Raw genomic sequence first — 140904 nt, 5'->3', positions numbered from 1 at the left:
GCCGGGAGCCAGGGTGGGACTGGGCCCTCTGAGGTCTGTGACACAGCAGGTGGCAGGTGTGGCCCTGGCTGTGTTCAGTGTGGGGCAGGCAGGGTTCCAGGAGGTGGATGTCCCTCAGGGCCCGCAGGTCCAGCCTCGGCCACTTTGCCCTGCCCGCCTGCAGCAGCGATCCGGCCACGTGTCGGCAGTCACTGCCAAGGGCCTGGGGCAGGGAGTCCCCTGACCAGATGGAGGCGGCTATGCCCAGCCGGAGGGACTGGGGAGGGGGAGCAGGGGGACCTGGGACAAGGTCACCCTGTGGGGACGGAGGAGGTAGAAGGGGGACACAGGTCAGTGCGAGAGGCTTCCAGCCCCGCAAAGATTCCGAATGAGCTACCCTCTGGGGGTGTCAAGGCCCCGGCCCAGCGGCAAATCCTGGGGGAAAGGAACGGGGTGGGGGGATGGATTGTTTTGCCTGCCTCTGAGAGACAGAGGGGGTGGCTTTGGTAATGCCACTCGGGGAGACGACGACACAAGGCAAGTGTCCCCCATCACTGGAGGGTCCGCCAGAGCTTGGGAGCTGGCGAGGGGTGATACCTAAGGGCTTCTGCAGGGCCGAAGGGGGGATGGCCATGGGGGAAGGGGCGGGAGGGACGTGGGCCCGGGGTAGAGGGCTAGGGCTGACAGCACAGCTCTTCCCTGGGACCCACACATCTACAGCACCCCCAGAGATCCCAAATGCATGTTATGATTGGATTCCTTGTCGTGGTTCGTGTCGGAGCCAAATTCTGCATCTGGGTTAACCTGAGGGGCAGAGCAGGGCAGGGGTGGGGAGCAAAGGCAGAGGGGCCCGACATTCTGTGTGCAGGAGCCCCGGAAATCGGGCTATGAGGGCTGGGAGGGTTCAAGGATATCTGTCCTGGGATGCCATGGCAGGGGGCCAGAGGCTCCCAGCGCCACGTGGGACTCTGTGCTGGGTAGGTGCTCCGGGCAGGACCCCGGGGTGCTGTTTTCTGCACATGTGTTAATTTGTACTTGGGTCTGACACTGGTAGTTGGCCACTCTGCAAGATGCTTTCACTGAATAATTTCATCCTCCCACTTTATACGTGTGGCCACTGATGTACTGAGAGGTAAAGGGATCTGCCCAAGGAAGGCATTCCGAGCTGGAATGGACCCCTGGTGGGGTCCAGCCCCAGGGCCTCTGGCCTGTCCCTTGCAGGCCAAGGAGTGAAAGAAAGGACGTGGCTAAGTCCCCTGGACCAGAGAGAGGCAGGGGATGGGCCTTCTGCACCATCTGATCTGAGACTCCAAGGGCCATTGTGAGGAGCACCTGCCCCCCCGCCTCACAGAGGTGCGGCCGGGGATGAGAGTATAGGGAAGAGAAGGGGGGATTATGGCTGGGGCAGTGCCCAGGGACCTTGCTTCCACTGCCTAGGAAACCCCAGGTTCTACACCTCAAGTCTTTTTCTTTAAAAAATTACATAAGAGGGATGCCTGGGTGGCTCAGTGGCTGAGCGTCTACCTTTGGCTCAAGTCCTGATCCCTGGGCGCTGGGATCGAGTTCCACATCAGGCTCCCTACTGGGAGCCTGCTTCTCCCTCTGCCTGTGTCTCTGCCTCTCTTTCTGTGTCTCTCATGAATAAATAAAATCTTTTGAAAAAGGATTGCATAAGAAATTACATGCTCATGATTGAAATCAAATCTAAAAACCTAATGAGAAAAAAAATCCATTTTTTCTACTTATCAATCACCACTGTTAACCATTTGGTTATCCTTCTAGGCATATGCAGATCTGTGCACACATGTGTATTGTACACACACAGCCCTGGACATTACCATGCATGCCATCAGAAACTTGCTTCCCTTGGGACTCCTGGGTGGCTCAGTGGTTGAGCGTCTGCCTTTGGCTCAGGTCATGATTCTGAGGTCCCGGGATCGAGTCCCGCATCGGGCTCCCTGCATGGAGCCTGCTTCTCCCTCTGCCTGTGTCTCTGCCTCTCTGTGTGTGTCTCTCATGAATAAATAAAAAAAATTAAAAAATGTATTGTTTCCCTCTCTCGCGGCCCCTGCAACAATAGAAGCACATCTTTCCAACCTGAAATAAGTCAAGCTGCACCGTCATCCTCAAAGACACCTCACACCCTATCATATGGCCAATCATTTAACCAAATACTCTAGTACTGTAAATGTACGGTGTTTCTAAATTTTCGTATCATAAACAATGATGTAAGGTAAAACTGTTTCTGCTTACCTGGTTTTTCTTAGGAGACATTTCCAGAAGTGCATCTTTGTGAAAAAGGTACCAAAACCACATTCTGAGGGCACTTGTTGGATATTTCCCCATTAAGGCAGTTGAAAGAGGTTGATCCAGAAAGGTCGTTCAGATTTTAGTGTCTCCAATGGTGTAATAGGACTACAGCCTGAGTATTCTAAATTTTGGTTTCATCATCTTCTCTCAAAACTCTTAGAGAAGTCTTAGACATCCAAACAGATGACATTACCAGAACTTTTTGAATTTACTGTCTGCTTGGCTAGAATCTGACTTTCATAGTGATGTTCCCAGAAGCCTAGCACATTCCATCACCATAGCAGCTGATGGTCTTGCTAAGTGGTCAGCAGGATGTAGGAGACAGTATACTGGTCTGGGAGAAGACCCAGGTTCTAGTCCAGCTTTGCCTATCTTTGTGTCACCGGTCACCTGTCACTGGTCACCTGCAAGACAGGGAAAACCACAACCACCTCTGCTCTGATCCTTTCATGGGGTCGCTGTGGAGATGGTATGCAGAGTGGCCATGACACCCTTTTATATGCAGAGTGGCCATGACACCCTTTTATAAGTGTCAGCCTGTCCCTGTACAAAGAGTTGTCAAGAAAAAGACATGGCAATAGTAATGTGGTTTTCATTCTAGATTAATCTCCAGAAATGGGTGCTTGTGTGTAGGGGAATATATTGCTAACATTTATCGACATGGATGGGGAGCAGAATACCGAAGGCAGATGGTAATGAGCACTCCCTGCTGGATTGAACCTCATCTGAATGGACCTCTACAGTGGCTGGACAAAGTATTAACTCAGGTGGGATCCCCTTCAGTGCGTTGCTCAAGCATGTCATAAAGCTTCGTCACCACTCAGATCCCATCAAGACTTAATGTGACAACTCTTCTGTCATAGTATTTGTGTGTGGTCCCCATGGACTGGTTACTATCCAAAAATTCAAGAGAGAAAAACAGCACTTGAGGTCTCATCAATTGAAGCACCTTGTGGAATCGGTTTCCTATATTCAAATATTAGATGGGAAAATTAGTGTCTAGAAATACCCTCCCATACAGGAGAAAGAGAAGATTTTAAAGAATTAACTGATGTCTTGGTGGGCATAAAACAGAACGTCCCAAAGGCCTATGAATAACAGTAGTAGTTAAGTGTACAGGTAATGTATCATGATCCAGTATCACAGTATTGTGCTGTTTATATACATTTTTTAGTTTGCATAAATTAGGTGTGTGTGTGTGTGCTGCTTTTTGATTTAGGCAAGCCTTTATAAACTTACAGTACCTTAAAAAAAATCTCTTTACCATGGCTACAGAACCATCAGTCTCCTTCTAGGAAAGTAGGAACACAAATTCTTGTGTTCTCACCAATGTGTACTTTTTATTAGTTCTTCCATTTATTTCTCTAGTCTACGATAATGATAGCTAACACGGCCCTTACTGTGTGCCAGGCTCTACTGTAAGCACAATCTACAAATTAACTCACTTGGACTTCAAATTCAAGCATTTTTCAAACCTGGAAATGTTTTCGTTCTCTGATCAGCCTGCCTCCTCTTACCCCTGTAATGTGCTGATTGAAAAGCTTATGCCAGGCATAGGGGAAATGCCAGCCCTGTAGTTTCGTTGGCCTTATGTTACTAGCATTATCTTCAATCTTTGGTGTCTCTGCAGGAATACTTTTTTAAACCCATGTTCTGAGAGTATTCACCTTACATAATGCTTGTGCATTGGACCAGTGGGGCATGGTGTGTGTGATGTGAATGGGGCAGAGGTGTCATAGTTACACCTCCTAAATTAGAGATCTCAGTCTTCAGAATACCTGTTCTCTGGGCAGCAAAAGAAGAAAAAAAAGAGACATCGAATGCGTACTATGTGCCAGGCACTGCTATGCCCTTCTGGTGTGTCACTAAATCCTTACAACCACCCTATGAAGTTGGTTCATCACGCCCATTTCATAGAGGAAGCGCTGAGACTCAGAGGGGTTGACTCACTTGCCTAAAGTCACACAGCCAGTAAACAGTAGAGCTAGTCTCCAGCTAGGCAGCTGAGGAGAGACCATGTGGCGGACAAAACCTGGAATCCTGTATGCAGGACAGTAAGTTATCCAGTAAGTGACAGTGTTCACAACAAGGGCTTGAGCCCAGATAATCCACTTACTGATGAATCTAATGCTCTGGCGCTCTGGCTGGGAAGTCTGTGGAAGCAGAAGCCAAGAGAGTAATGGAGTAGCTGCGGAAGGCCACACGATGAGGGCCTGAGCCTGGCTTTAAAGCCACCAACTCTGTCCTTCCAGTCTGCCATGTAACCGCAGGCCGAGAACGTGGTCAGGGCACCATCGGCCCAGCCACCAGATAAAACCAGGCGGTCCATCAACACATTTGCAGTGGGTGGAACTGGATCTCCTGCTGCTCATTTTCTGTGACTTAGAATGCAGCGAAATACACTTCACGCAGAGCTTCCCTGATGTGTGACTGGGCGAGACCATCCCCCCTCTAGGGCTGGACATTGAACTAAAAGCTCCCTGGGCAGTTGTCCCAGCCAAGAGCATGCCGGGCTGTTTCCGAGCCTTGAGGCCATCGCTGTGTGGATGCAGAGAAGAAGGGGATGGGGAGCTGCAGAGCGGAGTGGACAGAAGCAGCAGAGCAACCCACAGTGGACAGCATGTGTGGCCGGAGCAGGGTGCCCAGACTCAGGACGAATCTTGTGAATGAAGGTAGGGACTACGGCGAAGGGGGACTCAGGCCAGGCAGAACAAGGATCCAGTGTTTTCGTAGCTTCTGATGTTTTCAAGAGACACCCCAAATTCTGATTTTTAAATTTTAGCAAGAAATATACTCCAAAGATCAAATGCACCTACCAGTGGTCTAGGTTTGGTCCTCTGGCCACATGCCGTCTCTGGTCTGCTGAGGTGGCAAAGATGGGCTTCACTGCACCCTTTTAGAACCACCAGTACCTTTTCTTGAAGTCCCTCCTGTCTTGCTCTGCATGCTTCCTCTCCAAGTGCAGTGCAATTCTTTTTTTCCCTTAAGATTATTTATTTTAGGGAAGGAGCAGTGGAGGGGTTGAGGGAGAGGGAGAGAGAGAATCTCAAGCAGACTCCCCACTGAGCACGGAGCCTGATGTGGGGGCTTTATCCCTGACCCTGAGATCATAACCTGAGTCAAACTCAAGAGTTGGATAGTTAACCACTTGAGCCACCCAGTCTCCCCTGTTGTTTCCACTCTATCCTTGATACTTAGGGAGACAGGTACTCTGCTGACTAAATGCAGGAGCTGCCCCTCACTGACTATGCCGAACCACTTAATCCCTCTCTGCTTCAGTTCCAGCACCTAAAAATGGGATAATAATATTTAATCTCATTGCTCTAAGGACTAATGGGATAATGAGCATAAGATGCTAAGGACGGTGCCAGGGACGTGGAAAGCCTTTGATAAATGTTAGGGATTTTTATTACTGGGAGCCCCACTTCATTCCATAGTTTGAACTTAGAATTGTAGACTGTCCAAGTGGGAAGAAGTGGCCTTGATGACCCGAGGGAGGGGTGAATAAAGGCCCAAGGCTAGGAGGGACTTCCCCTGGGACAGACCCCCAGTTGAGGACAAGGCCAAGGGCCACCATGTCTGTTTCCTGGCAGGGTTTGGGGAGAGGCCCTGGGACGTGCGCACTGATCACCAGCCTTACACCCAAGTGCTGTCCATGGTTGGAGCTAGATGATTGCCCGCCATCCTGCATGGGCATCCACCCCTATCTTAGCAGAGGTGAACAGATCTGAGAGAGCAGATTTAATAGACATGATTTTCCTTCTTTCTACTGGCAGGAAGAAAAAATCTAAGCAATTATTACTCTGGGTTAATTATCTCTGATGGCAAACCGGAGCTGAATGGAAAAAACCAGAACTGGGCTTCCCCAATTTAATACTAACTTTTACAGTCTAAGCAGCCATAGACTGCAGAGAACAAGCCTGTGGTTCAATAAAATCCAATTTATTGACTTAAGGCAGCAAGGAAGTATGGAATGTCACTGGACAAGAGGCAGGGTCGTGCCTTTTTCTCAGGGTTCCCACTGAAGAATTCTGGAAAGGTCCGAGGGAAGTAGGTTAGAGGACAGTTCTGGATTGGTGACTGTTTCTGAGGGAGGATGAGGAGAAACAGGGATTAACCAGGGGACAGGGTGCTCCCATGAGGCAAGGGCGGCTTAGCAACTGGCTATCCCCAGGAGTAAGTCTAAATAGCAACATAGCTCTGGGGGGCTCATCGGTAAAAAGTGTCACTCAAAGAGGATGCAATTACTCACAAGTATTGCATGACCTTGGGCAAACCAGCATTTCCTGTTAACGTGACAGTTGTCTGGTCTGCATCTGTCCTCTAGCCTGATGCACCACAGGACTGCTTATGTTGTTTGCAGTCCCAGCTGATTTTCACACTCTTAAATCCTGGTCGGGTTTTTACTCCACACCCAAGTCAAGCCAAAAATAGAACACAATTAGCATCACAGCATCTCTGTTGCTCTCTTTATTCCCTTTTGCATATTGAGATGGCCCAAAAGAAGTACAAGTAGTAAGGAATGGGTCACTGGACACTCAGTGAGGGTCTCAACCAAAACCACGTGCTTCATGAAGATGACCCCAGATATGCCATGATTTGGCCCCAACCGAATGAGGATTCCAGGAATAGATACGTGCCTTGTTTTGTGAAAGTGGTGCCAGGGTAGAAGTTGGGCAAAGAGAAGCCTAAAAATCTCTCAGGGTCTCCCCAGTTTGGTGGAATGTAGACTCGTGGGTGTCCAGATGGCACCAGGTATTTGTCATCCATTAAGGATAAAGAGGATCTCAGATGGAGACAGAAGAACTGCTGAGAGGAACTTTCTCCTCCCCCAGGTGGTAGGGAGAAAATATGCAAGCAATTTAAGTACTCTGTGTTCATAATCTCGGATGGCGAACAGAGGCTGAGTGGAGTGGAATGAACAAAGTGCTGGGCCACAGCAAAAGCAAATAAAAACTGGAGGCCCTCTGACCTAAGTGGGTGGTGGGCTTTTGCAGGGCAACCGCTATAGGACTAGTAGAGTTCTGGGTTAGGATAGGATATCCTCATACACAAAACAAGAGCTTCATTGTTTTAAAAACAAAATTACAACCGAACAAACATGTTTTTTCAAAGCAGATACACAAATGGAATAAGCACATGAAAAAATGCCCCACATCATGAGCCATCAGGGAAATGCACATTAAGACCACAGTAAGAGGGGCACCTGGGTGGCTCAGTTGGTTAAGCATCTGACTCTAGATTTCAGCTCAGGTCATGGGCCCGGGGTCATGGGATAGAGCCCTGCATTGGGCTCCACGCTGGGTGTGGAGCCTGTTTAGGGTTCTCTCTCTTCTCTCCCTCTTCCTCTGCCCCTCTTTCTACCTCCCCCACCACTTGTTCATGCTTTTGCTTGCTGTCTGTAAAAAAAAAAAAAAAAAAGCTACAGTAAGATAACACTTCAACTCACTAAGATAGCTATAAGTATAAAAAAGACAGATATCAAGTGTTGACAGAATGTGGAGAAATTCAAGCCTTCCTATGCTGCTGGTGGGAATATAAAATGGTACCATTTTTCTGGAAAATACTCTGGCTGTTCCTGAAAGGGTTAAACATGGAGTTATCCTATAACCCAGCCATTGCACTCCTAGGTAGCTGCTCAGAAGAACTGAAACATATGCACACGCAAAAACTTGTACATGAATGTTCCTAGCAGTGTTATTCACAAAAGCCAAAAGGTAGAAACAATCCAAATGTCCACTGGCTGATGAGTGGGGAAACGTGCAGTATGTCCGTAGAACAGAATAGTATTTGGCCATAAAAGGAATAAAACACTGTGACACACTACAACATGGTTGGATCTTGATAACATTATGCTAAATGGAAGAGGTCAGACACAAAAGAACATGTTTTATGATTCCATTTATACGAAAACGTCCAGAATAGGCAGATCCAGAGACACAGAAAACAGTTCAGTGGTTGCACAGGGCAGCCGGAATGCTGAGGGAGATGGAAAGTACTAGAGTTTCTGTTTGGAGTGATGAGTGTTCTAGAATTGTCTGTGTTGCACAACTCTGTGAATGAATACTAAAAACCGTTGAACTGTAGAAGTAGGTGGATTTTGTAGTTGTGAATTAGATCTCAATAAAGCTATCGTATAAAAACACTAGTGGGAGAAACTTCATGTGGGAACTCTCTGTACTACTTTCACAAATTTTCTGTAAGCCTAAAACATGAAAATTAAGTTTGAAATTAAGTTTGAAAATTAAGTTTATTTTTAAAAACCTATAGATGAAGAGTGCAGAGACCCAACTGATTTACTGGCTTCCTGGGACCCAATCTTTTCCAACCTCTCTGTCCCAGGCAAGTTGAAGAGAGAATTAGGGAATATACACCAGCGACACTCAGCCCTCAAGCTAATGTTCAGAGGGGAGGATGCATATGGGGCCCAGGTAAACAAAAAGGAGAATTGCACCCTTTTTGCAAAGGGAAGGCTTTGCAAATGTTCCAGATCCAATGCAAGCAAGAGCAAAGCAACTGGTATGGTGCCTGTGCAAGAATTCTACAGGAAAAAGAAGAAAGGAGGAAGGGACCAAAGAAGAAAGGAAAGAAAGAGAGAGAGAGAAAGAGGGAGAGAGAGAGAGAGGAAGAGAGAGAGAAAGAGAGGATAATATGCAAAGGGAAGATGAAGCCTGCATTCTGGAAGAAGACAACCCCAGGAACTGAAGAAAATATTAGATAAGAAATGTTTTGCATTCTCAAGAAATTAAAGATGACTTGGGTTCTTTGAACAAGAGTTTGAAGTTGAGACAAAGCAACAGAATGAGTCGGAAGGAGGCTGTGGGGATGAAGAAAGGGAGCCAAGGACAAAAATAACGCTATGGAGGTCATGGTTACAGTAGAGTAATATCAAGGGCGTAGTTGACATGATAGTGAAGTGGAAGACAGATGTGAGAAAAATCACACAGCATGAGGAAGAAATTAACCCAATGTGCAGTAGAGGTGAACTCTTAAGATCGCCCTATCACCGCGAGAGAAGGATATATGAGCAAGCTGTTTGACCTTGGATGAATCACTTAACCCCTCTTCTGATTTCTCGCCCGTGAAATTGCACTAATAACACTCTCTACTACGTAAAGTTATGGGGCGTGTAGGGTCAGGAGGTTGGGCTCTACCCATTCAAGCTGCCAAGTTTAAATTCTGAAATCTAATTCTTATTACTTGTATAACTTTGACCAAGTCACTTCTTTTTTTCAGCTCCTTATGTGTAAAATTGTCGTAACAGTCATAGTATCTACCTCATTAGATTCCAGTATGGGTTAAACACTTAAGAACTGGTCTCACAGTGGGAAAAAAAAAAAAGAAAAAAAACACTTAAGAACTGGAGGATACTTCTCTTTTTTTTAAAAAACATATTTTATTTATTTATTCATGAGAGACACAGAGAGAGAGAGGCAGAGACACAGGCAGAGGGAGAAGCAGGCTCCATGCAGGGAGCCCGACGCGGGACTTGACCCAGGTCTCCAGGATCACGCCCTGGGCTGAAGGCGGCGCTAAACCACTGAGCCACCCAGGCTGCCCTGGAGGAGACTTCTTGACATAACTTTATGAATATGTGATTATTTCAGTTTATAGATCCTTCATAGGTAAATATGTTTAATGATGAAAAATGAGAATGATTCTCATTAAATACTATTAAAATGCCCACTGGCACTATTATTATTAATTAAAGATTTATTTATTTATTTTAGACAGAGAAAGAGAGCATATGCCTGTGTTCATGGGGGGGGGGGGTGCAGAGGGAGAGAGAGAATCTCAAGCAGACTCCCCACTGACATGGAGCCTGATGCCAGGCTTGATCTCACAACCCTGAGAGCATGACTGGAGCTGAAATCAAGAGTTGGGAGCTTAAGTGACTGAGCCACCCAGGAAACCCTGTCATCATTATTATTTAACATTATTCTCTGGAAGTATTAGCTAATGCAGTTGGACAAGAAAAAAAAGATATAAATATTGGAAGAGAGGTGTGGTCTGATTGAGACTTTTTACAAAAAAGTTTTGACAAGCACAAAATCAGGTAGCCTGGAAAGACATGATCTTGGTGGTTCTGGGAACAGAACTCAGGGTTGAAAAGCCAGGAAATGTAGTGAGATCTCTGTTACTACCGTTGTCCAAGGTGAAGTTGGGTATCATGTCTGGGGAGCTCCGGTGAAGGCTTCCAATGGGCTGGGAAGGCTGTTACAGAACTTCTGAGGTGTCCAACGATGGGATTCTAAGGCATTGCTAGTGAGGATTCGAGCTTTCCCTGCCTTTGCCGTGAGTCTCCAGCCTATCCTTATCTATTTAAGGGGAGTGAGGTGGGAGAGGGGGTGGTTGCTGAGCTAGAAAACTGGGCAAGGAGGTGACCCCCACATGTGTCTTTAAGCCAGGAGTCCCAGGGGTGGCTCTCTCTTCTTCAAACTGCAATATGTTCTAGGCAACATTTCCAAAGTGTGGCAAACTCTGGTGGTACGATAGATGAACTTAGGTGGTACGTGGAGGAACAATTCTGATACACTTATATTTATCCTCATTGTGTATGAGGAACTTTAATAAATAACATCAAAACATGATGCCATGGGATCGTATTGCTTAGATAAAAACTATATTCAAGGAGAAGTATTAAAAAGGTACATTAAAGGAAACTTTAGGAACAGTTGTAAGAAATTCGTGATGGGGGAATGAGAATGGTTCAAGCTTGGGAGCCAAGGGCTCTTGTCCGTGACCCTGGAGTCTGACAAACCTGGATTCTAATTCCAGAGGCTCCACTTACTAGTTGTATGACCTTAAATGATCCAGGCTCCCTTGCGTCATGTGACGTAAAAATCAACTACTTTTGTGCACTCGTGTTCTTGGCAGCACTATTCACAACCCAAAGGTGTCCACAGATGGATGAATAGATAAACAAAATGCGACATGGACATTCAGTGAAATAATATTCAGCTTAAAAAAGGAAGGAAATTCTGATGTGTGCTACCACATGGACGAACCTTGGGGACACTGTGCTTAGTGAAACAAGCCAGACACTGAAAGGCCAAATGCTGCATGACTCCACTTACATGAGGTACCCGGAATAGACAAATCTATAGAGAGTTTCGAAGAAGGATGGTTGTTAGGGGCTGAGGGGAGGGAACGGGGAGTTCATGTTTAATGGCTGTAGAGTTTCAGTTTCGCAAGATCAAGAGAGTTCTGTGGGTGGATGTGGTGATGGTTGCACAACATGCATGTGTTATCACCCAACCATACTCTTGACAATGGGTAAGGTGGTCAGTTTGATGTAAAAATGCATAAAAATCAACTACAGGAAGTAATTTTATGGACTCGGATAATGGGGAAGGATGGGGGACAGTCAGGGGCTGCAGGTGTGACTGATGCTTTGTCCCCTTGGGATGATGATGACCAATGATGGCATCCTGTCAAAAGCCAATAACCCCTCCTCCCCCTCAAGTCCAAGGACAGTCTGTGACTGGCCCAGCTTGGGTCATATACTTATTCTACTCCAGATCACCGTGCCCACCAGGGATGGGGTGTTGTGGCTGGACGGAGCTAGTTTCAGGCCCACCCTGGAAGGAGGGTGGGGGACATCCTGGGCAGCCCCAAACAAAGGCTACCACAGTGGCTAAGGAGATTAGATCCCAAGAAGGACCCAGAGCCATGGGGAAGAAGATTGGAAAGGGAAAATCTGTCTTCATGCTTCAGGCAGAGAGGCAGTGGGGAGGGGGAAATTTCAGGGCCTGGTGCCGGGGGGAAACTTAAGAACAACCTAGAAGTGGCCATGACTTCCTGACACCATAATAGCCAAATAGGCGCCCAGCCACTGCAGACAGGGGCGCTGCAAAGCAAAGCATAGAGACTGCACAGCCCCTGGGGCTTCTGCCTGGGAACCAGTCTGGCCTCCAACCCCCATAGGATCTGAGGGCACAGGTAGCCCAGTGCAGGTGACGAGGAAGGCAGGCTGGATGCCACTGCCGTTTCCAAGAAGGCCAGCAACTTCTCTGATCAGTGCTTTGCTATGGTTCTGGAACCTTCAAGTTATCCCAGCTCGCTAGCCCCCTGGGGTTCAGCAGTAATTCCCTTAAAACCTGGAAAGAGGATGTGGGCCTGAGGAGGGACTGCGAAGAGTCAGGGAGTGAGTGAGAGCAAACCCTGACGTGCTCCCTCTCTGCGAGATGGGGGAGGAAGACCGGGGAGGAAGGGTGGGTGAAGTGGCTGTGGCAGCGGGGCGGGGAGGTGGCCTGCAAGAGGGCAGTGTAGCAGAAAGGACAGAGCCGACTGAGAAGCCCCGCGGCCCTGCGTCTGATCCCTGATTTATGGGCTACGTGAGCTCTGATGTGTTACTTTTGCTCGAAGCCTTGGATGTGGATAATGATGCCTGCCTTACAGGCTGTCGTGAGTGTCACCTGAGGTCAGGTCATCTGTACAGGCACAGCTCAGCCCTCCCACGTGTCTGCAAGACAGCAGTTTCCCACCAGTGTGCATCTCGGTGCTCTTTCCGCACGGTGTTTATGTGTGCACGCTTCGGCTCAGCCCCTTGATCTTTCTTTGTCCCGAAAGACCTCAGGGCTGCAGAGAATGAACTGTTTGCCACCCACCCTCAAGATACAGGAGTAAGAAGCCAGGCCCAGCCCACCCTGTCTTTAAGCACAATAACAGTGGCTGCAAAGGCCAGGCAGTGCCACAAGCATTTTGCAGGGAGTTGCAAAAGCAAAATCAATCAATCAATCTGCGGGACAGGCCGAGCCGCTCTGAGGAGAGGTACGCTCTTTGGAATAAGAAAATCATGAGAATCTGTGACAGCAATTATTAACCACTCAGCAATACTCCCTAATCAATTCAAGGGAAGATAGAAGGATGAGCAAAAGGGCCAGGTGGGGTTTCTTCGTGCCAACAAGTATGATTTATTCTGGAAGCAGGTGTCTTCTAGGATTTTTTACAATGTGGATTGTTAAAAATTATTCCTAATGGAAGAGAGAGAGACTGTCATACCTACAACTGCCAAGGGGCAAGGACCCTTTTTCAAGAATGGACCTCTAGGTCGGCACCTTGATGGGGCTGGACAGGCCAACGTGGGGCTGGAGAGTCTGGGAATGGGGCTGGCAGGGAAGCCGAGCTGGTACGTTGGAAAAAAAAAAATCAGTGTGAGAGAAAATTCTTACACACGCTACAAACATGGGTGAGTCTCGAGGACATCCTACTCTGTGAACTAAGCCAGTCACAAAAAGACAAATAGTTTGTGGCCCTACGGATATAAAACAGCCAGAGCAGTCTGGTTCACAGAGACGGAGAGGAGGCAGGTGGTTGCTGGGGGTGAAGGAAGGGGAATGCAGTCAGTGTATAAGGTGCAGAGAGTTTCAGTTTTATAAGAGGATGTGAGTTCTGTGGACAGATGGTGGCGATATTTGCACAACGACGTGAGTGTACTTAATTCCACCGAACTGTATACTTGACACATGGCTAAAATGGTTAAATTTTGTTATGTGGATTTTACCACAATAAAAAAAGAGGAGGGCAATAAGGAGAAGACAAATGAATGTGGGCTTTCTGGTGAACTTTCTGTGGGCTTTCTGGTGGGCTTTTCTGGAAAACTGGTGGCAGGGGTGAGCACAGGGAGGCCGAAGCCAGCAACGTCACAAGGCACAGGGCTGTAATAAGAGATGCTGCTGCCGGGGGAACATCCTCAGTGGGAGAGGGGATTTTAAGAACACAAGATGGTTTAATGTTGATGTGAAGCTGTTGGCTGGACTCACAGCAAATCCGCATCCAGCCCCTGATCTGGGCTGAACGCTGCTGCACATATAGGTTTTGTGTGGGGTGTTTGAGAAAACCCAGAGGGACCGAATCTGAGTTGCTGTGAGGTGGAGTGGTGTTGCCAGCACAGGAGGGAGCCATAGTCTGGAGCACTTAGTGGAAGTAGCAGCTCGGAGCCACAGGTGACCATGACACGGGGGATGATCAATGCCTCCCATATCTCCCCGCCCTGGCTTTCCAGGGAATCTGCAGAAATCTCAAGGAACACACTGGACTTCCAAGAAGGTCAAAGGCTATCTTCTCTAGATTTTAAAGGACAAGAAAACCCCAACTGGGTCACATTTATGGAGTATCTCTTTCCTCCTTGATCTTTGATCTTGCCAACCACCATTTTGCTAATGGTTATGATTTTCAGACTGCAGCCACCACCTTGGGTGAGGGGTAGAGCACAGCGGGGAATAAAGAGCAGGGTTCCCGAGCCAGACATGCTGGATTTGGGTCCTGGCTCTGCCACTCACTGTGTGGCTTTGAACGAGTTAGTTCCCCCATTTGAGCCTCGATGTACTCACCTGTAACATGAGAGTGATGATATTAATAGTCTACCTCACAGAGCTTTGGGGGAATCGAATATTTGGGGGAATTGAATATGGTACTGGCAGGAATTCAACAGTTGGTAGTGACGGTTACTTTTCGGAGGCCTGTGGGCTCCTGACATCTGCTCTAACCTACCCGGATCCCCTGTGTGTCTTGGCTCGGGTGGGACAGAGCTTCTTCCTCAGGCTGCCCTTCAGCTCTTAGGAACATAGAACCAGCAGGTAAGCCCCGTGTGGGCAGTAGCATTTGGGCTTTCTCCAAGGGAGCCGGATGGTTCCGTGTAGCCCATCCTCGCTCCTGGAATAAACCCCCAAGTACAGACCTGCTATAGAGAGTGGAGTGGAATTGTCCTCTTAGGGGGAAGGCAGCCTTTTAATAGGTTCCGTGTGATAGGAAAGTCGGTATTGCTGTTGAGGTGGGTGGACTGGGAGCAGCCCCGAACCTGGGGACAGCTCTTGAGCAAGGTGGCCAAAGGGACTCAGACTCCGCATTCTGCCTTCGGCTTTGAATTTCTGTCTTCTGTGTTCTGGTTCAGATGCATCCGGAGAATTTGTGCTCTCCCGATGTACTCTGGGAGAAGGGAAGACATCTGTCAGCAGAGGACAGGGATGGGCCAGGTCCCTAGCTGGGAGCTGCTCTGGGGACCTAAATGGACGTCTTCTCCCCGTGAGGCCCCAGGCAGATGTGGGTCAAGCCCAGCTGCTGCTCTGGGTGCTGCCGGTGACCCGGGAGTAGCTGACTCCCTTCTCTGAGCTTCACCTCCGCCTCTTCTTTCTATATCCAGACAACAAATACCTAGGGAGTGCCTACCTGTGCCGGATGCTCACCTGGGACGCCTTACAGTCTAGTGGCAGAGAATACGGTACGTGGTGGGTAGCTGTCCTCTTCTCTGCCCCTGCCCTGGCCGAAGACACCAGGAGGATGCAGCAGCCTCCTGCCTGGTCTCCCCTCAGCCCCTCTTGCCCCCAGTAGTCCTTCCTCTACCTAGCCAGAAGGGAACTTGTCTGGACACCAGGCCCTCTTATAAGCCTCCAGTACACCCCCATGTCACCTGGGTGAGACCCAGGCTGGCCCTGCCCACATCATCTCTTACCACCAGCCTGACCCATAAGGCCCCAGCCACCCTGGCCTGAGTACACTTTCACCCACACAGCTGGCAGGTGAGAGCCCTATTTCTGGGCTCTCCCGAGGCCCACCCTGGGCTGGAACTACCTGTCGTTCAGGCCAAGGAGCCCTCTCCCCACCCTGCCAGTCCTTCTTACTGCCCCTCACTTCCCCTGCTTTATTTTCCTGCCAGTACCTATCCCCCTCCGATGTTTGGATTTGCTGTCTGCACTCCTCCTCACTAGGATGTGAGCTCCATAGCAGCAGGAACTTGTCTGGACTCTTCCCCAGAGCCTAGCTCACAGCTGCTAAGGAAGTCTCTGTTGAATGGATGAGTGAATAGATGAATGGGTGGAATGAGCAGCTTCCTGGGGCAGAGACTCATCTCCCAGTGTCCTCGAATCCCCCGAGGCATACAGCCAGGGTGGGCCTAGGGGTGGGGGTGGGGGTGGGGGGGAGAGCCCCTGGGATGATCTGCTGCATAGAATCTTACCTGGTCGGTCGCCTTTGGGTAGTGGTGGGGTCTTCGTCTTCTTCGGGGATTGGCTATAAGGGACACAAAGGGAATGTGAGGCTGGAGCCCACTGCAGCAGAGCGGCAGGGTGGGTGCGGTGGGGAAACAAGTGCTCCAGGGAGCCCAAGAGCCCAAGGCGCCTGGCCCCTGCTGGCACCACCCCCAAGAGGGACCCCGACAGACAGCTGTGACTCCACTGCCTGCCGTGACCACGAGGAACCTCCTGGGCCCTCTTGCCCCAGAAGCGGTAAGGGAGGCCCCCGCCCCAGCCCGCCCCGGCCGTGCTTGGCTCCTGCTTCCTGGCAGAGAGGAAGCCTTCTCCTGTGAGTGGAGAAGCTGGAGCTCCTGTTGCCCTAACGGAGGACTTCCGCTTTGCACCAAAGCAGGCCTTTTTATGCACTCGGTCTAACTGTCCTCCCTACAACGCTAGGAGAGTGGTTTTGAGGGGTGCAGCTGAGGCCCATGGTGGGGGCAGTGGCTTGCCCGAGGTCACAGCGAAGCCTGCCTTCCTCCCAAGCCTCTCTGGTCTCTCAAAGCAGAAAAGAGAACCCAGTTTAGGGCCAGAGCGAGAACCCAGGCCCTCAACAAACCTAAAGGAGCACAAGCACCTGCCCCCTCTCACCAAGCTGCAGCCACCCCCAAACTTAACATTTCCTAGACTGAGCGCGTTCCTGCCTTCCCTTCCTGACAGTCCCCAACCTCTCATTTGCTCCTTCATATCCTACCTGTCCCAGCCACGTTCCGCAAAGCTCTATCGGGGAAAACCAGAGAGATTGTCAAAGTGATGCATCCCCTGGCTCATCCCCCACCTGCTGTTAGAATCTCCAGGAATCTGCATTTTTAACAGGGTCTCTGGAAAATCTGGGTGCTGCTGGGCTTGGAAGTTAGGCTGGATCCCAGCTCTTCCGACTAGCCAGGTGACTCTAGGTAGTCTCAGCTGTTGCTGAGTTTTCTAATCTGTGAAATGGGGGTAACGCTGCCTCTGTGGGTGGTTGTGTGGACTCCAGTGGTGTCCGGCAGAACAGTGGGCCCGCACTATTGCCAGGTCCCTTGCTGACACCCTAGCCCTACCCACCTGCTTGGTGAGGGCTTCCCACTGTGCCCTCCCCCTGTGTCCTCCAGCCGTCCGTGACGGTACATCTGCTCCCCTGTGTCAGCTTCCCCTCTCTACTGGCCTTCCCCGAGACTAAGAGCTGGAGGGCTAGCTGTGGCTTCTCCGGCCCTGTCTTGCTACAGCTGACACAGGTCACCCCCCGGGCATCCCCCATAGTCAGCCGCCAACATGTGGGCTGCCAGAGGGGCCCTCAGGCAGCAGGGGCTGAACCGGAGGGTCCCTCGGGGAAGGGGCTGGGCCTCCTCCTCCAGCACAGGCTCAGTGAGCCCAGTGCCTGGATCCCCTTTCCAGGCCACCTGGCCTCACGGGGGAGGACAAGTGGCTGAATGGGAGGGAAGAGCTCTGGGAACAGAGGGGCAGGTGAGGGGTGTGAAGCCCACCTGTAGGGCGGCTGTTGCTTCTCTTGAGATGGCTCTTGGAATTCCTGGAGCTGATGGAGAAGTTTTTCCAACGGGATAGAGACTAGGGGTTGTGGAAATTGCTGAGCCACGGCTGTTTGCAGGAGTCCCAGGGCCAGGTCTTTCTCTGTAAGCACAGCCAGGGGCATGGTCCTTAGTGGCCGGACCAACCCTGTCCTGTCCCCGCAACGACAAGCTGGAAGCAGGGCCTCGGCTCTTCTGCCCAACCCTGGCCCAGGGCAGCTCTCTCTAACCATCTCTCATTCTGCTTCCAGGTCTACTTTGGGGAGGCCCCTGTTCTATCCTGGCCCCTGTGTGTGCAGAGCATCCAGGCCCTCCCCACCTTTCTCTCACCACATGATCACATGCATGTTCCTTGTTCTCGGCACCTGCTGGCCCACCCTGTGGTCATGCCTCTGGGCTCTCTCTGCAAAGCCCCCTGGACACCTGCCTCCTGCCCTCCTCCTCCACTCTCTCCGGCTCCCATCACCACCCCTCAGCCTCCCACCCAGATAAACCTTCTGCCCACCATCTCAGTGTGTACAAGGACGTCCTTTCACGGTTCGTGTGTGTGTGTGTGTGTGTGTGTGTGTGTGTGTGTCTGTACGCTTCCCGCAGTGGTGGGTGAGGGGGCGTGTCTGCTAAATATATCTTTGGATTTCTCCCTCCTGGGTGCCAAGGGCGGTCAGTGGTCAGTATAAAGTCCCCTCCAAGAAGCAGGGTCGAGGAAATCCTGCCGAGGAAGGGCAAGGAGGCAGCAGCGGCCCTATCCCGCTGGAGACAGGTGCATTCGGGGCCCAGGAGGAAGGCCCTGGGTGGGAGCCCAGTGACATCCAGAGAACAAGGCCCTCCACAGCCTCCACTCCGAGAAAGCCCTGGGCCCCAGCTGTGTCCTCACCTTTTGGGGGAGCGTAAAGTAGCCAGAACTGGATAGCGCTCAGGGAGTCTGTCTGCAGGATCTGACAAAGGAGCTCCAGGACCTGCGGGCAGGAGGACAGGCCCTGGGTCAGTGAGCCCGGATGACACGTCCCAGCCAGCAGCACAGGCCCTGCTCCTACAACATGTGCTCCCAGAGCCACATGCTTGGCTAAACTAGTCCCCACCATCGTCCCTGCCCTGTGACTTTGCATTTTACACAGCACTTTCTCTCCCCCAGTGGAAGAGTCTTAACCTCCTCACTGGACAAATGAGGAATCTGAGGCCTTGAAAGAGGACGACGCCCAGCAGGGAGAGTGTGGCACAACAAAGCTCCATATCACGTATGTGGATCCCTCATCCCTGAGCCCTGCGTGGGCTGATTGTACCCCCAAAGTCCCTCACTGGGAAGGCAAAGTCAGAGCTGGCTGCTTGGAGACCCACCGAGTCCCGGATCCCTGGGTCCTTGGCGTGGGGGTTTCAGGGACCCCACGGGCCTCCCCACCCTGGAGCTCCCAGGGTCTGGAGACACTAGCACAGAGGTGGAGTGATCCCAGCGGGTGGGCTGGGGGTCAGGGCTGGCTGATGCTGCAGATGACCCCGCGTGGGGCTCCGTCCTGCCAAGCAGCGTGAACGCTTCACCCTCGGCCGCTTCCTCAGCCTCTGGCATCTCTGCCACCGCTGGGCCCTCTTTCCCCTGCGTCCTCCAGTCTCGTATCATCGGGGGGAGCTCCAGCTCTGTGTAGCAGGATGGGCTACGGGGGCTCCCTAGGCCAGGCTGCTGACGGTGGCTGTGGCTACGGTCGCCTGGAGTTGGGACCCGTGGTAGGAGGTGTAGCCCCTGGAGTCCTAGGAAAGCGGGGTCTCCTTAGTGCTTGGCAGTCGGTCTTCCCAGGACCTGAGGGGGCCTGTCAGTCCCCAGCAGGTCGGCCTCATCCTTGGCAGAACAGGAACCGGGCTGAGCCCCTTCCCGGGCCTCTGGCTGCTAGGGTGCCCCCTCAGCCCCAGATACCCACCTGTTGCAGTGACTCCCCCCACCCCCTGGGTCTGCCCCTGGGCCCTTCTTCATTCTCCCCGTCCGACTTACCTGCCCGGGGCCCCCTCCCCACAGGACCCGAGAACCTAATTCCAGGCAAGATGAGGCCGCCCTATGGTGGAGAAAGTGTCGTTCTAGTCTCCGCTATGCTGCTCCGTCTCTGGGGACCTGGGCCACAGAATGTCACCTGGCAGGGCCTTAGCCTCCCCATCTGTGGAATGGGGATTCTGGGCCCTGTCTGCTATCCACTTCACTGGACCGTTGTAAGTCTCCAAAGGGACTGCATGCTTGAAAGCACGGGTCACAGGGAGGGTGTCAAGATGCTGGCTTGGGACCTAACCTTCCCTGGAGAACATGTATGCATTTTAAAAGGGACCGCAGGTAGACTTAACCCACCAGCATCGGTCACGGACTCATCTCAGGCCTTGGCCGGTGAAACTTAAACATCAGAAGATAGGTCTGTGCTTCACTGTGGCACCCACCAAATCCTGCACAGTGTGGGGAGACTGGGCCGGGACTGGCGGGGCTGGCCGCAGGCTGCCAGCACACCCAGGTGTGGTTCGGGGACACACTAGGCAGGACGTTCTTCTATGAATGTCATCCAGCCACCTTAGCTCCCTTCCTGAACTCATCCAGTGCCACAGCTAGGATAGCCCTTCAAGACAACATGTGCATGCTCCCAGCTTGCGTAGATCGTGGAACTAAAGCCCCAAGTTGGGGGAAGGCGTTAAAAGAGAGGGAGAGCTCCCCGCAGAAACCTGGACATGGCAGAGGATCGGATCCAGGTACTTGACTCCCAGGTCAGGAGTTTCTGAGGCTGATAGTCTCAGGTACAAGTATCCTGGGAGAGGCCACACCTTTTTTTTTTTTTTTTTTTTTAAGAGAGAGAGAGATGGGGAGAAGGCAGAGGGAGAAGGAGAGAGGATCTTGATCCCATGACCCTAAAATCATGACCTGAGCTGAAATCAAGAGTTGGACAATTGGGATCCCTGGGTGGCTCAGCAGTTTAGCGCCTGCCTTTGGCCCAGGATGTGATCGTGGAGTCCCAGGATGGAGTCCCACATCAGGATCCCTGCATGGAGCCTGCTCCTCCCTCTGCCTCTCTCTCTCTCTCTCTCTCTCTCTCTTTCTGTGTGTGTGTCTCTCATGAAAAAATAAATAAAATCTTTAAAAAAAAAAAAAAAAAGAGTTGGGCAATCAACTGACTGAGCCAACCAGGCACCCTGAGAGGCCACACTTTAAAGCAGTTTGTAAGCGTCCTAGCTGGGACTGCTGGGAGCCTGGGAGCAGCGACCACATGTTCTCTGCCCTCAGACCAGGCCTCTGTTGGGCCGTAGCTCCCAGCATTCCCAGGGCCTTACCAGCAGCTCATGATCCTTTAGGAAGACAGTCTGGACTCCTTCATCTTTGCCAGAAGAATACATCCGTGGGCCCTGGCGGGAGTGGCGGCGACCAATGACTCGGGTGGAAGTGGGGATGAGCCTCCCGGTCTCAGCTGAGTACTTTGCCCCTTGCTCCCGCTGAGGCTCCTCCTTCTGCTGGGAGCAAAGTGGCCAGAGACTCCAGGCAGTGAGAGAGAGGGATTGAGAGAGAGAGAGAGGGAGAGAGGCTCGAGGAAGAAGGGGAAGAGAAGGAAGCCCAGTCACACCTCTGGGGCTTCACCTCCCCTCCTGCAATCCTAGCATCGCAATATTGCAGGGACCTGGGAGGATGACCAGGCCAGCCCCACCCTGTTCTGGACCCCTCTCCCCAGCCAGGGACTCTCCCCATCCAAAATGCTTCCTCCTGGAACTTCTTCAATGCTGGAGACCCTGGTGGTCCTCCGAAGTCTTCATTATTCCTCCTAGGGAGACCTGCCCTCCCTTCCCCTCACCCCTGCACCCATCAGAGATTGGAAAGCAGTATTTTAGGCCAAGACCCCCATTTCCTACCTTAACTCCAGCTCAGCTACCCCTCAAATTTGTCCCCTAGAACTTGGTATCCATTCTTTGCTCTGGGAAAACTTCCTGAGCTAGGCCTATTGATATGAGGCCTGGGACCTCCTACCCCTGCAACCCCAATTGAGACTGCTAGTATACTTCTCCCCACATTTATTTGTTTATATTTTCAATTTTTTTTAAATTTTAGAGAGAGCAAGTGAAAGAGCATGTGCATGGGAGCAGGGGTGGGGCAGAGGAGGAGGGAGAGAAGCAGACTCCCCACTGAATGCAGAGCCCGACGTGGGGCTCGATCCCAGGGTCCTGAGATCAAGAGGTGGACGCTCAGCCCACTCAGTCACCCAGGTGACCCTATACTTGTCCCCATTTTAAAGATAAGAAAACTGAGACCCCCAGAGCTTAGCCGAGTTGCCGTGAGCATTGCAGTGAGTAGGCCACAAATCAGAAATGAGAACTCTGCTGCCCAAGAGCAGGGCAGGGCCAGACTCTGTCCCAAGGGCCAGACCTGTCCTGCATCCAGTACCAACTACTTCCATGCTGCCTCCCAGTTGTCTTTACTGGATTATCAGCAGATAGCACCCACGAAGTCACCCCATCCTGTTTGAAATCCTTCAGTGATTCTCTATTCCCTATGAGACTGGGCGCTACAGGAAGTTCAGAAATGAAGAGCAAGCTCCTCCTTTTTGCCCACATGCAAAGTCAACCCCTTCTTACCTTCCTCCCCACCCCCAACCCCACATGGCTGCCCGCTTATGCTGCCCTTTTTAAGCATGTCCTGTACTTCCCAGCTTCTGAGCTTCATGTGTCCACTAGGAACGCCTTCCCCATCCCTGTCTGCCCATCCCACCTCTGTTATGCACCCTTCTTGGATCTCCCCACCTAGCCACCTTCTCTTCTCTTTTGAGCCCTTGCTGGACCCTCTTCGGGTGGGGAGGTGGATGTTCTGCAGCCCCCTCCTCCTGGGCCAACAGCAGCACCTCTTGTGGACACTAGCTCTACTGCTCAGGAGGGGGAACACACTTGGGAGGGCTTTCATCACAAAAGGATGGACCCTTTGGATCTCTTCCCAGATGGCTCCTGTGTTCTACACCCACCTCTTTGCTCTTCAGCTCATTCTCCTTGGTGAAGACGGCCACCCGGGAAGCCAGGTCTCTCAACTCCTTTTTCCATGCCTCTGGGAAGACATTGCCAGCTGAAACCCGGGGTTCTCCTGCCTTCCCTGTGGTACCCAGCCTTGAGAGGGCTGGGAGTGGGGGGTGGGGGTGGGAAGAGCCTGCTCACCTCCCCAGCCTTCCGCCTTGTATCTTAAAGGGAAAGGGAGAGGCGGTGACCTTGCGAGGAAAGGAGGAATCTCGCTATTGGGGGGGTGAGTGTGGTCACTACTGGAGGGGGCTGATGTTGATCCTAGCCTGTGGCTTCCCTGGAAGCTGCTGGGGATGCTTGGCTACCTGCGCCAACATGTGTGCGGGTTAGTCTAGCTGCTCCTCTTTTAGGCACTTGAGGCCAGCACTGAGCCTCAGTTTCTGCGTTGTGCCAGTCCCTCAGATACCGAACTGCTCTTGGTGAAGTTGGGGAGATGTGCTGCAGCTAGCTTCCCAAGCCGCTCTGCCCTGCACAGCTGTCCTGGTCCCCACCAGTGGGTTTCCCCTGGACCCTGATGGAGGGGGAGGGTAAGCACAGGGGCTGCCAGAAAGCTGCTGCTTCAGCTCCAGCTCCAGCTCCATCTCTGGCCAACTGCTCCAACGGGCTGGTGCCCAAGCCTACAAGCTACTCGACATTTCCCATATCAATCCTGTTTGTGGCTGTAAGTCACATGACTGTTGCCCCACTCTGTCTGTCCTCTGTTATCATGCCTCAAACACCTCAAATCTGAGTAGGGGCCCCATTTCTGAGGACCTGGTGGGTGGGGAATAGTGCAGATGCTGCGGTCTGAGGAAATGAGGAAAACCGCAGGGGACCCCACCGACCTAAGAGCGCTGGCTCTTTCCTTCCCAAGGACCTGGGAGGGAGGGCAGCCCCTGGGGAGAGGGGCTGGTGCCCAAGTACCCACCAGAAGAAAGCCGGGGTTCCCGATTGGACTGCGGGTCTCCGATGGGGACAGAGATGGTGGGCAACCCCATCAGACAGCGGGATAAAAGTGTGGCTTGAGGCAAGGGGGCCACAGAGAACTCGTCTCTGACGACACAGACGGGCTTCCCGGTGAGATCTGCGAAGGGTGAGAGGCTGTGGGAAGGAGGGCCTGGGTAGACCCCAGGAACACCAGGAGGCTGGGAGGAGGCTGGTGGGCAGGGAGAGTACGGACCCCACTTCTTCCCGACCATAGATCGCTAGAGCTGGGCCCTCCGGCCACAGAGGCCTTACCCAGGGGGACACTAAGAATGAACAGTGATAGGCAGTGCTCAGGGTCACCCAGCGAGTCAGGGGGAGGTGAGATAGGACTCTAGTCCTGGGGTCCTTCTGATTTTCTACGACAGAGTGAGGAACTGCAGGTGTGAGCACACGGAGGTGGATAGCTTGAAGAGGAGGACACGGGGATGGGGCATGGAGCCATAGTCTGCGACCAGAAGGACCTGGGCTCAAATCAAAAGAAGCAAGGTTTAGCCAGACCCCCTAGATAAAACTCCTTGCCATCTGTCAGCCTCTGCAGGGCAGCCCAGAGGTGGTGGCGAGCTGCTTACACATGAGGACCCTTCTGGCTTCAGGTCTGTGTGACCGTTTATTAGCATACACGGTGAAGCTTCGAGGACCAGCCTGGTTAGGTCCTGGCATGCTGGCTTACTCTGTCCTTCCTGAAACATTCTCCTTTTTGGCTGGTGGGGGTGGGGGGCTCATTCCCCTGGTCCTTCCTAACTCGCAGGCTGCTCCTCACCTCCTCTGTTCCTTCCTTCTCACCTCCTCACCCTCTCAGGCTTGGGGTCCCTGGGCTCAGCGCCAGGCTCTCCTCTCCTGCATCTACACGGGCTTTTGGCTTGCCCATCCAGGCATGGCACTTCCAATGCCATCCCTCCTTGAGTGGTGGCCAGATTGGCATCTCTCACCTGAACTCCAGCCCCAATTGCCTACTTTACACTTCTACCCCCAAGCCTGAAAGATGTGTGGAATCTCACATCTCCCAGATTCCCACCCAATTTCCAACCCCTCCCTTGCCCTGCACTGATCTTTCCTTCAGGCATTTTTTTGCCTCAGTCAGTGTGACTATGGTTTTCTAGTCATTCAGGCCCAGCACCTGGGAGTCATCATTGACTCCCCTTTGCCTTTCCTACTATTTTTTTTTTTCTTTCCTACTATTTTTTTTTTTCTTTCCTACTATTTTTAACCAATCTGCAAATCCTGTTGGTTCCACCTCTGTATAGCTCTAGAGCAGGGCCACTTGCTCTTCCATTGCTACCTCCTTGGTCTACATCCCCCTCCAGACAGCAGCCAACAGGTCACTCCTGTCACTTTTTTGCTTTCCACCTTCCAGCGGCTCCCATCCATTCAGCGAGATGGCTTAATGGTAAGTGGAGTGACCTCTAAGGCCCACATAATCTGGACTCCCACCACCTCTCTGGAGTTTCTCCTTTCTCCTCCTCTTTACTCAGCTCCAGCCACACTGGCTTCCTTTCTGCTTCCCCAGCAGAGCCAGAATGTGTGCCTTGGGGCCTTTGTACTTGCTGTTCCCTCTGCCTGGGACATTCTTTCCTCCACTAGCCACACAGTTCAATGCCCTCTCCCCTTTAGTTCTTGGCTTAGATGCCATGCTATTGATCAGGTCTCCTCCCTTCTAGAGCCCTGGCACTTCCTACACTATGACAACTCATCTATTTCCTAGCCTTTCCCAGCAGAGTCAGTTCCACAAGGTTAGGAACTGTTTCACTCACTGTCATATCCCTAGGGCCTAAATAAGTGATTGATCCATTGTTTGCACTCAACAGATATCTGATGGACAGATGGCTAAGTGGATGAATTGGCCTGAGTTAGAGAACAGAGTGCAGTTCTGGGGCAGAACATTCATCCCTTTATCTGATTTGTAAAATGGGAGCATCAGCAATGAGGAAAAATGGTCTAGGGCTGCACAGTCAGCCTCAGAGCCTGCTTCCCCAGATCAAGTCTTCACTTGATTGAGTGCTTGCAAGTGGCCAAGCAGTTCTCTGTCCCTGACCAAATCCCCATCCTCTCTGGGCCTCAGCTTGGAAACAGAGGCTGGATCCTCCTTTTCTGGTCATCAGAACCGCCCCACCACCTCCAGTCAGGCCCCTACCTCCCCAGGGCCTACCTTGGATGTGGGTCACACGTTGTGGGTGGGGGTGGTGCCGGGAGAAGAAGGAGTGGTGGCTGAGGCGGCCAAAGCGGTAGGCCCCAGGGGTTTGGGGCTTGGGGGTCTTCAGTGCTGTTTGGATCAGCTGGAAATCCACGATCCCTGGGATCATCAGTTCTTTCTGTGGCCCGTTGTCCCCGTGGCTCCTTGGCCTGTGCCCTGACTTCTTTTCAGGCTTCAGCTCAGCCCTTGGACTGAAGGAGAAAGTCAAGGAGAAACTAATGGAGCCTCCTGGCATCAGTGCCCACCCAGCTCAGAACTCAGAGCTCAGATGGAGTCTATTCCTGAGGCACTCTGAAACTGGTTTCCAGGAGTTCACTTCCACCCCATGGCTCCCAAAGCCAGGCCTCTCCTGGGGTCCTCTGCCAACTAGTCCAATCCAGTCCCAGGGAGCCTCTGTCTTCATAAGCTGCCTTAGCAGGGAGCTAGGATCTATTGGAGAGAACTCAGATAGCATCTCCCAAGACCTCAGTTTTCTCCCAGAAACTCTCTCTAAAGCCAGAAAAAGAAGCCATAGACCCACCTACTCTCCAAATACTTGGGTTGGAGCAAAGGTACCTTATATACACCTCCAGGGTCAGGGGCAGACACAACGAGGACCTCACCCCAAGCCAACTGTTGGCAGCCCAGGAGAAGCCAGCTATGGGCAGTCCCCCTGCCCCGGGGCCCCCCCTCCAGGCAGTCTTGGCCCAGACTTCGCGTCCAGGGGCTGAAGCTGGAGCACCAAGGCCAGACAGGGCCAGCATGTCCTCTTCCCTCAGGAGCCCCTCCCAGGAGATGCAGAGCTGGTGGGGCAGCATTCAGAGTCGCAACGCTGCAGGGAAGCGTCAAGCTCTTGTCGGCTTCACTGGAGACACGTTTCTCAGGTTGTCTGTCCTCCACCCTGCACCCCTTCCCTCTCCTGAGGATGCCAGGCCCTGCCTCTGGAGGAGCCCGGGGTCCGTCCAGCATGGATCCAGAGGTGGGGTGATCTCCGCTGGGGCCTGGTGGGACCACCTGCCTGCTGGCTGTCTGCATTCCCTTCTCCTGGTGGCCCTGGCTGAAGGGAGGCCCTCTGGAGAAGAGGTGGGCTCTGGATATGCTAAGCAAGGGCCTCGGGGCCCTCTGAGGATTTTGCTGGCCAGGCCCCTGAGTTTTCTGTGCCGTCCTCCATTGGCCTCTAAGGCATCTGGGACTTAAAGAAATAAAGCAAACCTTCTCTGAAAGTTGCAGTTACGTGGCCTCCCTACCCCAACTGACAGAGGAAGTCGCCCCTTAAAAATATGGGAATTCTCACACAGGTGCTTCTGTTCCCTGCCACCATGTCCTCCTCCCTCCAGGGAGGGACCCAGTTTGTGACCTGTGCTAACTCAGGCCTAAGAACCCACTGGGGGCTTGGCTGATGGCAGCCGAAGGTGAGGAAGGGCTGCCTCTCCTGGACCCTCCATCTGTTGGGTTCCCGCCACGCCACTTTTGTCTCCCAGCCTGCCCTGCCTTCCCCCCACCCGCTCGGATCAGCAGGGTGGGCACTTGGGGTCTTACCTCATCAGTGGATGTTCAGCCAACTGGGTCTTCACGTCTGTGGCCATCGTCGACTTTCTAGCAGAATAAGGACTAGTGCACTTAACACTGGTGTTGAAGATGGATAACAGGAAATCTCATACGCTGGCGGTGGGAATGTAAACCGGAACAGACACTTAAGGGGAAAAATTGGCAATGTGTGGTAAAATTGAACATTTGCAAGCTGTAGCGCTCAGCAATTCGTCTCCCAGACATATACCCAAGAGAAGCTCTTGCAATCGTATGACTGGGGCTGTTTGTAATATATTCAGACTAACATTGTTCGAATTAGCAAACACCTGGCAACTTCCCAAGTGTCCAATGGCAGAAAGAAGGGGTGAGTGAGCGGTGCTACATGTGGGCAATTGAACATTGTATTGCAATGAAAATGAACCAGAGCTACCCAGAACCACATAGATGAACCTTACAAATATTATGTGAGGTCAAGTAAAGCAAGGCCCAGAGGGCCACATAGCCTGAGATTCCTTCTTAAAAGTGAAGCTCAAAGGAAAGCAAAATTATCATAAATGTGATAAGGGAGGGGGGAAAAAAAGGCAAGAAAATGCTAAACACAAAATTCAGCTAGTGGCTCTTTTTGAGGGAAGTCAGGGATGGGGGATGGGAGGGAGGGGAGCACATGTGTTAGTGGTGCTATTCTAACTCTTAGTTTGAGAGGCGCCTTTGCTGGTGCTCATTATAATATGAAATAGTTCTGATTCAGTGAAGTGGATGAAAGCTGATAGGTGTTAAAGTCAAGAAATGTGATTGGTCTGAATCGATGGACCTGAATGTAGCTGGATATATAGACACGCATAAACAGACACATATACATACACATGCATATATAGATCTCTCAATCTACCCGTCTATATCTCTCCAAAGTGCAGGGCTTGCAGGTGCTAGGGATGGGTTTGGGACCGGGAGTCAGTGCATTCTGAAAATGAACCCTCGAGTTTACAAAATCTGCAAAGGACCCCAGACATGCCCAGGGTGACCTGCTGTCAGGTTCAGGCGGAAGTGAGAGGCAGCACTTCTTGAGATGGGGGAAGGGGAGACCTGAGGTCACACAAGGACCCCAGGCATCCTGATTCCAAGTCTCCCCCGATCTTTTCTCTAAAGAGAAAAACAGTTGGTAGAACTTCCTTTGAAGGAAGCTTTGGACATCCTGGATGACAGGGGCTGGGCTCTAGAGCACTTACATGCTGCAGGCTTGCGGACAGGCCATTTGGAAGCCCAAACCCATCTGCCTACAGGAAAAAGTACTTGTTAGAACACAGACTCTCAAATGCTTTTGACTGTGATCATCGTAAGAGACTCATTCGTGGATCAGATCATGATCTACACACGTGTGTGCACACACCGGTGTGTATGTGAAACTGAGGCAGGAACATCCTAAAGCAATACCTACCCTACGATGCACAGTGCTATTTTCATCCTACTTTTGGTTTTCATTTTGTAAATCTTAGATATGACCCATTAAATTGATTTTATAAGCCACAACTGGGTCACAACCCGTAGCTGCAGTAGAGGTCAACAAGGACTGGGTCAGGCCAGCCTTTTCCAGAGTGGGCCAGGCTGGCTCCACTGTGTCCACCTCTGTCCTCACTTCCCTCTCTGCCTGGTCCCCAACCAGCTGGACAGAAGGGGTCTGAACGCTCACATCAATCCTGAGACAGAACTTTCCTTGCCCCATTTGGACCTCTGTAGGTGCCTCCCAGCCCCCAGTCCAGCTCTAGTGTCTGTTTCCCTCCGCAGGAGATTGATGTCTCCATGGATCTCAACTCACCAAGGCAAATGCCTGCTACAGTCTGTGTGTGAGAAGTCCCTGCTGCCTGAGCAGAGGAGCAAGGGGAGCTACATCAACAGGAAGGCTCGCTGGTTCTGTGGGCAAGCCTGCTGGCTTTGTGACCATGTAAGCCAGTGGTTGCTAGGTTACCCCTTCCCCACAACTCCAGAACCGCTCTCCAGCACCCCTCTCCTCACCCCCACGCAGCTCCTCTGATCCCTCCAGGTTTCTTCCAAGTTCCCACTCCACCTGGCAGTCAGCATTTTCAGTGGGGGCCAAGGGAGACGATGAGAGTCCGGGGCCGATTTGGGCCACAAGCAGCGGGCAGGGAGACAAAAACTGGCAAAGAGGGTTGATGGAGCTGGGTCCCAGCTCTGTCAGCCTGCCTGGGCCTGATGCCACCATAGAGGGCTCTTGCCCCCACACATCCTGTTTCTGGGGATGGATTTGCAGACAGCTGTCCCTTAGCTGGGGAGGAGGGAGGCTGCCCAAGTGACCCAGACCATCCAGCCCTACTCTAGGCAGGATAGTTGGGTGGGAAGACCCTGGTTTTCAGTTGGGCAGAGGTTTCAATCTGATTCTGACACTTCCTAGATGTGCCACCTTGTGCTAAGCCACTCGTCCTGCCAGAGACACAGAACAGTGGTAAGAAGGCTCGGTTTGAATACCAGTGCTGCCACTTCTGAGCTGTGTGGCCTCCAGGGGATTACCTGATGTCTCTGACCTTCAGTTCCCGTATCTCTGAAACAGATGTGTGACTTACACTTACTCTCACGGGACTGCTGGGAAGACTGAGTGACTTCGTGCATATTGAAGTGTTTAGGACAGTGCCAGGTGCTAAGTAGGAGTGCCTACCATTCTTGCCTTCTCGGAGCCTGTAAGACAGGGCAGCCGCCCCTACTCCTGGTGTCCTTCTGAAGGACAAGTGAGCTCAGGGAAGCCAGGTACCTGGCTTTTACCTGGCACACCCGAGATGCTCAAAAATGGTAATAATAATGCTCATTAATATTGGTGTCTTGGGGGATCCCTGGGTGGCTCAGCGGTTTAGCACCTGCCTTTGGCCCAGGGCATGACCCTGGAGTCCCAGGATCGAGTCCCACGTTGGGCTCCCTGTATGGAGCCTGCTTCTCCCTCTGCCTGTGTCTCTGCCTCTGTGTGTGTGTGTGTGTGTGTGTCTCATGAATAAATAAATAAAATCTTAAAAAAAATATATTGGTGTCTTGATGGAGTAGGATTTTATACTATATATAGGTATATAGGTGGGATGAGTCCGTAGTCCGAGAACTGCCTTGGGTAATTCGCCTGATGGCTCTGAGACTCCACTGGGACACCAGTAAAATGAAGTGAGGATATCCCTCAGCCATGGTGTGTGATGAGATCAGGTGCTGTGAGGGGTGTAAACAGGTTCTGTAAACTAAGGGAAAGTGCTTGATGCATTGTCTTCTGCTAGGAAGGAAGAACAGGAAGGAGGAAAGCTAGAGGCAAACCTACCTCCTTCAAAAGTTCTGCTTCTCCCAGCTGAGGGTGGGGATTCAAAGGACGGTGGCGTCCCATTGTGGGGTCGTCCCTGATCTTGGCCTTGGCCCAGATGTCCCTCCATCCGTGCAGGTCAGAATGGTCTCTTTGTAAGTGTAGCTTTTCCTGGGCCTGTCTCTGCAAGAATGAGGTGACCCCGTTGAAACCATTCTGCAAGCCCCCTCTTCCTTGCTTCTGGGAATCCTGGCTGCTATTATGGTAAACAATACCGTGTTTGAAAGAAGAGAAAGCTTTCTTTCTTTCTGCCCTGTCCCTTCCTGCTGCTTCCAGCAAACTCTTGGGGGGTTTCCCATCATGTGAGCTGTTGCCACTGAAACTAAAGTCCATCTTCCCCTTCTGATTGTACCTCTTATCCCTTCCATTGTATTCTTCAGAACCCAGCATGGGCACTGCATACAGGTTGCAGCTGTGAGGGTGAAGGGAGTACCTTAGGGAATGTCTTCAATACTGGTTTGTAAGGTTGATAACCTAATTGCTAAGCAAACCCTTCTAACATCTTCCTTACGGAGTGTCCAAGGCAGGAGGGTCTGTCTGCCTGGAAATGCATCAGAGTTTGGTCCTCCTGCTTGGATGCCTCTGTTACAAGAGCAGCAATATAAAATTTTATGGAGCACTTGCTATGTGGCAGGCACTGTGCCAATCCTTTTAGATATGTTATCTCATTTAACCCTAGAGACAGGGAAATTAATGATCAGAGAAATCCTAAATTACAAGTGTTGCAAATATTTCTAAAATTTCCATTTTGTTCTTTTTAGCTTCTATATCTTTGCTAAAGCTTTCTACTTTTTCCCTCACTTATCTCAAGTGTGCTCCTAATTGCTCATTGAAACATTTTTTTTTTATCATGACTGCTATAAAATCTTCATCAGATAATTCTAACATTACTGTCATTTTGGTGTTGGAATCTATGGTGTTTTTAGAGGAATTTCTCCAGAACATTGACATTTTCAAGTTTATAGTGTGGGTCGTATCTTTGTATTGTCTCTGGGAACTATGGTGATACTCTCGTTTCATTCCAGAGATTGGACTGGATTTGTTCTCTCTCTCTCTCTTCCTTGATCAATCCTGTCAAGGGTTATTATTTTTATCAGTTTTTTTTCTCAAAGAACAAATTTTTTAGATTTGGCCCTCTTTAATTTCTTCTACTTTCTTTGGGTCTAATTTGTGTTCTTTTTATAATTTCTTGATAGGGTACTTAAGTCATTGACTTTCTGTTTCCTTCTTTTCAAATATATTCTACCTTTAAAGCCATAATAGCTGCATCCCACACGTTCTTCAAGTTTGTGGGAGACCCATGCTACCTTCATTTGGCTTTAATTTGCATTTCTTTTTTAAAAAATATTTTACTTATTTATTCACGAGAGACACACAGAGGCAGAGACGTCGGCAGAGGGAGAAGCAGGCTCCCTATGTGATCCCAGGACCCCAGGATCACGACCTGAGCTGAAGGCAGCTGCTCAACCACTGAGCCACCCAGGTACCCCAATTTGCATTTCTTCAGTCAGGTGGAGCATCTTTTCCTATGCTTAAGTGCAATTTGAGTATGTTTCTTGCAATTCCTGTTCATATCTTTTATCCACGTTTCCTGTTTGTTAATTCTTCTTAATTGAATATATGCATTTACATATTAGAGAGGTTATCCCTTTGTAACATGAGTAAGAAGACCTTTTCTTTTTGTTTGTTATTTTTATTTGACTTTGTATATGCTGTGAACTCAGTTTTAGATCTTTCTTCTGCTAAACTTCTACTCTGCTGAGGGCTTACTCACCTACTTTTGGACTTCAAACAAGAGAGCTCATTTTGATCCATTCTGCTTTGTTGGGCTTTCATTTATCTCCACCCAAGGTCAACACAACAGAGGCCAGAAGCATAGGCTCTGTAGACCCTTGGACCTGCCATTCCCTAGCTATGTGATCTCAGATAAGTTTTAACAACTTCTTGGCCTCAGTTTCCTCTTCTGTAAAGTAAAGATAATAATAATTCTGCCCCTTATGGGGCTGTCTGATGCTTAAGTAAGATAATACGTATATAATCACCCAGCAGGGTGCCTGGCCCATTGCATAGCTTGAGGCATGATATTTTTATTATTATTATTATTTGCCCAAATCATGTGAACATTTCATGAATAGCTGCTATGTTATCCTAGAGCTATCCCCCAATAGTGCAGGAGAAAATCCTGTGATCACATGCCTCTTGGCTCACCTGCTATGTCTTTTCTTCTTTGTACACAGAGTTCAGGATTGTGGCCAGGACTACTGGGTGCTTTGATGGCTGCCCTGAAAGTGGAGAGCCTGCCAGGCTCCGGGGGTTCACCTGTCATGGCATGGCCAGTGCCTCTATTGTCCCAAAGTCTGTGTGCCTAGCTTTCTGGTGGTCTTTTAGAAAAGAGAGAACGAAAGAAAGGGCATGACTAAAGACCACACGTGGCTCCCCTGGGATGATCAAAGTTACCTGGTTACCTGTCAGCTGAGCAGAGCTCTGAGCTCTGGAACTGACGGGTATAGACTGGTCTAAGCCAGCACTCAGGAAGGTCACCCAACTGGAAGAGCAGGCATCACAGAAGAGGGAAGAAGCCTGAGCTCTCTAGAAAAGTCTAAGGTCATGGAACCACACAAACTTCCTCCCATTCATCCTTGCTCAAGTTAAATATCTCTCTGACCCCCAGAAAGCCCCAGTTGTCCCCTCATGCTCTCTTTTGACACCCCATAATTCACACGATTGCGTGTCTCTCTTCTGCAAAGCTCTGACAGGTGAGAGGTGGAATCTGCCTTGTGCATCAGCTAGCATAGGCTCTGCTCTCACTCTGCATGGTGGTTACGTGGGTGTGTTTGTTCTGTGCTAATTCATTGAGCTCCTGGTGCAATGCCAGGTGCCCAGTAAATACTCATGAATGAATGGATCCATGAATCAGAGTATAAGGTAGTTATCCAGGCCATTCACTCACTACACACCCGAATCCTTACCTCAAAATTCCTACCAAGTATATACTAGTATCTGTCAACAAAACAGTCCTAGTGGCAGGGAACTCTCTACTGGTCATCTTATCCAGATGTTATCTAATTCACAGATACATCAGTACATCTATTGAAAGATGATTATTGCTATGGGTTGCCATTTATGGAAGACTTACCAGGTAAGTGGTTTCCACATGGTCTGGGATATAACCCAGGCAAACTCTGCTGACCCTTGTTCCTGCATATCCTTTAACTGATTCTCTGCCAGTAGGCCTCAGTGTTGACTTGTTTTTATGGTTTTAAGGTTGTGTCCTGAGACAACATTGGGCAATACCGTCAGGGCCTTCTGTTCCCAACTAGAAACTTTGTAAGGCTTCCCTGGAGGGGGACAGCTCAGGTGGGGAGTAGGTCTACTAGCTATAAATAACTTGCTTTAAGGGAGGGGAATGGTTTGTAGAGACTTGCAAGAATAGTCAAATGAAATGAGTTTAATTGGGTCTATGATGATGTGATAACCAAGGAGCCTTGAGTTAGATGTTTGAATGTGCAGCCAACGGAAATAGTTTCAATATTTGCAATTCTTGAAATACATGAAAAAATGGATAGAAAGGGTGGACATTTGAACTATGTCCCTGTGAGTGGTTTCCTTTTGTAGTGGCTCCTAAGGAAAGGTATTCCAAAGTAGCAGGTATTGGTTTGTGCTCCAAAATTAAATATAGCAGTCACCTCAAGGATTAGCTTCAGGATTAGCCCTGGTCTCCAGGGCCACTGGGAGCTTCCCCACTCTAATCACTGCTTTGACACTTGGCTCAGAGGGGGCATGAGGCTACTAGGAATGGACAGGTAACCCTGCCCTTCCCATTCCTCCTGTGTCAACCTACTGAAGGTTAGAATGAGTTTGGGAATCTCAGTGTATTAATTTGCAGGGGCTGCTACAACAAAGGACCATAACCTGGGTGGCTTGATCAACAGACAGTCCTGGAGACTAGAAACCTGAGATCAAGCTGTCAGCAGGACTGACTCCTTCTGAATACTGTGAGGAAGAATCTGTCCCATGCCTCTCCCCTAGACTGGTACTTTGCTGGCAATCCTTGGCTTGTTTGGCTTGGAAAAGCATCATCTCAACCTCTGTCTTTATCTTCTAGGGCATTCTCCCCATACATGTCTGTGTCCAAACTCCGAAATCAGGAGTCACATACTTCATCGACTGAGGCAGCTATGCACCTCAGCAATGCTCTGTGTTTTAATATGAGTGCTGAACACTGATGTTCACTCCCTGAAGATTCATCAAAACTTAGTCTTTGATTTGTGGACTTATCTGTAGATAGGATATATTTCAATTAAGAGACAAAACTTCAAAACAATTGAATAAGTTGCTCAAAGTTCTGAAAGTTCCTTGGTCATATTCCCCTTTATGTCCTTTTAGGTCTCTTGACAATCACCGTACAACTGCAGATTTTTTTCTCTCTCTCTTGGGGGCATGGGGTTGGCGGAGATGGAATTAACACACAGCAGCCATTCAGCAGGTTACATCATGGTCACAAGATGAATTATGGAAATTGGTGTAAGAAAACAACATAGTCCTACAAGATTTTTGAGCTCTTTCTGTCCAGAATTCATGCTGGCTTGCTATTTCCTGTTCCTAACTGAGGATAAAGAGTGATCTAGTGAGACTGAGTTGCATTTGTCTCCTAGCACCTAGAAGAGATCAAGAGTGTGCTTGAGTGTTAGCACAGCACATCATTCCCCTCTGGATTGACAGTCTCCCCAACAGAGCTTGGGCAAGAGGCAGACTGTGGGCACCTCCTGTGTCTTCCCTAAGAAACAGGGAGATCAGAATAGCTTGGGCATCTGAAAAAAAGGAAAAGCTCATGGGTAGTCTCTGAATGTTGCTTCTTTGGGGGCAGTGACAAGCCCTTTGAGTGGGCTCCATCTCTTGGGGCACTGAAACTATTTGCATTGTTTGACATAAAGCACTAAAGGAGTCCTAGCAAAGAGAAGAAAGTAATCACTGATTCCAGCAGGCCTCTAGGACATCACAATTTTAATATTGAGAGATTTTACCAAAAAGTCTGGATTTATAACTTTCTTTGAAAAATTGAAACGTTGGGCCTACTCTACCATTCTATCTACAATTTAACACCCATGACACCTTACCCCATGCCCCACACTTTCTGTTTCCCAGACTGCCTTTTTCCCTTAGTCCTTGGCACTTTCTAGTGTACATTGTAGTTTATTTATTGTGTTTGTTTGTCTGACTCCTTCTGCTAGAATGCAAGTTGTTTTAGGGAAGGGATCTTTGTTTTGTTCAATGCTACATCTCCCACGTGGGATATAGCAACCTAGTATTGAATGAATGAATGAATGAATGATATAATGAATGAGCCTGAGGCAGTCACATCACCTACTTGGGCCCCTGAAGGCATATACATCTGTGCACCTGTGCTGCACAATGGTCCCTATGGACCTGCACCCCTTTCTGCTCGTGCCACTGGGCCTTGGCACATACAGCACCCTCAGCTAGAACACTCTCGGCCTGGTTAACTCCTCTGCACTCAGCTTAAGCTGTCCTTGATCCTTCAGCCAGCTCAACTCCCCTGACCATGGAGAATGACTGCCCTTGGTTTTTATAAAACCTCCTAGAGAAAAGTAATTCCATTTTTAAAGACCAAGGTTTTCATTTGCTTGTGGAGATGCATGTTTTCTCTTCATCCCCTGACCCCTGAGCTCAGGATATATACAAAGCTCCCTGGAGTGAGTCAGCCTGGGAACTGGTTCTGCAGGGCCAGGCAAGAAGTAACCACAGGCCAAGGTTCATAATTACCCCCTTGGTCCTCTGTTTACACGGGACTTATATTACCTGGGCCTCTTCATTGCATTGCATCTGTGTCAACACTGGTGGGGGAGGCCTGGCCACCCTGGGCATTCTGGCCACACTGCTCACCCTCCACACAGGACTCAGATGAACACCCTCCCTAACCAAATAACTGCATGATCGAGGGCCTTTCCTGGGAACCTGGGGAAAGAGAGGTGTAGTTTACAAAACAAAGGCTTCTGGGAAGTATCACCCAAGTGAGGCACAGAGAATTCTAGACTGACAGAGTTGGAGGGCGGCTTCGCCTTCCTATCCAATTTTGAGGTGTGGATATTGAGACCCAGAGGGGGTAAATGGTTTACCTGAGGCCACACAGTGCGTGAGTAACAAAGTTGGCACAAGAACCCATAGATTTCACTATAATTCCTGAACCTGGGCTTCTGGAGCTGAGATGTCAGGAACTCTAGGTTCAGTCTCCACTAGCTGTGGGACCAATGCATAGAAACTGATGAGAATGGATAGAACTTGGCAACTCTTACCTGTGTTTGAAATACAGATGTCTGGGCCCCACCCCTCATCCACTGGGTCTGCAGGAAAGCCCTGACATGCAGATTCTGCAAAGGTTCTTGGAGATGCTGATATGCAGGGCTACCTGGGAAGGCTGGGCCTGGTTGGTGCTCAGATCCCTTCCAGTTTGCAGATACTCAGCTGTAGATACTAAAATGAGGCCCACACTCATGTGCATTCTTGTTATCAAGCCACAGCAGCAGGTCTTAGTGGGATGGCTCCGCTCCCAAGGGCGCATCCCAAAAATTTTTAAAAATTTTGGTTTTCACATGATGAGGTTAATTCCCCTGGCATTTGCCAATCTTGCCCTGCAGACATTGCAAGGCCAGCCCCTCACAGTGAAGAATTGCCCCTGAGTCCTGCACAACTTTTTAATAACATCTTGCTAGAACATTCATGTAGGTAGAAAACCAGATCATGGTCACATGAGCCAAAATTTTGACTTTCTTTCTTTCTTTCTTTCTTTCTTTCTTTCTTTCTTTCTTTCTTTCTTTCTTCTTTCTTTCTTTCTTTCTTTCCTTTCTTTCTTTCTCTCTCTCTCTCTCTTTCTTTCTTTCTTTTTCTTTCTTTCTTCTTTCTTTCTTTCTTTTTTTTAAGACGTATTGATTTATTTGAGAGAGTGGGAAGGGGAGGGGTAGAGGGAGAGAGAGAGAGTCTCAAGCAGACTCCATGCTGAGTGTGGAGCCTGCTGTGGGTCACCATCTCATGACACTGAGATCACAACCCTGAGATCATGACCTGAGCCAAAACCAAGTAGATACTTACCCAACTGTATCAGTCAGGCACCCCTCAATTTGACTTTCCTTTTTTTTTTTTTAAAGATTTTATTTATTTATTCATGAAAGACACAGAGAGAGAGGCAGAAGGAGAAGCAGGCTCCTTGTGGGGAGCCCAATGTGGGACTTGATCCCAGGACCCCAGGATCATGCCCTGAGCCAAGGCAGATGTTCAACCACTGAGCTAGCCAGGCATCCCTCAAGTTGACTTTCATATAACAAGTGCATTTCTTTAAAAACATGGTTTTATTATACATGCTTCCTGGAGTGCAATCACCATATGGAAAGTTGCATGTAAGTTGACTTACTTTGTTTGAAACTTTACAACTCTTACTCTACCATTGCGGAAAAATCATATAACCAGGACAATGCTGCTTACGTAGTAATTGAGTCACCAAGGTGACACCTCCATACTGGTCTGCGTTTGTAACTTTTCAGTTTGTAATGATTGTACATAATTATATCAAGATCCTAATTTAGCCCCCCCTTTTTTTTTCAAATGTCAGTTAGGAAAAAAGTGACAGCAATATTCAAATAATTATCGTTTCCTCTTAAAAACATAGTTACCCATTGTAAGTTCATGCATCTTCCGACGTCTGTATGATTTTATTGCCCTGGATTTCACTTTTAAGGTTAGAACACTGTGCTGCTTTGCAAAAGAATTATATGTACAGGTAGGTATATCCCCTGTTTATAACAAATATATTTTGTAACTCCCATAAATAGGGAGTCTTGGGTCTGGTTGGTTTGGAATGTACTGATCTATAAACAACAAAACCTGCAGGAGGACCATAGTAGATCTGAGGTTCTTGGACAAGCCTTGAAAAGGCTCAGAGTGCCCTATGGGGCAAGGGACATGTTAGAAAGACTGACCAACTGTCAGGATCAGGTCCTGATGAGGAATGAAGCCAGACCAAGGCAGGAGGCTGGGCTTGGTTGAGCCAGTCACAGAGCGCTGATTGGAAACTTCCCTGAACTCATCCTAGACATGCGTGGAACACATTAGACTCATGTTCTGGAGTGCCTCATGTAGGCCTGGCCCTGTGCTGGGTACATGTGTCTGCCTCCTGAGGGACACCGCAGCCCTACGGTAGATGCTAACCACCTTTGTTTTATAACCAAGGAAGCCCAGGCTCAGGCCATCAGGCTGACTTGTCCAGAGCCATGCAGTGACCTCTGAGTAGAGGCCAGTGGGTCTGTCTGCCTTCAAAGTTGTTCTGGTCACCACAGGCCGCAGCTGGTTTCCTTCTGCAAGGAAGTGTGTATTTATTTGGCCTCTGCTAAGCAGTCACTCTGGTTTTGATGCTTTGCTAGCAGTGATTGTGCTGTCTGGCCCGCAATGGGTGGCTTCCTCAGGAAAAAGTGGGCTTCCTTAGGAAATGACCCTTGTTTCTCAGAGTTCGGCCACTCTGACTTTTGGCTGAATTGGCACCTGGGACACATACCTCACTGAGCCAGTGCACCTTGCTGTCTATCCTGGGTGGCAATCTCTGGGCACATGCTCCCTGGCTCAGGTGCTCCCACGTCTGGCTGGCCCTTAGCTCGCCTTATCAAGGCCAGTCCTGTTGCGTCATCCCAACCTGCTGCTGTTGGCTGGTTTCCTGCCTCTCCGTGGGGAAGGCATTTTAGGCTCTATGAACAGAGTTCCTGCAGGGGGCTTTCCTGTGGGCCTTTCCATTCCAGGAGGGGCTCAGAGCTGCAAGAACATCTGCCCACAGCCCTGTCTCGAGGTGAGATTCCACAGACAGTCCTCAGTTGGGTGGGGAGGTGTCAGAGACAGGAAAGGAGGTGTGGGTAGCACGTTCCTGATTTTAGAGTGGGGCGCGTATGCTCGTGGATGGAGGGAGGGGTGTTGCTGACTTGGCCATGGACAGCTGCCATTTTAAGCAGAACCAGATTTGCTGGCATGAATTGTAAAAGAAACCATGTAGGGATAAAAAAAATCCTGGACCATATTCCTTCTCACCCTGCCCCTGCCACTCCAAGCCCTCTGTCATCAGCACAAATTGCAGTCCCTCACCGGTTCCCTATAGATATTTCCAGTCCTTCCCAGGGTTTTGTTATCCTGGAAGGCAGCAGAGGCCAACCTGGGGAACATTAGTTTTCTTCACCTCCCCAAAGAGTCATCAACCTCCCTAAACCATCCCAAGCAAACACATAATCCTAATAAAAACACTGTGTTCTCTCTGTAAGCAGGGTGTCCAGGGAAGCACTTCTCAAATTTTATCACACACATACATCACCCGGGGACCTTGTGGAAATGTAGATTCAGATTCATCATCTGGAGTGGGGCTCCAAGAACCTGCATTTCTAGCAAGCTTCTGGGTGATGCCAGTGCTGCCCCTGGGGAGGCCACACTCTGGGTATGGAAGCCCCAGGCAACCCCACCTCGACCTCCCACCAGCCAGCTCAGCCCCTCCTTCTTTTTTTTTTTAAATTTTATTTATTTATTCATGAGAGACACACAGAGAGAGGCAGAGACATAGGCAGAGGGAGAAGCAGGCTCCCCATGGGGAGCCCGACACTGAACCCCGGAATCACGACCTGAGCCAAAGGCAGATGCTCAACCACTGAGCCACCCAGGTGCCCTCAGCCTCTCCTTCTGAAGCCCCTACTGCGGGAGTGTCTGAGGTGGGGAGAGGGGAAGGAGGTTGGCTTATGTCCCCTCCTTAGCCAATGCTTCTTGCTTTTTCATATCTCTCTTCCCTCTGCAGTATAATTCTTTTATTTCTAGCTCCTTTGTTCTCAGCTCTAGCTTTCTCCCAAGGGACCACCAATATAGCTATAGGACTCCTAAGACCAAGAGGCTATGGGGATTTTGTTCCATGTTGGTAAAATGTGATTCCCCTGTGAAGGCTGAAATTATCTCCCTGAATCCCCATCCATCTTTTATCACTGTCCACTTTCTACTTGATGCTTCTCGTGTAAATTCCTGATCTTACTCTGTCGTTAGGGAGGGGGGAGTGGGCCAAGAAGCAGGGGGCCTGAAGTGTCTCTCTGTCTTTCTGTATCTCTTTCTCTTTCTCTCTCTCTCTCTCTCTCACACACACACACACACACACACACACACACACAACCTCTGGGCTTTGCTAGGAACTGCCAAGAATCATGTTCCTTTCTGGGCCTCAATTTCTTTATGCATATACTATGGGGTTCAGCTGGCAAATAATAGAAGCCTTCTCTACCTCTAACATTCTTTGAGTTTAATAAATCAACCAGCATACTTTAGGTTCTCCCTACAAAATCTGAAGCCTTCACTTTTTAAAAAAGATTATTCATTTGAGAGAGAGAGAGAGAGAGAGAGAGAGAGTGTGTGTGCTCAAGAGTGAGCATGAGCATGGACGAGAGGGAGAAAAAGTCTCCCTGCTGAGCAGGGAGCCCGATGTGGGGCTGGATCCCAAGACCCCTGGATCATGACCTGAGCTGAAGGCAGATGTCTAGCCGACCAATCCACCCAGGTGTCCCAAACCTTAATTTTCTATTCAAACTCCACCTCAATCTTCTGTGCGTCTTTAGAATGATCTTCACTTTCTCTGGGCCTTGGTGCCCTGATTTATAAGTTAGGGGGTAATGAGAATCACCTGATCTGGGCAAGTTAGGACCTAAAGAGAGCTTTGGATGTAAAGGTACCTTGTGTCGTTCTTGGCAAAGAAAGTTTCTTAGTCAGCTTGGGCTGTTATAACAAAACACAAGATAAAGCTGCTGGCAGGTTCAGGTTTTAAGGAAGATTCTTCTTTCCAGCTTGCAAACTGTTGCCACTTCATGGTGTGCTCACATGACCTCCTCTTTGTGTGTGAGTGGAGAGAGAGAGAGAGAGCAAGCGAGCTCTGGTCTCTTCCTTTTCTTAAAAAGACACTTATCCTATTATGGGATCTCTGTCCTCATGCTCTCATCTAAACCTAATGACTTTCCAGAGGCCCTACCATCACACTGGGGGGTAGGGCTTCAACATACAAATTTGGCGGGGGTGAGGGGGGGACACACATTTAGTCCACTGCAATAAGGATTAGTCAATATAGTTGAATTGGTCGGTCCACCTGGGAAAAATGCACAGACTGCCTGGTGAGCATGAGGAGCAGTGAAGTTGTACCACAGAAGTGTAGGCAAGAATCAGAGATGGACCCTGTCCTTCGATCAGCTGGCACAGAGATTTAACTTGAAAGGATGGGAGGTGGTAGCTAAGAAGGAGACGTCAGACCCTAGGATCTGAAGAAGAAATAAAGCAGAGGGGGTGGAAGTGGGAAGAGCAGAGTGGAGGAGATCATTCCTGGAATTCTGAAGTAACTCTTGATGAGTGGACATTGGCTAGAAGCCCGAGAACATCTTCTGACCCTTCAACACTGAGAATGGATGCCTGCTGGGGGATAGTCGCAAGAGGGGCCAGGGTCTGGGGGTGTCCGCGCCTGATTCAGGAGCTCTGAGTGGCAGAGATGTCTGGGGCTTCCAGTGGGGTGGGGCTGAGGGTGGGGAAGCCCAGACACAACCTGCTTGACTCTTTCAGGGTCTTTGCCATCCTGGCTGGGAGGTCAGGAAGTGCTGAGGGGGTGTGCAGAGGAGGGCCGTTGTGCTTACAAGGGATTTCATCCTGAAAGCACTGGTTGGGGGTAATGATGGCAGCGATGACACTCTGAGTTAGTGTCCTGACAACATTTGCAAGGGGATGGAACTGGGTAACGTCATTAGGGTCATTTTTGTTAAGATTTCAAGATTCCATCTGGGTGTCATTTTTAAATCTGTTGAAAAAAAAAAATACCGTGTGCCGATCACTGATCAGTTCCGTGTAACTATGCTCTGGGGAACTTTGCTTCTGCTGAATTAGTATCCCGGGCAAGTCATGAAAAACGTATTTGAGGTTTAACTATTTCATCTGGAAATAAAGGGTGACATCTGTGGTCCTGGTGGGCATTTTCCCTCGAATATTAGATGCTTCCCAACATTGCTCATGAGAATAAAGTAATATGGGTAACAATTTTTTTTTGCCCAACACCTGGGTCCTGTTCATCATGTTGGAGGGGGGAAGGGGAGGATGGGGAGGGTGAATTCCATTTAGGGGGTTTTCATGTAGATTTTCTTTGGCATTATTGACCTCGAGGAAATCTCCAGGAAAGGGAGAAGGGGCAAGTCTCGAGTCACCTGTTAAAATCTCAAAGGTCTCTCTAGAGAAGACCCGTCTTGAGCGGCCGCTTTGGCTCAGTGTGTGCGGTGCTCCGCAGCCTGACTCCCTCAAGGACTCCAAGGGACCGAATGTGACCCTAAGTTGGTTTTTATAAAGTGCAAACCTGAAGGAGAAGCTGGGGACTACCTGACAGGGAGGGGGCGGTTCCACCTTCCCAGGAGGGCTGCCCAGGTGCCGGCCCCCGGCCCGGCCAGCAGGCGGCGCGCACGCGCGGTGGGGCCCGGAGGGAAGGCCCCGCCCCCTCCCCGCCCCGCCCCGCCCCGCCCCGCCCCGCCCCGCCTCGGGCCGGAGCGTGCGCGCGCTCGACGGCGGGGCCGCGCACGCCGGGGCCGGGGAGCCATTTCCGGGAGGGGCGGGGCGGGGCGGGCCCGGGCGGTGGGACCTCCAATCTCGGCGGCGGCGGCTGCAGGGGGAGCCCGCGCTCCGCCGCCCGCGAGTCGGTCTCGTGGAGAGGAGGAGCCGGGCCGGCGGCGGGGAGAGGCTGCGGGAGAAGGAGCGGGGCGGCGGACTCGGGGCCGGGCAGTGGCGGGGGCCGCCGCGGCTCCGGAAGGGGGAAGGTCGGGCTGGGGCGGAGGGCTCCGGGGTGGGCAGGGGAGCGGGGCGGGCGGGCGGCGGGGGGCGCGGCTGGGGTGGGCGCGGGAGGCGAGGGCGGCGCGGGGGAGGGGCGGGAGCCCGCGACCGGTGCGGGAGGGCGCCTGGGCCACTCCGCGCGGTGGGAGCGGACGGGGCCGCCGGGATCCGCGGATGCCTGCGGAGGGAGGAAGGGCTGCGGGGTGGGGGCGATGGGGCGGGGCCGGGCCGCCCGGGGCGTCGATCCTCGGCCCGCCTGCTCTGCGGGGCCGGGCTCCCGGGGCGTCGGATGCTCCGCGGGGCTGCTCTGCGGGGCCGGGCTCCCGGGGCGTCGGATGCTCCGCGGGGCTGCGCTGCGGGGCCGGGCTCCCGGGGCGTCGGATGCTCCGCGGGGCTGCGCTGCGGGGCTGGGCTCCCGGGGCGTCGGATGCTCTGCCGGGCTGCGCTGCGGGGCCGGGCTCCTTAGGGCGTCGGATGCTCCGCCGGGCTGCGCTGCGGGGCCGGGCTCCCGGGGCGTCGGATGCTCCGCGGGGCTGCGCTGCGGGGCCGGGCTCCCGGGGCGTCGGATGCTCCGCGGGGCTGCGCTGCGGGGCCGGGCTCCCGGGGCGTCGGATGCTCCGCCGGGCTGCGCTGCGGGGCCGGGCTCCCGGGGCGTCGGATGCTCCGCGGGGCTGCGCTGCGGGGCTGGGCTCCCGGGGCGTCGGATGCTCTGCCGGGCTGCGCTGCGGGGCCGGGCTCCTTAGGGCGTCGGATGCTCCGCCGGGCTGCGCTGCGGGGCCGGGCTCCCGGGGCGTCGGATGCTCCGCGGGGCTGCGCTGCGGGGCCGGGCTCCCGGGGCGTCGGATGCTCCGCGGGGCTGCGCTGCGGGGCCGGGCTCCCAGGGCGTCGGATGCTCCGCCAGGCTGCGCTGCGGGGCCGGGCTCCTTAGGGCGTCGGATGCTCCGCCGGGCTGCGCTGCGGGGCCGGGCTCCTTAGGGCGTCGGATGCTCCGCCGGGCTGCGCTGCTGCGGGGCCGGGCTCCTTAGGGCGTCGGATGCTCCGCGGGGCTGCGCTGCGGGGCCGGGCTCCTTAGGGCGTCGGATGCTCCGCGGGGCTGCGCTGCGGGGCCGGGCTCCCGGGGCGTCGGATGCTCCGCGGGGCTGCGCTGCGGGGCCGGGCTCCCAGGGCGTCGGATGCTCCGCCGGGCTGCGCTGCGGGGTCGGGCTCCTCGGGGCGTCGGATGCTCCGCCGGGCTGGGCTGCTGCGGGGCCGGGCTCCTCGGGGCGTCGGATGCTCCGCCGGGCTGGGCTGCGGGGCCGGGCTCCTTAGGGCGTCGGATGCTCCTCGGGGCTGCGCTGCGGGGTCGGGCTCCTCGGGGCGTCGGATGCTCCGCCGGGCTGGGCTGCTGCGGGGCCGGGCTCCTCCGGGCGTAGGATGCTCCGCTGGGCTGCGCTGCGGGGCCGGGCTCCCGGGGCGTCGGATGCTCCGCGGGGCTGCGCTGCGGGGCCGGGCTCCCAGGGCGTCGGATGCTCCGCCGGGCTGCGCTGCGGGGCCGGGCTCCTTAGGGCGTCGGATGCTCCGCGGGGCTGCGCTGCGGGGCCGGGCTCCTTAGGGCGTCGGATGCTCCGCGGGGCTGCGCTGCGGGGCCGGGCTCCTTAGGGCGTCGGATGCTCCGCGGGGCTGCGCTGCGGGGCCGGGCTCCTCGGGGCGTCGGATGCTCCGCGGGCTGCGCTGCTGCGGGGCCGGGCTCCTTAGGGCGTCGGATGCTCCGCCCGGCTGCGCTGCTGCGGGCCGGGCTCCTGGGCTGCGGGCGGAGGTGGCGGCGGGCGGGGCGCTTCCCCGGGCGTCCACCTGGGGGGCTCGCTGGGCGGGAGGCTGGGTCCGGATTCGTCGGGTCAGCCGTGGGAGGGGAGCAGGGTGCAGCAGGACCCTGATTGGCCGGCTCGGGCGCTGGGGGCGGGGCGCCCTAGCTGGGAGTGAAATCGGAGCTCTCAAAGGAGGAGAGAACCATTTCTAGACTGCTGCCGGGACTCCAGGCGGGCCGGGAGACGGTTTAAAGCTTTGGAAGTAAACAAACCCGGTTCCCTTTTGCAGAGGGGAGGCGCCGCGAGCACGGCCGAGGGAGGACGATGCCCGGTACGGACCTTCTGATGTTGGTGAGTCTTTCCCAAACACCCCCCCACCCCCAAGAGGAGGAGCTCGTCTCTTGAGTTTTATTTTTAGTTCAAAGGATCTGAGCTTGTAGATCTCACTTCTGATGCTTGCTTCTGGTCGCTGAGCATTTCTGCTGCCTTTTAATTTCGGGGTTACTGGTTGGGATGGCTAAATGACTGTACTAAATACATGAGTGTATTTATATTGAATGGATATGAAGAACCTTTTACAGAATTCTTGCAGTTGATTTTAGTCTTTCCCTTCCCATACTTCCAGAACAGTTTAAAAACTTCTATTAAATTTTGCCTGGGGCTGCCATTTATTCGTTTATAAGTGTTTGCCTCCCAGACTAGAGTTACGATTCCTCAGAAAGCAGTCATCATGTCCTCATTTGTTGAAAGATGAATAAACAACTGTCATGGTGCTCTGTGTATAGTAAATGCTTAGCAAATGCTTGTGGAGTTAAATTCATTTGAATTTAAGTTCTTTGGTTACGCTGAAGAATACGCCTGCTTTGGAAGACACTGTTTTTCCTCTCCAGATCTTTTTGTGCAGTTTATTATTATTATTATTATTATTATTATTATTATTATCTGAGCAAGGAGAATAGCATTGCCAAATGAGTGTTTACCAAAATGAGGTTTTATTCTTGGAGCATTTATGATTCCATAGAGGCTCTTTATTGTGAGTATTGCAGGGAGCTCATGGCTTTCCAATAGCTATCTTGAAAAAGAGCATTTTGTTTTTAATAAGCTGATTCTGAGTCTCATGTCTCTTTGTACAAAAACATTGATTTCAGAACAGTTTTTGTCCCTCTCTTTATCTCACTACCCCAGAGAGCTGGTAGTGGTCACTGGGAAACTGAAAAACAAAACAAAACAAAACCCAAAAAACCAACCTAGTAAAAAAAAAAAACCTGGGGGTTTCTTATACCCAGTGCTGACTTTCTGTGGTGGCAAAACCTATAAGGTGTGTGGGAGGGATAAAGAAGGAAACTAAGTTGTGATTAGTTCTGTTCTGAGGCAGAGAGCAAGGATGACTTTAGAGACCTAGGTAAATACTTAGCTTATTCACAGATCCTGATAAAGAGTTCGCTTAAAATAGCCTCTTGCCTCAAATTTCATGGATTGTCCGTAGAGATGATAAATAGCCTTATGTGATTTTAAATTCTTATTTCAGGAACCATGTGTTAGAAAAATTGGGAACTATACATAAGCAAAAGGAAGCAACCCCCAATAATTACACTACTCAGAAATAACCACCTAAGTGGGCCAATGCAGAATGATTTGTAACAATTGGCAATTTGTTTTTGCTCTTACAGATCAGTATGTTTATGTAAGTTAAGGTTTCCGTCTTGTGTGTAAGTAGGCTACACCTTCATGCCCAGAGATGTGCTTGGGACTTCTTGGGCCTGTGGGCTCTCTTGAACAGTCTGACCAGTCAGTGCTTTTTTTTATTCAGAATATTACCTTGGGTATCCGTTTTGTTTTGAAGTATTTCTGTAGCCACTACCATTACTTTTCATTTCTTCATTTGATGATCTAGAATATTTAGGGTGTTGATTTGCTTGTTGGTGTAAGGAATTAATTCACAGATAATGACTGGCTCTCAAGAATACTCAGGATCTGAGGATACTGCACATATTTCTTGAGGAGCTTTTCTGGAGAAGTTGTCATCCCTTCTGTGCCCGTGCTGTGCTCTTTGAGGCCAAATGGTAAATGGTAAAGTGGCCAGGCCCAGGTTGTCTCCGGGGTGGGCGGGCAGTAAACCATCATTATCTGCATTCTTCAGCTACTTTGTATGAAGTGTGAGACATATTCTGGGCCCTCTAACTGGGAAGAAAGGACTTCAGTTAATAAAAACTATCTCCATGCAAGGCAGTGTATTGTAGAGCCTCAGAAGTAGAAGCAATCTTAGCGGCTGTATGATGCAACTTCTTACTTGTGTTGTATGTGAATCCTTTTTAGAGCATCTCTGATGAGTGGATATCCTGTCATCCATCCTTTCTGCTGGGGGAATACAATGGGCATAAGCTAGGACACAATCCAAGGTGGATCCAAGAATAATAATATAAGTCTAATAGCTAACATTCATTGAGCAGATTTCACATGTTAGGTGCAAGAAATAGATATGCTACATGTTCATTTAATTTTCACAAAAACCCTTTGAAAAATATGCTGGCATCCTCCTTTTGTGGGTGAAAAACCAGGCTTAGGGAGGGTACCACAGCTATGAGGTGGTGGAGCCGAGTTTTTACTATGACTGTTCTGACTTCAAATCCCTCCTTCTTACCTGCTCTGTGATGCTGTCTCTGGGCCACATTGTCCTTAAGAGACAGAGGTTGCTGAGCTTTGTGACTGATGGGAGAGGGTTTGTGTGGAGTGGGGCGGTGGGGGTGGGGGGTGGAATAGTTCTGCCCTCTGAGGGGCCACTTTGGAAGCACGGCTCTGGGGGTGCTTTTGTTTTCTAGTATGGTCTTGCCTGAAAATATGTTTTATTTTCCGGTCTTTTCATTTATTTTCTCTTACTTAGAAATTAGGGCATCATATTTAAATTTTAAAAATTATGCTCATAGAGGTAGTCTTTGAATTCTGTTTCAGAATGATAAAGGGGTATATAAAATATTTGTTCTAAAAAGAGGTCATTGAGTTTGATAGGGTTGGAAACTACTTGTGCGGACAGGGTACTGTGACACTAATGCATGAAGATGAACTGGAGTCTGTACATAACAAGCCTCAAATTCCAGACCACAGAGCTTGGGCTCTCTGTCTTCAGTGCCATCCAGCCCTTAGCTTTGCCCTCGTTTGATAAGGGTGGTTTGCCTGGCTTTTTCCATTTGCTCACTCATGTCATGAACTGTAATACTGTCCACCTGTGTCTCGAGAATAAAAAAGGTAAGAGTGTTAGTTGGAGACTTGCGATGCTTTCAGAAGGATTTCAAGTCTGAAAATTTTTTTTTAGCAGTTACTCTCCACTTTGGCAACCATTCACTTTGCTAGGGAATGGTGTCACTTTGCAAGTTGTCAAAGACAGCTTTTAAGAGCAGAGTACTTTATAAAGCTAAGTCTACTGCTTTGGGTGGCTTTTCTCTTTTCCCACCTGGTGAATCATACACTCCATGGTAGTGCTGGGTGGGGTTTGAGTGATAGTTTATCTAGGGTCAAGGTTCTCAACTGTGATTTTGCTCCCCAGGAACATTTGGTAATGTCTGGAGACATTTTTGGTTGTCATACTTGAGTGCTAGAGGTCAGGAATGCTGCAACTCAGTGTCCTACTATGCACACAGCCCTCCACCACCAAGAATTATGTGGCCTAAAAGTCAGTAGTGCTTGGGTTGAGAAACCCTGGTCTAGGATTCCTTAAAATAGGTCATAGCATCTGGGTAGCCCTTGCTTTCATATGGGTGGGAGAATGAGCCTTTTTTTTTTTTTTTTTTTTTTTTTTTTTTAGTTTAGTGGGTCTGTTACAGTATTACTTGGGGTTATTTTGCCCATGGATCAAGTCCTGCTGCTTTGGAATGTATATATTGGACGGTATGCAGCATAATCTTCTGTAACACAGTAGAAGCTTAAGAAGTGCTTTCCTTTGCAATATTTCTGCAGCACTCTTGATTTGGAAACAGTAAGCCTGTCTCAGTTTTGTCTTTTAGGTTCAAAATGGAATCTTTCCAGATCTTAGAGCTTTATCTTTGAGCCTCAAATCTTTATCAGGCATGCTTTCTTTCTGAATGTCAGCTGGGATTTGAGCAATAAACCAAAAGATGGACACTAAAAGCTCATTTCTAGTATTTGAATCTGGTGTCTTATTTGTAAGATTGTCTAGAAGGAAGGGAAAATTCATGGGAACTGGTAGGACCTTTAAAATTTTATTGACCATTTGAATGGCCCTTGTGATATGAGCACTATATTTGGCACTGTTCCAGTCTTACTAGTAAAACAAAATGATAATAACCAGTTTAATAATTTCTCTAGCCATCAGTCTAAAGGAAGGAGGGTTTATAAATAGATAAACCTCAAATCCCAGTATTTGGCTTGGCTTTGTAGTCTGTGTGTCAGGAAATTTTTAGTAACATTTGCTTTCTTAATTAGGCTTTGCCCAATATACTGTTATATACACTTTGTACACATTGGTGGCAGAACTGGGAATCGTTTTGGGATTAAGAATTTTCCATAGGGAATTGATTTTTAGTGAATCAGTCTGTATATAGAAACATACAGAACACAATTACTGAGAGAAAAACCATGCTAGGGGGTGAGGGGAAATAGGCATCTGGGAAGATGGAATAGTGCAGGCTGAAGAGTTGGTTGGACCTATCAGATATCTCCTGGCACCCACCAGTAGTGTGATTGAGAAGATAGAAGACTATTTACAAAGCTGGGCAGAGTTAAGAGACCTGTAAGGGTGGTGAGACACCTCAGGGCTAAGAGCTATTATCATTCTTAGGCCTGAAGGGGCAAAGAGTGAGTAGCTTATGGAACCTTGGAAGTTTAGCTGGAGGAGAGAGTAACCTATAGAAATGCTGCCACTGCTAACTGGAAGCCTAGCAGGAAGGGAATCAAGGGGAATACATAGCTCAGACTCTTTCTTTTCCCACCCTCTGATCTAATGCTGGAGCCTTTCATCCGCCAAACCCAACTGGAAACCAGAGGATAAGTAAGGGCCTGGGTGATTTAATTCATAGAACGCAGGCCTGTGAGGCACAGAGAAGTGGAGAAGGTTGGGTGGAGGATCTGGAGGAGCCAAGGGAGCATAGCCAGCATGCTAAAGTTGAGGTCAGGTTGGTTCTGAAAGGCACAAAGGAAAAGGTAGCTTGTTAGCAGAATCTTGAAGAACAGATAGAACATGGAATGTTCTAGAAAAGGAATGTTCTCACTGATAACAGAAGGATAGATTCAGAGGCAAAGTGTTGCCACGGCTTTGGCAAGGCTGGATGGAGCTGCTTTTTTCCAGGAGTAGCCTTAGAATCTTAATTGCCTGAAGGGCTTTTAGAAATCCTGCAGCCCAACTTCCCTTGCTGTGTGGAAATCCTTTCCACCGTGCTCTGCCAGGGGTGGGTGCAGAATGCTTTCTCAGGGAGTTCTTTCCATTGTTGGACAGCTTTAATTGTAGGAAGTGTTTCATTTGTCCAGATCACCGAACATATCCAATAGGGTTAGGTTTGGCTGTAAAGAAGAGAAAAACTAAAGTAATAGAGACTCTTAAAAGGTAGAAATGAATTTCTCTAAAGTAAGAGAAACCCAGAGTAGACCCTTCCTGGCTGATATGGCCATTCCTAGGCTCCACACACATGGTGCATCCCCTTCTGGTCCAGGGATAGCTGCTCTGAGCTTGAGCTGTTAGGTTCATAGTTTTATTTGGTAGCAAGAGGAAAAGCAAGGAGAAGGGATTGTCCTCCTTTGTAATTAATAATGTTTTCATATGAAATTCATTAATACCTATAGAGAGCTATTATAAGGCACATACCTACATTTTTAAGAATAACAATAAAACAGTCATACATCTATCCCCCAGGTTAAGAAATAGAATATTTACCCCTAGTCTCATGTGCCTCACCCTGATTATATCTCCTTTCCTCCCCTCTAGGTGTAACGGTTCTGATTTTTGGAACACTCTCTTGCTGTGTTAAAAAAAAGTGTTACCATCTATGTATATGCCCTTAAGTTTAATTTTGTTCATTTTTTAGCTTCTTCTAAATCAGTTTCTATGTATTTTTTGTGAGTTTGCTATATTGCTCAATATTTGTGAGATTCATCCATGTTATGTGTAGTTCATGAATTTTAGCTCATTCATTTTCATTGTTGCATAATATTTTACTGTATTACTAACACAATTATCCAATCCATGGTGATGGACACTTGGGTGGTTTCCAGTTCGAGGCTTTTTTGAACATTACTGTAATGAACTTTCTTGTATATGACATGTGATCAAAAGTCTAAGTTTTTCTGGGATTTATTCCTGGGAATACAATTGCTGCATTGTGACTTCACTAAATAATGCCAGACTTTTCAGAAGAAGTTGATACAGTTTATACTCATAGCAACAGTGTTGTATAAGACTTCTTGTTCCTACGCAGTTTGACAAACTTGGTATATACAAGGCTTTTTATTTTTTTGCCTATCCAGTAGAGTGAGAGCTAATTGATTCCCATATGCATTTCCCTGATTACTGATGAAGTTAAGTGTCCTTTTCATTGTATATTGACTATTTGGATTTCCTGTTTTGTGGATGCCTCTTCTAGTCCTACGCTTTCTCAATTATGTATTTCTGTGTAGCTCTATTAGATCTTATTGTACGTATTTTGAGATTTTGTTGCTAGGTGCATACAGACTTAAAATTGTTACATCTTACCTAGTAAGTTGCACTTTTAATCTCAGTGCTTTTTGACTTAACATACCTATGTGAGCTTTTTGTCATGAAATGGGCAACCTGTAAATGTTTGATGAAAGAATGACTTGCCTGTTGCACAGGGAGAAACTGCAGAACAGTCTTCCTCCTGGTCTGTTCTTCTGGCACACTATTATTTATGTGGCCTATTATCCCATAAAGTGGATAAATCACTTTTGAATTAAAAAAAAAGTAGAGTTTTCTTTTTTGAGGTATAACTTGCATTAACAGTAAAGGGCACAAGTCTTAATTGTATAGGCTGATAATATTTGCACGTGGATAAACTACTTGTTGCCCAGATACCAAAAATGTCCAGCATCTGGGCAAGTTCCTCCTATCCCTCCCATTTGGTACCCACAAAAGGTTATCCTTCTCACTACAGATTTGTTTTGCTGATTTTTGAACCTTATACAAATGGAAACATACAGTATATTTTCTTTTGCGAGCGTCCTTTTTGCCGAATCTGTGACATTCAGCCATGCTCTTATGTAGCAGTGGTTTTAAAAATTGGGGCTGCGTAGTTTTACCTGTATAAAATACCGCAGTTTATTCATTCTATAGTTGATGAGCATTTGTGTTTCTAATTGTTGGCCGTTTTGAATAACACTGCTACATTCTTGGACATGCCTTTGGGTAAACATAACATTGCCAGGTCCTGAGTCCTACTGTCTGACAGGTTTCCCAAGTGGCTGTACCGATTTATACTCCCACAGGGTTTTCTTAATGCATAACTTGCGCTTTTAGCTTTTGGGGAGCAAACCTTGTATTTCTGTTATCTAGACGTGGGAGATAGCATTGAGAACTCTTTCCTGAAGGTAGGGTAGGCACTTTTAAAGTGTGGAGTGCCCTTCCTTTTTTCTGTGATTTCCCTGGAGAGTGAATGCCTACCGAGTCCTTATTTATCACGTCTCTAACTATTAATAGACATTTGAGGGAAAGAGAGCAACCACGGTTCTCTATTAGGGGCAGAGTTTAGATTTGTAAATCACCATTCGTAGCAGTTAATTCAAAGGTAAAACCATAGTCCTCTGGAACTCTTTGAGACCTATGCAGCTGTTGTGGTATATTTACACTTTGGACTCCTTATTACGGAGACCTTTTTTCCTGGAGGTTTTTCTGAAAGCATTTAAATGTATTCCTTTGAAATGCGTTTTGGGAGATAGGACTGATGTATTCCCTCTTAGAATCATCTTGAATTCTAGTCTTACTAGTGCTGAGACAGTTGAGGCAAGTAGAAAATTCTCTTTTCAGACCCTAGTAGGAAGGTCTGGAGGATGAACACAAGCATGCTGTGGGGGGGTGGGGGTGGGAGGACTGCTCCTTGTCTAGCTGCATTGCAACCAGGGCAGACAGCGGCCTAAGGGTATGTGTGCAACCCAGCCCTTTTTGATAAACTTATGATTTCAGATGCTTTCCCAAGAGTCATAACTATAGCAGTCAACAGCAGTCTATCCAGATGCCTGAAATCAGGCTTATGATCTGTAAACATGAGTAGGTAACCAATGTAATCCTGCTTTGTAGGTAAGAGAGCACTTGCAACCTTCTGATTGAATTAGCTAGTTGAAGGCTGAGAGTTGATTTAATATCTGTCTCATTAAACTGAGGAGCAGCTTGTGATGAGCATTACGATCATCTCTAAGAAAACACAAGTAGGCATGGGCAACAAACCACTTAAAGCCTCTTCAGGCTCTGCCTGTGGGACTTTGCTTGAGGTATTACAAAGCTTACTTTTCCTCGTTGCTTACTGAAGAGGAAAGGAAAAATGTTTATCATCAGAGATTCAGGTCATTAAATATTTAGTAGTTATTATCTGCAGTCGATCTGTTATTACCTTACTGCATTGGATATTCACAGCAAACCTGTAGGTTGATTGAAGGGAGTATCTCTTTTTTGCCTTATGAACTTTTTGTTGAATTATAACAATGGCATCTGTTTTTGCAGATGAGCAAAATCCAGCTGCACAGAGGCTCATGTGCCAGAGGTCACACAGAACTAAAATTAGAGTAGAAGCCTCTGATTACCAGTCCAGACTTTCGAGGGCACCACAGCTGCCTGTAGAACACCAGTAACAGGATGCTCAGAGTCCACAGGAGTAGTGATGAGTGTCAGTTCAGAACAACACTCAGAGCTGGCTGTCCTTTTCTGATATCCTGTGTAGTGGCTGGAGTGGAGTGCATGTTTGTGAGCTGCCAAGGAAGTTTTTAAAAAATTTCATCATTTTAGCACTTAGTAATTCTGTTTATAGACTCTTAAAAATGTATACCTTAGACAATAATGACCTACATTGTCTAGTTTATATATAATTGCTCTACAATTTCTTAAGTTATTTTTAGATACTTAGGATTGCTTTCATTTGGAGTCCAAAGCTTTACTCTCTGTTCCTGGAATTGCAGAGTTTCTGCTGGTTTTGGCCCATATGGAAACTTTTTTCAGAAAGGCCTTTGGGTTTTGGTTTTTGGTTTTTTTTGTTTGTTTGTTTGTTTGTTTTTGGTTTTTTGGTTTTGTTTTCTTTAAAGAAAGCCAGTGAATCTTGGTGGGTGGTTGGTCTTAGTTGAGAAAACATTTGGTAGACATAATGGAACTGCTGGGTCATAATGCCCTTTTTTTTTTTTTTTTTTTTAAGCATACAGCTCATTGGTGTTTACTGTGTTTGCAGAATTGTGCAACCATCACCACAGTTTTAGAACATTTTCAGAAGAGACCCCAAACCCTAGCAGTCCCTTCCTTGTGTCCTCCCGGTCCACTAGCTCTAGGTGACCCCCAAACTACTTTTGTCTGTAGATTTCCTTATTCAGAACACTTCAAATAAGTGGAATCCTATGATGTCTGGTCTTTTGTGATTAGCTTTTTTCACTTAGCATGATGTTTTGAAGGTTCATCCTTATTGTAGCTTGGATCAGAATTTCATTTTTTGTTATAGTCATAAGGCTCTTCCTGGAGAATTTTAAGTAATGGGTAATAGTTCTCATCTATAGGCAACATAGAGGGCTTGGGTTTGCTCTACATATAATAGGATACTTTGTCATATTACAGCTACTTTATGATTCATTTTAAAGAGGGGGTATTGGGATGCCTGGGTGGCTCAGCGGTTGAGCATCTGCCTTTGGCTCAGAGTGTGATCCCGGGGTTCTGGGATCGAGTCCCGCATCAAGCTCTCTGCAAGGAGCCTGCTTCTCCCTCTGCCTGTGTCTCTGCCTTCTCTCTGTCTCTCATAAGTAAATAAATAAAAATCTTAAAAAAAATAAAGAGGGTGACATTAACCTGGGGAATATGGGCCCCAATGACTGGCCTTCAGGATGTCCTGAACCCTTTGTAATTATTTGCACGTTTCATGTTCCCATTTTTTTGGTGGGGGAGTTTGGGGACCTAGAGATTTTGGCTTTTATTAAAAGATGATTTTCAAGAAAAGGTAAAATCATGATGCTGATACAAATATAAAATGAACATGTGAAAATTTTTATCTTGCTTATAATGAGGAAACCAGGCAGATGTTGTAACCAGGTCAAAGGAAAAATGCAAAGAACAGACACATTTATAGATCAGGGATATTAAAATGAATATGAAAACAGTACCCAAACTGGTTTCTTCCCTCATGGAGAGGGAAGTCACTTGAACCTTTATCAGACTTGGCAGATTTTACATGTTTATAGATGAAGAATAGTTTGAATTGCTGTAATTATTTAGAACTTCCAGGGTTGTAAAATTACTTCCTTAGAATCAGGTAACTTAGGGGGACGGCCTCGATCATGTATAGTTTTCCATTGGAAGAACACATCTTCTGCACTTTCAACAGATTATCAAAAAAGTCAGAAACTTCCAAATGTTAATGTTAAATTTAGAGTCTTACTTCAGTTTTAAAAAGTAGCTCTTTTGTTACTAGATTTTGAAGGTAGATTTTCCAGAGGGTGTTTCTATCAGCTGAGGGCCAGTCGGAGGCCCAGGGATAGGTCTCTGGTTTGTACTTTTGAATAAGATTACATGTTAGAAATCTCCAGGGAAGTAGCCTTTGCAGCTTAATTTAGGTTACACTTCCCAGCATATACTCAGTGTTTCTTATCTCTGATAGCAGCATGACTGTTGAAATGGATATTTCTATAAATATAATTTGGAAAGTCTAGATGACAAAGGTAGAAATACTATTAGGAAGGAGAAAAACCCCATATGACTTCTTCCCCAGCTGCGGTATGCTCAGGGAAGCCAAGACTTCTCCTTTCTGTGTGAAGCCTATGGGATTATTTCTGTTGGTCCTTGCTTATAATCTAAGGAGTTCCCATTAACCGCCCATAGGATAGTGAACTCCTTTTGTACTTTGAAAGGTAACTTCTGTATATGTGCACAGTCATTTAGCTACTTACCGTAAGAGGCTCTGGGAGTGCAAGGCATCAAGTTTGAATAGACCTTTCCCCCCACATCTTCCCTCCCTGCCCCTGGGTGACAATGTATTTAGCAAGGAAACCTGTAATTGCTCTTATCTCAGCATCCCTCAGCCTGTTCCTCTGCTTACTGAGCTTGGTTTCCCGCATGTCAGCATTCTCTCCTAGCTGAAGCTCCCTTTCTCTCCAAGAAAGATGCCTTTCTTGATGCATTACAGGAGAAGGGCTCCAAGTCTTCAGTGACAGAATCAGCATCCGTTTTCACTTGATGCCTTGCCCTGCCCACAAGTAAATAAATACAGAATTTACAGACCCATTTGGCAATGTTTAGGGCTGTCAGTGTTTATGAGCTCAGAAGCTTTGATTTTTTTCCAAGAGTACACTTCTAATAACTTGAGAATCTTGAACGTCTGTCCCCTTTCTGAGGCCAAGATTGTGTCTCAGTGATGGGCAGGTGCTTTGCCTGAAGGCTCTGGTGCTAAGCATAGAGCAATCAGACTTTTTAAGTGTTTGTGGAGTAGTACTGAGTATGTACCTCGGACTCGAGACGTGGCTAGAAGGGGAAACGTGGACTGTTAAGCTCATTGAGATGAACTTGATTCACATAGTGGAATTTTGGAGGAGGTACGTGGTTTGCTCTTTACCATCTAAGAAATGATGATTCAGGCCCTTTGAACATTTCTGTAATGCAGTCAGATGGCTGTTTGGTTTTGTTGCTCAGTTCTTAACTTCTTTAATGACCCAAGGGAGTTTTTCCTTTGGGCTTGTGATCTGGTTTTGCTGATAAACTTTAATGCCTTTTAAGGCTCTAAAAACAATAGTGTTTTCTTACCTGTTTACTTTGCACTTTGAAGTTCTCTGGAATGTGATATGAAAGAGAACCAGATTTAATTTGCTTCGTTTTTTGTGTTTTTAGGGCAGAAGTGAAGTAAGAAGGACTATATTAACTCTTTGGGGTCTTCTGTATTTTTAACTCCACTCCTTAACCTGAGTCCTAGGCTTTAGATACCATCTGATCTTAAGACATTAAGGCAGTGGGTGAACTTGGGCGGGTTTTCTTTTCCTCACTAGCCCATTCCTGCTTTTAAGCTCGGATTTCTGGCTCTCCTGGAAAAACTGTTGCGTGGTAACACGTGTAGTTGTATTAGATGTCAAGTGAAAGGAAAACAAATCCCCTTTTCTCTGCAGCATTGGAGGGTGGGAGATTTTGATTTTCATAGTATTTGGCTTAGGAATAAATACTAGCCAGGAGCAGTGAGTTGGTCTTGTGGACTGATGTGGCTGGGCCCTCACTAACACTTTTCAGCATGTTTGGGAATGCCTTTACCACTCATCTAAAAGACGGATAGCCTCTAAGTTTGGTGATTGAATCTCAGCAATATGTTAAGTCAATTATTGGGTGATTCCTCTAAAAAAGAAGTGGATGGGGAAGCTGCGTGATCTTTGGACCTCAGTGTGTTCATCTGTGAGGGATGGAGATGTACTGGTCTTTAACTTGGCTCTGGTGACCGATGACATGATGTATCTTGTGAGTTCATCTAAAAGGTGCCTGTGTGTGCAATCTGGTTCCAAATACCAGCCCTTGTCCTCTGCGAGTTTGAGCCACTGCCACCAGGAGAGATGTGGGAGAGGCGAGGTGGACTCTTCCCGAGGATCCTACAAAGCAGTCCTAAGTGTATGCAGTATTATAATTATTTCACTGTAGTTGAATAAATAAATGTTGTGTTCCTGCCATGTTGAAGGTGGTGTAGGAGATTGAAAAATTAGCCTTTGCTGTTGTTTGCATTCTTCTCAGCACTTGGTACCAGAAGAGAGATCAGGTATGGAACAATTATTTGGTTATTCTTTCCCAACCTGGGTTGAGTGCTTTGCCTCTGGGATGCATTAACTCACAGTGCTGCAGTTGGCTAATGCAGTTTGGCCCTGGTTGACTCTTGAGAAATAACCTGCAGTGAGGCATACTGAATATTTGGCATAGTAGAAATGCAAAGAAGCCATTGTGCTGTGATAGGGAGGTGAACCTTTTGTAGAAAAGTAACTTTCCCAGAATCCCAGTTTCACAGTGAATCTGTAGTGATATTGTTAGGAATCAGTGTTCTGAATCTTTCCTCCTGTGAATGACAGGCTTACACTTGAACCCAGGTCTGTGTTGTGGCCAGCAGTCCTCTCGGATGAGCAAGCATTTTGAGAGGCCCAAGTTATTGTTACTGGAGCCGAACAGAACTAGGGAAGCTAGTCCATGAGCACTTTAGTTTTGCCCAGAAAACCTTAGTAGACTTTGTGCTGGGTAATAATCAACTGAGCAAAATTGCTACATTTTCTTTGGCAAGGAATTCATGTCTCTGTTCAGAAATTATTAGTATAGTCAATCATTCTGACAGTGGGAATGTTTTTCTTTGATCTTTAGCCTGATTTTCTTTGATGTGGGAGGATCAGGAAAGAGGACGCACATTGGAATAACTTGCTGGTTCCTCTGCTTGGCCTCACAGCATTTTGGTTTCTTTGAGTGTACTCTTCTTTGAGTTCATATTCCTCTGGTTAATGTTTAGATGTATATAATGTGGAACCCAGAGAGATGTTCTCAGACATCTTAGAATTCAACTCTGAGTGTGAAGTCCTGTGTTTTAGTCCTGACTTTGCTATAGAGCAAAGCTAATCTTTCTTGATTCCACTCTTTACTATACACGAAGTGAAACCATTCTATTTTTTTTTAAAGGTTTTACTTATTTATTAGAGTGTGAGAGAGCACAAGCAGGGGGAGGGGCAGAGGGAGAAGCAGAGTCCCCGCTGAGCAGGGAGCCTGATGCAGGGCGCCATCCCAGGACCCTGAGATCATGACCTGAGCTGAAGGCAAATGCTTAACCTCCTGAGCCATCCAGGTGCCCCATGAAACTGTTCATTCTTCACCTGAGAACCTTGTGAGGTTATGAAGCACACAGAAAATAACATGAAAGCTAGTGAAGATTTTAAGTTATATAAATATCACTGTGTATTCTCTACAGATGAGTTAATGCTTTTAAGTGCTTCGCCCTTTCCTGTGCGTGTTTGTCATGGCACCTTTGGCCTTTTTTTCTTCGTTCTGTTCTCTCTGTGATCAGATGTGATTAGGTGGTCACCTAATCTTTGAGTTTTGAAGGGAAGAGAAAGTTTTAAGTGAAATAAACTGGTGATCTCTGATTCCTATAAAATAGCACCATGTGTATAGTAGGTGCTCAGGAAATAATCTTGGCCTCACAAAAATGTTAAGAGAATAAATCATAAGTGTAAAAAGCATAGGTTGCGTGAAGTACAAAATACCTCCATATTAATACCCTTCATTGCATTACACAACTGCATTCTAAATTTAAAGAAGCCAGGAGTAGGATCACAGTAAGGCACCACTTTAAACCTGAAGGTGGTGATCCATTTAGAGGGATGCAGAATCGGTTTAGTGTTTCAAACATTTTAAAAAAGAGGAAATAGGGGATCCCTGGGTGGCTCAGCAGTTTGGCGACAGCAGTTTGGCCCCTTTGGCCCGGGGCGTGATCCTCAAGTCTCGGGATTGAGTCCCGCGTCAGGCTTCCTGCATGGAGCATGCTTTTCCCTCTGCCTGTGTCTCTGCCTCTCTCTGTGTGTGTCTCTCATGAATAAATGAATAAAAATCTTAAAAAAAAAAAAAAGAGGAAATAGAAAAAGATGAAAATGCATTACAAGTGATCTGGGATCCCTGGGTGGCGCAGCGGTTTGGCGCCTGCCTTTGGCCCAGGGCGCGATCCTGGAGACCCGGGATCGAATCCCACGTCGGGCTCCCGGGGCATGGAGCCTGCTTTTCCCTCTGCCTATGTCTCTGCCTCTCTCTCTCTCTCTGTGACTATCATAAATTAAAAAAAACAAAACAAAACAAAACAAAACAAAACAAGTGATCAGGTGTTAGTTTTTATTTTGGAAACCTTTGTTTTGGTTTCATATCTTTCTGTTACTGTGTGTACTAGATGATTAACATATACCTGTGGGCCTATATTAGAACAGTATGAAACCTCATGGTCTAAAAAGTTAACATGCAGGAATGCCTGAGTGGCTCAGTTGGTTAAGTGTCTGACTCTTGATTTTCGCTCAAGTCATGATCTCAGGGTTGTGAGATGAAGCCCCTGTCAGGCTCTACACTGGGTATGGAGCCTGCTTGGGATTTTCTCTCTCCCTCTCCCTCTATGCCTTCCCAACTCCTCTAACCTCTCTAAAAAAATTTTTTTTAAATACATGAAAAAATAAAAAGTAAGATGCCCAAATTTACAAAATTTGTAGACCTCTGTTATTGTGTTACTTTTTTTTTTTTCCTTAAATATTTTCTTTTTATTTATTTGACAGAGAGAGCACAGTCAGGGGAATGGCAGAGGGAGAGGGAGAAGCAGACTCCCCACTGAGCAGGGACCCCCCCAATGTGGGGCTCAGTCCCAGGACCCTGGGTTCATGACCTGAGCCAAAGACAGATGTTTAACCAACTGAGCCACCCAGGCACCCCTATTGCGTTACTTTTTTGAAAGTGTCTTGGTCCCTTGAAGTGATTCAGGAGTTGAAAGAGTTCAATGTGATTGGGACTAGGAGGGCCATTAAATTCCCATAAATCCCAGCAGCTGCCTTTTGTCTGATAATGATTAGGATTATTGAGTACTATTTTGATGTCTTGTAGGCGTCAGCTAAACCCTAATCATTAGATGGGGAATGGAATAAGTAAGAAGAGAAAGGCCAGTTAGTTTACTTATCTTTATTTGACATAAGCTCCTTAAAGCACTTAACATTTTGAATCTTCATCCTACTGAGGTTTATCTTTTCCATTTTAATACTGTACTTTAAAAAGATTTATGATATCCTTTGTCATCATTTTATATACATTCAGTGGGCAAAATGTTTTGTTTTGGTTTTCCTCCAGAGGAATACATTTTCAGTCTGATAATAAACCCTAGAAGAAGGACTGCTTTACTTGTGGAAATTTTACCAAAACTGTTAAGGGTTGGAGATAGACATCCACACACACCCGCAGATACACATTTTACACAGACACAATTTATTTGTTCTGTGACAGTTATTCTGTGTCCCTTCTTCTAGATGCACAGATGCAGTCTAGAAGAGTGGATGCGCAGGTGGGGGAAATATTTGTCTGGAGGGGCACAACAAGCTAGTGGCCTTCATAGACGACTGTTCATGGTTCTTCTATTTCCTGAGACATTATGTAGATTAAATTGAAATAAATAAAAGCCTAAGTATTGTAACTATTAATACATATGCAGGTATATATAGACCAAAAAATGTATTTCTGTAAGTAAGAAAACATGGTGGGAAATAGCAGTTATAATTATATTACGTTCTTGTGCTGTTTCTGTCTAGATGTGTTTATATCGGTAGTCACATAGTTTGTTAAAGTTTGTTCTGATCTGTACATGTATCCAGGACAGATTCTGCCAAGAACATAAATTGTGAGAAGGAAACTCAGGATGACACCGAATGGTGATGTGTTAAGTGATCCTCTAACTGTGGACACTTAGAATGAAGAATGGAAAAAACACGGAACCCTGGGTCTTGGCTGGGCTTAGGAGCACTGTCTCACCGTGGGCCTTTGTTTGTGAAGTGAGAATATGGACTTGATCTCTAGGGTTCCCTTCAGCATTGGGATCATATGCTTCTCTGGGGTTGCAGTGTTGCGTCAGGCTCCAGCCTGGGGCTTGTGCCCTGTGCAAGGCCCCAAGGAGCTGCCTCCTTCTTTTTTCCAAGGAGACAATGTGGATTAGCCCACAGAGCCCTATAAAGCAGTGAGTGTTAGTGCCGTGAGGTGCTTATTCATTGGGGACAGAGCCTAGGTTGTTTGTAGTAACCAGAAGGGCCTTGGGCTGAGGCCAGGACATGTAATTTCTGTGACCAGCTAGTTGTCTATTTAAACAGTTTGCTAGGACCTATCCAAGGACAACGTCATTCTGTCTTTGGAGAAGGAGAATACAGACATAGATCTCTTCCTAAGGAGATACACTTAAGGGCTTGGAATTTAAGGACTCCCATTATCATCTTAGAGCAATTACCAAGAAAATATGTTCTTGCTGAAAGTAAATTTTATAAATGTTAGCAAGAAATGCCTTTATGTCATAATAGGCTGTGTAAAAATTGACATAGTTTGCATTTAGCTGATTCTTTGCTCTTTCCTGGATGCTAATTATATTACTTTTTATCCCGTGTACGAAAGGTTGATAATATTTACAGACATCTTTTGAACTAGGTAACCTTTATTTTCTGGGTGAATTAGGAATTAGTATCACCAGAGGAAAAGCTAATCTGCATGATTATTTCTTCTGTCATCCCATTCATATGCGCTATTTATTTATTTATTTATTTATTTATTTATTTATTTATTATTTTTTTAAAGCAGGCTTCATTCCCAGTGTGGGGCTTGAACTCACTACCCTGAGATCAAGAGTCACATGCTCTGCTGACTGAGCCAGCCAGGCACCCTATATATGCAATTTAACCATTTGGTTTGATCATAGTCTTAACACTACAAGATTTTTTATAATGATGGCAATCATGATGTAACATGTCTGATGATGGGTAGACTCCTCTGGTCTTCCCTGGGTTCTGACCAGCACTGTCACTCCCATGCAGGATTGAGGTTGTTGGTAGCAACAGTGGGCTCTGGGGAATGGCCAAGAACCTTGAGGGGTGGGCAATAAGCTGTGTTTCCATGGATAGCCCTCTAGGGAACCCAGTACTTGCCTGATGTTAATGACCTTATACTGCAGCCTAATTGCTAAAGTTAGAAAAGTGTTTTCAGTAGACATTTGTTCAGTACCTGTCCTCCTAAGCTTTCACACTCCTGCTGGAACACCGCAGGTAGATATCTAACAGCAGCATAACTCAAACCAGTATCATCTATATCTCAAAATCTCCTTTACCTTCTTCAGCTTCCCTTTCTCTTCTAGTCTACCGTGGTTAGTGGTGACACCACTCACCCACTCTCTCAAATTTGAACTTGAACATTTGGAATTACCTATCCTCTTCCTACTCTATGCTTCCTGTATCTGAAGTTAGCAAACCCCGTTTGTGCTGCTTCCAAAAAGGGTTTTTAATCTGTACTGCTTTTCAGTCCCCATGTCATCCTGCCAAACCTAGTTTGTTTCTCCTCTGGACTGTTTCAGCAGTCCTCTTAACTGAAATTTATGTTTCTGACCTCTGTCTTCCTTCCCTTTATCTCCCATGTAGTTATCTTAAAAAAAAAAAAAAAAAAGTACTCTCCTGATTAACAACTCATGCCTTTTGTTTGCTGCTGTTGTTTTTGCCTTTTCTTTTTCTTTCTTCTTTCTTTTTTCTTTTCTTTTCTTTTTTTTTTTTTTACACTCAACATTATGTTCTGGAAATTTGTCTATGTAGTTCATTTAGATTTATTTATTTATTTATATTTTTAAATGCTACGTAGTATGAATACATAAAGTGGGTGTATTATAGACTAATCATTTCTCCATGAGTGGGCATTTATGATATTTATATTTCACTGTTACAAAGAATACTGAAGTGAATGTCCTTGAGCCTATACACATTGAAGCATGTAGATACCAAAAAGTGGAATATGTGGGTCCAAATGAATGTACATTTAAAAAATGTAATAGACACTGACAAATTGCTTTACAAAAAGTGCCTATCAATTTATATTCCCACTCTCCATGTTTTTTTTAAGACCATTTTTAATCTGGACCTAGTGTATTTCTGCCAGCCTCCGTTCTTTGACTTGTGTTCACACCTGCGCTTGGTCACGCTTGTACTGCTGGCCACGGTTCAAATGTTCATGGAGTGCTCTCTGTGTGCTGGGGATCTAGCACTGATGACATGGAAAGGTCCCAGTTGTCATCGCTGCTCTTAACTACACAGAACATTTTTGCCATTTCTAGACTTTCTTATGCATTTGCAGCTACTTTTCTCTCTTCCTGGTATGACTTTTTTTTTTTCTTTTAACTTCTGCCAAGAGAATTTTCTTCAATAGTTCCTTTACCCTTTTAACTGTATCTTCCCTTTCTTCTGTCAGGTTAGAATTAAATAGGCCTCCCTTAGTGGTCTGTCAGCATTTTACTTAAATCCTTTTTTTTAAAGACTTTGAGAGAGAGAGAGAGAGCATGAGCAGGGGCCAGGGGTGGGGATGGAGGACAGAGGGAGAGGGATAAAGCAGGCTCCCCATAGAGCAGGGAACCTGATGCGGAACTTGATCCCAGGACCCTAAGGTAATGACCTGAGCCAAAGGCAGACCCTTAACTGAGCCACCCAGGTGTGCACATAGGCACACACACATACACACACACTCCTGCCCCTTTCCTATAAGATTGTAAGCTCAGTGAAGGCAAAAACTTGTGATGTTTATTGTAAGGCTCCCCCAGGCTAATGCCTTAACCACTGGTGACGCTTAGTAAACATTGAAGAAGTGAGTGAAGAACAGACTACCATCAGATGAACTTGTTTTGTACTGGCCACTGTGGGGGCTTGAAATGGTGACTAAGGTCTGATCAGTGTTCAAGGACTCAACCACGTAGTGCAGAAGATAAAAACAGATGAGTAGGCTGACTGGTGATAGGCTGTGTGTGGTGGCACAAGGAGATACTTGAGGCGAGTTTAATGGGAGAGATGAATTCTCATGAGTAGGGTAGTCGGGTAGATTTTCCGATGAGAGGACTTTTTTCTTCCTTGTGCCAGATACTGTGTGATACAGAGAGATAAGATATAATCTGTGGCTCTCAGAGATTTTTAGTCAAGTTGGGCACGAGAACGGAGATTGGCAGACTGGTGCATGGACCAAATCTGGCCTGCTGCCTGTTTTGGTACAGCCCATCGGCTAAGAATGATATTTTATGTTTTTAAAATTATTTTTATAAAAAGAATATTTTGTGATGTATGAAATTATATGCAGTTCAAATTTTAGCATCTGTAATTCACTTTGGCTGGAACACTGCTGTAGTCATTGGTTTCCCGTTGTCTGTGGCAGCGTTTGTGCCCTAGCAGCAGAGTTGAGTAGTTGTAACAGAGACTAGCTGGCCTGTAATACCTGGACTGTTTCCTCTCTGGCCTTCTACAGAAACAATCTGCTGACCCCTGAGTTAGAGGATGGGAAAGATTCAAATAAAGTAGAGAAGGAGGAAAAGATGGACTCGCTTGAGTTAAGAGAGTGGGGTGATGAGTACTGTATACTCATGGTGAAGCTTCAAGGCTGAAATGATGAACCAACTGAACCTTCTATTTTATAGACTTGCCAGAAGATCAAAAACCTTGTCAAAGTCCACCTGACTTGCAAGGGGCAGTGCACACCGGGGTGACTGGAGCAGAAGCTTTGAGGACTGTAGAGGATGATAAGATTATTGCTGCTGAGGTGGGGCCAGATCATGAATGGCCTTGCCCTTGAAAAATGAGAGCTGAGGAACAAATGAAGAACAGATTTCTCTCTCTCTGAATATAATGTTTTTCTTTCTTCCCCCCCCCTCTTGTATTTCTAGAAGGCTTTTGAGCCCTACTTTGAGATTTTGGAAGTGTATTCTACAAAGGCCAAGAATTATGTAAATGGACATTGCACCAAGTATGAACCCTGGCAGCTGATTGCCTGGAGTGTCCTCTGCACCCTGCTGATAGTCTGGGTGTACGATTTTGTCTTCCAGCCAGAGAGTAAGTATACTGCCTCCTTTCCTCTGGACAGGTATAGTGGAGTCTCACCAGCTTTAGAACGAATGGCTGATGGATTGGACTAATAACTTCTTGCCTTCTGGTTTGGTTCTGATTTTTAGAATCTATTTAAATGGGAAGTGGAATAGTTGTCTTCTGACTGTAAAATTATAGTAGGACTCTCTACATAAAGTTATAATAACAACTTTAATGTAACTATTATTACTTCTTGATTTTTCTGGATTTCCAGCTTGCATAAAAACTCCTGAGAAATTCATCATTGTAAGGGTCCACTGGTATTTCAGAGTATAGCTTAAAACCTTTCTCATTTTTCATTTCTTGCCTGGAACATAATTGTATCTCCTGGAGTTCCCCAAGCAGGAATTTATTATTTTCATTTTAGGCCATCCTTTTGATACAGATTATGTGAAATTGGAACAGCACTCATGCAGTGACTGTGTGGATATCTTCTGTGTGCCAAGCACTGTGCTGGGCTCTGGGGATATCTACACAAGTCATCTAGGGTCCCTGTCCTCTTGGAATTGTACTTCTGATGTTGGGAGACAGCATTTTGCACATCCTGGGTAGTGACTCGGAGAGCCAAATTGATGTGGGTGGCAGGGAAGGCCACCTCTCATGGAGTGCAGAGGAAGGTGAGAAGTCTCTTGGTGGTGAGTTTATAAATCCTCCATCCTTCCTAAGGTCCTGTCCACCCTTCCTCCCCTGCCAAACCTCCTTGTGAGTTGTGTTCCCCTGCAAGTTGTGCTTCCTAAGTAAAGGAGGACAGTGGGTGTTTTATAATACTGCTTTGCATTCCTTCGCCACCCTTAGTGGAGGGAACTGGAGTTAACTTCCTTGGGATAAAAAACCAGTAACATTGAAGAGAATTGCTTGTCCTGTCTCATTTGTTTAAAATGTCCATGACTGGTTGCTTCCCTGGTAATATCTGTTGGAAGGGGCTCTTTACCTGTATTGTTTCTGTTTTTCTTCTCCCCCAAGGAATGTTAACTTAGGAGCCAGATTCAGTTTTATCTATTTACCCTGCAGATAGGCCCTGAGCTGGTCCAGGAACTGTGCAGTTATGGCACAGTAAACATTGCACTTAATGAAACTGGAAATGAGACCTGATTGCCCTGTGTAAATTTGAGTCTACTCCAGCTGTAAAAATCCTCAGTTCTGCTCCTAGTCCTCATAAGATTTTCCTCATAAACTCTGGTGACTAACTCTTCTGCTGCATCTGCTTCATGGTTTGGAAAGGGACACAACCCATAGCTTTCTGCTCAGGCTTGTCCTTTCCTGGGAAGCCCACCATGTTGTCCTTCCAGGTGAGTCCTCTTACTCCAGAGGACTCTAAGGAATAGTGATAAATAGACTTTTCTTTCTATTTATTTTTTATTGTGATAAAAATACATGTACATAAAATTGACTCTCTTATCCCTTTTTTCAGTACATTCACATTGCTGCACAGCCATCCCTACCATCCACCTCTAGAACTTTGTCAGCATTGTACACTGCAACTCTGTATCCATTGAATGATAACTCTCCATTAGCCCCTCCCACCAGTGCTTCTTCTGTGTACTTTTTCTTTTAAGGTTGTGCATTTGTAAAAACCCACATGGTTACAGATCTTGAGATTTTTATTTCCTTGCTATGATTAATAATAGCTTTAAGTATCAACTTCCATCTTTAATTCTACAGGCCGGGGTGCCTGTGTGCACTTTGCCCACCTGGTAGTAGAAGCACAACCACCTTAGGCCCTGGTATGTACTACCTGCTTTTAGTGTTCCAAACAGAATATGCTGGCCTCTGAGTATTCCATGAGAAAATTACTAGTAGCAGTGTGTGTTATAAGTATGCGCCATGTAAATTGTTGTAAGCCCAACTCCGAGCTATTTAAGACTTTTTTAATAACATTTTTTCTTATTACAAATATAGTACATGTTCATTACAAAAAATTAGGCAATACAGGTAACCCATAAGAACTAAATGAAACTCTTGCTGCCTACAGCCAACCACTATTTACATATATGTATTCTTTTCTATATCTGAAACCAGTCTCAAACCATACAGAGTGTTTTTGAAGGTGAAAATTTTTGAATATCAGCAATTTCCTACAGTTTAACACACATACACACAACACTTTTTTTGTAACTTCTAACTGGAATTTTAGACACAGATCAAAATGTCTTCCATGTAGAGATTGGAGATAACTTTGATAGCATTGCTGTTTTTTCACTACCTTTCTCAGAGAGAAGTATTATACTTATCACTCAACAATTGAGTTGTTTTTAGCAAATTGCCCCAGGAGTCTCAAAGTCTGGGCTAGTGGTAAATTTTGCTGATCTTCAAACTCTGAATACACTTCTACGAGGAGAGGATAATTCTAGAACACAGGATGGACACTGGGACAGATAAAAACTGGAAGGGGCAGGAAGATGAGGGTGGGAGCATGGGCAGGGGTCAGCAGCTGTCCGCCACGTTATCTCTTCCTTAATTCCAATCTGCGATTATCAGCACATGTCATTACTTCTCAACGTTGATTCAACTGTGGGACTGTTCATAGTTCATGAACAGAAATCAGCATTATGTGGTGGGAGGAGGTGATACATTCTCCCAGTTTCTAGCTGTGGCACTTTGAGCAACACCCTTAAGCTCTCTTGGCCTGTGTCCTAATAGTAAGATGGGTAGAAGTGTCACCCGCCTTACTTAGTCATAGGGTAATACAAGTATCGAGAGGTATCGTTTGTGCGAAAGGAATTTGTAAACTGTAGAGAGCCATATATTGTCCTCACGCTGCATTTCCTATTTTATTACCTCAAAACACTATCAGTAACATTGTAATTTCTTTTCTTTCTGTACCTCTAGGGACTTTTGACTTTTGAGATCATCTTTTTAGTTCATGACCACATGATCTTTTCATTTCTAATTTCTCTATCTCTGATTTTGGATTTTCTTCTTTTTCCCTGTCTTGTTTAATCTCGCAGCTTGTACACTGTCCATTCTATCCTCCTCCACCTAGCCACATTATTGTACTTCTGAACAAGTGACTCCATTTACTGAGTTTTCAACCTCTTTCTGCCTCATTAGTTAATTACTTCATCTCTTATGAAGTTGTTCTGAATCTTTACAGCTTTAACATTGTTAGAAATGGTCAAATAATAAGGAGCTTGAATATTTAGCACTATGTTATACTCATTTGATGGACTATTATGGTAATATTTAAAACTCTGTTTAGGAAGAAATTTTAACATAGAAAATGCTGTGACGAGAAGACAGCATTGTACGTAATACAAGATTGTAGCTGTGTGATTCAGTGTGTGGAACATAGGACTGAAAGGAAATACTCCAAAATTTAAACCAAACAGTTCTACAAACAAATGATTTTAATCCCTTTGTCTTCTTACTCAGTCCGGGTCTCAGTCACCTGGTCCTATCCCAGACATTATGGAGTGTTGACTTTAGGTAGGCACTATGGGTGAGGTGGAAAGGCAGGGTTGGATCCCAAGCAAGAACAACTAATAAAGATGCAAGACATCATATAATCAGTGCTGACGAGGCACAGACAGTCTGTGCTTGTTGAAGAGTGCTCCACTGGCCAGGGAAGTTAGAATGCCCACATCTTCTAGAAATGTAGTAGAAGATCATAATCATTTCCTGCCTGTGCAGAAGTTAAGTCTAGATTTCTTATAGACTCATTTGAGATAACATAATTCTTGTTGTGCATTTGAGGCAGCGTAGAGTCCCGGGGGTCTAGGACTAGGAAAATTAAGACTTCAGTGAAATCCCTGCTGTGACACTGATGTGTTGTGTGGCCTTCTGCAAGTTACTGATGCTTGATCTTTAGTTGCCTCTGGATGGTTGGTGGTGCCTTCTGTATAGAATGTGAATTCATTAAATGTTATGATGGTCTATTTAGATGCCATGTATTTATAATTAGTGCAATAGACAGGATTCCATATTTGTCCTGTGCACTGCCTGACAGAAAGGAGTCTGATTGGTGTCCATGATACTGAAAGCCTTTTGAAGTCCAAAAGATGTTGAAATGTCAGGGTGTGTGTTGAATGAGAGACTAGAGCATAGATCCTGAAGGAAAGCATGGCTTGGTCATTTGTTTTGTGGGAAGGAAGAGAGGTGTTGGGCATCTGAAACCTTGGGAAGGTCACCAGCTCTGAAATACATGTCATTTGACCCAGCATTCTGTTTCTGGGAATTCATGCTGTAGGTACACGCTCAGGTGTGTGGTAGATGCTGCAGGGTTGTTGATTCACTGCTGTTGGTAATAGGAATTACTAGAAATAACCGAAGCGTCCATCAGGAAGGGGCAGGTTAAATCAGTTATGATATATCCATATAATAGACTACTTGAGAGCTATAAAGATGAATGAGGGGGCACCTGTGTGGCTCAGTCAATTAAATATCTGCCTTTGGCTCAGGTCATGATCCCAGAGTCAGGATCCAATCCCACATTGGGCTCCTTGCTCAGTGGGGAGTCTGCTTCTTCCTCTCCCTCTGCCCTTCCTCTCACTTGTGCTCCCTGTGTCTCTCAAATAAATAAACTCTTAAAAAATGAATGAGGAAGCCCTGAGCTTTAAGAGAATATGCCTAAGTAGAAAGTCAAGATCTAGTATAGTGTTAGAATATGCTACCTTTTATTTAAAAGGTGGGACAAGTAAGTTTATCTTCATTATTGCTTGTATAAGCATAAAGAAATTCTAGATAGGTATTCTAGAAGTGAATAGTAATAGTGTTTACCTGAGGGTAGGATGAAAATCTGGGGAATAGATGAGAGAGAAACTTATAACTCTGTGTGTTTGTTAATTAAAAATTTTTTTTCAAAGATTCTATTTATTTTAGACAGCATGAGCAGGGGGAGAAACAGAGGAGGAGGGAGAGAAAATCTGAAGCAGACTCTGTGCTGAGTGTGGAGTGACATGGGGCTCGATCTCAACCCTGAAATCTTGATCAGAGCCAAACCAGGAATCAGATGCCTAACTGACTGAACTACCCAGGCGCACCAATTTTTAAACATTTTTGAGCCGTGTAAATATATTCCTTACTTGACAATTTAAATTTCAAGTTTGTTTGTTTGTTGTTTTGTTTTGTTTTGTTTTTATCAGTAAGACACTACCTTTGCCATTAGAAGGCAGGTGAGATTGCAGAAGGCACATTGAGTAGTTCTTACATTATGGTAGTAGCTCATATCCATGGGAATTTATTTGGATAACAGAACTCTTTATTTCTTTTAGGTTTATGGTCTAGGTTTAAAAAGAGATGTTTTAAGCTCATCAGGAAGATGCCTATTATTGGTCGCAAGGTAAGTGGAATCTGTAGATCTTCCTTCCTTACCACCATCCCCATGATCATGACCTCTTTCTTTTTATTAAACCTAGCGCAAATTCCTAAGGGCAAGGGGTGATTTTTGTTCCTCACTTCCCAGGAACATCTGACAGTGTTTGAGGACACTTTTGGTTATCACAACTGGAGGGGGGTGCTTTTGGCATTTAGTGGATTGAGGATGGGGTGCTACTAAACATCCTACAGGGCCCGGCTAAGAATGATCTGGTTCAAAATGTAGAAAGTGCCAAGATTAAGAAACTCAAACCTATCTCCAACATATTTGACCAAAGAAGAAAGGTGACAGTCTGTTAAGGAAGAAGTTGAGATTAGAAAACCTGATTGAAGTGGCATGATTCTTCAGAGCAACATTTGTCTGCATTGACTCGAGATATGTGTCTGGGGATTGGGCACTTAATGTGGTTGGCAGACTTTCTCTGTGAAGGACCAGATAGGAAACATTCTAGGCTTTGCAAGCCATCCTCTGTCTGTCAGAAGTCTTCAAGTCTGTGCCCCCTGGAGCGGGAAAACAGCACAGGGCGATAGATAGGTAAAGGGATGAGCCTGGCTGTGTTCATTGAAATCTCCTTTACAAAACAGGCAGTGGCCAGATTTTGGCTGTAGTTTTAGGATCCCGTGTTTAGAAACACAGTGAGCACTGTTCTCTTGCTCTTTGTACCTGTCTGCAGCATGCTGTGTTCCCTTCACTGTGTCCTCTGTCCCCTCACCCATGCTGAGGACAAGACAGTCACCTCTGTACCCTTCCCATCGGTCCTTTATCACAGATGAAGATAACCAGGGCAGGTCCCATGCAAGCTCTAAGGAAGGTGCAAGAGTCCTGATGTCCTCATCTCCCTCAGTGCCCTGCCTGCCCCTCAGTTGTCCTTCAAGTGTTCTTTCACTTTTGGCTTTCAATTCCCTTTCCCTTTTCCCCTTTCCTGCCCAGACCAGAAGAGATGTCAGTCATCTTTAGCCTTTGATCAAAATCCATTCAGACTCCTGGGCTAACTCTCCCATAACTATGGATTTCTTTTTAGGTTCATTTCCCGTAGGGAAGTAGAAGTAGTTATTGGGTTATAAAAGGGGAATGGGAATAGATAGGCTTTGATTTGACCCTCAATCATCTTAAGCCCTAAAATGGAATCTCCTTGAGTCATTCTAGAGTTAACGGGTAGGGAGAGGGCAGGTGTAGATGGTGGACTGGGTCTCAGAGGATACTAGTATTTCCCCTTCTCATGCACTGTATTTTTCTGCTCTTTTTCTTCACACATTTCCCCTTCAGTTTCAGATTTTGAGACAAATAAATGCCAGGGTTCTGGAACCCATTCTTAAATTTATAAAATAACAGAATTAGAAGGCACTTAGGAACTATATAACCACCTTTCATTTTTTAGAAGCAGATTTTGAGGCTCAGAGACAAGTTCTTTGTGTTGAGTGAGTGCGTATGCCTCTGTGTCATCTGTTTCCTTACATACACTTACTCAGCACATGGTTAGTGGGCATGCACTTGGCGTCAGGTATGCTCACCGAGTGAGTCCCTGCTCTGTGGAGCTTACATTTCACAGGAAAAACAGAAAATAGATAAGTGAACAAATACGTAAGAATTTCATTTTGCAGAAGTTGCTGTGAAGAAATTAAAATGTGATAGAGGCTCTGAGGCAGGAATTAGGGGAAAGGTACCTGCTGTGCTTTCTAATACGGCTCATTATCATTTGGTGTCTTTTTTATTTATTGCAGCATCACAGTCTTTGCATGGAAGCTCGGCTTCCATGGTTTGTTCCCATGGCGAGCTCACCATTTGTGCAGCATAGCCCTTCCTGTACAACCTTAAAAATACTTTCATGCCCATCACATGCCTCAGCCCGGCCCTGGGAGTGCGGCCTGTGCTGCCTGCCGCTGCCTGCCCGTTGGACTGTCGCGGGCATGTTTCGCAGGCGCGGCTTGCCCTGCCGTTTCGCTGAGGGCCGCATCTGGGAGGGCCCTCTTGTGTTCTCATCCTCCACAGCTAGAGATGGGAAAGTCGAAATGTCTGGGGTCAGATTGGGCCTCAAACTTTTCACATGGATCGCTGACACCGTCTCGCTGTAATGCACACAGATTGTGACCTGTAGCCAACTCTTCCGCACCTACCCCACCGCCCCTGGCACTGCCTGAGCAGGGATCGCAGCCCCTCCTCGGGTCTGTTGTGTTTTTAAACTCTACTCTGTACCTCCAGCACTCTCCATTACCTGACTTTCATTTTCTGTCTCTGCTGCTAAAAATATGCATCATGAGAATTGGAGTTGTTCTCACTCATACTGCCCAGGGAGACAGGTGACAAGTCCTGCCACCCTTGCCAGTACCACAGAGTACTGTCTAGTGTGTTTTTTTTTTTTTTTAAATTTTATTTTATTTTTTTTCTGTCTAGTGTGTTTTGTTTGCTGTGTGTCCCTGGCCCACGGGGGTAGTTCAGCAACTAGGGAGGGAAGGCACGCGGCCCAGATGCTGCAACAGTGAGGATGAGGGTGAAGTACAAATGGCCAAAGTTGATAAACTGTAGCAGAAACAACCATTGCTCCCCTTGGCACTTAAAGGTCAAGGAGTATAGGCAGGGGACACCCTGAGGAGGTAGCATGTGGTGTCCCCGGCACCCCCGGGATGTCTCATGCTCGCAGGTGGAGAGTTGTGCAGGGCGTCCACATTCTGGGAGTGCTCTGTGCATGTCTGGTGATGGAGCTTATCACCTGTATCCCTCCTACTGCTGCTTGGCCTGTTTTCTGGCTATGACTCCTGGCTCCACCTGTGTTTCTTTAGCACACCATCTGTGGCTGCTGCCAGGACAGGAACAAGGTCCAAATACTGTGCTCAGAGAGGTGCTGACACTTGGTACCTGCAGACCCAGTACAGCAGGGGCAATGTCAGCATGGCAGGGGAAAGGGACGGGGGAAATTGAACACATCTTCGACTTTCAGAGAGAGTGTTGACTTTTCAGACTTCTAAGAGATTGCTGCCCGTGCCAAAAAATAGCTGAGCGGCCAAAACGTCACCCCATCTCTTTAAAGAAAAACTACCATCCGCTCTCTGTAGCACGGGTGTGGCGCCCAGCCTTGAGCACTTGACTTGGAGTCGTACCTAGTTCTTCTGCTCCCTGGTCTGTGTTCTTCCATCTCCTGTTAATGTTTTAACGTTCTTACCTTTGCAGATCCAAGATAAGGTGAACAAGACCAAGGATGATATTAGCAAGAACATGTCATTCCTGAAAGTGGACAAAGAGTATGTGAAAGCTCTGCCCTCTCAAGGTCTGAGTGCATCTGCAGTTCTGGAGAAGCTCAAGGAATACAGCTCTATGGGTATGATTCTAGGCAAACACAGGCTGCTTGCTTTCTTGACGTGGCTGGTTTGGTCATCGTTGAATGTTGTTAGGTTAAGAATGCTTCATCCATGGAACTTCTATATTCATCCTCTTTCAGAGACTGAATTTCTTAATATAAAAATCATATTTAAGTCAGAATTTTAATAGTGTTTTTTTTGTGTCATAAACACACACATGTACACACACATACATATGCATGAACACTTAAGGGAAGGTAAATATACCAGCCAGTTTAATGTTTAAGAGTGTAGCCCTGGCTGGCTCAGTCGGAGGAACATGTGACTCTTGATCTCAGGGTTGTAAATTCAGGTCCTACATTGGGTATGGAGATTACTTAAAAATAAAAAAATAAATCTTTTATTATTTTTATTTTTATTTTTTATATTTATTTTTATTTTTTTAAGATTCAACCCATTTATTCATGAGAGACATTGAGAGAGAGAGGGACAGAGACACAGGCAGAGGGAGAAGCAGGCTCCATGCCGGGAGCCTGACGTGGGACTCGGTCTCAGGACTCCAGGATCACGCCCTGGGCCGAAGGTGATGCTAAACCACTGAGCCACCCAGGCTGCCCCCAAAAATAAATCTTTAAAAAAGAATGTAGCCCATGGAATCAGACTGGATTCACATCCTGGTTGCACCACTTAAAGTGTGACCTTGGGGTGAATTACTTAAGCTATGTCTCGGTTTCTGTCTTTCTACGATGGGGGGGATAATGATATAACTTAATTGAAAAGATTACAGAGATTAAATTAGGTCGTACATATAAATGTATAATACCTGGCATATAGTAAGTGCTCGGATAAGTGCTGACTATTTAGAAAAACACAGGTTTGTTACAGATTAAAATCATATTGCAAATACTTTTAGGAAATAGGCTTTTTAGTTTGTCATAATTTTAGATTTATAGAGAATTTGTAGAGAATTTATGGCTTCTCCTGATGTTAACATCTAAAGTGATGATGATGCATTTGTTGAAACAGTACTTGACTAAACTACAAATTCTATTCCTATTTCACCAGTTTTTCCACTACTGTCCTTTTTTCTGTTCCAGGCTTCAGTCCAGGATACCACATTGCATTTCAACAAATACACTTAAAAATTTCTAATTGATGAGTGTTGAGATTTTGACATTGGATGGTACAAAATTAGCCGCAGTCCAGGATTTTGGGGGATATAAAGCAGGGATCAGCCCTCTGACACTTGGATGTTAAAGATTTCCATGATTGTGAGGGCACATTGCCGCCACCATATTCCCTTCCTTTTTCAAGTCATTGTCAATAGCACCAGTAAAACAACAGGAAATGAAACCATGTATTCTGTTTTTTGAGAGGCTGGGGGCCTCTTGTCCAAAGAAATGCCTGTTACAGTTCAGTGTCCTCTAAGGAAAGAAAGTCCTACTGGAAAAAAAAAAAAAAAGAAAGTCCTACTGGCCGCAAGCCAGACCTTGGCAGATTGCTGGAGGATGAGGGGCCTGTCTGGATGTTCACTACTCAGTCCTCTGCTCTCTTGTTGGAGCTGAAGATCTTGCCTTTGTAGAGCCCGTGGCCACAGTTTCCTGTTAATATATCTGTAATAGCTTTGTCACTGCCCACTCTCAGGAGGGCACAGCCATGTTGTGGCAAAAGGACCTGAGATACCTGATCAGATGTGTTGATACAACGTAGACTGTCTTTGGAGAAGCACCTCAGATAGGAAATTATGGTTGGGTTTCTAGGGTCCTGTGTGGGGGCAGGTCCGCTGAAACCAGGGTGCTGATGGTACTTACATCATTGTGGTTTGGTCAGGGATTCAGTTCCCTGGCTCCAACTCTGATGATAGTGTACTGAAATTTCACACTTGGCCTTGCTCTTCCTTGCCAACTCTGCTCATAACAGTTCACACACTTCCTTTGACTAGATAGGAAAGGGAGAAGAAGGAAGCTGTTGCAAAAAAAAAAAAAAAAAAATCAAGTTAGCTCTACAGAGACCAGAAAATGAGTATAGGTAAAGGAACAATTTTCTACTGGTAGAAGGCAATTGGGGATGATGACATCCCCAGTTGGGGATGATGACAACATCATTATTGAATTTTATTATACCTGGATGCTGTTAATATCTTTTTACACTGTTGTTGATAGTAATAGAAGATCTTTCATCTTTATTTTGCTATGGTAGGTCTTTATTGGAATTCTTTTTTTAATTTAATATAAAAAGACCTTTGGGTTTCCACTCGATTTTTTTTCTTTTGTACCCAGAAGTGTTTCGTCGTACTTTGGGAAGTTCCTGCTTACTGACTCAATGGTCTTAACTTTCTCTACAGACATCTTCTGGCAGGAAGGCAAAGCGTCTGGAGCAGTATACAGTGGGGCGGAGGAGCTCACCGAACTCCTCGTGAAGGTGAGTGCCAGCACTCCAAGGGAGTGTATGTGGTCTCTGACATTTATGCTGCCTCATTTTTTTCTCCTCACATTTGTAATTTAAAAAATTACTTAAGGAAAGTTTACTGTGAAAAAGAAGTTTAGAAAGTTTTTCTTTACCTACATGTAGATAAATATGTAGAGACATCTGTGGTCCGTAAAAAAGTACAATATTACTTATGTTTCAGACTTCACCCAGGTGCTCTGGGTATAAGGCAGATTACTAGGGAAGGTAGTCAGTCCCCCATCATTTGAGGCTTTTTTTTTTCATTGGAGGTTATTAATGACAAGACATACTTTGTTTGATGAGAAATGATGAGGAACAGATCCTTGGTCATCATTTCCTGTACTACCCGAGTCTCAGGTCAAATGATCTGAGATGAGCAGTTGGCTCACTTACAATTGAAATAATTCTTGTGTTTTGTTGGCTTTATTTTTTTTTATTATTATTTTTTGTTGTTGACTTTAGAGTTGCCTATAGCTTCTTCCTTTGCTAATCAAATTTATTTCTTAAACCCCACTTTGTCATATAAAATTGGCACTAGACTTACAGTCTCCAAGGTCTCTGTGTAACTATAAAACTGCCCATACCTTATTAATGTTACAGGTTTGGCTCAGCTATATCTTCATATAATGCTCTGATCATACTTTGCTGCTTAAAAATCTTTCAGTGGCTTCCCACTGTCTACAGGATAAAACCCACGCTGCTTACCTAGCACAAGATGCAAGCTCAATCATGAGACAGCTCCTACCTGTGTTTTTCAACCACCTCTGTTACTTTCCCATGTAAACACTTCCACCTTTTCTCTTCACTGAGTGTACCTCTCTCTTGCCACGTTTTTTTCCCCCTCCTTCATTCCAGATCTTCTAAATGACAAATTCTTATTGCTCTCTCAACGTTTAGCTGTGCAGACATCTCAGAGCACTTGGGTGTTTGTTCAGTTGTGTACTTCTGATATCGCACTTAGAACAATAGCTGCTTTGTGCCAGATGCTCCCCTAAGGGCTTTGCATGCCTTCTGTTATTTACTTAGGGCTAGAACCCTATCAGGTAAGTACCCTGATTATCCTTTGAGCACACGAGGACACTGAACCTCAGAGAGGTTATTTGACCTGAGATTACACAGTGAGAAGTAATAGTCAAAGCTAAGATTGCAAACTGGGTCCATTTGGTGTTTTTGTATGTGCTTGTAACCACATTTATACTTCCTCTCTTACCACACTGTAAAATAACTTATTTGTGTGTCCTTCTCCACTGTAATTTGATCTTCTTTACAGTGGGAACCATATCTTACCATTTTTCCGGTTTCTAGTGTTGTGCCTGATACCTAGAAACTTTTGTCTCATGCATGATTATTTGTCCCTACTATGTATTCATCCTACTTCGTATCTGCTTGCATTTCATTGCAGGCTTATGGAGATTTTGCCTGGAGCAATCCATTGCACCCAGATATCTTCCCAGGACTGCGCAAGATTGAGGCAGAGATCGTGAGGATAGCTTGTTCCCTGTTTAATGGGGGGCCGGACTCCTGTGGGTGTGTAAGTATATGCAGGTGGCCTCTAATAACCTCATATCTTTATCTTAAAATAGAAGAGTTTGTTGAAAACAATTTGTTATACAAGTAATATGTGATTATTGCTAGGAAGGTTTAGATTAAGAGAATATAAAAATGTTAACTGTTGTCATTTTTAAGTTATTTTATTTTTTAAGGTTTTCTTTATTTATTTGAAAGAAGGAGCATGAGCTGGGAGGGAGAGGGAGGAGCAGAGGGAGAGGGAGAAGTAGACTCCCCACTGAGCAGGGAGCCTGATGCGGGGCTCCATCCCAGGATTCTGAGATCATGACCTGAGCTGAAGGCAGTTGCTTAACCAACTGAGCCACACAAGTGCCACCTTTTGTCATTTTTACAGCATCAATATTTTACCGTATATTTTTTAAGATCTTTTTTCTTGTCAGTTTTGTATTTTGAAAAACGTTCAACATGAAGTTGCTAGAATACAGAACACCCTGGATTCAGTAACTGTAAATATTTTGTACATCTACTGTGTCTGCTCCTTTCTTTCTCCCCCTCCCTCTTTGATGCATCCAGTAGACTTAGAGTATGTAGGTATTCTCCTATGCCATAGACTCTGAGCTTTTAAGAGACCATCAGTTAAGCAATCCCAGAACAGTTTGGTCTCATCTAGTGAAGTTGAAGTTATATATATGTATCTCATGACCCTGAAATTTCACTACTCAGGGTATACCCTAGAAAAACTGGTGTGTGTGTGTGTATTAGGATAGATGGATATTCATAGCAGCATTGCCCATGATGTTGAAAACTGGAAGTAATTCAAATGTCAGTCAACAGTGAGGTGGAAAATTCCAGAATATTCCACGTGCTTCAATCCATTGTACCTGCTACTCTGTTGCTCAAATTAGCACCTACCTCAGGTTCCCTACATGGAGCCTGCTTCTCCCTCTGTCTGTGTCTCTGCCTCTCTCTCTCTGTCTCTCATGAATAAATAAATAAAATCTTAAAAAAAAAAAAGAAAAAAAGCTGGTATTCTCAGTAGCAGTGGCATCCAGAGCATTTGTGGGTAGAGGAAAGATGGGCTGTGAGGTGATCATTATTGGAGCTGAGAGATAAGTACAGGGGTTTCATGGATTCCCTCTTTAGCTTTGTCGCCTCTGTACTTCAGTTGCTCCATCGGGTTTTTTAATTTTATTTACTGTATTCTTCATTTTTGAGAATTTTGTTTTAATCTGCATAGTGGTTCTTTTTTTTTTTTTTAGACTAGGCTTTTGCTCAAGTTATTATTTTATTATTATGAATAATAATAATATTCTTATTAAAGTAAGGTTTATGCCTAACATGGGGCTTATGGACTGAGCCAGCCAGGTGTCACTGCATGGTGGTTCATTGTTCCTTTCTTTGGCTTATGTTTTGCTTATTTAAATATATTGCATGTAATTATTTTATATTGTGTGTCGGATAATTCCATTACTCATGAGCCTTGTGTGTCTGTATCTGCTGGTTTCTCTCCTGTTGTCTCGTGTCCTTATATTTGACTTTTTTTTTTTTTTTTTTTTTTACTGTGAGCCACTTATCTTCCTGGGACTTATCTTTGAGGCCAAGATGGAAGTTAAGTTCTTGCAGAGATATTAATGACTTCTGCCAGTTGCCAAAGACTTGCTGGGAGGTGCTGTCATGCTGGAACCTATTTGAGTCTGATGCTCAGCTTGCTGTTTCTCGTACTACAGAGGTAGTAGGAGTTCAGCGCAGACCTATGTGAAAGCTGTCTTGTGATCTATTCTTGAGAGATTCTTATTTTTCTTTATCTGAACATCTGGATTGAGAAAGCAGTTTTTCTTGCTGTCTTCTTCTACACCAGTAGTTTATTTCTTGTTCCCCTGAGAATAGGGTGTAGATCCCAAGTTCTCCAGCTGTCTCCTATTAGACTCCTTACCTTAGGAAGACCCTAAATTTACCTCCTGTTCATTTGTCACAATGGGAGTTGGTATTCCCTAGAGGTTGGCAGCAACCCTCAAAGTTGAAACCAGCTTTGGCTCTCAGTTATATGGTAAGATTCTTGATTTAGCTTTGTTTGGGTTCAGTATATTCCTTTAGTTCACTCAGTGGTAGATGTAAAAAAAAAAAAATGTTTTATGAGGCTTTTTAGTTTCCCATGGGAGGGCAGGCTGCCCAAGCTGTATAATCTATATTGCTGGAAATAGGAGTTCTGTGATTTTTTTTTTCCATGTGACCTTTGTCCACTTTATTCTTCTTTCCTTCTGGATCTTCTCTTCCTCACTTTTTTCGTAGGCTACTCAGCTATTCTTAGAGAATATGATTTCACAGATTTGCAACCATGCCCGTCCTTCTTTGAACACTGTTTGGTTTTCTGTGTCTAGCCAGATGGACACAGCTCTCCAGGTATGGAGTGGCAGTCCCCTTTCAGTTTTTTTAATCTGGGTTCGCTAAACTTTTTTAAAAAAGATTTTATTTATTTATTCATGAGAGACACAGAGAAAGAGGCAGAGACACAGGCAGAGGGAGAAGCAGGCTGCCTGCGTAATGTGGGACTTGATCCCAGGACCCCGGGATCATGACCTGAGCTGAAGGCAGACACTCAACCATGGAGCCACCCAGTTGCCCTTGGATTCACTAAACTTGCCTGAAACCTCTCCTCTAAGTCCTCCTGATCTTTATTCTTGGCAGTGTTTATTCTGTTCCTTGTGTCCTTACTAATCCTGTGTTAGGGTCATTGGGTACTCTGTTTAAGGCCTGCGGTGTCATTCTTTTGTTTTGGTGTCCAGTCTCTCAGCCCTTGTTTTCTTGAATTCGTGGTCTTATCATGTTGTCCTGTAGTGACAAACAGCAGTGAGGAGTTCCCTTCCCCTCCTCAGACTCTTGTCTTTTGAGTTAGGCTTTTATTTTGCATGCTGCTTTTTTCTTTTCTTTCTCTGTGTTTGCGCAGTTACCATGCCATTTTCTTTCATTATGGCTCATGCCATCAGAAAATCCTGTTTTGTTCTGACACGTGCTGGCTGATTTCTCATCAGGGCATTTGGTTGAGGGCCACTTGGTTCCACCTACACTAGAACATCTGGGTCTCTTCTGGGATTTTGTTAAAGATTGTCTCTGAGGGTTCACTCCGCCTTATTGGAAGATAGTAATACCCTTTGGGCTTTAGGTCTTTAACCCATCCTGTATCCCTGAAGCCTTCACTTTGAAGGGGTCCATCCCAATGTTCTCTCTCCCCGTTTTGCTTGTTTCTCCCTAGCCGCCTTGCCTCCCATTCACTGATTGGAAGATAAGGAACCTCCTCCACTAGCTTCTCTGAAGATTTGGGGCATATTAATGAGAATCTTCAGGGTTTTGCTGGCTCGCCAGACAATTTTCAGGGCTTAAAGGAGGGATTAGAACCTGTGTTTTGCTCTCCACTGCTTTAGAAACTTGTCTCTTTTTTTATTGCCAGTATTTGAGGTTTGCTGCATCAGATTTTCTCTGTTCACTTGTTTGGTGGCTATTACTGCAGGTTTCTGCAATTGTGTTTCTTCCTTTTTTTAAGTATGGGGGGAGAGAAGGTAGCTGCAAGGTAGGTTCAGTTTCCCATCTTAATGCCAAAGTCCAACCTAGGGGTGTTTTTGCATTGCTACAGTTAAACAGTGCCTCTCCCGGTACAATTTCTCTTAGTAGTTGTGTCAGGGGTTGGGAGAAGGATGGAGTGTGAGTTCCCTAGTCTTTAGTAATACTTTGACTTTCGCAAGATATTTAATTACCTCTGGATAATTTGTGTTTCTGTTTCTCTCACTCTTCTCAGTCTTTCTCTCTTCCATCTCTCTCTCTCTGTCTTGATGTGCTGCTTCTGGTGAAAAATGTTCAGAGTTCAGAGGTGGGAAATAGGACAGAGCCACATGGCTGGGTGGGCTGCAGCATATTCCTAGCTAAGGTCTTGTACTCTTCTGGTTCTTTGTTCTAAACTCTCTTTCCTGCTACTAACTTCAGTTGCCTCAGAATGGATGAGAGGTGATTTCATATACTGAAAGAACTTCTCTTGTCACGGGGAACAGTCTTGGCTTGTACAAAGGGTCCAAACAGCATCTGAAAGAAAATTCTCCAAACAGCCGTGTTCTACTCTTGTTCTCTGACATACTTATATTATAGCAAGAGTTTTTTCTAAATGTCAGAAGAAGCTGACTAATGTACCAAGTACATACTGAAGCTCTCACCTTCTGATTTATTTCCATTTTTCTCTGGGCTCAGAAGGTGGAGGGCCATGGGGGAGGTTAGCAGCACGTCTAAACACAGAATTTGGGGATCGGAAATAAAAATAAAAATTGAGGTATTCCTGCTTTTACAGTCAAAAGTACACTGCTGTTTACCTAACAAATAATGATGTGGATTTGATTAGTTATTGGACTAGAAATAGGGCGTGTGTGCTGAGTGACTAGGGGTTTGGAAATCCTTTTGCTTAGGTCATTACTGGACCTAGAGGCTGACGCACTGGAGACTTGGACGTTGCTGGTCCTTTTCTGACTTGCTTCACACTTGTTTGGCTCCTCATGTGACAGTCTGAGGTTTTATGCTAGACCACAGGGCAAGCTGCTGATTCTCAGAGCTGACCTCCACTATAAGCATTTTCATCTTCTCCAGCATAAAAGTGCAGAGACTACAAACAGGCGTCCTGTGCCCAAGTTCAGAGTATTAACTTGTGGGTGATGGTCATGTGTTTCCTGAAGACTTCCTGAATCACAGCATGACTAACTTCTCTCAGTAATCTTCCGTGTAACTCCTGACCTCTGGGATTTTGTAGCCAATGGTGTTTGTCCTCTATGTGGGTATCATAGGAAATTCCAGAAATCCCCCTCTCTCATTCCATCTCATGTTAAGCTCCACTAAATACACAAATGTAGAGAGTTTTGCTTTTTACCAACAGATACTAAGGGATGGCATTGGGTGAATTATTTTAGTCTTCTTAGGGGCTCAGTTTTCTCACCTGTACAATGAGAATGTTATCTAAACTTACATGAATCTTCGGAGATGAGAAATCTCAGAAAATGGCTACCTAGCTCAGTGCTGTGGCTTTTTTGGTTTGTTCTGAAATGATGTCTTCTTTCTTTTTTTTTTTTTTTTAAAGATTTATTTTTTCACTTGAGAGAGACAATCTCAAGGAGACTCATGCTGAGCTCAGAGCCCAATGCAGGCTCAATCTCACAACCCTGAGATCATGACCTGAGCTGAGGTCAAGTTGGTTGCTTAACCGATTGAGCCACCCAGGTGCCCCTAAAAGGATTCATTATTAGATGTCATCAAAAGGTAGCCCAATGGGTATGATGTGCCTGTGTTGGTCATGGTTTACGGAGAGTCAAATCAGGCTTTGAGAAATGTTAGCTGAGGTTCTGTTAGGTGTCAACCTTTAGGCTAATGCTTGGAATATTGTCATGAACGGATTGGTCCCCACTTTCATGGGTTTGTAGTCCAGTGAAGGAAGTCAGGCATGTGAAATGACCTTTGGGTATTTAGGTTTCAACCCTGATAAAGAAATTCACCTATAACAGGGGCTAGGCCTAGCTTTAGGAAGACATTTTACTCCATTTAAAAATGCTAGGATTTTTGTTTTGATTTCAGTTAAGTAAGGTAACAGACTTCTAAGTAGAGGCTTCTGCTTTTCTCATTCAAACTTGTCAAAACCACAGTTCACTTTGGAATGTTCTCTTCTTGGTCTTCTGAGCTATCGTGTAGTTTACTAGAATTGTGACTTTGCGACTTCATTCTGCAGTGAGCATTGGAAATTTAAATCAAAGTCTGTAATCCTGATGCTGTTGGGGGTGTAAAATGCTCTATCCTACCTGCAGCTGGACGAGTAGCAGAAGTGTAAACCGACCATGCACTGCTGACATCTGGGGAGATGGTGCATTTTTCCATATGGTGTTATGATTCTGCTCAGTCTTATTTTGTAGTTTTTACTCTTCCGAACCAAGATTGGGCTTAGCTGATAAAGCCACATTTCCTTCCGGAAGACACAGCAGTGTCTGCTCTTCAGAGGGCATCCCAGACCTTATCTGCTGCATCAGACATCAAGATGAAGGTGGGACATGCATGCTGATAGCTGCTCCTCACTCCACTCCATGAATGGCGTCTCTTCTTTCTTACAGGTGACCTCTGGGGGGACAGAAAGCATACTGATGGCCTGCAAAGCTTACCGGGACCTGGCTTTTGAGAATGGGATCAAAACTCCAGAAATGTACGTATGTGTGGCTTTCGGGTTTATGTGTTTGGAGGACTGCAGTTGAAAAAAACCTGACCATCTGTTTTCTACTATGTCTTTCTTCCCTCTTCCTCTGGCTCATTCATCCTGTCCTGTTCGCTCAACCCTTATCCCTTCACATTCCACAGAATCCTCAGTGGATCAGCCAGTTAATTTTAAAGGTCATGCCCTTTCCCAACCCCCAAGTTTATATGTGGTATGTACTGAAAGCAAGAATGAGATCCTTTTTCTAAAAGTGACAGAGTAACAGGACTACATCTTTGAATTCTGTGGAGTTTATTATAAATAATCTAGAGCCTGCAAGAAAACTCTCTCATTGCTTTAAGTTCAGTGAAAGTTACTTAAATAAAATAGGCTGCCTCAGAATGCTCCCTAATAAGAAAATTTGAATCTGAGGGCTATTTTCTGGGAGGAAAAATTTTTTAAATCCTTTTGAGATTTATCTGTCATGCCACCCTGTGGACATAACTTTGATATTTGGCTGCATTTTTTTCTCTGGGCCCTCTCTTTACCCAGAGTATTTATACTATATCCTCTGGGTTACTATTTGCCCACAGGTGTCAGTAACTGAGGGTTGCATGTCATCTCATGCTGGGCTTCATAATTAGCCTAAGAGAAAAAGTCAGGCTACCATCTTTCTCCATACAAAAATCTTAGTGCTTGGTGCTTAGTGATAGAGTCTTTCCTTCCTTAAAGGGAACATTGATTTTGAGAGTGCAGTAATTGAGAGAAGTCTGAAAGCAAATACTTAACAATGACTCTGTCTCCTTTTTAGTGCTGTTTTTGTTTTTGTTTTTTTTTTTTCCCCAAGTAATCTCTATGCCCAGGTGTAGGGCTTGAACTCACAAAAGAGAGTTGCATTTTCTACTGACTGAGCCAACCGGGCACCCCCATTTCAGTGCTATTTGAAGTGCTGCTTCCAAGTGTGTAGGAACAATGGGAATTACAGTTTCTCACAGGCTTGTGGGCTTTCCAAGATGGAAGGAACCACTGACATGATATAAACAGCCTTAGGTTCCTGCTTGGCCATGTGTCGTGTGAGACCTCGTGCTCCCAACGTCTCCCTGGCTTTGGATGGCCAGCATGATAAGGCTCTGCCTGATGCTGATCTGATCCCAATTCCCAGTCCCTAGTGTCCTACATGTCAGCCCTAATTTATGCTTTGGATTTCCTAAATCATAGGGGGAATATTTCTATAGAAAAGCAGTTGGCTTCTTATTTGTTTTTAAAGAGAAAAGTAAAACAATATAAACACTTGTAAAAATGTGAGGAAAAATAATTAGAAGTTTACTGCTTGTGGTTTAGATGAGCTGCTAACTAGACTGTCTCTTGAATCCTATTTTTTATCTGAATGTCCTTTTCCTCCTCTTCTCTGTCATTTAGTGTGGCCCCCCAGAGTGCCCATGCTGCATTTGACAAAGCAGCCAATTATTTCGGGATGAAGATTATACGGGTTCCACTGAACAAAATGATGGAGGTGGATGTTCGGGTGAGTTGCCATGAAGGGCCTCTCTGTGCTGTGGACTGTGAGGAGCAGGGATGCACCTGGCTGACTGGCTTTTTCCAGCGTCACACACAGACAGACCCCAAAGGCCTTTGACTGTAGGCACCAGAGCCGACAAGCTGCCACCAGTGCTGATTGAGTACGGCTCTGTGTTTTCCTAAATTCATGAACTGTGATAGCAGGATGATTCAGTCCCTGACTTGGGACTTTGCACACCTGGGTTCTGCTTCAGCAACATCTCTTTCTCCTCTCTGTAAAATGAGCATGGACTGACTTGCCCCAGGGCTCTCCCTATGGTTTTCATTGGCCCAAAACAATATCTGAATTTCAATGCCGAAATAATAGTAATTGTATTTTTTCAGAAGTAAGCTACCCAGTTTATTAGCACTAGCGTTATTTCTGCCCGCCATCTTTATTGACATATTAATTGACAAATTGACAAAAAAAAAAAAAAACTGTATATATCTAAGGTGCCATCTTGATGTTCTGATATGTGTATGCATTGCAGACTCATCACCACAGTCATGCTATTGAGCATGCATTCCATCTTCTCAAATAGTTACCATTTTCTTTCTTTTTTTCTTTTTTCTGGGCTAGAATACGTAAGACTACTCTCTTGACCTCTAGCTGATTTCAGGCACACAGTGCTGTATTGTTAGGCTTGGTCACACGGCCATCCATGAGCGGGGCAGAACTTCCTGTCAGGCATCACTGAAACTTGGTGCCCCTCATCTTCAGCCCCCAGCAACTGCCATTCTACTCTCTGCTCTCAGTTTGGCTGTCGTAGCTGATGTATGTGTGAGAACATGCAGCATTTGTCACTCTGTGCCTGGCTTACTTCACTGAATCCTCCAGATTCATCCACATCCTCACAAATGGCAAGCTTTCTTTTCTAAGACTGAATAGAAGTCCTTTAGTCATTATTTTTTATATTGTGCCTGTGTGGAGAACTTGCTGGAAGAATGGCATCTGAGTGTTAGGACAGCCCAGGAAGGCTGTAGAAGCCATCAGTAGTTTGGCAGTACACAGGGTGAGGAAGCAGTCTGCGGGGAGTTCAGTAGTCTGCCCCAAGTTTCTACACTAGTAAGTGGGGCTGGGACTTGCACAGACTCCTCAGCCTCTTAGCCCAATGCTCATTTTCCTCCCACCATGATTTGCTGTGTTGTGGCTTCAGACTGTTTTCCCCAGATAGATGCCCCTCTGGCCGTGTTTGCGTCCTGCCACCGTGGTGGTGGTGCTGGTGCTGGTGGTCTTCTCCCGGGTTGGAGAGGTGGAGATAGCGCTACAGGAGTGCAAACCCTAAGCTGGTAGTCTGGGGTGCTCTTGGCAGCAGCATGAAGAGTAATTCTGACGTGGCTTCTTGTTTTCCTTTCAACTTTAAACCCCTAGGCAATGAGGAGAGCCATCTCCAGGAACACGGCCATGCTTGTCTGTTCTACCCCCCAGTTTCCTCATGGTGTCATAGATCCCGTCCCTGAAGTGGCCAAGGTACGCCAGAGAAATGGGTTGCTAGGCAGTCAAGTTGAGATTTAAAAATAGAATCTAATGGTGTGGTACTCAGCAAGAAGAAGCGAGTTTGAGTTTAGATTTGTGCACAAATTTCCTGATCCCCATAGGAAGCCTGACAGCTCTATTTGGAGCCTCAGGAAGTTCCTAGCTGGGGGGAGGGGCAGCACGAGGAAGACAGCTGTGGAAACTGGATATTCTGAAAGCCTATTGACATTTCTTGAGCCGCATGGAGAAGCCTACCTACCAGAGGGTGGTATCCAGCAGTGCTGCCCCCATTGTGCGCTCTCCTCGTCACCCACAGTTATTAAGGCAGGACCCTCCCCACCCCTACATCAGAGGCTTGCTGTTTCCGGCTCCATTTTATAGGGAGCTTGAGGTCCTGGGTATTTAAATATAAAATACTACATTTCATATGAACTATTTTGAAGCTTAAATACATTTGGAAGATGAGCTTTATGAGGAATGCCAAAACTAGCCAATTTTTTAAAATATGAAAGATGCAGTATACAGGGGCCTTGTGGTTACAGTACATTTTTCCACCTGTGTCTTGCAAAGTTTTTGTTATGTGGCTGTAAATGAAATTCTCTTGTGGTCTTTGTTTTTTGGAACTAGCTGGCTGTCCGATATAAAATACCTCTTCATGTAGACGCTTGTCTGGGGGGCTTCCTCATCGTCTTTATGGAGAAAGCAGGATACCCACTGGAGCAACCATTTGATTTCCGGGTGAAAGGTGTGACCAGCATTTCAGCTGATACCCACAAGGTGAGACAGGGAAGGGACCAAATGTTAATCAAAGTGGACAGTTGATTATTTAGACTACTATCAACAAGATAAATTCAAGCATTAAATTCTGCCCAAAATGTAAAATTAAATCTGGCTCTTTGGGGGATCCCTGGGTGGCTCAGCAGTTTGGCGCCTGCCTTTGGCCCAGGGCGTGATCCTGGAGTCCTGGGATCGAGTCCCACGTCGGGCTCCCGGCATGGAGCCTGCTTTTCCCTCCTCCTGTGTCTGACTCTCTCTCTCTCTCTCTATGTCTATCATAAATAAATAAATAAATAAATAAATAAATAAATAAATAAGTAGGAGGGAGGAAGGGAGGAAGGGAGGAAGGGAGGAAGGGAGGGAGGAAGGAAGGAAGGAAGGAAAGAAAAAGAAAGAAAGAAAGAAAGAAAGAAAGAAAGAAAGAAAGAAAAGAAGAAAAGAAAAGAAAAGAAAGAAAAGAAAAGAAAAGAAAAGAAAAGAAAAGAAAAGAAAAGAAAAGAAAGAAAAAATAAATCTGGCTCTTTGCTCTCACCAGCGTAGCTAATTCAGGGGACAAAGTATGGTGTTATAGGTGACAGGTAATATTGAAAAGGGACCTGTTATTTTTGTGGCATATGGCTTTCCGTATTCATTGACTGTATGTAGCTGGGACATGTTAGTACAGTGGCCCGTAGAAAAATGTTCCCTGAAGCTTTGAGATTCTTTAGGGTGGAGGGTAATGAGTAGTGAAGTTAATAGTGGAATTCCTAAGAGGACGTATGCTAGTGCTGTGGCTTCCACGCTATGGAGGCTCTTGCCCCATGTGACAGGAGCTGGCCAAGGGAGGAGTCCTTTGGAAAAGGGGTAGAACTTTGTGCTCAGGAATGTTCTGATGCCACCACCCCTGGTGGACCTGAAGAGAGTCTAGGTTGGTCAGGAACTCTTTGAAACTACACACAGATGTGGGAGAAGGAGTAGCAGCCTGAGGAATGTGTGCTTTGTTCTGATTATGCAGAACTTGTTTTAATCTCAAGTATGGTTGGAGACCTGTTTTTCAGACTAAGTGATGCACGCAAATCTTCCATCAGGATCTGATCTGATTTCACCATGGTACCCGGGCAACCCCTGTGCCCTCGTCCTTACTACACCTCTCCTGGTGTGGGTCAGGGGGTAAAGTTAGTTCCATGTTTGCAGCAGTGAGAGTTCATTAGGAGGGCACATTTCTATAAGGAAACCAAGCACGTAGGTTATTTTTAAGCTTGATTCAGTAGCTTGTAGATTCTGAACGCCATGATGTTCCTAAAAAGGAAGTACAATACTAAGCAAAAGAGTTAGGAAGGGAGTGAGATCATTATTTTAATTGCTGCAAGTGATGTGAATTCCACCCTTTTCCTGGTTTCCAGTGGAAATTTATCTTTGCTTCCATCCTGACGTACCACCCTGGAGTCATGTGCTGGGTGAGGGAGGCCTCAGACACCTCATCCCTCAGAGAGAGAGTTTAAACCCCATTCCTTCAGTTCCCTCCACACTTAACATTCTGAGTTTGAATTCTTCACGTGAGTGGGAAGCAGTGAGAAACGGGCACAAGGAGGAGTTTGCATGAGGAGTGTGGGGCAGGCCCGCCCTGCAGAACTGTGCTCTCACCTGTGTGCTTCTCCCCCTCAGTATGGCTACGCCCCCAAAGGCTCTTCCGTGCTGTTATACAGTGACAAGAAGTACAGGAGCCATCAGTTCTTCGTGGCGACTGACTGGCAGGGCGGCATCTACGCTTCCCCGACCATCGCGGGCTCACGGCCCGGAGGCATTAGCGCGGCCTGTTGGGCTGCCTTGATGCACTTCGGTGAGAGCGGCTATGTTGAAGCCACCAAACAGATCATCAAAACTACTCGCTTCCTCAAGTCAGAGTATGTGTGGAGGACTGGTTCAGCCTCGTCTTTGGCTTTGTCTGCTCGTGGGCTTGAGCTGTCACCTGGCCAAGCACCCCTATGCCTAGCCCACTCCCCATCCCCTAGGGACCAAGGGCTTAGGACAGCAGCTTAGGCATGTGGTATGTGATAGTGGCCTGGGAGGAGAAGCTTCCTTGCTCTGCTGTGCCCTGGAGGGTTAGATCTAGGCTTCATCTGTAGGCCATCGTGTCCAAAGGATGTCTTTACAACTGGCAGCTCTTACCAGATGCTGATACAATGTGCAGTTTAATGCTTAAGACAGCGTTTCTCAAACTCGAGCATGCCTTCTAAGCATCTGGAGGACCTGTTATGACACAGGTTGCTGGGCCCCACTCTTAGAATTCTCATTCAGTTCATCTGGAATGGGAATGTGGGGACTCGCACTTCTGGGAAGCACCCAGTCGATTCTGAAGCTGCTGGTCTAGGGCCCACCCTCGGAGAGTCTCTGGTGTAAAAGCACCGGAGATGAGGCAGAGGGAACGGGGAGGGCGAGGGGGGAAACGCAGGGTTGAGATGAGGCTGGAATGAGGCTGTATGTTTGTCTGACCCACCTGTTCATGTGTCCCCTGCCTGTCTCTGTGGCTCACCTGGACTGGGGAGGCTTTTTCAGAATCTGGAGGGCAAATGAAAGCGACTAGTAGGCATATGTCATTAGAAAGAAGCCCGCATATACCCAGCTGATACACCCATCTGTTGAGAACTGCTCTACCATTTCTTGCTTTAGAGATTACACATACGACTTTTTAAATTGCAGCAATGGAGGGGTTATTTTGCCAGGATTTTTTCTTAAGTGCATCTTTTATGCCTCAGATGCCCGTGGGGCATATCATAATTTGGGAACTGGGCAGACAGGGTACGAACCGGTGATTGTGTCTCATTGGAGCTCAGTGGGGTCTGGGCCTTTGAACATCTGTCATGTTTAGGAACTAGGAACCACTGATTTCCATCTCACCGCCTGGTTTTAAAAGGTGAATGAGCTGAAGCCCTTAAAAGATGAGGTAGTGTCATAGGAGAGACGTTGCATGATTAAAGAGATGATGACCTGAGCAGCATCCATGGCTGAATTTCCTTTCTGTCTTTTTTTGTTTAAGACTGGAAACTATCAAAGGCATCTTTGTTTTTGGGAATCCTCAGTTGTCAGTCATTGCTCTGGGCTCCCGAGACTTTGACATCTACCGACTGTTCAACCTGATGACGGCTAAGGGGTGGAACTTGAACCAGCTGCAGTTCCCGCCCAGGTAAGCAAGAGGAGCCTCCTATCCTTCCTGGGCCCCAGGACTTCCCGAGCGCTTGGGTAGCAGGCTGACCTGCAGCCTAGAGACTGCTGGTGAGGTGCCATTTCCTCTCGCCCCCTGCCCCACCCCCCTCAGAATTCCTCAGTGTCAGAAGGAAACAGCTTTATGGCTCTACAGCTACCCTCTGGCCCTGCCCCCGCCCTCTTCCCTGCCCCACCTTGTACACCGCCATCTGATTGCTCTTGCACATGGACTTGTTCCCTGAATCATACTTAGTCCAGAACTTTCCACAGGGCCTCTCACTGTTCAGGCCCACTGCTCTCTTCTATAATATTTTGTAATTAATCTTCCATGATGCCTGTAAAGAAACACCTCACCGGATGGCAGAGGTCTGTCCAGTGTCCTTTCACTTGTGGCGCCATTGCCAGGCCCATCTGGACTCTGCTGCTTCCTCTTCACAGTCCTTTTTTTTTTTTTTTTTTAAGATTTTATTTATTTATTAGAGAGAGAGAGAGAGAGACAGGCAGAGGGAGAAGCAGGTTCCATGCAGGGAGCCTGACATGGGACTCGATCCCCGGTCTCCAGGATCACGCCCTGGGCGAGAGGCGGCGCTAAACCGCTAAGCTAATGAGGCTGCCCTTCACCGTCCTTCTGTACCTCAGCATCCCTCTGGGGGAGGGAGAGCTGCTGCCTTGCCTTGGAGTCCTTCAAAACCCCTGTGGCCCTACACCCTTAAGGGTCTATTGTCTACAAGGAAATACAAGGGAAGCATCCCCTTGGTGGTCACGTGACTGAAGGCATAGCCATTGGCAGTCTTGGGAGGGGGGAGCGGGACAGAACAGGAAGCTGTGTTCCTCCTGTCAGGATGTTCTTGCTCATGCTGAGGCCTAAGCCCTCGTGCCTGCCCATGCTTGACAGCCCATGTATCTGAGAGCCCTGATTCCCAGGATTGGGAACGCTTGTCACAGATAACACAAAGCAGTGAGTGCTAAGCTCCAGTGTGGGAGGGCTACTTTCTTTTAGAACTTCGTTTTCTTCCCCGAGGTTCACCTGTCTGTCTCTTTGCCCATAGTATTCATTTCTGCATCACGCTGGTGCACACCCGGAAGCGAGTAGCCATACAGTTCCTAAAGGACATCCGGGAGTCGGTCACTCAAATCATGAAGAATCCGAAAGCAAAGACCACAGGAATGGTAGGGACACTTCAGATATTTTTCTTGTGGAAGTTTAGGTGCCATGGGGGGTTTGGAAGAACGAAGTGGCCTCTAGTCTGTTCCTGCCTCTGTCCCATCTCCACAAACCTTCTTCTTTTGAGCAGATGACCTCTGCCTCACCCACTCCCAAGCCGTTTGGTCTTGAGTGAGGTGTGCTGTATAGAAAAGCATCTTGTAACTTGAAAGTGCTATACAAAGGCAGGTGTGGTCATGCCTTTTGAGAAGAAAATTATGACACAGGAAGGACAATAAGCCTGTTTTCTCTGGAATCTTTGACATAGGCCAGTTCCTTTGGGCAGAAAGGCAGACTGGCACTTACCTGTGAAGAACTGCCTGGGGTGGGCATGGAGCTTGGGAGGGGAGGGACACAGAAGATGGAGATGGTGTGAAGGGGGAGATGGGAGCCACAGCTTTATGTCTGTCCCAGTACCCGTCATCGCCAGTAACGACTTCTCACTGGATTTGTAGGGTGCGATCTATGGCATGGCCCAGACGACAGTTGACAGGAACCTGGTCGCAGAATTGTCCTCAGTCTTCTTGGACAGCCTCTTCAGCACGGACACTGTGACTCCAAGCAGCCAGATGAATGGTTCTCCGAAACCCCGCTGAGCCTGGACGCTCTGTGACCCCGAGGGGCTCCTGGCCTGCAGTGGTTCCCGGGGTGTGGAACAGGCCACACACAGGTTCAGCATTTGGTCTTGCTCCGTAGAGCACGACGAGACAGACCATGAGACGGCTTGATCCTCAGGATTCTTGTTCCTCCTCTCATCCTTTGTGGTTTTTTAATATGGAGACCCCGAAGGAGTCCAATACCTAATTATTTTGCCCTGTTCCCAGATGTTACCCTAGGAATTGTTTTAGCCATTTCCTTTTCTAACCTTCTCGCTTTCAACTTGACTTAATCCTTGTGTGGCAGCTGTGACCTGTCCTGAGTCCTTAGGGAGGCTGGAGTATCGTTTTTGTGCTAAAGAAGGTTTTCTTTCTTCTCACAGGCAGATTGGTGAAGCTGATTGGACAGGAAGCATCCTTGTAACAGGGTGGGAGTTAGGTACCCTCTAAGCACGAGGCCTCCTCAGCCTCCTCTCTGAGTAGGTGAGTTGTCTCATAGAGTCATGTTTAGTGCAACTCAGTTTCTCTTTCTGAGACATGGATGGATAGGCCGCTGTTCCTGTTTTGCAGGATTGGAATGGCCAAGTATATGTATGTGCTCAGTGTCTTAAGGCAGGCTTTGGTGCGGCCCTCTTCTGTGGTTCCCCCTTGGATATTTGGTTGCCACCGTCTTTGGAGATTTGTGTGCGAAATTGTCCTCACATTGGTGTGCTGTTCCCCTGGATCAGGAAGGGAAAGTGGTTTCCAGAGAGCACAGGACCTTTGGGCCCTGGTCCCGCTCTGTGTCGGCCGTGTTTAGAGCACACCAGAGCCCTGTCCTGGGCTGCTGCTGACCAGAAACCAGAGCCTTTACTAAAGTTCTCTGAGTGTCACATTCAAATAGATGTCTCCACCCCGGAGTGGTCCTCCACTCCCCCACTGCCATGAGCCATCATGCATGAGAATAGGTCTGCTTGAAGGAACCGCTCAGAGCACCTTCACAAGTTGCCTTGACTTACCTGAGGTGGGTGCGAGGAGGGTGTGAGAGAGCCTTCCAGGCCAGGAACCTTCTCTCCCCATTCGTGCGTCCCTCCTGCCTCTTTCCGTATGTTCAGCTCCCAAAGGTACTGTGGCAGTTTACCCTCAGGTACTGGGCAGTTCTCAGCCCCGGCTAGCATGAGACAAACTTTGGAATAGGAAAGCATGATGGCAACTGTCAGTGGGGCCTGGGCCTGGGATTCCTCCATCAGACTAGTCGCTCAGGGTGGTGCAGGGATGGACCAATCCCTGCACCCACTCCCTCCCCTCTTTGCTCCTGTTCAGGGGCCTTGATCTAGGTGGAGCCACTGTCTTCCCCTGAAGATGACATACTGTGTGCCTTTTCCCTCAGCAGTGGGCAGTGCTGGGCTCCTCCTGACCCAGGCCCCAGGGGAAATGGGGCTGTCTGGAGATTTTTATTTGGGTGGGAGAGGCCTTTAGGGTAAGTCAGGAGAAAATCTCCTGTGTTCCATTCCCCTTCTCAGGGACTCCTGAACCATTCAACCTCTTCAGACTGCTGGCCTCTGGCCTCCCTCACTGGGGATGCTGCCGGGAGGGCCGAGATGACCAGACTCCCCCAGGCTCCCTAGTGGGTTTGTCTGAAGTGGTCTTTAGCACTGTACTTCGTCCACAATAACTGTGAGTCGCTGGCCGGGTCACTGCAGGGCTGATGTGTGCATGTGTGTGTGTGTGTGTGTGTGTGTGTGTGTGTGTGTGTGCGCCTCCTGGGGTGGTCGGTTCCAGGAAAGGTTGTGTGTGTGTGTGTGTCTGAGATCCTTTGGATACAGGAGCTATGACCTTCCAGTCATTCAACTGGTGGGCACCTCCCGAGAGAGGAGCTGTGGCCAGAGCCGTGTGTGAATGCCCTTGGGTCTCTGGCACATTGATGGTGTTGGAGGAAGACCAGGGATCGAGAACCACCCAGCAGGCCCCACTGTGGCTTGCTGGCTGCTAAAATGGAGAAGCATGTGCCCCCTAGAACGTGCTGTTGCTTCCAGTGTCTGCAGACCCTTCCTCTGCTGTGACAGCACTGCTGGCCCCGGGGACAGTGGTGTTTTTCAAAGGGACCTACTGTAGCCACTATGATCACAAGCCTTAGTTTGACTCAACACTTGTGGGCTTTCCACTCTATGTGTATCTGTGCATAGGAACACCTAGTCTGGCAGAGGCAGGCCGAATGTCTCCACGAGGTCATATGCTAGCAGATGTTGCATTGGCCTCTGCAGAAGCTGTACTGTCTGGTTTCTATGTTGAGTAAGTAGTTGTGACTGTACTGCCTTGTCACTTTTAATATTACCAGTTTTATACTTGGAAAATGGTACTTGCCTCTTTTAAATCTTTTCTGTATTTAACCTCCTTCTTCCCAGCTCAGTGCTCCCTTCCTAATTGCAGCAATAATATCTTAAAAAAGCAATTCAGTAATTAAACGACTGAAATCTTAACTGGCTGGATTCATTTGCTTATTTGGGGGCAGGTGGGAGATCCCAGGTGGGGCGGTGGCCGCTGGTGGGAGAGCGCCCCCTCGTGGTGAAATGGTTGTGTGCGGCCACGGATATTAGGCGCCTTCACAGGGGTGTCACCAGGGGCGGTGGGCATACCTGCTTGGAGGAGGGCTTTAGTTCCCCAGGGCATGGGCCCTGCCTTGTGTTTTCTTCCCTCTTCACCATCTGCTTCTGCATATACCTTAGTGATGGATTGAGCCCTCCTGGGTGGGCTCTAGCCAGCCGGGCCCTGGCTTCAAGCCTGCATCTGGTGTGAGAGCCAATGGAACCCTCCAAATCTCTCTGCACATGAAACTTCTGGGCATCTTGTTCCATTCCAAGTAAGAAGTCTTTCCAAAGGTCCCGGAGGCTGTCACTCAGGTAACCCAGCTTTTCAACCCATTTGTGGACTTTGCCAGAACCAAGGGATGCCATCTCTGCTAGTTTTCTGCTACATGACTCGAGTTTCCTGAGCACCTACTTGCTTTGGGGTTAATGCTAGAGGATGAAGCCAGGATATGCTTGGTTAGGAGGCCTGGACCCCCATCCAAGAATTGGTGTTTCCTGCTACTTACAGCCTTGAACCCTCTTGCCTCCTCTGTGGGTTCTTGGTAGCAATGAGTCACCTGTAGCCAGACCCAGCAATGGCAGAAGTATTGACAGAGGCCTGACTTGACAGCCACAACTACACCTGGGGTGAGCGAAAGTCAGCTGTTTGAGAGCCTTTTCTTGAGTTGGAGTCTTTTTATTATGTTTTTTTTTTTAAGATTTTATTTATTTGACAGAGTGCAGCTGTGAGCACAAGCAGGGGGAGTGGCAGGCAAAGGGAGAGGGAGAAGCAGGGAGCCCAATGCAGGACTCAATCCCAGGACCCCGGGATCATGATCTGAGCTGTAAGCAGATGCTTAACCGACTAAGCCACCCAGGTGCCTCCCAGTTGGTGTCTTAATTGCCATCCTTTTCCTTGGGCTTTTTTTTTTTTCCACAATCTCCCCATAACATCTTCTCTATAGCTTCAGTTATTTGCATGAATTGTAGAACAAACATTTCTGAAAAAGTATTGCTTGTGTCTTTGGCCCACAGAAAAGTCCTTCATAGAACTGTAGCATCCTCTAGGTTGGTGTCTCTCAACCCCTGATCCAGGGTAAGCAGAGGCAGGAAGGTGACCTAACACGTGCTCCATAATTGCATGTCTGGTGGCTTCTGTCCCCTAATCCGCAGTCATCAGATCCAAGCTCAATTAGGAAAAGTGAAGTCAGAAGTGGAGCAGTGGGAGGGAGATCACCATCCGAATCTCCCTGGTTTTGATAGTAAGTTTTCTGAGAACCTGCCGTTGACATAAGTGTTGTTAATCCTTAGATCCTGCTGGTGCCTCTTACCAACCATATGCTTGTTTCTCAGACACTAACCTCTGCCTCTTTTCTGGCCCTTGTTGTAGGACCAACTCATCCAGGGTGACTGGGTTGTGATGTTGCTAAATGTCTGCTTCAAGAGATCCTGGCATTTGCAAGTCAGCTTAGAATGCAGTCAGCTTCAGGTTAGAGGATCATAGATGAGAAGCCATCGGGAGAAGGGCTTCCCCAAATCTAGCATAATGGCATATGCGGAATGCCACCCATGTGGCATGCACTGGAGAGAGAGGAGACTGTGCTCTCTGCCCCCCACTCCTCCCAGTTACAGCATATTAGTGGGAACAGTCTATCCTGGAGGTGGAGTCGTCTAGCCTAGGTTGGAGGACTGATCTGTAGGAATCTGCTCTTTAACTGCTCAGATGGTAAATAACCTGTCACCTCCTAAGCTAGGATTTTTGTCCTCTCCCTTACACAGTAGGGGCAAGCAAACCTGAAGACTCTGGCCAAGTCTCTAAAAAACCGTAAGGAACTATCAGGATTAGAAGTCTCCCCATGGAATGTTGTGGACCAGGAAGGGCATAATGCAACCTCAGACCGCCACACATACATACAGGTGTCCTTTACTTTTATTCATGGCGCCCCTTCAGCCATCCCTGCCTCAAGAATCCCATTCTGATCTTCAAGACACAAGTCATTGAAGCCTCCAGACATCCCTGTCAATCACCTCATGTTCCTTTAGCTCATTTCTTACCCTTGCCTCTAGCATCGACATCATTCATCCTGCCTAGTGGTAGTTAACCGCGTCCTGCATAATTCCCCTACATGACCATGAACTCCATGAAGACAGGGTAGTCAGGTCCCACTTTCCCCTCCAGTGCCTCAAACAGTGCCTTCCACAGAGTAAGGGCCCCTGCCTGTTGACTCCAATTTGGACTGACCTGTGGAAAAGAAGGTTCTAGAGCCCGAGGCCAAGTGACAGTTTTATTTGAGGCATAAAAGCACAGGTGTTTCTGTCACACACAAAGGGGTTGACTTTAGGTTCTGGTTTCTAAGATAAGACAGTGTGCATCTCAGACACCGCTTCCTGGGAAATGTGCTAGAAAGGGAGCAGGACATGGCCTGGCAAGGAGACCGTTACTGTGCCGGGAAGTCTTGCGGCAAGGGAAGATGGTGCTGAGCGAGCGTGTGACAAAGCGCCGGGGATGAAGAGGGGTGTGGGGAAGAAAGGTCGGTGCTGGCGCTGGCATCTCCTTCCACAGCAGGGTCCACTTGGCAGTTCTAGCTGCAGCGACATCTCAGGGCTCCCCGATTCCCTCCCTGGGTTCCCAGTTCAGTCACCCCCTTCGCCTGAAGCGTTCAGAGAGGAAGGCAGGGGCCTAGGTCATGGACACCGCTACTTGTTCGATGAAGCTGGCCAGGTTTATGTCCCGTTCTGAAAGGCCGGCACACTCGTGGGTGCTCAGGGTGATGTGGACCTGGAATCAAACCAGAGATACAGGCCCTGGCACCCCTCTCTCCCCTGGGGGCTCCTCCCACGAGTCACTAGCAGCAGTGCAAACCCTCCCGTCTTGGCACGCAGTGGCTGTTGAATGGCCGTGCTCATTCTCCCGCAGTCAGTCCTGTCTGCTTGTCGAGCGTGGTTCCTACTTTTTGATTCTTAGCTCAGGTTCCTACTTCTTCATTCCCCCGCACCTCCAGGAGGATCTAACCCATTGGGAGCTATCAGCAGGGACCGTGGCCCCTCCCCACAGCCTTGCCTTCTGTGGGCTCCACCTTCTTAACGTCTACTTATTGTCTACCCCGCCCGCAAGTCCTCTCAGAGTGTTTCCACGTGCAATTCTTTAATTTGTAGTGAGCCTGACTGTTTGGCAGGGGTGTTCCTGATGATTCTAGGAAAGAGCCCAAAGGACCCGGAGGGGCAGACAGGCAAACTTTGGTTGGGAGGCCCTGAGGGAAGCCCAAGGAAGGGCCCTCAGAACTCAGCCGGGCTGGCCACGGCAGGCACGCACCGCTCACCTTGTTGTACACGTTAAACCATTCGGGATGGTGGTCCAGTTTCTCAGCCTGCAGGGCCACCCTCGTCATGAAGCCAAAAGCCTGCGGTGGTGAAGTGAGACGCAGGTTAGCACTCTGAGAGGGAGGCCGGTGGTGCAGAGCCTACGTGCGGGAGCCGGACTGGCTCCCCACAAGACCCTTCCAGCTTCAGTCACCCCCTAGCACCCCATGGCTGGTTCTGCACTGCAGTTCAAGGTGGCCCTTCAGTAGGAGGAATGTCTTGTTCTAGGACCCTGCCTTACGGTGGAAACACCGCAGAGGTGTTGAGTCTTGGCCAGTTTTTGGTTATCTGCTAAAATGTACCTCAGTATCCTACTTGACCCATCTCCTCTGAGGATCTTTTCTAAGAGTTCCAGGTATATGGAGAACCCAGGTCCCAGCTCCCCAGTCCCCAGGGGTGACACTCCAAGTCAACCTGACTAGGGTAGTGTCTGAGGGTCTTGGGTAGCAGGGCTTTGAGGGAGAGAACCCCGTCCGCCCCAGTCTCAGACACTGTCCCATCCGCTGACATACCCGATTGAAGTCTTTGAAATGGAACTGCTTGAAGATGGCGTCTCGGCCTTCCACCTCGTTCCACCCCACAGCCCTCAGGTTTGGCAGCAGTTGGTCCCTCTCCTCAGCACTTAGCCTGTGCGCTTTGCCAGCCTAGGAGAGGCAACAGAGGCCCACGGGCATTCTTTCTACAGGACCCAGGGGAGGGCCCTGGTCACGAGGGGCATTCAGGCAACCTCCGCGGGTGCTCTGGGGGGGCACAGCCTAAAGCAACCACAGGGAGTTGTTGACGGTGGCACCCGGCCCTGGAGGTGGGGCCCTGGCTCACATACTGATAGGTTCTTAGGTTTTGACACTTTGCTCAGAGGTCAGAAAATCCTGAGGTGTGATGTAAGTCACTGGGGCTCAGCAACCCCCCAACCCCTGCCCCCAAAGCCCGACAGAGCCCCGCCCCATAGGTTTCTTTCGATAATGAGAGTAAAAGCAAAACCAAGCCCAGATGCGAATGTGTTACTACCCAACTTTTCAGAGAGAGTACCCGCGACTGTCTAAGCCTCCTTTTCCTGCTGTGGACTGTATCCAGTTCACCTCCATGGCCACCCTGCTACTCAAGGAATCTAGGCCTGGAAAGGGAAAAAGAGCACGGTTCCCCCCACACAAACACACACACATGCACATCCCCCTCAGCCCGTGAGCACAGGCATCATTCTCAAAGCGGGTCTGAGTCTGCATCCCGGGTCCCCCAGGGAAAGGAGCCAAGGAGCCAGCACTGACCACACCTTCCAGCTGATTCTTGGCCACACCACCTCTGACACTCCCTGGAACTACCTCCCAGTGGATGTTCATCATGCCCCCATGCAGCCTCAGTACTAGCTGCCAGGCCTAGGGGTTCCAGATCCCCACCTTCTCTTCTACTCCGTCAGCCTGGGGAGCCTGAGCCAGAGCTCAGACCCAAGGTGGAAGTTAACCTGGCCGAGGGCGACTGGCAAACCTAGTGCCTCAGCCTGTTGACCTACTGTGTGTGCAAAGTGCCCTCGAGGCAGCCCAGACCTGCAGGGTACGGGCCAAGAGTGGAACCCTCAGGCACAGAAGGAGGCAAAGGCCGGTTCTGTTCCTGGGGGGGTGGATCCAGACCTAGGCACTGCATCAGGGATCCCAGCACTGAAACTGCTGAAACAAACTCCAGAGCGCTGAGGGAAAGCGAGCCACTAAGTGGGGTGGAGGGTGGGAGGGAGGTTAATTTAGCTTCACAAGCAGCCCTGGGGGGAGTTGGCAGGACTGGTTCAGGCCCCAGATCTGCCATTCTCCAGCGAGGTGGCCCTGGGGCACTCACCTCCCTGGGCTCCAGAGCCAGAAGGGACCCAGAACTTCCACTTTCAGATCAGCAAGAGGAGCCAATGGGACACTTCAGTAAATTCCCCTGTTACTAAGGAGGTGCCATCTGCATCCGTTAAAGGAGACTCCCTGGGGCCGGCTGGCTTGATAGGCCTTGCAGGCCTGGGGTCCAACTGGAAAGCATTGCAGCCTCCTCTAAGTCAATCTTTCCCTCCCTCCTGAAAACACTTGTTTTCTCCGGACTGATCTGGCTTGAGCTTGGCTCTGCGAGATCTGCATCCTGTGCCCAACCCCTGCTCCATTCCAGAGCCGACCCTTTCTCAGTGGCTGATAAGCCTGGTCAGTGTATCCAGGCAACCTGATGAATGATGTCAGCCCAGGCATCAGAACCCACTGCTTATTAGTTCTCTGGCCCAGAAAGAAGTAGGTGGGTACCGGTGAGCTCCTAGGAGGCACCCCTTGCCCTTGAGAGTCCTCCAGGATCCCCCAAGTTTCACAGCCCGGGGTGGACATGCCCAGCCCCGCTGAGAGCTGGAATCCGAGCGGGGGAAGGGGCAGTGTTTGCTTAGTAAATCACAGATCAGGCCTGGCCCAGGCCATCTGGGGGAGTGTGCACTCGCTCGGGTTACTGATTACCCACCCTGCCCTGCATCTTTGGGGCCTCTGCACACCACACAACCGGCCTCTCTCCCCACCTCCCCTCCCTCCAAGCCACAGCTTTCCAAGTGCCTTCTCAGCTGTCACCGCAGTCCTGACTGCTCCTGAGGCTTCGGGACCAGAGACAGGCTGTTTAGAAGAGCCGTCCTGGGTCTAGAGGCTCCTCTCCTCCCCTGCCAGGGTTCCCCTTCACCTCTCCGAGGGTAAGGGTGTTGAAGTAGGGCCCGAGCAGAGGGCCAGGGCCCTCCTGGGGGACACCCAGCCTGCAGGAGCGCTGACCCCGTGTAATCAGGCCCCCCGGGCCGGGCACAGGCCTCAAGCGAGGCACAGGGGCAGGCCCTGAGGCCCTGGAGCAGCACCGGGTGCACGGAGTGCAGGCCTGGAGGGCAGAGGAGCACAGAACCGACCCCCCCGCTACTCACACTCAGACACACAGACGCCCCCCTCCCCTCAACGTGCAAGAGAACCGGCCTCGGCGGTTAGGGGGTGGGGGTGAGTGTCTCCGGGCTCACGGCTGCCTCTCCACCCCCACCCAAAGCCACGCCCCGCGTGCAGCAGCGGGGCGCCCCGGGACGCGGGCGGGAGCAGGGCCAGGCCCGGGCTGCGGCTCCCTGTCACCCGGCCGCGCCACCGCCGCTCTCCCGGGCTCAGCTCGCGCTGGGCCACCGCCGGGGGCGCGGGTGGCAGCGGGGCGGGGAAACGGCTCCCGGAGCCCGGGGGCGGGCGAGGGGCTCGCAGGGACGGGACCCGCGGTCCGGCCCCGCGATCCGGCCCCGCGATCCGGCCCGCGGTCCGCCCTTCCTCCCCGGGACCCCGCGCGCCCCGAACCCTCACCATGGCGGGCGGGCGCAGGTGCAGACCAGGCGCAGGTGCGGACGCGGCCGAGCGGCAGGTGGCGGCGGGCGGGCGCGGGGGGCGGGGCCGCGAGGGGGTGGGGCGGGGCCGCGGGGTGGGGCCGCGGGGCGGGGCCGCGGGGTGGGCGGGGCCGCGGGGTGGGCGGGGCCGCGGGGTGGGCGGGGCCGCGGGGTGGGCGGGGCCGCGGGGTGGGCGGGGCCGCGGGGTGGGCGGGGCCGCGGGGTGGGCGGGGCCGCGGGGTGGGCGGGGCCGCGGGGTGGGCGGGGCGGGGCCGGCCGCGAGGTCCCGCCCACCGGCAATCGCTAACTCGGCCTCTGCCCCTTCCAGCACTTTCTTCCAGGCTCGGGTTCCCGGGAGCTCGGGGTCCAGGGACGCGGCCTCGGGGCACGGACTTCTGCGTCTGCACTGCGCTCTGCCGCTCACGGGGCCGTGTCCCCCCGGACGCGACATTACCTCTTTCTTTTTTAAAAGCAGCAGGTTCACGTAGTGACCTAACCAAAGTGTACAGTTTGATGCCTTCGGCAGTTGTGAGCTCTTGTGCAAGCACCGCTGCGGTCACGCTCTTACACACCCCGCGTCCCGCGTCCCTGCAAGTTCCCTTCCCTCCCTGACCACGCTTCCTCTGCTTCCGGTCACCACGCGTTAGGTTGCATTTCCTAGGATTTTATGTAAATGCAAACCGTGCAATGTATGCTCTTGTGTCTGGCTTCTTAGGACTCAACATAATTACTTTGAGGTTCGCCCCTGTGGTTGCATGTATCAATAGTTTCTTCCTTTCTACGGCTAAGTAAGATTTATTCTATAGTGTTACATTGTATCGATATACCACAATTTGTTGATCTGTTCACTTGTTGATGGACATTTTGGGTTGTTTGCAGTTTTTCACTATTACACATAAAGCTGCTGTGCACCTTCCCGTCCAAGTCCATTTAGATGCTTTCCTTTTTCTTGGGTAAATGTCTAGGAGTGGAATGGCTAGGTCATAGGGCAGAGCGTATGTATAACTTGTTTCATTTTTAAAGATTTTATTTATTTATCCATGATAGACATAGACAGAGAGAGAGAGAGAGAGAGAGAGAGAGAGGCGGAGAAGCAGGCTCCACGCCGGGAGCCCGACGCGGGACTCGATCCCAGGACTCCAGGATCGTGCCCTGGGCCGAAGGCAGGCGCTAAACCTCTGAGCCACCCAGGCTGCCCCGAGTATGTATAACTTGTAAGGAAACTGCCAGGCTGCTTCCCAAAGTGGCTGCACCATTTCATGTCCCCACCAGCAGTGTCTGAGAGTTCCAGGTTCCCTACACACCTCACAGGAGCACCAATATTTGTTATGGTCCGTCTCTTTCACTTCAGTCATTCTAACTGGTTATCTGATTGTAGTTTTCCTTTGAGTTTCCTTAATGCCTAATGATATTGAGCACTTGTTCTGGTGTTTATTTGTCATTGGTAAATCTGATGATTTGCCTTCAAATTTCCTGCCCTCCCCCCCACCTTTTTGAGTTGTTTGTGTTCTTCCTGGGTTTTGACAGTTCTTTATTCTGGATGTGAGCACTTCATGAAAGATATAGTTTGCCAGTTTTTTAAAATATTTTTTTTAATTTTTTTTAATTTTTATTTATTTATGATAGTCACAGAGAGAGAGAGAGAGAGAGAGAGGCAGAGACATAGGCAGAGGGAGAAGCAGGCTCCATGCACCGGGAGCCTGATGTGGGATTCGATCCCGGGTCTCCAGGATCGCGCCCTGGGCCAAAGGCAGGCGCCAAACCACTGTGCCACCCAGGGATCCCCCTGCCAGTTTAAAAAAAAAAAAAAAAAAACTCGGTCTTTCAAAGAGCAAATAAATGCCCTTAATTTGAATAAAATCCAATTTATCAATTGTTGCTTCTATGGATTAGTATTTTGGTGTTGCTGCTAAGACATCTTTGCCTAACCTAATGTCACAAAGATGTTTGTTATGTTTTGTGATGTTTTCTCTTGTGTTTTTTAGTTTTTGGTTTTGCATTTAGGTCTATGATCATTTTTCAGCTAGTTTTCCCTATGCTTGGAGTTATGGATCCAAATTCGCTTTCTGTGTGTGAGTGTTCAATTCTTCCCTTCTCCACTGAATTGCTTTTATACCTTTGTAAAAACTCTGTGGAAGGTATACATGTGGTTTATTTATAATTGGCCTTAATATGTAGACTCTATCCTGTTCCATTGATCTATTTGTCCATCTTGATGGTAACGCCATACATCTTGATTACTGTAGCTGTGTAAGTCTTGGAGTCATGTAATACAAGTCCTCTAATGTTCAAAAACATTTTTTCCCCATTAACCTTCATCCCTATACTACACTTTTACTCCTCTCCTCCCAATGTGTTACTCTGTGAACTCTAATGTGTTAATATATATTGTTTTATGTGTTTTACATGTGCTATTGTTTCATCTGTATGTATTTTTATCTTTTGTAAATGGATCTGTGTGCCCTGTCTCATTCTGTTTCTTTCACCCATTTTTGCTATACGTATCTTTAATCGATAGCTTCCAACTGCTGCTCAGTATTCCATGGTGAGCACCCAGAATGGGTAATCATTCCTCCAGTGTTGGACTCCGGTAGCGTCCAACAACCTGCCACCACCACCACCACTACCCACCCCCTAGCATGTGAGTGTGTAACACACAGAGAACAGAACAACAAAGATGATTTTGCAGTGAGTATCTCTTCCAGCTTAGTAGGTCTCTGGCTTGTGGGCAGTTTCTTAGGCAACTGAAATCTAAATCTATATAAATATGTAAATATAAATATCTATCTATCTACCTATCTATTATCTATCTATCTCTTCTATAAACCCAGTAATTCCCTCATGGGTATATATCCCAAATAGTTTCAGATGCTGTGGATAGTGGCTGTGTTGGTCCTTATGTCATGTGCATCATGTGAGGAAGGGTTCCTGTTCCCCTACATTACTTGCACATAATACTCACACTTGGCATTATCTAGCTTTTTAATTTTTGCCAAGTTAACAGGCATAATGATAGCTCACTGTTTTACTTTGCATTTTCGGATTACTAATGATTCTGAGCACCTCTTCATATTGCTTATTAGCACTTGGGGCTTATTGCTTGTAAAGTGCCTTCTAATCTCCCCCCCCCCCTTTTTTTTAAGAATTCACAGTATTCTCTTTTTTAGTTGATTTGCAGGAGTTTATATCTAGATGTTAATTGCTTGTCCATTTTTGATATCGCAAATATATTCTCCCATTTGGCCATCTGTAAACTAACTTCACATAAAAGGAGAGCTTTCACATTTAGGTCTTACATTTATCTAACCATAAAGTTAACTGAAGAAAAGGAAGAATATTGTCATGGCAAGGAAATTATCAGATAAATCTTCAAAAGCACAAAGTTATAAGGCAGAGAAAAAAAGAGATAAGCCAGTATCCCAACATATAAAATTTCTACCAACAAAGGACACTGTGGAAGAAATGAGTACACATTCAGGGCAGTGGATGAATCCTAAACGTGTTACACTAAGTGACAGCAGCTCAAATGTCTACTTTCTATAATATTATCCCATTTATATAACATTCTGAAAAATACACTAGGCAAAGATTCATGGTTGACTGTGAGGGGCTGCGGGGGGGGGGGGTGGGATCAGACTACTGAGGGGCACAAGGAAACTTTTTTGGGAGGTAATTAAGATATTTTATATTTTGATTGTGGTGTGATCAAATGACTGGATGCCTTTGCCAAAAAGTATGAATAGGTAAATTATATCTCAGTAAACTTAGATTTAAAAAAATGGATCTAGAGTGTGAAATGTCAGGACAATCATTTCCCAATGAAGTTAGTGTCAGAAAAATTGTAAGTGGGCTTCTGGTAATGTTTTCTTTCTGACTGTGTATTGGGTATGTGGGTATGTCAGCCAGGGAAAATTCTTCAAGCTCTACCTCTATGAGTTATGAACTATTTTATATATGTTTTATATTTTAATTTTAAAAATTTAAAAAAAAGCAACAGTGAAGAAATTATTGGAAAAAAAGAGGACTTTGGAAGATTGTCTCTTGAAGTCACCTGGAAGAGAGAAGGGGTACCTATTGAGCATGTGCTGAGCTTGCTAGCGCCTTGTGATAACACTGAAAAAAAGAGGGAATAGTGAGCTGATTGGTTCTTTTTTTTTTTTTTTTTTTTTAAGCAATCTCTCTACCCACTGTGGGGCTTGAACTCATGATTCCAAGATCAAGAGTTGCATGCACTACCAAATGAGCCAGCCAGGTGCTCTGACCTGTTTGGTTTTTGAGCAGAGTTTAGAGAAAACAGAGAGGGCCCAGCACAGCTTTTCCAGCTAGCCAAAGATTCTCAAAGTAAGAAATGACTTCACTGTAAAAATCAAGTCAGGGGTGCAGTTGTAAGACTCTTTGTCACAACCTTAGAGAGATTTAAGGCTGTGTGTCATACTTTCAGATAGACAACAGGTCTTCTAGAATAATCTTTAGGATATCACTCTTAGACCAACTTTTCCAATCAGGAAGGCTGTTAAAAATCCTGAGGACATGGTTCTGCAGTGCCCTGACTCACAACCCAAGGTAGAGCAGGGCCTCTCTGAAGGAGATTTGTGGCTGGAAGTTTTGTCTACTACAATAAACCTCCATAAGATTCATAAGAACCTCACACAATTTTTTAGAGTATTGTATTGGTAATAGCACTACCTACTCAGACTGAAAAAGATAGAGACAATTGAAAAGGAAAAGTCCTCGAGGAGTGGGATTCAGACTGAAAAAGCTACTGTATTTCAAATAGGAGCATTTCTTATGAGAACTTAGTGTCCTAAGCCGAGAGCTATGGAAGATTGACTCCCTGGGGCAGGACTGGGCTGCCCGGGGACAGGACGATCCAGGATCTTATGATGATCATGCCCTGCTGGATTTCAGAATTGCTAAGGCCCACTGACTACTGCATGCCTCCTTCTCCTTCCCCTTTTTTGAGCAGGAATGTTTATCCAGCCGTCCACATGTTGAGTGTGGGAGGGTTAAGAGCAATGTCCTGGTAAAAGTGAAAATGCCTTGTCATCTTCCTGTTGGAAGTGTCACACATCCCTTGCAGCCCCTTTTGCCCCAGCAGGGTATGCTTTGACTCATGAGCCATGCTCTCTGGGGGTAGAATATGAACAGACACCCTAACAAGTAGTCTGAGGGCCTCACTAAGCAGTCTGAGCTCCTCCATTTAACACCTCTGTCAGGATGAGGTGAGTTATGCTGCAGTAACGGATAAGCCCCCAAATCTCAGTGGCTCAACATAAGAAAAGCTTCTTTCTTTCACAATACCCAATGCAGGTTAGCTCCACCCAATGGAGTCTATCCATTGTAATCACAGAGGGACCTAGGCCAGTGGAGGTTTCTTGTCTTCTATATTTCCACAATTACTAATCACTAGAGAGGTGGGATGGGGATGTGATGGATTAGCATTGGATCTTAAGTTTTAGCTCATGTGGCTGTGCCCAGCTTCAGATGGAATGGAGAAGTGTAGTTCTACCCTCTGCCTGGGAAGTGATGCTGGAAATACCTTGAGTTGCTTGAAGGACCATTGAGTTCACCACCTCCATGATGGAGCACCTAGAGAAGTTGGATGCTGGCTCATGTGAAAAGGGATGCCACATCATGTGGGACAGTGGGTCAGGCATATGGAGGCTCCAGGGGCATGGTCTGTCCCAGGGAAACTTTTGAGCCCCCCTTATTGAGTCTAGATATTCATAATGTCTGGATTTTTTGGGGCTGTCTTCTGATCCTCCCATTCTCCTCCTAGAATTTCATCCCTCCATTAATATGACTTAATAAATTACCTCTTCCAAGAAGTAGGGGCAGATCCAGAATTTTTGTATAAGTCTAATGTGTATGTAATTGTGGAGGCCCTCTTTAGGCAAAATAACACAAAGTCTGGAAAAAAATCTCCCCACATGAATTTAAGCTCAAATATGAATTTTTATTCAAAAGGAGAAAGGCAGTCACAAAACAAATTGCAAATTTAAAAGAACTACCATAAACATCACAGAGTTCATAGAAATAATGTAATATTTTAATTAGGTGCCTGACACACATCTCTAATAGTTTTTATTTCCTACAATTTCATCTACATTTTGATTGCTTCATACGATGATAGTTTTCATTAGCATTTTAAAAAAGAGAATAGGAAGGTAAATTGTGGCAATTATGTTAGCTGATTATTTTGTTCATAGTTTAGATGTGTAAACTGACCTCACACATGTACAGACTTGCTAGCTGGATCTGACCAACAATGAAATTTTGATATATTCTATTTGTGCAATACAAAAAAAATAACCATGTATTTATAACTGAATATGTTAAATTATTGAGATTTTGCTAATATGAAGGGAGAAGATGTCTTTTTTTAAAGATTTATTTATTTATTTGAGAGGGAGTGAGAGAGAGAGAGAGAAGGGGGCAGAGGGAGAGAGAATCTTTTTTTTTTTTTTTTTTGAGGCAGAGAGAATCTTAAGCAGATTCCATGCCCAGTGTGGAGCCCAATGTGGGCTCGATCTCAGGACCCTGAGATCATGACCTGAGCCAAAACCAAGAGTCAGATGCTTAACTGAATCAGCCACCCAGGAGCTCTGAGAAGATGTCTCTTTGGACCAGAAGTCAAGGAAAATGAAAATGCTTGAAAATGAAAATACTTTACAACTGACAACTGCAAGAATGTTCTAGAGGTTAGATGCTGGCTGTGTACATAAGGAGCCTTTTTCTCCCGCATTAGCCACATGCCCCTTGCCAGGGGCCAAGGGATGCATTCGTGTCATGGTGTCTGACCCTGCATCATTTTGTCTTCACCTGATGAGTCAATCCAGCAGGAGGTAGGACTATTTCTGGAAGGTGTTCCTACAACCAGAATGGCCAGCAATAGCTGATCTAGATGGAAGTCACTGAGAATCACATATGTGTACCTATCCTCCTGAACCCAAATTAAGCATTTTCCCCAACTCAGCTTGCCCTTCACCAGGTCCCCAAGCCCACGGGGCATCTAGTCTAACACAACCCAACTTGAGATGAGCAACATCAGGGGACTCCACTGAGAGACAAAAGACTAGGGCCTTAGCCCATTGTGTCTAAAATATCAAAACATCTTTCTCTTGCAAATTTCATAAACACACAGGACCAGATTGGTTCCTGGATGGATCCCATTCAGGTGAAGGGCCCTGAGGCTTAGAATCTGTTTTCTTCAGTAAATCCACTTCTACCAGGTGCCTTTCCCATGGACCCCACCCACTTCCTGACCAAGCCTTATCGGGTCTATTTCCTCACTACGTCTTTCCCTTGCTCTGAGAGATGAAGTATGGCATCTCTGAAATCCCCCATGGTGTCTGGCACTCTGCCCTGCACTTAAATTGCTCTCAACAAATGCTTCCCAAATCCGTATTCATGCCTGTTTATTTGCTGGTTGGGATGGCTACCAAGCCACATACAAACCGTATTCAAGAAGTAATGTCTACAAGTGACACCACTCAGACAAACATTTCTGTACCACTAATTTTTTCCCCCCAGATCCTAGGCTAAGGATCTAAAAAGTTAGAAAAACACAAAACAAAAAACACACAACCTTTGAAAAAAAATATTTTTCAAAATTTTAAAAAAGACTTTATTTATTTATTCATGAGAGACACAGAGAGAGAGAGAGAGAGAGAGAGGCAGAGACACAGGCAAAGGGAGAAGCAGGCTCCATGCAGGGCCTGATGTGGGACTGGATCCCGGGACTCTAGGATCACACCCGGAGCTGAAGGCAGGCGCTAAACCACTGAGCCACCCAGGCATCCCAATATCTTTCAATTTTATTGAAGTATAGTTGATATACATATATTAATTTCAGGTTTACACATTGTGATTGGACAAGTCACACAACCTTTTTTTAAGTTATAGAAGGAACACATGCTTAGAGTAAAAACAGAACAAAGCAACGCAACACGAAAATAACAAAAAGAGCCTTGGTAATACGGCTGGGCATAAAGAGAAAGGTAAGAGGCACCTTTCCACACCGCTCTGTGCCCTCCGAGGGTCGCTACGCAGAGGCAACCACAGGAACTGGAGCAGCACCTGCCCTGAGGTCTCGCTCCTCCACTGGCCTAACTGTGGGATCTTGGGCAAATTCACTCAACCTTTTGGAGCTTCGGTTTACTCAACTGTGCAATGGGAGTAATAGTAATAATAGTTGCCTTTTAGGGTTTTTGCAATGACTAAATGAGATATTCCGTGGCAAGTGCCTGGCACCCTGCCTGTGTCCTCTCAACTACAGGAAGGTTCCCTGTGCAGTCTGCCCACTGTTATTCTCTGCTCCCTCTGCCTGAGGACGTTCTCACTCCCTAGAACAAGCTCTGTCTAGACAGATGGAGTAGGAGGGTAATACCCGGCTCTCTACCAATGTGGACCAGGGCTTACTGGGTAAAATCCGCCTCCTTGCCCCCTGGGCGAGCAATCCTGGTGTGTTCTACATGGTCTCTCAGGGGTCCCCGGTGGATTCAGCCCATGGCTCTCGGTGACCTCCTCTTCAGCACACATGCCCTAGACTTTCCTCCCTTTGCCACCAACCTGCCTGCAATCTTTTTTTTTCTCTTCTCTTAATTCAAGATAGTCCTTTCTTATTGATTTGTAGGACAATAGCCCCTCATTTATTACAGATGTTGTAAATATTTCTCTGAATCTCATTTGCTTTTTAGCTTAGTGACATCGCGAAATGTTACACTGGCGGCGGGTGGGGTGGGGTGGGGATGAGTGGGTGGGTGGGAGGGGAGCAAGGGGAGAGGCAGAGGGAGAGGAAGAGAGAAAATCCCAAGCAGGCTCCATGCCTAGTCCAGAGCCTGACCTGGGGCTCGATCTCACAACCCGAGATCATGACCTGAGCCAAAGTCAAGTGTCGGACGCTTAACCGATTGAGCCACCCAGGTCCCTGAAACATTAAATTTTTAGATAGTTGGATCTGTCTGACTTTTCCTTTGTGGTTTCTGGATTTCATGTCTAGCTTAGAAAGAACTTCCTTACAGCGAGATGAACAAATATCGGACAGATGGTAAAAAGTGTTCAGGTTATTGATCTCTCTAGAATGGACTTTTGGGCATCATGTGAGATATAGTAATGCTAATAGCAACAACAACAACAACAGCAATACTTACTGTTCCGTTTTCCAAGGGGGTAAGGAAAATTCTCACACTATTTGTTGGTATCCCAACTAGCCCATCATGTCCTCCCGCCTGAATGCTGCTCCTGCATACTGCCCAATTCCCATATTCCCCATCGCATGGCTTCTGGAGTCTTTGTTCTGTTCCTTTGATGCGTCAACTCTGCCCCATTTTAATTACTCTAGCTTTACAGCATTTTTTGATATCTGGTAGGTCAAGTCTCATCTCATTTTTCTTCTTTTCTCAAAAATGTTCTTGGCGATTCTTCCTTGTTTATTCTTTCCAGTGAGCTTTAAAACCAGCCTGTCAAGTTCTATAAAAATCCCTTTAGGGTTCTGATTGGAAATGCATTGAATTTATAGATTTAATTTGGGAAGAATTGACATCTTCCTATTATCGAGTCTTCCCATCTGGAGCATGATATATCACTCCATTTATTCAGGCCTTCTTTATGTCCTTCAGTAAAGTTTTATTGTGTTCCTTGCATAGGACTTGGACATTTCTCATTAAGTTTACTCTTAGGTTTTTTATAGTCTTGGTTGGCCATTGTGCATAGGATATTTTTCCCATTACATTTCTAATTGGCTATTGTTGGGTGTGTATGTGCGGCATGAATTTTGTACCTTGTCTGCAGTCACACCAATGCTCTGTCTATTCAGTTCTAATGTTTTTCTGTGGGTTAGCAGAACTCTAACCGGCCATGCCTGTCCCACATGGGATGGGCTTCCATCAAGAGCAGAGGGCTCTGTTGACCCTGCATGGCAGCAGCTGAGTGCACCGACCCCATTAGGGCTGCTGGAGGGACAGCTGCATGGGGCAGAGCTCTCCACTTGTGGCCCTAGATCCCTTCCAGCTCTAAGCTTCTCTGAGTTCATAATTCTGGTGGCTGTGTCTGTTTTCAGGCACCATCTTCCCAGCTGCATGATAATCAAGGACGAGTTTCCTTCCCTCCCTCCTTCCTTTCCTTCCTCACCTATTCTTGTTTGATTCTCCATGCTGAGCACTCTGACCAGTGGCAGGAGGGGAGGGGAAAGGGATACTGAGATGATAGTTGCAGGTATAAAGGCTTCACACCCTTGGGATGCACAGGTAGTGTCACCTAAAATATTCTCAAGTTAGAGTGTGATAGAGACCCACCCCTGAAAATGGCTGGAAGTGCATTACATATTCTGGGGGCTCCCCCTCCACCCCGTGTCCCTGCGTGGACACGAACCCTAGGGGCTTACAGCATCCCAAAGGAAAGCCTCCATTCTCCAGGAGCCTAGAGTCTTGCTTCCTTTTCCAGGTTGCCCGCCTCAACGTCTGCCACAGGGGGCGCTGCTCTCCGGGCTTGGGTCGCTGCTCTGTTGCCAAGCTTCTGTTCTAGCAACATGTCTTTTCTGAGGCCAAAGTGGGGGTGTCCTGTCCCCCAGCAACTGGGGCTGCTCCCCGGGGACCCTCTCAGCAATTCTCCAGGGGCGCACAGCTTCAGAGCCGGTGGGCAAGGACAGAGGAATCTGCCTGGTGGAAATCCTGAAACCAGCCACCTGCAGGGGGGCCGCTCCCTTTCTTTACCCCCAACACAAATGCCTCTTTGCCACCCATCTCTCCCAGGGACCATGCTTACCTAGCAGAAGGGGCTGGGACAGTGGTTCTCAATCAGGGTGGTGGCGACAGTGATGGTTTTTGTCCCCCAGAGATCAAATGGTCCCTCCCCATTATATTGCTGGTGCTCAGCTTAGCATTTGGCTCAGACAGGCACTCACAAAATGTTGTTGAATGGCATGAGGGCTGAAGGACAGCTTAGGAGTCACCCGAGAGTCCTGAGTACACTTGGAGGTGGCCGCTGATTTTTAGGAGGTGTCCCCAGGGTGCACGGAATGCCCCCAGTTATAGGGTGCTCACTGCCTTAAGTACTCTATTCTGGGGTGGCTCCAGCCGTCTGAGCAGAAGTCCTTGCTGATGAGGGAGGGGGCAGGTCAGCTACCTTCAGCTGTCTGAGGGCCACATGGGACTGGTGGCCACCATACTGGAGAGGACAGTTCTAGACATCAGAAATAGGAAGTCTTGGTTTCTTCCTAAGGGAGATAAAAATTGCCACCTCCTCCTGTCTGATGAGTCAGCCTTCCTCCCCAAGGGCAGCAGGGAGCTTTGGCAATAGTGGTAGAAACCAAACCCACGAGTTCAGTTCTTAATGGGTCTCTGCCAAACTGAGACCAAGTATCCTCTCTCAAGGACCCTGTGGTCCGGGCAAGGAGGTGGTTACCCCAGTAACACAGGCGACAAGTGCTACCCTTGAGGGATGTGGTTGGGCTGTAGTAGAGTGACACAGTAACTCTGCACGTGGGCGACAGTGAGGTGTCCACATGGAGGGATGTTCAGGGTATGCCTTTGAAGACTCGCCAGGTGCTGGCCAGGTACAGGGAGAGACAAGGTATGCGCTTGAGGGGCCAAGCAAAAGTCAGGTGGCCTGAGGGAGCGTATGTTCCTAAGGAAGGTCTTCAGTGGGTTGACATGGGAGGCCCGAGGGGTGGGAAGAAGAGGCTGACGGTATTGGGCTCTGCGTGTTTCTCTGGCGGGCTTCCCCCATGTCTGAGCCTAGTCAGAGCTCTGCTTCATGACCTACGGGCTTTGAGGGTGCCCGGAATCCAGTTTTGCTTCCACCCATCCCTGCAAAGCTGCTTTCCACCAATAGGGGGCAGGGTGACCTCAGGAAATGATTCCAGTTCTTTGGGATTTGGGCAGCCAGATGATGTCTGGGGTTACATGGGACCTCTCAATAGATACTCCATGGACAATAACTGAGCTTCAGGCTTGGTGCTAGGCTCTGGGTGCATGAAGACAGAGATAAACCCTGCCCCTTGCAGCCTGGGTCCCTGGCCGCGTGGATGGTAGGAACTGCAAGGAAGCCGCGAGGAGTTCCATCCGGGTGGAGGCCAGAGGAGAAGTTGGGCCTGTTCCTTAGAGAAGGCCATTTTGGGGCTCAACTAAGACCCCTTGGCCGATGGGGCTTCGAGGTGTGCCATCAAAGGGACAGAGCATGGTGCATGGGGACAGGACATGGGCCGGAGTGTCTGGCTGCTGACTGTAGTTCCCGATCCCAGAGCATGAGGTACAGGCAGGAACTGGGGGCAGGGAGCTGGGACAGTGATGAGTGTGGTGGGGCTGTAGGCACAGGTCCTGGAGGACCCGGGAGCCGTGCTAAGGAGCTCCATCCTGGGGCAGCAAGGAGGGGCACACAGAATTGCCTTTAGGAACACAATAGCGAAACAACTTTTCATTGTGAAAATGTACAAATATACCCCAAAGTATGTGGTATAATGACTCCCTTGTGCCCACCAACAATGGTCACATTCTGGCATGTTTTCATCCATTCTCCCTCCACGTTTTGAAAACTTCTTATTATAGGAAATTTCAAACACACACAAAAGCAGGGAGCTGGTATAATGGTCCTCATAGACACACCACCTGGTTGGCTCGACAATGAACGAATTGCCAGGCTCCTTTCAGCTCTCCCCCAACCCTCAGATTATTTTGAGGCAAATCACATATCATTTCTAAAAGCTAGGGACTCTTTTTTTTTTTTTAAACATAATTGTGACCACATCTGAACGAAGTTCAAAATCATTCTTTAGTTTATCCCACATCAAGGACTGATTTTTTAAGCCCAGAAATGGCCGGACTTGGGTGAGCATTTTTTTTTAAAGCATTTAAGAAAAAATTTCATGTATTTATTCATGAGAGACAGAGACAGAGAGAGGCGCAGAGACACAGGCAGAGGGAGAAGCAGGCTCCATGCAGGGAGCCCGATGTGGGACTCGATCCCCGGTCTCCAGGATCACGCCCTGGGCCGAAGGCGGTGCTAAACCACTGAGCCACTCTGGGCTGCCCTGGGTGAGCATTTCAGGAAGCTCACCATGGCAGGGTGTACAGGAGACAAATGGGGGGAGGGGGCAAGGGCTGGCATCAGGCCATCAGCCAGGAGACCCTTAATGGGAGCCTGGGGTAAAGCAATGAGGACATGAACTTGGCTAAGGCCCGGCCGTACAGGTAGGAGCAGTGGAGAGTTTAGCAGGTGCCAGACACTTCACATGCTGTCCTAATCTCAGGAAGCCCACGAGGGAGGTCTCGTCTCTCATTCACAGGTCAGGAGACCATGGCTCAGAGGCACTGAATTGCAGAACAGCATTCCCGAAGCCCTGAAGTCCCTGTCCTGCACCGTAGAGGCACTGCCTCCCTGCAGTCCTCCCCGCAGGGCGCCACAGAATGGGGTGGGGGCAGTGGGCTCAGGTGCAGGGGTGTTGGGGGGAGCCTCTGGCCTGTGTTGGGTGGAGGAGGGAGCTGTCTCTTTCCCAGTTCCCACGGGTGCCCAGGGAGGGTGGAGGTGGTGGTGGTGGGAGGGGCATCCCCTTTGGCTAACCTGTCCCAACAACACGCCAAGCCCAAGCCTTCTGGCCAATTCTGCCCTTTCCCTGCTTTCCTGTCCCTGTGCCCCAGGGGGGACTGTCTAGCCCCATTTTCCGTGTGAAGGAATCAGGGGCCACTGGGCTGCTGGCATCTCTTGGAATCCAACTTACACCGCATTGACTTGGTCCATGGGGGGCGGACACAGTCCCCTTCGGTTGACCTTGTAATATGTCCTTAGGAGAAGATATGTTCCCCCCCTTCCTCACCTTCCTCCCCCACCCCACGGAAGGGCCCGTCTGTCTGTTATCAACATGGGGGCCGGAGGGCTGGTTCTCTCGGGCCTTGAGGCCTTGAGGGAGCATCCCTCCTCCCAGGGCCTCCTGCTCACTCAGGTTACAGACTGGGAGCCAGGGGTGGGGGCAGCCAGCAAGTCCGTGGCCAAGCTCAGGCCCATCCCGGGTGATGGGGTAAGAGTCTCCAGCCCTTTCCGGGCCTCAGTTTCTCCAGCTGTGAAATGAAGTGGGAGGACTGGTCTCACGGAGACTCCAGGGAGATGGTCTGGGGAGATCCTGACAAACTGTAGCACTGTGCCCGGTGATGGGGAGTCAGGGCTAGTTTCCTTCCCCCAACTCTTCTGGGCCATTGGGCTGAGATCAGACCTGCTGGTCCTTCCCTAAGGTCAGAAGGGAGGGGATGGGGCTGTACCCACTCCGAGAGCCTATGAGGCGGCAGTCCTGGGTGCCCTGAAGGCAGCTTCTTGGGAGGAGGCCTGGGACCATCGTCCCTCTCCTCATCACTTGTCCCCTTCCAGCAGCACCCCCTCCATCTGACTGATCCCCCAGCTCCAGTCCTACTCACCTCCTACCTCCCCTGCAGCCCAGGGGAGCCCATCTGTCTTCCTTAACCAGGGATTTGGGCTGCTAGTGCTGTTTGGAGCTGGCCACCCTGGGCCAGAGCTCTGGGGACAGTGGCTTTGCAAGAAGATGAACAGGGCCTCCTTGGTGTCTCTCTGTAGCCTGGTGGCCCGGAGAGGCTGGGGGGCCCATGTTCATTCATGTCTGGGTGCCCAAGCCAGCCAAGCATGAGCTGCTCCCCGGGGAGCATCTGTCATGATTCCCCGGGGTCAGAAGGGACACCTAGGTGGTCCCATATGCGATAGATGAGGAGCAGATGAGTGGAAGGTAAGGGACTGGCCCAAGATCACTGCCGGCCGTGATACAAGGCCGGGGCTCTGGCTTTCTGGCTGGGTTCTCCCCTCTGCAGTAGGTGGACCCCCCAGACATGTCGGGGCCGCAGGGCTTGCCCCACCCTCACCCCAACGTGCTGGGGGGGGGGCTCCAGTGGGCCTGACTCAGGGGCCAGACCTCAGCGGCCTCAGATCCAGAGGGAACCCCAGGGCTGATGCCCAGCTCCATCCCTCTGCAGCAGCTATAGAAAAAGAGGCATAAAGAGGGGAGCTGGGAAAAAAAAAAACACAAAAAAAAACCAAAAACAAACAAAACAAAACAAAAAAAAAAGAGGGGAGCTGGCCGCCTTCAGTCAGCCCCTGGGGGTCTCCTTGCCTCGCCAGCTGGGCCACCTCGTTCCTCCTGGTTTTCCTCCTGCCCACCGGATGGGGAGTCCAGACACCTGGATTCCGGGGCTCTCCCTGCCGTTGCTGTGTGATCTTTAGGAAGGGGTTTCACTTCTCTGAGCCTCGCCTGCATTATGGGAGCAATAATCCCACAGCCCTGCCCGAACCCGGGGATCAAAACTGATAGAAAACACGAGACAAGTATCAGGGGTGGGCTTGTCCTGAGATGGCTGGAGAGAGACCTAGAGAATTGGCGAGGACACAGAAGGTGGGTCCCCCCGCCCCAGGGCCTCAGCAGACCGTGAACACGGACTCCCGCCCTGTCGCTGACTTGCTGTGCAGCCCTGGGCGAGAGGCCTCCCCTCTCTGTGCCTCAGGAGAGCGTGGAGGGCCACGCTTCTCCCTGCCGTGGTGTTGACTCCTGGCTACGGGGAAGCTCTCAGAGCCTTGGAAGAAAGGCTGTTTACAAACCTACGAGATTATTCCAGCATCCAATAGTCACGCTGTCTGCTAACACAGGTAATGATGCCCTCAAGTTGGGCAGAGAAGCCCGCCCCGACGTCTCGGCCGAGGCTGATCACCTCCGTGTTCCGGGGGCTTTGCCTCTGCAAACCAACCACTAATTAGTTCCTCCACGCACGCCCGGGAGGGAGACAGGAAGGGCACGGGGTTAGGAGGGAGTTAGGCTCCCGGAAGGGGCATCTAACCGGGCCACCAGCTGCTTAGGGGCAGGCCGGCCTGGGAACAGAAAGAGCTCCCGGTTCTCAGCGCCCCTGTCTGCCTCTTGCGGAGCACTGGGCCGAGAGCTCGCACCCCCACCCCACCCCCGGGCTCAGGTGCTCCCACCAGAGCTGCCAATGCAGGAAGGCGGAGGCCACCCACCCGCCCGTGTGGCCCGATCTCCTGTGACTCGTGCCCCCACCCTCTCCTCTGCCGTCCTTGATGCTGGGTGCCAGCCTGCGAGGGCCCTCGGAGGTGGGTGGTGTGGTGGTGAGGGTGGCGGTGGGGCTGCACCTTTACTTCTGAGCCCCAGGAATCCCACTGGCCTCAGTTTTCCCTTCTGAGCAGTGGGTTGTAATCCACCCTGCCGGGTCTGGGTGCCCAGAGCCAGCCTGCAGGGGTGCGTCCTTCCCATGGTATGGGGGCCCGGGCGGGAGAGACCAGCGCCAGGCGTCCTGGCTGAGGCCTACAGGTGCTCACCCTGGTCCAGCTCCCCTGCCTCTCGCCTCAGATGCCTGCTCTCATTCTGTCTCTCTTTCACCAGCAACCTATTTTTAACTTTCGGCATTGGTGGGGGGGGGGGCAGGGAGGGCTCTGTGGCAGCAGTTTTTCCATCTCCTTCCCTTTGTCATTTCCTCCTGGGTCTTCCCTGCTCTGTCCCCTGCTCCCCTGCTGCACTCATCCCCTCCCTGCCTCCTGCTCCCTATCAGGGTCCCCTCCCCGCTCTCCCCCCACAGCTGTCTCCTCCCAGGACCCCCCAGCCTCATCCTCTCCCTGCCTCCTCCCTTCCATCAGGGTCCCCATTCCCCCCCCAACACTCTCTTTCCTCCCAGGATCCCCCCCCAGCCCCACCCCTGGATGGTGTCCCCTTAGTGGCAGCAGATCATGTAGTGTCCAATGGCTTTTTTTTTTTTTTTTTTAAGATTTTATTTATTTCTTCATGAGAGACACAGAAAGGCAGAGACACAGGCAGAGGGAGAAGTAGGCTCCATGCCGGAGCCCGATGTGGGACTCGATCTCGGGACTCCAGGATCACACCCTGGGCTGAAGGCGGCACTAAACCTCTGAGCCCCCCGGGCTGCCCTGTAGTGTCCATTCTTGCTACAGTCGCTTGCGACCATTGGTGCCCAATCTAGTGGATGCTTTGTGGCCGCAGCTGACGTGACCATGCCTTCTTTCTGGAAACCTGATCTTTCCTTGGCCTCTGAGACGTTGACCTTTTCTGGTCTCCGCCCACTTTGCCAGACAAGCCTGGGGGTGCCACTCTGTCCCTGCCTGTGACTGCGGGTGTTGGCCAGGGAATCGGGCTGCTGCCAGGATGACTTCCCACGGCCCCTCCACCTTCTTTAGCTTCCAACATGTGGATTTTCCTTGGTTCCCCTCCTCACCCACCTCATCTCAGTCCCTGTTTTTTTTTTTTTTTTTTTTAAAGATTTTATCCACTTATTCATGAGAGACAGAGAGAGAGAGAGAGAGAGAGGCAGAGTCACAGGCAGAGGGAGAAGCAGGCTCCATGCAGGGAGCCTGATGCGGGACTCGATCCCGGGACTCCAGGATCAGGTCCTGGGCCAAAGGCAGGCGCCAAGCCGCTGAGCCACCCAGGGATCCCCAGGCCCTGTTGTTCTTGTGGGCCCCTTCCACCTCCAGGCCTCAGGCCCGGCCAGTGGAAGCCCAGCCTGGGTTTTCACTGGATTAGCAAAGAGGGTGTTTCCTCTTGGTGGGATGCTGCTGGGATGCAGCCTGGAGCTGCCGGGGCCTGTTGCCCACCTCAGGGAAAGCCTGCCCGAGGAAGGGGTCAGCAGGGAAGAAAACAGAACCTACAATAGGAGGAGAAGAGAATTTCCAAGCCCTCAGCACCTGCATCCAGCTGGGGGTGCCTCTGTGCCTGGCCTCACCCCCGCCCCAGGTGGCTGTCCCCCAGGTAAGAGGCTGTCTGCAGGTGCGCCATGGGAAGCCCCACCTGGGGTGGCCAGGGACCAGGACCCACCTAGTGGTGACAGTGATGAGTCTCTGGGCCTCTGGTAGGTCGGGGGCTCCTGCCAGGACCTGTGGGAACAGAGCCAGAGGCACGGGCCGGCCTCAGAAGGTGGGGCCCTGCTCTGAGGCCCCGCTATCCCTGCCCCAGCCAGGAGCACTGCTTTGGGGCCAAATCTACTGTCCTGTCCCCCCAGGTGGGGGAGTGGGGGAGATGAGGTGCTGAGCACTGCTGGCGCTGCCCCAGGAGGGGCTGGGGGTGAGGGAGAGGGACCCCTTCGTCTGTGTGAGGTGGAGCTACCAACACCTGCAAGGACTCTGCCCCAGGAAGTCAGTGTGGCAGCTTTGGAGAGGTGCCCTTCCCGCCTCTCTTCAAGAGAAGCTGCCCCAAGAGATGGTTGGCTGTCCTCGCCCAGCCGCTGCCCCTTAGGACTTATAGCCCTTTCCCCTGCCAGGCTGCCCCTGGCCACTGGCTGAGCACTGGGGGTAACAGAGCCGGGGAAGGCAAGGCGGTGTGACCAGCACCCCAGCCCACAGCCCCAGGCTTCCCTGTCTGACACTGTTGGGGATTCCCCAGCCCAGCCCCAGCAGGTGCTGCCTGGCTCCCCCGGCTCATCTCCAGCCTCTACTGGCTGCCCTCCTCCTGCGGGGCTCCCTCCCCCTCCTGCAGCCCAGGGAACCTCAGCCTTGACTTTCTGTTTGGGGCCTGGCACTGGGCGACCCCAGCGGTGGGCCCGATGGTGCCTTACACCTTCGTGAGCACCTCCTGGCTCAGACCCCCAAGGGCTGCAGGTTCAAGCCCTGGCTGGCCATCAGCCCAGCTGTCTGGCTTGCTGAAGTGGAGATAAGAAAGGCCCTGGGCTTTGGAGGTGGGCAGACCTGGGTTTAGGCCGCAGCTGGGCCGGGTGGTCTCTTCATGTCTCTGGGCCTCTGCTTCCTTGTAGGTAAAACGGGGAAAGTAAAACCCACCTTGGATGTTTGAGGGAAGTGCCTGGGCCTGGAGTGTGGCTTCCTCTCCCCTCTCTTGCCTGCCTTCGGGCCTGCAGGGCTGGGCACCCAGAGACAGATGAGGTGAGAGGAGGGGATGGAGGGGATAAGGCCCGGTGGGCTCCACTGGGGAGCACTGAGAGTTACCCTCATCACACCATCCAGCAGTTCTGGAAGCTCCCACAGGGCTGGGGCTGGCGCAGGGGGACAGGAGGGGGCAGGTGAAGGGAGTGAGGGGCAGAAGGAGAGGAGGTGGGACACAGGGCATGAAGCAGAGGCACGAAGGTGGGGAGCCAAGTGGACACATGGGAGCCGAGGCCAGGCACGTGGGAGGCTGCCCGGGGAGGGAGGACCTGGCTGTCCTTTTCCAGATCACAGGCCACGGCTCCTTGTGCCCCCGTGAGTGCTGACGAGGGGTCCCGCCACCAGGATGGGCCGAGGCCTGATCGGCGGGGGCTCAGGGGCCCTGGAGCTCTGAGGAAGGGGGCTATCAGCCCCTGCGAGGGGCCACCCCCCTGCCCCGGCCACTCAGACAGCACCCTCGAAGGCTGGGGCCCCGGTAGCAGACCAGAGGAGCAGTAGGGAGGACACGATGGACTTGCACTCAGGCCAGCTCGTGGGGGAGGAGGGGTAGGACGGGGAGTGGCCCAGTGTCCTGGTCTCTCAGGGATGGACAAGTCCCCTCCTCATTCCACCGCTTCAGCTTGGGCGCCCCCAGGGTCATGCAGCTCCCCACCCCTGAGAAAGCCTGCTCTGGTCCTGAGAAGGTCTCTGCTAGGCTGGTGCTTTCACTCTGGCCTTGGCCATGAGACATGTGTGTATGTGTATGTGTGTGTATGTGTGTGTGTGTGTGTGTGTGTGTGTGTGTGTGCGCGTATGTGTGTCTGTCTGTCTGTGCTGGGGCAAGCTGTCAACCAGCATATGAGGCCACAGGGCTGCCCATGGGGAGAGAATTCTAGAAGCTTTTGTCTGCATCCCAAGAGGAAGTAGGGATCTTTCTCCTTGGATCCTTTCTTTGATCTTGGGCCCCTGTTGCCCCAAGAATTTGTCAGAAGAACTTCTGACAAATTCATTTATACTGAGATGCTAGGAAATTATTTTGTAACTTCCTCTATAAAGAGGGCAGTTTTTAATCCAAAGGGACACTTCATTTACGGTGGAATTGACAGCAGTGGGGAGCTGATGGGAGCACCTTAGGTGGGTGAGTACACTCCCTGGCTCCTGTTTCCCACTAGAATCTCCTCCTCTTGTCTTGACTGCAGGTGCTTGGCAGGCGGGGGCTATTTCTTCTGTTTCTCTTGTGGGCCCCACCCACCAGGGCCCAGTGACCCTCCTTTCACCCCAGGGACTCCCTGTGAGTGGCACAGATGGGAGAGTACGAACAGCCTTTGTACCCATGAGCCACATCTCCAAGATCTCAACTGAGGTTCAAGTCCTGGCGGTGGGGGCTTGCTGTGCCGCCTTGGGCAAGTCAATGCCTTCTCTGGGCCTCCGTTATCCATCTGAGAAAGGCAGAGTTTGGACCGTAGGGTCTTTGAAGGCCCCTCCAGCTATGGAAGCCCAAGGTTCTGGGCCTTTGACCCTTCTCAGGTTGCGGTCAGCCCCTGGGCTAGGCTCTGAGTGCACCAGGACAGGGTACGGACTCCAGATGATTCCATAGCCCTGTGACAGCCAGGCAGCTGGCCTCCTCTAGACAGAAGTGATGGGAGAGTTATTGCTGGAGGCTCAGAGGCTCTCTTGTCTGACTCCTTTGGTGACAGATGGAGAAACTGAGTCCTGAGTAGAGGGATGGCTTGCCCAAGTCCCTTAGCGTATCAGCATTGGGTGGGACCTCTAAACAGGTTTCCTGCCATCTGACGCAGTTGGTTAGGTCTTTCGGATAAATCCTGGTGACTCCCTGTTAGAGGTGGAAACCAAGATAGATTCTGAAGGAAAGCGTGGGTGGAGAATTGTCTCCTGGGGACGGGCCCCAGGGGTAGGGAAAGGAGTGGCATCGTGCACCTGTCCTTGGCCTGTGTACCCCTTGCATCCTAGGACCCTAGAAGCCCCGGCGTCTGAGCCCGCCGTCCTGCACTTGGTCTCCAGTAGGCAGTGATGGAGGGCACCTCTCCCTGTGGTGTGGCTGTCCCTGGACCAGTGGCTGGACCGGACTGGACGTGGCTGTAAATCACCCTTGCCGCGGGGCTGGAGGAGATGGCTTATGCATCCCAGGCATCTACCCTGCAACTCAGGGTGGGCACTGACATGTCATTCTAATGAGGTCACAAATTTCCTTGGCACCCAGCGCCCCTTGCTCACCCCCAGGCTCCCCCAGCGCCGCTCCAGGCTGGGGAGTGGGTTCAGAAGGCGATGGGGCTCCAGGTTCCACCAGGCAGCGTGGGGAGAGGGGAGGTACCGGCCTGGCTTTGGGCGCCCCGCCCCACCTGCCCCTCCGCGGGACGTCTCTCCGCTCTGGCGCCTGACCTCACTGTCCTTGAATACGCTGTGCAGGCTTTTCTCTCCAGATCTCAACTTACGCTGCTCCTGCCACCTGGAACATCCTCTCTGTTCCCTCCAACTACCTGGGTTCTTCTTCCAAGGCCTAGGTGAAGACATCTCCCTCCAGGAAGCCTCCTGTAGCCAGCTCAGCTGTAACCCTCAGGCCTCTGGGGACACGTGAACCCCGTTTCGCTTGCTGACTCCAGTGATCAGGCTGGGGGCTGCCCGGAGCAGCAGAAAGGAAGGAGCAGGGCAGCTGCCTCCAGGCTCAGCTGGAAAGAGTTGTGGGGTCTATGAGACTTGTCTGCCAAGGTCAGGAACTAGAGGACGGCAGGGCTCTGGGTCTGCTTTCCCTGCTGAGGCATCTGGGCCATGGGGCCATTTATTTTAACATCCTCATGCGTGTTGACATTAAACCTCTCTCATTTCTTTACCTTCTGTCTACCCAGGGGGGGACGCAGCCTCCTGACGGCTGGTGCTTCCCCATGTATCCGGTGTCCCTCCTCGTTGGTAGGCATGTGTGAAGACTCAACAAACCCCAGTGAGAGAGAGGGGCGGGAGGAAAATGCTGTCACGGTCCCTAGAGTTGGCTCATAGGGCTTCAGAGCCACTTACAGGGGAGGGCTGCGGGGACATGCCATGGGGAAGCTCTTCCTCAAGGTCCCAGGGGAAGTGAATGCTGGGAAAATCTCTCCAGCAGACCAGAGGTTGCTGGGTTGCTGGGTTGCTGGTGTTTCTTGGACTAGCGGGGCAGGGCCCAGCATCCACCCTGGCATCAGGGGCCCCCAGGTTGTTGCCTATGTCCCCTGGTGTCCGCAGAGGCTCCCCCTTTCCTCTTCTGAGGCTCTGGAAGCACTCATTAGCGCAGAGCCTCCCACATGTGAGATCCACACCTGCTATTTCTCCGTTTTATAGGTGGGAAAATGAAGGGTTCTCGGGGTTCATGGTGGAACCCCAGGGCCCATCCAGAAGTTTGGTGGTGGCTAAAGTGGCTCTGGCTCCAAACATAAGCCCTCTGTTCAGGTCAGACCCCAGGCTTGTCAAAGATGCAGTTCTCCCCTCACAGACCCTGATGAAGAGAGTGTCTGAGCTAGAGAGTCACTTACAGATTGTCAGTTCTGAGTCCCCTGTGAGCAGACAGAGAAAATGAGGCCCAGAAGAGACCAGGCTGGCCCCAGGCCACACAGCCTCCCCTAAGAGACAGGCTTCCTGACAACCAGGTCCCCTGAGAATCCAGAATAGAAGGTGAGCAGGGCTGCTTGCCTGGGGCTTTGCCAGGGCCCCACACTGCCCAGACCCAAGGACCCTGAAGAAGGGGACCCTGCAGGACTCCTGCTCTGGTAGCCAGCCTTGGCCAGCACTAGTATATATGCCTTTATTCTCCACCAAGTTAGACACTTTGACTCTCCACCAAAGCAAGACCTTGGCATGAGGAGGTTGTGCAGCACAAAGACCATGGTATAGGCCTAGTGCTCAGAAATTTTCAGCTTGGCCACGGATGCCTAGGGGCATTTAGCTCTCCTAGCCTCAGCTGCTGATCCTCACCCAAATGACATGGGATCAGGGCATCTCTGCAGTCTGGTCCAGCTTCAAATTCTTACTATAGTGTAAATGACTGATAGAGGACTTTGCTTGAAGCCATACTGACAGGAAGTGGGAAAGAGAGGCCGAAGGCGATAATGGGACCCCAGGGGATGCTGCAGATATGGGTCATGATGTGGTCCAGAGAGGAGGTCTGGAGGCCAGGACATGCTGCCTGCTTCCAAGCCCCCTGGCTGGCCTTTCTCTTCCTTCTTTTCCTCCTCTGTCTCTCCTCCCTTCTGCCGCAGTGGTTCGTGCAGTCCTCCCCTCAGCACGGAGCACTGTGAAGAGCTGGCCCTTGGCCAGATTGGCATTGGTGGTTTATCGATTTAATCCATCAGGGGCTGTAAAGTGTCCCCTCCCCCATGTGAGGTTGGGCAGGCTGAGCATCCACAGCGCAGCTGGCTGGCATTAGAGACCCAAGGAGGCCGTTGACCTCAGGTTCAGCCTGTTTCAGGGACCTGTGGTTCCTGTAGCCTTTGTCCCTTTTGGACTCTATTTGAAGTGACATTGCAAGTGGCCGTGACAGCTTAATCAAGCCTGGAGTCTCTGCCAGGGAATGGGGGGCCTGATGGTCAGCAGGCAGGGGAAGCGGGGCCCCCGGAGCCTGGGTCCCACCTCGGCCGCACCTTCTCAGGCAGGTGCCCCACTTGGGGCCCGGGCCAAGCTGATATTTCACCCTCAACAACACAGCGGTGGTTCCAGAGCCCCGTGAAGCGCTTTCCCGCACCCACTCGAGCAGGCATTTGTCGCATCTGCAGGGGAGATAGGAGTGACTTTGGGGGACCAGGGAGCATTGGCCTGGGAGCTAGAAGCGTGGGCTCCCTGCCGTCTTAGCCCTCAGGGTTGTGTGGTCTGCTTTCCAGCTGCCCTCCGTAGGTGGACGTGAGGGGCAGGGGCAGCCCTGTCTGTGGTCCCTTCAGCTACGTGGTTGTCATTGGACCATGGAGTGCTGGGCTCCGGGTGGGGGTCCCGCAGCTGCAGGGTCACCTTGGACCACAGAGTTCTGGGTTCCAGGTGGGGAGTCACCTGCAGGGTCACCTTGGACCACGGGTGGGGGCCCCACAGCTGCAGGGTGAGCCAGTTCTCGCCCCAGCTCTGGAAAGTGGGCGAGCTCGTCTGCACCTTACTGATGAGCAACTCAGAGGGGTTGGGTTACCTGCCTGGGGCCACACAGCTGTGAAGTGGCAAAGCTGGGTTGGAGGCCAGAAAGTCCTGGGGCTGGGGGGGGGGTGTGTGACAATGTGTTGATGGGTCCCCTGGCATCCTCCCCACCCTACTGTCACGCCGCGAGGCACCGACCGCGCTCCAGGACAAGCAGCGAGGGTCTGCCTGGGGACAACCGAGAGGCTGCAGGCCGTCTCTGGTCTCGCCTTTTGGTTTTATTTCTGTGCTTTTAAACTATGGACTACTTTAAGACTTTGCGTCTCATCCCCGCGCAGGGGCCACGCTAATCTCCTCCTCCGGGAAGGAAGCTGGAGGTCCCAGGAGGGTGGCGGCGAGTGGGCTGCACCTCCCATGGGGAGCCGGGAGAGGGGGCTGGGCGGGTGGGCGGCTGCGGCTGGGTGCGGGGGAGATGCCTTGGTGGCTCAGAGCCTGACAGTGCTGGCAGGTGTGTGAGGCCCATTGCCCAGATGAGAACACTGAGGCCCGGGGCGCACGGTCTGGGTGGGGGTCTCTCTGGGAGTCTGGCCCAGCCTGCTGCTGATCCTCCCCCAGTGGACCAGGGTGGTGACCGCGCAGGTGCAGGGGACAGTCGGCAGCGTCCGTCTCGGGAGTTCACAGCTGCTGGGAACATCTGCTCCGTCTCCCGCCTCGGCGCCACCTGCTTCCCTGACCGCCCGCTCCATCTGCGGCATTTCTCACTTCCTTGGCGTCTCTGTTCATCCCTGCTCCCACCTCATTCTCTGCTGTCTCTCAGCAGTGGCCACTTCTGCCCCATCCACTGGGTGCCCAGGACCCAGGGGGACGTGTGACAGGTGAGCATGACAGGCTGGACTTGGGGACCTCTGTGGTTGGTTCCCTGGCTGCCCGCTCCTGGCTTCCGGCTCCTCCTCTGTGAGTCGGGGACGACAGCACCCACCGGGAGGGCCATCGTGAGGGGAGGACTGTGCCCGATGCCTTACCAGGCCCCCTCTGCTCCACGCCCCTGCTCAGAGTTAGTGCCGTTGTCACACGACCCATCCATTCCCAAACCTGGACGTGCCCAGGACCCCTGGGCGGTCCGAGGAGCTGCAGATTCCCAGGCCCATTGCCCCGGCTTGCTTCTGCCTGGTGGCCCCCCCACCGATGCCAAGCTGTCCCTGCCACCAGGTCATCTGCATTGAGTGTGTCATGGTTGTTAGCAAGGTGGCCTAACAGATTGGGGTGCTGGTGCCACTGCTCAGCCCTCTGAGCCTCAGTGTGCACGTCCGTGAAATAGGAAGACTAAGGCCTCCTTCCTGGGGCGTGAGGAGAGAGCTCCAGTAAAGCTCCCGCCACAGGGCATTACAGACGTCAGAAAGGCCCAGCAAATGGGCCTGACCATTCTTGTTGAGCCTGCCGTTGTTGGGGGCTCACCCCCTCTGAGGCGGGTAGCACGGAGCCTGTTCCAGATGACACCTGGGCGTGCTGACACGTTCAAGTGCCTCAAGGAGTCCTCACCTCTGCCTTTGGTCGAGGCCTTCCTTCTCTTTCCAGAAGTCTCTGCCAGCCGCCCACACTGCTGACATCTCCCTCTGGCCTCCTGCAGTGAGACTGGCTGAGCCTATGCCTGGCACCTGTTTGCTGCTGGCTTACTCATTCTCTCGCACCTGGGCTGTTGCAAAAGCCTCCCAAGTGCTCGCCCTGCCCTCTCCATTCCACTCTTGAACTTCATCTAGGGGGATTAAAAAAATCCACTTTAGGGCAGCCCCAATGGACCAGCGGTTTGGTGCCGCCTTTGGCCTGGGGTATGATCCTGGAGACCTGGGATCGAGTCCCACATCGGGCTCCCTGCATGGGGCCTGCTTCTCCCTCTGCCTGTGTCTCTGCCTCTCTGTCTCTCTCTCTCTCTCTCTCTGTGTCTGTCATGAATAAATAAATAAAATCTTTTAAAAAATCCACTTTATTGGGGGGGTATTTCTTAGGATAAAGTGCTCAAATCTTAAGTGTGCATAGCTCCATGGACTTCTACATGGGTAAATGGCTCATCGATCAAGGTACAGAGAGTTCCAACAGCCTAGGAGTTTCCCCTGGGTCCCTTGCCAGTCAATAATCTCCCAGAGGTGACCCCTCTTCAGACCTCAATCCCCCAAATTAGTTTCTCTGTCTGCCTTCCGTTCCGCGTTATGTCTGAGATCCACCCCACGCCTACGTGCATCACAACTGGTTGTTCTTCTTCATTGCTGCGTAGTATTTCATTGAAGGTTGGGTGCCCTCACTTACTCATCCGCCCCACGACCGATGGGCATTAGAGTGGCCCTCAGCTCTGGGCTCTCATGGTGGAAGCTGTGATGACCGCTTGTGTCACCACCACCTTCGATGGTCACCCACTTTCATTTCTCTTGGGCGAATGCCTGTGAGTGGCACCGCCAGGTCAGGACACAGGCGTGTGTTTTAGTTTCCGTCAATCCCGCCAAGCAGTTTCCCAAGTGGTTCCTGCTGGCGGCGAATGTTAAGAACCACTTGGGAAACTGCTGGTAGCTGCACGTTCTCGTCGACTCCGGGAGCCAGATTCCTTTTTAACCTCAGCCATCGTGGTGGGAGTGTAATGGGATCTCATTGTGGTTTTAACTTGTATTTCCCCAAGGAGTGATGGGGTTGGGAACTTCCCACGTGCTCGCTGGACAGCTGGACATGTGTTCACTGAACAGCGCTGTTCATGTCAAGTTTAATTGGGCTGGTTGTTGGTTTTTTCCCCCTGATTTGGACTTTTTTTTTTTTTTTTTAATATTCTGGATTTGATTCATCCGTGGGTATGTGTATAGGCTATGTACTTCTCTAGCTTCATCATTCACTTTCCCGTTCTCACAAACCCCTTGCTTTGCCTCCTTGGCGGGTGGGGTGCAGGTTCCCACCACTGAGTGTTCGTATGTGGGGGGCCCTCTGCCAGCTGGGATCTCCCTCCTCCTCTCCGCCTCAGCAGGCATGCTGCCCAAGACCTAAATAAAACCCCTTCCTCTAGAAAATCAGCGCCTTCCTGCTGCTTGGTTGACATCTCCGTATTTGGTCCGCACAGAGAGCACACCATCATGGAAATCGCCAAATGCTCCGAGCCAGAGCTATTCCCTGGCCTCCGAGGGTTGCCCGTTTCCCAGCATGCCATTGCATGCCCCCCCACCCCCCACCCCTCCAACCCCAACCACAGCAGCTCTGCTTTGTTGGTTTTATACTTTGGGCTCTGGGCGAGATTTTATTTGAAGAGGAATTCTACTGCTTTAAAAAGTTTTGAAAAATTCTTAAAAAAAAAAAGAATTTATTTATTTATTTATTTATTTATTTATTTATTTGAGAAAGAGAGAGCATGAATGGGGCGGGGTGGTGGGGGAACAGAGGGAGAAGCAGATTCTCTGCTGAGCGGGGAGCCTGATGTGGGGCTGGATCCCAGGACCCTGGGATCATGAGCTGAACCGAAGGCAGCCGCTTAGCTGACTGAGCCACCCAGGCGCCCCTGAAAAACTATTTTTCTGGACCAATTTATTTGTTGTCATCCATCCTGGATGTGCCAAGGAAACCTATGTGTCAGAGGCTAACCTGGCCTCACTTGTGTGCTCTGAACTGACCTCTGAGTTCTGAGCCAGCCTGGGACTGACAGGTGTTCCAAACTAACCCAAATGTTCTAGGGTGTCATGTGTCTCTGGACTACCGTGTGTGTGAGTTCTGGGTTCCTGTGTGGCACTGGGCTGACCTGGGCGCTAGCTCTGGGCTAGCCTGGGCTAAGCCACATGTCCAGGGAGAAGTCGTAGGCTCTGGGCTACCCTAGGCACCTCTTCACGCTCATCTACAAGAGCTGGGGGCACTCCCACTTCCTCCCCTAGAGACAAGGACCAGGAACAGACTAGGCTCCAGTCCTAGTGCCCTCTTAGATCTTCGATGATGGGAAAGATGTCCTTGGTCTTCCTTCTGCTGAGCACAACCGGCACCAAGGGTTTCCTTGGAGTTCCTTCAGGAGCAGACACCTGGGAAGGCCTCAGGAGTCCAGAGCCAGCCTCCTCCTGAGTTCGTGTAGGTGGAGAAATACACAACCAGCTCTTGCCTGGGTCGGGCAGGCCTGGGCTGGGCAGGTGAGAGACAAAGGGGTCATTGTGGGTTCCGGGGATGAGGCCAGACAAAGGAGGGCTCCCTGTCCTTCTTGATCCTTCCTGTAGAAGGAAGGCAGGGACCTCAAATAAGTCTTGGCTTCACCCCTAGCCTCATCAAGAGCCCCCTCAAGACGGCCTGGCATTCATGCCCAGGGCTGTGTCTGCCACTGTCACCCCCATCCACTCATGGCTCTATCGGGTTGGCAGGTGGGGCCACTGAGGCCCTGAGGGGCACAGAGGCAGGATGGAATCCCAGGCACCCCTATCTCTGAGCCAGTGCTGCCGAGACCTCATGTCACCTGTTGGAACCCCCGTCCTGGAGCCTACCCTCTGCCTTGGTCCATCATCTGCTCCTCCCTGGGAGGCACCATGACAAGAGCTACTGTCTCCCCCACTGCTCCCGGCCCCTGGTAACACCCACTCTTCCCCGGATGGGGAGCCTGGGTTTTTGGGATCTGCTGGGCCTGCTGGGGAGAGAGTTTTCCCTTCATGTGTGCCCCATGGGTGCAGCCACACCATGCTAGACAGAGGCAATGACAAGGGCGTCACTGCCCCCATCCCCAACTGCTACCCACACCCTGAATTAGGTATGTGCTTCAGCCATCATCCCCATCTGGCCACATCTGTCCTTCCCACCTCCCTCCACCTCTGAGAGTCAAACCCGACTCAATCCAACCATCTTTCCACACCAAGTACCTGAGCCCACCCTGAGGGCGGGTGCTGCGCACGCCAGGGAGATGCAGGCCCTGCTCGAAACTTGCCGGCTTTGTTCCTGCCACTTCCTCTACTCTCTCCCATCCCCTCCTCCAGGGAGCCTTCCCTGACCCCACATAGCACCTGTAAGTCAGCCTGCGACCCCTGGGGGAACACCCAGGCCCCTTGAAAAGGGCTCCCTTACTCCCTGGGCATCTTGTGGCAACCCCAGATCCCTCCTCTGTGTGGGTGGGCCTGGGAATACCTTCAATCCAGCCCCTGCCTCTGGAAAGGCCAGCCTGGCCCTCACATTCCCTTGTGTTAGGCCGCGTGGGGCTGGCACAGGGGCCTCTACCCTCACCAAGTGTGTGGGACAGGGAGGCCCCTGGGGACCCCGGAGAGGCAGGCTCTCTGAGCCTGGAGTTTCCAGGAGGACTTTGGTCTCCAGCCTGATGTAATGCTTCTGTCTGGTGTCTCACTAACTCCTCACTGCCCCTGTGTGGCCAGAATCAGGGGCAGGTGGGCAATCAGGTATGGAGGGGTCCGGGACCCTGAATGATGGGTTTGGAGCCCCCCCACTGAGGGGTGCTCCTGGTAGCCCTCAGAGTAAAACAGTAAGTGCCTCCAGGGCCCACAGGGCCAGAAGGGTCTTAGCCTGCCTGGCCTCCGGTCTCAGCACACACCACACCCTCCTTCTCTGGGCCCCCTTCCTCCCACCTCTGTCTCCCTCCTAGTGCATCTTTACCCCCCACCTCCCCGCCCTCCTTCTCTTTGTCCACGTGACACAGACCCATTTCTGAGAACACAGATTCAATGCCCTTCCTCAGGGAAGCCTTTTCCATGCCTCGGACCACCTGGGTTCCACTGTCTTTGCTGTGTGACTCCCTCCATCTCTGCTCTGGCGCAGCGATCTTGATGGCAGTGAAGTAATAGCCGTGTCTCACTGGCTGCTTACTACCTGCCTTCTGCACCACCATCCCATCCCCTGCCCTCGCCCCATGGAAGCTTCCCAATGGTGGGGCCTTGCCCAACCTTCAATGAATGAATGCGTGAATGGGAGCGGGGACTCCCGGGAACAATGAGTGAGGAAGTGAGGGGCCTGTGCAGTGGCCCAGGTGGGCACAGGAGGCTGCCCTTGGCCGTGGGCCCCTGCAAAGTAGGCCTCCTCGGGGGCGGGGGGTGGCAGCAGAGGGGGTGAGAAGTGGTCAGACTTCCCTGGATACTGGAAGCAGCACCAACAACATGGAGTGGGTGAGTGGATGTGGGATGTATGAAAAAGAGATCGGCCTAATTAGAGAGACAGAGGTGCCACTGGGATGGGAAAGGCCGAGGGTGAGCGGGTTTCGGAGGGAGGCCTGGGGTGCTGATCGTTTCAGTGTGAGCGGCCTGTTGGGGTCCCGGGGGAGGACTTCCAGGAGGTGGACAGTGCACAGTGTGAGTCTGGAGTTCAGGGGAGAGGCTTGGGCCCCGGGAATGCATGTTGGAGTTGCTGGTGGATGGAACTCGCAGGTATGGGATAGATGAGCTTATTAAGGGCATGAGGGGCCCCTCTGCGGCTTTGGGAGGTCGGGGCCCAGCGCGTGGAGACCGGAAACAGCCTCAGGGCAGACAAAGGACGGGGACACAGCAGCCTCAGAGATGAGGAGCCTGGCGAGAAGGAGCCAGAGGAGGGCTGGGAAGTTTCCAGGAGGTGGAACACAGGAGGATTTTAGAAGGCGAGAAAAAGTCAGGGAAATGAAGTTCGGGCTGGTTGAGGAGGCTCTGAACATCAGTGCAGAGAGGCCTCGCTTTATGGCCTCGAAAACAGGGGGCTACTGATGAAGGCTGATGGGCGGGAGATGCACGTGACGGGGTGGGCCTTGGGGACCCACGCAGTGGCTGTGAACAGGACAGGGGGTGCCTGGAGGTGGAGACCCGGCTATGCCCATGCTAGGGTCCGGGTATGGGTTTAGGTGACCTGACACTTCAGTTTCCTTTCCTGCCAAGTGCATGAGGACCCTAACCGCGCACAAGGAGGCTGTTTTGGGGGGGCCACTTACCTGCCCATCTTCCCCGGGGCGCCGCAGCCTGCCATCCTGACACTGGCCGCTAGGTGGCAGCCAGCCCCCGGCAGCCCCACCTGTAGCCCCGACCTGGGCCCCGAGGACTTTCTGGGGTGCCGGCCTTGGCACCGCCACATCTCAGCCTGCAGTTTCTCTCTGAAATCTTCTCTCCTTAGACACTCACCAGTCAGGGGCTCCCGGGGCCTCGGGGCCCAGCCTGTGGGGGGGCCTCTCTCTGGAGCAGGCCTTTGCCAGGCACAGGGCCCAGGGGCCACTCCGTGGAGGGTTGCGCTATGGAGCAACTAAATACAGTCTTTGGGACAAAGTTTTGCTAAACATTATTCATAATTAATCTAAAATTCAAATTTCTCCGGCACCCCTGACACTGCGGCATTGGCCCTGATGGGTGACGTGGCGGCTCACTCACACGTCTGCACCGAGCGCGGGGCACTGGCCCAGGCTGCCAGGGCTGAGGGCTTCAGACGGGGAGCTGGCACCAGGGCACGAGACCCAGCTTCGGCTCACAGTCACCTCCCCTGGATGCTGTCCAACTGTCCATGCAGCCATTGGCTCATCCGTCCCCTACCTGTCTATCCACCCATCCAGCCACGCACTCACCCGCGCAGCTTTCACCCCGAGGGTGTACAGACCACTGGCCACTGTTGTCACGTTCTCACGGGCTCTATCCTGTCCTTCCAAGTCCACTTGGCTTCTCTCTGGAGCCTTCACAGAGCCTAGAGGCAGAGCTGGGAAGACTCCACGGCTCTTGCTTGCTTTGGGGGCCCTACCTTCCATGGCGTATTCGGGCTGGACCCATACGCTCCACTCACCCCCTCACTGGACCAGCAGTGTGTCCCAATAGTGTGTTCCCAAGAGTGTGTCCCCAAGAGTGTTGGCAACTACACTTTTACCAGGTAATTGTGTGTGGGAGTGGGACCAGGAAGGACGGAGAGGGAGGGGGAACCAGGCTGGGGGAGGCTGGCGCTGTGGGCAGGGTCCAGAGAAAAAGGCCTCCCCCGAGGAGATACCACCCATTTCTCCTCACCTCCTCAGGAAATGTGGGGCTTAGGACCCTGCAGGGCAGCTCGAAGTGCCTCTCAGACACCAGCTGGACTCATCTCCTGCACCCTGGGTGATAGTTTGGAAACTGAGTTCCAGAAAGGGCCAGCGAGGGACCTAAGGACACCCAGTGTCCTATTCTCTGAGCTTACAACCTGGTGTCCTCCAGGCTCCGATCTGCTCTAGCTCTTGGGCTCCATGAGCCACCTCCTATTCCCCAGGGGTCCCTTGCAGCCCGACACAAGGCCCTCCGCAGTGATGCAGCCCTGGTCCAGAAGACACGGCCCCCTCATCGGTCCCCTCCACTGGGAAGAGGATTCACGAGGAAGTGAGTTAAAGTAACCTGCAGTCTTTTTATCACCTTGATGGCTACAATGGATTTTGTTTCAGGGAGTCTCCATGAGACTTTAATTAAATCAGGAACTCGGGCCTTGCCAGTTTCCCTGCTTATCAGCTTCTTAAGGCTGTGATTCATTACCCAGGATTATTTTTTTTCATCCCTGAAATAATCTTTAAAGGCCTTCTATCAGAGAGATTAAAGCCATAAGTCATACATGCCCACGTGGACGCTTTGTTTGCTCGGCACATGGGTGGCGTAGAGCCCAGAGGACTGGGCCCTGGCCTGGCTCCCCGGCCCGGTGGAGGGCGGCTGTGGTTGTGGGCGTTGGGCTAGCCAGGGAGGCTGGGGAGGGGTGAGCAAGGAGCTCAGCGTCTGGCTTCCCTTTTGCCACAGCCACCTCATGTCCTGGGTAGAAGGGTCAGGCCTGCCACATAGTCAGCCTCTCCTGTCACAAAAAATATACAGACATGATGGGACGGAGAGAGGGACTCAGCAACTCTCTCCACCTGCTACTCTGCTATTGGCCTTTTCTTCTCATTCTTCTTTCTCTGCTTTGTGATCCTTCTCCTTCCTTCATTTAAAATATTCATTGGCCCCTGGTCTGGGTCCCTGTGTTCTGGGTGCTAGGCAGGGCAAGACAGACGGGATGCCTAGTAAGGGACACAGAGAAGCAGTGTGCCATGATTCCACATTTATCTCCCCCTCTGCCTCCACGTCTCTCTATCTCTTCGTCCTCACTGCCACCGCACCCCTTGTCTTTCTACATCTCTCTCAAATTAAAGAAGCAAGAGGCTAGGCCGCTTATTGGGGGTAATGGCCTTTGAGCTCATTTTGAATTGTTCACTGGGACTCTCCCCCAGACTGCGGGGCAGGGCAGTCTCAGTCTAGGTCTGCAGACCCTTGAGGATCAATGAAGTTCATGGTTCAGACTTTAAAATGCAGACACAAGAAAAAAAAAAATAAATGCAGACACAGGCAACCAGGGCCATGGAGAGAGGAGGGCAGCCTACTTGCCGGAGGTGGTGATGGAGGCTCAGGACAGGCTGCAGAGAGCTTGGCTTCCGGAAGGAGCTGGAGTGGATCCAAAACCACAGGCCTCAAGTGCCTGCCTTGTCTCTTTTCTGGGGTGAAATGCAAGGTGCTAAGGTTTAGCTCTTGATGACTGCCCTCAACCTTGTCCTTGTCCACTGCCAAGTTCAGTAAGTTGCTGGTGACAGCAGTGTCTGTGTATTTGTGCAGTGTTGCTTTGAGGTAGGTAGGTAGGAGCCATAGGTGCTGGCTCCTGACTGAGGCTGCTCTGTGTATGTGGGGCTGTCAGGGAGTGGAACCAGGACAGGGTCATGTGGAGGTCCCGGGTGGAGTCTAAATGGGGAACTCCGGGTCCTGCCGCACCTGCTGGATGAGCATGAGTTGATCTGCAAGGGGAACGTGTGTGTGAAGGAAACCCCACGTGTGGTTGTGGGTGGTCAGAGATGGGGTGAGGGGAGCCAGGAACCTGGGATGAGGTTCAGCCCCTGCCCCCAGCATGGGGCCTGCAGTGACTGCACCCCAGCATGTGGCTTGCTTTCTTTTTCTTTCTTTCTTTCTTTCTTTCTTTCTTTCTTTCTTTCTTTCTTTCTTTCTTTCTTTCTTCTTTCTTTCTCTTTCTTTCTCTTTCTTTCTTCTTTCTTTCTTTCTTTCTTTCTTTCTTTCTTTCTTTTTTCTTTCTTTCTTTTCTCTTTCTTTCTTTTTGATTCTGTCTTATTCTCTTCCACTTCCAGGCCTTTGCCCAGGTGGTTTCTCTGCCTCCCTCCACCTCCACGTCACATGGACTCACCTGTCTCAGCCATGCCACGCCGCCTAATGAGGCCAGGTCCCTATTCGAGGCCCTTCTAGTGCCAGGACTCCACTGGGGCCCTGGGTACAACCGGAACAGGTTCCTGCGGTGACCCAGTGGGGCAGGTTCCCCTTTGGGGCAGGGCTGTAGGCATGGCTGGGCCCCTGTGCCTGGCACGGGGCAGGTGGCGGGCCACCCTGAAAAGGACTCTGGGGACGTGGAGCTCCATGGGGAGATGCCTCAAGTGACCCAGTACGGCCCAGACCTGGAGCAAGAGGCATCCCTGGGCCCATTTCTGCCCAGAAAGAACGGAGGGTCTCCGTGATGCAGAGAACCAGCCGGGGCAGCCCTGGGAGGGGATCAGACTGGTCACCCCAGCGCCTTCCTCACGAGGCCACAAGAGGGGACTGGGCATGAGCATGCTGGGGACCCCCACCCCTTCGCCGGCTTCCCGGATCTTCCTGGGGAGGGACAGCGGCTGCAGTCACGCAGGAGGCTGACACCACTGTCACCTCCCTCACACCGTAGGCTGGCCAGGCCCCCGGACATTGATATTTATATTGATTTGTGTCACGCCCAATCACTTCATCTTCTGAGACAAAACTCAGAAATACATGCAGAGCCTTTCAAATCCAGGCCACCTCGATTTTCTAGAACATCTGCTCCCGATGTGTGTGCGTGTGCGTGTACGTGTGCATGGAGGGGCAGGCATGCAACTACACAAAAGCCCTGGACTTTATCAGACAGTGATTGAGTTTCTGGGGCTGTGGGCTGACCTGTGGTTCATCCAGGAGTGGGGGGGTGAAGGCGGACGAGGGAGAGGCGATTAACTTGTGATCTCTGAGAGGGTAAAGGTCTTTCCCAGAAATAATAGCTCCTGTTGATGGAGCGCACTCGGTGTGCTGTCCGCGGGAAGCACTTGGACGGGCTCCCCAGCAGCCTGGGGGGGAGTGGTCGTGATCCCCAATTCCAGAGGAGGGAGCAGAGGGGACAGGTGCTGCCTCCTTCCTTCGGCCATTGGGTCATCGGACCCCGTGTCCATCAGACTCTCCGGGGGGCCCACCGTGTGCTGTGTGCAACTGGGCTGACACTCAGCATGGCAGCAAAAGGATGACAGAGTAGTGATGCTCTTATTTGTCCTCCTGCCCACAGACTTTACTCGGGGACGCCCAGAGGGAGATGTCTAATCCCCACCCCCTTCCGGCTGGTGACTGTCTCTGTCCCAAGAACGTTCCTGTGCCAGGATTTGGCCCCGACAGGACCTTCCTTGACTTGAGACGGGCGGTGGGCCAGGGGAGGCAGCAGGCTTAGGGCCGAGAGAGCACATTTTTTTCTTTCCTTTTTGAAGCATGGACCGCAACAGGTGTGGCGTGCCATCCTCGGGCGGCCCTGCTTCTCAGCGCCCCCCCACACACACTGGCGGGTGCACAGGGCTTTGGAGTCGCCGTGCTGGTGTTGACGCCCCAACTGCTCTGAGCCTCAGTTTCCTCATCTGTGCAGTGGGGCTGATGAGAGCTCCCCCTGCACGGGCTTTTGTGAGGGTTAGAGGTGGTGCATGGAAAGCCCTGGACACAATAAGAGTCGGGGTGAGAGGTATGGGGAGGAGGAGGAAGGCGGGGGTACGATGCCCTTCCTCCAGAAGGTAAGCTAAGAAGCTTGGGAACACGTCCCTGATGCGGTGGCACCACGAGTTGGAGGTGTAGGTCCCATCGCCTCCCATCGCCTCCCTCCCTCCTCGATGAGCTGGGGCAGGCCAAGCCACCGACGCCCTGCACAGGGCCTCTCAGCAGCTCCGACAAAGTCGCACACATGAAAGCCCCCTGAAAAGTTCCTGGCGTGGCTCAAATTGGAGGACGATTGGCTTTTCCAGAACTACTAACAATTTGCTCTGTTGTACCTCTCAAGTGATAAATAAGAAACTCCTGCCAGGGGAAGCTTCTCCCCCTTGACGATTCATCCCCTCTCTGTGAGGTGCCCGTGGCCTCCTCCTGTGCCATTCCATCCGCACACGGCACATCCGGGCTCCTCCGCTCCAAGGATCTTCTCGGTTGTCCTGTGTCCTTTGACACCCTGGAATCCGGTGCGATGGCTCCTGGGAGCCACAGCTTGCTGGGTGACTGCTCTAACCTCAGAGCTTTTGTCAAACGGTTGGGGTTGTCGGGAGGGGATAGTGTATGGACGTGGTGGCCGGCATGTTAACACACAGTGGGTGCTCAGGGAACATCACCCCCTTTCTTAACTCCCCATGCACCTTCTTGACTATCAGCTATGGGGGTTGGAAGTGGAAAGGATGGCAAAGCACAGGGCCATACTTGGGGCCACCTCACGCCAGCCAAGGCCAATGGCATACATCACTCATCAACTGGAAGCAGCCTCAGAATCCTTCTTAACCCAGGATCTAGGGAAGCTCAACCAATCAGTTCACGGAGTGCTTGAACTTCTAAGATGCACTTCTAAGGGCTAGAACAGTCTTGATGTGGGAAGGCTCAGAGAAGACAGGGGGACAGGTTCTAAAGCTTGCTGTATAAGAGGAGGAAGGGGAGGAGGAAGAGAAGGAGGAGGATCCCCTTTGTGCATAAGCCTGGTTGTTTTCAGGCCTCCTCACCCACAGAGGCCCAGTGATGCAGGAGGCCTGCCTGGCAGAGAGATAACAGTCAGGGGCTAGAAACCCCAGGCCTTGGGTTCTGACCCCCGTCGCTGGTCCCCAAGCTGCGGCCTCACACAGGCCTCCATGCACATCCTCGCCACCGTCCTTTCCTAGGGACCTGCTCCGAGCCGGCCCCCACGTGGGATACCATCGAGCCACACAGCCACCTGCACCCCCACCTTACAGACAAGGAGGCGAGGCTGAGACACCGTGACTCAAGGTGGCACAGCCAGGCGGGAGCCGAGCGGGAGGGGCCCATCTGTTCCTGCTGGATTTGCCCAGGCCATTAGCCAGGGCCCTGACATCAAATGAGTTCTGTAATTTGTAAACGCAGACGAGTGGCTTTTACCGAGGAATGTCGGGAAGGGATAGAAAGTGTCTTTGATAGATTTACCGAGCAGCGGATGCCAGCCTCCTGCCCCCTCCTGCTTTCTCCAGGAGCCACGCGCGACCAGAGAAGGCCCGGGAAGGCTTTTGTGGCTGACGGCCAGGCCTTCCACCGGCTTTTACAAGACAGGTTTATGGTGTGGAGGTGACGGGGGATGCAGGGCAGGAGGGAGAGGCTGCCTCAGTCTAGATCTCAGGCAGGAACGTGACACGCCAGCGGGTGAAGCCTGGGGGAGGACGGGCCTGTCGCCTCCCCTAGGGGCTGCATGCCTACCCTGCCGGTGCCTGGGCCTCCGGGGCTGGGGGCCCCTGAGGACAGGGTCGGATGGATGACAGCACCAGTCCCCACTATCCTGCCTCATTCCTGCTTCCCAATATCACCTGCGGTGGCCAGAGCGAACATCTTCCCACAAACCAGGTCCTGCTGCTCCCAATGGCTCCTGCTGCACTTAGGGTGCCCTGCTCTCCAAGCTGTGGATTTGCACCCCTCTTTAGAGCCCTCTCTTCCCCCTTCACCTGGTTCAGAGTGACCTGGAGCCCGGAGACGGCTCAGGTGCCCATCCCTGAGACAGCCTCACAGCCCCCCAGACCTCCCCTCATCTCTTAAACCCCAACTGGGGCTGGTACACAGTAGGTGCTCCACTAATGTTTGTGAAATTGCAGGGGGGTGCAGCCAGGGCCCAATGGATTTTGCAGATGGGGAGGTTGGAAGTGGGGGCCCTGGGAGGGCACGAGG

General features: G+C 49.4%; 3 protein-coding genes across 6 annotated transcripts; 1 reads left to right on the top strand and 2 right to left on the bottom strand.

Annotated features, from left to right (window-relative positions):
• Positions 1-13217: 13217 nt before the first annotated feature.
• Positions 13218-27599, bottom strand: TBATA (thymus, brain and testes associated). 2 transcript variants are annotated; one of them, XM_041749635.1, is made up of 9 exons: positions 27486-27599; positions 25923-26158; positions 23718-23873; positions 22756-22841; positions 21092-21268; positions 18678-18759; positions 17762-17906; positions 16247-16299; positions 13218-15219 (listed from the first exon to the last, which is right to left on the bottom strand). In XM_041749635.1, exons 1-9 carry the CDS (start codon positions 27530-27532, stop codon positions 15128-15130), a joined length of 1074 nt encoding a protein of 357 aa, XP_041605569.1. In that variant the 5' UTR covers positions 27533-27599; the 3' UTR covers positions 13218-15127. The 2 variants fall into 2 exon arrangements, with proteins under 2 accessions (XP_041605569.1, XP_041605570.1); XM_041749636.1 differs by having other exon boundaries at positions 22762-22841.
• Positions 27600-39562: 11963 nt separating this feature from the next.
• Positions 39563-96282, top strand: SGPL1 (sphingosine-1-phosphate lyase 1). Of its 2 annotated transcripts, none has more exons than XM_041749812.1 (15): positions 39563-39667; positions 45757-45818; positions 66065-66230; positions 71474-71541; positions 74743-74890; positions 77215-77291; positions 78721-78849; positions 84953-85041; positions 86449-86554; positions 87959-88057; positions 88691-88840; positions 90485-90723; positions 91857-92003; positions 93073-93193; positions 93683-96282. In XM_041749812.1, exons 2-15 carry the CDS (start codon positions 45792-45794, stop codon positions 93821-93823), a joined length of 1707 nt encoding a protein of 568 aa, XP_041605746.1. In that variant the 5' UTR covers positions 39563-39667; positions 45757-45791; the 3' UTR covers positions 93824-96282. The 2 variants fall into 2 exon arrangements, with proteins under 2 accessions (XP_041605746.1, XP_041605745.1); XM_041749811.1 differs by lacking the exon at positions 39563-39667 and adding an exon at positions 43495-43670.
• A 2353-nt stretch (positions 96283-98635) lies between these two features.
• PCBD1 (pterin-4 alpha-carbinolamine dehydratase 1) lies at positions 98636-103137 on the bottom strand. 2 transcript variants are annotated; one of them, XM_041750790.1, is made up of 4 exons: positions 103047-103137; positions 100242-100373; positions 99690-99770; positions 98636-99148 (listed from the first exon to the last, which is right to left on the bottom strand). In XM_041750790.1, exons 1-4 carry the CDS (start codon positions 103047-103049, stop codon positions 99050-99052), a joined length of 315 nt encoding a protein of 104 aa, XP_041606724.1. In that variant the 5' UTR covers positions 103050-103137; the 3' UTR covers positions 98636-99049. The 2 variants fall into 2 exon arrangements, with proteins under 2 accessions (XP_041606724.1, XP_041606723.1); XM_041750789.1 differs by lacking the exon at positions 103047-103137 and adding an exon at positions 101991-102083.
• Between the last annotated feature and the right edge of the window lie 37767 nt (positions 103138-140904).

Source organism: Vulpes lagopus, chromosome 3, assembly GCF_018345385.1.
Source record: "Vulpes lagopus strain Blue_001 chromosome 3, ASM1834538v1, whole genome shotgun sequence".
In the NCBI taxonomy this organism is placed as follows: Eukaryota; Metazoa; Chordata; class Mammalia; order Carnivora; family Canidae; genus Vulpes; species Vulpes lagopus.
This window is presented reverse-complemented; position numbering and strand designations above follow the sequence as displayed.

Bases quoted from the DNA above. Each gene is read 5' to 3' on its own strand.
- TBATA (XM_041749635.1), bottom strand. From the start codon at position 27,532: ATGGCCACAGACGTGAAGACCCAGTTGGCTGAACATCCACTGATGAG. The intron at 17,907-18,677 runs GTGAGGACACAG...CTGTGCTTACAG, and splicing joins ACTTTACGCTCCCCCAAAAG to AGAAAGACCTGGCCCTGGGA. The intron at 16,300-17,761 runs GTGGGCTTCACA...TGTCCCTTATAG, and splicing joins AAGCAACAGCCGCCCTACAG to CCAATCCCCGAAGAAGACGA.
- SGPL1 (XM_041749812.1), top strand. From the start codon at position 45,792: ATGCCCGGTACGGACCTTCTGATGTTG. The intron at 78,850-84,952 runs GTAAGTATATGC...TCTTTCTTACAG, and splicing joins GGCCGGACTCCTGTGGGTGT to GTGACCTCTGGGGGGACAGA. The intron at 86,555-87,958 runs GTGAGTTGCCAT...TTAAACCCCTAG, and splicing joins TGATGGAGGTGGATGTTCGG to GCAATGAGGAGAGCCATCTC.
- PCBD1 (XM_041750789.1), bottom strand. From the start codon at position 102,068: ATGTCCACCCCGGGCTGTGAAACTTGGGGGATCCTGGAGGACTCTCAA. The intron at 100,374-101,990 runs GTACCCACCTAC...TGCCTCTCCTAG, and splicing joins TGCCTCCTAGGAGCTCACCG to GCTGGCAAAGCGCACAGGCT. The intron at 99,771-100,241 runs GTATGTCAGCGG...TCACCACCGCAG, and splicing joins ATTTCAAAGACTTCAATCGG to GCTTTTGGCTTCATGACGAG.